The sequence below is a fragment of the Oncorhynchus clarkii genome, chromosome 18, assembly GCF_045791955.1.
Source record: "Oncorhynchus clarkii lewisi isolate Uvic-CL-2024 chromosome 18, UVic_Ocla_1.0, whole genome shotgun sequence".
Lineage (NCBI taxonomy): Eukaryota > Metazoa > Chordata > Actinopteri > Salmoniformes > Salmonidae > Oncorhynchus > Oncorhynchus clarkii.
In genome coordinates this window covers 51003991-51123129 of record NC_092164.1, presented here as the reverse complement: position 1 = coordinate 51123129, position 119139 = coordinate 51003991, and the positions used below count along the sequence as shown (strand labels likewise).

Genomic DNA, 119139 nt, shown 5'->3' with positions numbered 1-119139 from the left:
CTTAAATGACATGGTCAGAGACCAATATCTGCTATTCGCGTGCGTGCGAGCACACACACACAAACACACTCACACACAGGTTACTCAGCAGTCACTACCCTACCATCAATCGTCAAACAAGATTAATATGTAGCATATGTACACAAAACAGTTCCCTTTCCCCTTTACACCCAGGAGGAGACAGGAAGTGAACCTGCACCACAAAAGTCACACTGCCATTGGTGACACCCATCATCATCACCTCCCTCTCACACTGAACCACTCCAAATACAACTCAACTCTTACTTAACAACTTAACTTAACAATTTAACTTACTTAACAACTTAACTTAAAGACATGCTCCGGATCTTTGGCGACTAGTAAGTATTTTTGAAACCTCCTGCTTTGAGCTGGATCGGTCAATGTGTAGTTCATACATGCATAATCTATGAGCAGAATTACTGTTTTACCTCAATTAGCCACAAAATCCCTAGTTTGAAAGCAACTGTTTTTCTGGAAGCTGTGCTGCGCCATTTTCTCTACATTTCCCCCCACATGGGCCAGCACCCTAGATATTCGAGTTCAGCCAATGAGCTTCAGCCCCTCGCCATTTGAGTGACAGCTAGCAAGAGGCACATCATACACACGAAGAGAGAGAGAGAGCAATGACGTGTAGTAGTAAGCAATTTTCAGGGAACACTTTTGCCTCATGAGTGCTGCTTTCAGAACTACTGGCTAAAAAGTATACAAAAGTACCAGAGAATCTCTTTAACTTACCCTGGCTATAGTCAAATCCACAAGACTACATATCACAAACCAGAGGAGGCTGGTGGGAGAAGCTATAGGAGGACAAACTCATTGTAATGGCTGAACTTTAATCAATTGAATGGTATCAAACATAAGGAAACCACGTTTGACTCTGTTCCATTCATTCTCTTCCAGTCATTATAATGAGCCCCTCCTCCAATAACTCCCCCCACCAGCCTCCTCTGCCAAAAACTGTCTCGGGGATTCGGTTGTGGTTTTATTGAGGGGTTGTCATCGACATCACATACCTACATTCTCCACATTGCAATAGTGATTTGTAGTTTCCTCAGATACCACTATAGCTAGCGTTTCCCCCAGTATACACCAGGTGGTGCCAATACGCCAAAAAATGCTATTGTTCTGGAATTGAATCAAAAGCATATCACATCTATACAGTGTTCGTCTATGTCGTGACCTGTTTTTTTATACTGCTGCCACTGTTCTTTTCACTAATGAACCTTATTATTGAAAATGTCATATTTATTTTCTCTATAAGTATAACGTTTTTTTGGGGGGTATAGCAAACTATGTATATTTTTTTCTGCTGTTTTTATTATGCTGAAACCAAATTGCTCTGCAATGGGCCAATAGAGAATCTGAATCAGCCAATTAACCATTGTTGGCTACATATGTTGAAAATAACTGTATCAAATATGTGTTATATCTAGCGTTTTCTCTCCTCACCACATCCGCTGTGACTGAGCAGAGATGAAGGATGCAGAGGAGACAGTGAGCAACACTGTGTGTATCTGTGTGTACATATGTATGTGAGTGTATGTGTGTGTGTGCGTGCATGCATGTGTGTTGAGAGACAAGGGGCTGTTCGATGGTGGTTGTATTAAGCTAAACAATACAAGGTCGTCAGAAAAACATTTAATGGCTGAGAAAGAGAAAGGGAGATGGAGGGAGAGTTCGAGAGAATGGGAGGGAGAGTTCGAGAGAATGGGAAGGAGAGATGGAGGGAGAGGGAGGGGGCGATATAGACAGGGAGGGAGGGTGTGAGGGAAAGGGAGAGAGAGAGAGGCTGAGAGGGGAAGACAGTATCTGGTATTTCTAGTAGGCCTCGAGGAGGAAAGAGGAGAGGATGGGGGTGTGGCTTAGGTTATGACATTCACTGAGAGAGAGAGAGAGTTCTGTGTGTGTGTGTGAGAGAGAGAGAGGGAGAGATAGGGAGACAGGGAGGAGGGCTAAGTATGTATGTGACAGAGAGGATGAAAATGAGATGGGGACAGAGAAGAGGGCTGTGTGTGTAAAAGAGAGGGAGAAAAATAGGGAAATATAAGAGAGCTGTTTTTGATAGAGGGAAGGAGAAAAAAAGAGATTGAGGGAGGGCTGTTTTGAGGATGTGCTTGAAAACGGAGGAGGGAGGAGGCAAAGGAGAGAACTGAGCTGAGAAAAATCTGTCTGATCCGCACACTGGTCTCTGCGATAGAGGAGAGAGAGAGGAGGAGAAGAGAGGCGGAAGAGAGGAAGAAGAATCGAGAGAACACAGGACTGCACAGGGAGGTACTGCTGTCATGGGTTGCGTTATTCATAGCTATGACAGAGGCGTGTGTATGAGTTTGTGTGTGTGTATGTATGTATGAACAATTAATGTATTACACTGTTAATGTATTACACTGTGCATGCATGTGTGTGTGTGTGTGTCTGTGTGTGTGTGTCTGTGTGTGTGTGTGTATGACTGCATTGACCCTGCGTTTGCTGATGTATGATGGATGGAATATGATGGTTAGATTATTAATGATGTAATGTTAGTGCAGCATTTTCAGTGTGTCCGTGTGTCTGTGTGTGTGTGTGTGTTTGTCTATATATCTTAATGGTGTGTTTGTGGATGTGCATATAAATCGTGCCGATGAATGTGTTTAGGTGTGTGTGTGTGTGTTCATTCGTTTCATATATTGTGTGTGCACATGCACAGTTGGGCAATTTGACATGATCAAATGTTTCTGCGCATGAGCTCAGCTAGCCAACACCGCCATGACACTGCTTCATAATGTGTGTGTGTGTCACACTACTTAATAGCGTGATCAGGGATTTCTATTGGAGCAGACGTATCTGAGACTCTTCATATCATATACAGTATCTATAGTCTATCCACTGATGTTCCAGCCAGCTATCAGTGGATTAGCATGTGCTAGCCAGTTAGTTTTAATAGGAAGCAACATGGAAGAGGTTCTAAAAGGCAAGGTGAAGCTGTCTGTTAGCAGTACAGGATGTGGCAGGGTGTGCGTGTGTTTGTGTGTGAACCCTAACCCTACAGCACTTCATAACCTTCATTATTCAGATTACTCATCGTCTCCCGATGCGGATGCGCAGGACTATGGTGGATGAAGGAACCAATCTACCTTTTCAGACTGCCAGAGTATTTATCTGGTCAATATGGCAGTGTGTTATGTCTGTTGTTTGTAACAGTGTGAACATATGTGAAAATGTGATTGCATTATAAATTGTATTTGAATATTTAAGGACTCTTTGACGATTAGTCCAGATGAGGACTAAAGGAGATAAAAGGAGATGAAATCTCCTTATCTCTCTCTCTCGCTTCCTCTTTCTCTGTCTTTCTCTCTCTATCTTTTTCTTTCTCTCTTTTCATCTCTCTCTTTCTCTCTGTATCGTTCTTTCTCTTCCACCCTATTCATCTCTCTCTCCCCCCCTCTCTCTCTCTCTCACTCATGTTCATCTGCTTAGCCAGATTCATATTGGAGACCTGGAGGATCTATTGACAGGGTTAGAGGTCAGGGACTAGGCAGACATGATGACATCACATGGAAAGCTGAGGATGCAGAGAGGGAGTCTATATGAGTATGACTCCCAGATCAAAGGTGAGAACACATACTTTTCTGTGTGTGTGTGTGTGTTCATACATACAGTATACTGCATGTACTGTCTAACTTGTGTTGTCGTGTGTATGTTCATGTGAGTTCATACATGTGTGTATGTGTGTACACGTGTGTTTGTGTGTGTGTTCATGCATGTACTCTGTGAACTTCTTTTGTGATCAAATGTTTTTTATTTAGTAATAATAACTGTCAGCAAACATGAATACATACAAACACAATTAGGTTACAACTCCCCTCCCCCATCCCAGCCCACCCGAGGACTTTAGGGATCAAATTAAATCAACACACATTGACCAGAAAAGAAAAGAGAAAAACTTAAAGCAGCACATTCAAAGTACTTTCTGTAGCTCCGTGAACGCACCAGACACTGACTGTACAAAATATTAGGAACCCCTTCCTAATATTGCGTTACACCTCCTTTTGCTCTCAGAACAGCCTCAATTTGTTGGGGCATGGACTCTACAAGGTGTCAAAAACATTCCACAGTGATGCTGGCCTATGCTGACTCCAATGCTTCCCACAGTTGTGTCGAGTTGGCTGGTCGTGGATCTCTACTGCGAAAATAGCTTGTTCCATCTCATCCCTCAGATCCTCAATTGGATTGAGATCTGGCGCTGGGCAGCCCACTGCAGGAAGCTGAATTCACTGTCATGTTTGTGGAACCATTCCTGGGCAATCCTAGCCTTGTGGCATGGGGCATTATTCTGCTGAAAACAATGTCTTTACATATGGATACACTGCTGCGATGAAGGGATGCACCTGATTGGCAATGATGTTCAGCTATCCTGTGGCATTCAAACATTGCTCCACTTTTATCAAGGGGCCCAATGTGTGGCATAAAAACACACTCCACACCATCACACCACCATCACCAGCCTGCAATGTTGACATGGCATGATGGATGCACGTACTCGTGTGGTTTTCTCCATACCGTGGTACTCCGATCAGTGTGAAACAGCAGGAACCGGGATTCATCAGACCAGGCAATGTTTTCCCAATTCTCCAGTGTCCAGTGTTTTCATTCCTTAGCCCACTGCAACTACAGTTTCATGTTTTTTGCTGAAATAAGTAGAACACTGTAAGGTCATCAGCTGCCATACCCCATTCGTCTCAAGATACAACAAATTGTGCATTCTTTTATGGGTCTCTGGGCAACAATGTTGTAATGGGCTGTCTCCTCTCCTTTGTCTTCCTAATGTTTTGTACACCAAAAAAGTGAGTATACATTGATGGATAAAGAGTGAGTGTTGAGGCTTCCATCGTACTACAATCATTTTCTTGGCAGCCTTTAGGCCAGCAACAAATCAGATCAAAGTGTATTGGTTGTGTACACAGATTAGCAGATGTTATGACAGGTTCAGCGAACAGTGCAAGACCTAGCAATAAAACAATTATTACACACATAATCCAGCAAAATACAAAAAAAAAAGTTACATAGGCTGAGCCATGACTAGAATACAGTTATACATATAAAGTGGGTGAAACAATATGTAAACATTATTAAAGTGACCAGTGTTCCATGTCTATGTACATAGGGCAGCAGTCTCTTAGGTGCAGCAGGGTAGAATACCAGATGGAAGCCAGCTAGAACAGTGACTAAGGTTAAGGGCAGGGTACTGGGTGGAGGTCAGCTAGAACAGTGACTAAGGTTCAGGGCAGGGTACTGGGTGGAGGTCAGCTAGAACAGTGACTAAGGTTCAGGGCAGGGTACCGGGTGGAGTTCAGCTAGAACAGTGACTAAGGTTAAGGGCAGGGTACTGGGTGGAGGTCAGCTAGAACAGTGACTAAGGTTCAGTGCAGGGTACTGGGTGGAGGTCAGCTAGAACAGTAACTAAGGTTAAGGGCAGTGTACTGGGTGGAGGTCAGCTAGAACAGTGACTAAGGTTCAGGGCAGGGTACTGGGTGGAGGTCAGCTAGAACAGTGACTAAGGTTCAGGGCAGGGTACTGGGTGGAGGTCAGCTAGAACAGTGACTAAGGTTCAGGGCAGGGTACCGGGTGGAGTTCAGCTAGAACAGTGACTAAGGTTAAGGGCAGGGTACTGGGTGGAGGTCAGCTAGAACAGTGACTAAGGTTCAGTGCAGGGTACTGGGTGGAGGTCAGCTAGAACAGTAACTAAGGTTAAGGGCAGTGTACTGGGTGGAGGTCAGCTAGAACAGTGACTAAGGTTCAGGGCAGGGTACTGGGTGGAGGTCAGTTAGAACAGTGACTAAGGTTCAGGGCAGGGTACTGGGTGGAGGTCAGCTAGAATAGTAACTAAGGTTCAGGGCAGGGTACTGGGTGGAGGTCAGCTAGAACAGTGACTAAGGTTCAGGGCAGGGTACTGGGTGGAGGTCAGCTAGAACAATGACTAAGGTTCAGGGCAGGGTACTGGGTGGAGGTCAGCTAGAACAGTGACTAAGGTTCAGGGCAGGGTACTGGGTGGAGGTCAGCTAGAACAGTGACTAAAGTTCAGGGCAGGGTACTGGGTGGAGGTCAGCTAGAACAGTGACTAAGGTTCAGGGCAGGGTACTGGGTGGAGGTCAGCTAGAACAGTGACTAAAGTTCAGGGCAGGGTACTGGGTGGAGGTCAGCTAGAACAGTAACTAAGGTTCAGGGCAGGTTACCGGGTGGAGGTCAGCTAGAACAGTGACTAAGGTTCAGGGCAGGGTACCGGGTGGAGGTCAGCTAGAACAGTGACTAAGGTTTAGGGCAGGGTACCGGGTGGAGGTCAGCTAGAACAGTGACTAAGGTTCAGGGCAGGGTACTGGGTGGAGGTCAACTAGAACAGTGACTAAGGTTCAAGGCAGGGTACTGGGTGGAGGTCAGCTAGAACAGTGACTAGGTTTAGGACAGGGTACTGGGTGGAGGTCAGCTAGAACAGTGACTAAGGTTCAGGGCAGGGTACTGGGTGGAGGTCAGCTAGAACAGTGACTAAGGTTCAGTGCAGGGTACTGGGTGGAGGTCAGCTAGAACAGTAACTAAGGTTCAGGGATGGGTTCCGGGTGGAGGTCAGCTAGAACAGTGACTAAGGTTCAGGGCAGGGTACCGGGTGGAGGTCAGCTAGAACAGTGACTAAGGTTCATGGCAGGGTACCGGGTGGAGGTCAGCTAGAACAGTGACTAAGGTTCAGGGCAGGGTACCGGGTGGAGGTCAGCTAGAACGGTTAATAAGGTTAAGGGCAGGGTACCGGGTGGAGGTAAACTAGAACGGTGACTAGGTTCAGGGCAGGGTACCGGGTGGAGGTAAACTAGAACGGTGACTAAGGTTCAGGGCAGGGTACCGGGTGGAGGTAAACTAGAACGGTGACTAGGTTCAGAGCAGGGTACCGGGTGGAGGTAAACTAGAACGGTGACTAAGTCCTCATGACCGCTGGAGGCCCGTGTCGGTGGCTCGATTTTGTTTTCCTCGAAGCGGGCGGAGAAGGTGTTTAGCTCGTCCAGGAGCAAGGCGTTGGTGTCCGCGATGTGGCTGGCTTTCCCTTTGTAATCCGTGATTGTCTGGAGTCCCTGTCACATAGGTCTCATGTCTGAACCATCGAATTGCAACTCCCCTTTGTCCCTGTACTCTCGTTTTGCCTCTTTGATTGCCTTACAGAGGTCGTAGCTGGTCTGCTTGTGCAAGTCCATTTTCCCAGTCACCTTGCTATGGTTAAATGTGGTGTTCTATGCATTCCCTGATTAACCCAGTCACCTTGCTATGGTTAAATGTGGTGTTCTATGCATTCCCTGATTAACCCAGTCACAGTCAGTGTATACACTGAATATACAAAACATTAGGAGCATCTTCCTAATATTGAGTCACACCCCCCTTCTCTTTTGCCCTCAATTCGTCAGGGAATGGACTCTACAAGGTGTCAAAAGCATTACAAAGGGATGCTGGCCCATGTTGACTCCAATGCTTCCCACTGTTGTGTCAAGTTGGCTGGATGTCCTTTGGGTGGTGGACCATTCTTGATACACACAGGAAACTGTTGTTTGAAAAACCCAGCAGCCTTGCAGTTCTTGAAACCTAGCACCTGCTACCATACCATGTCTTGCCCATTCACCCTCAAAGGCACACATACACAATCCATGTCTCAATTGTCTCAAGGTTTTAAACTCCTTCTTTAACCAGTCTCTTCATCTACACTGACTGAAGTGGATTTAACAAGTGACATCAATAATGGATCATAGCCTTCACCTGGTCAGTCTATGTCATGGAAAGAGCAGGTGTTCTTAATGTTTTGTTTACTCAGTGTACATTGATACTATTCTCAGAGGCAACCTGGAACATTTCCATGTCCGTGTGATCAAAACAATCTTGAAGCATAGATTCCAATTGGTCAGAATGGAAGAATGTGCATCTGACAAAGATAAATGAAGTACAGAAAAACATTTAAAAAGTCAAATAAAAGGAGATGCAGGAATATTTAACACAGTGGACAAGTTTGATGCTACTTCATTCCAGAATATAGACACCTAAGAGCATTCCCAAACCATGTGTATAAAGGTACCAGGGCCTGTGGTATGACTTAAAGTAGTGATGGATGTTTTAACAAGTGTTGTAACAATCCATCTTTCCTACAACAGTAACATGCGTTTCCCAAAACACCACACAGAGAACCAAAGGAACGAAAGAAAAAGAGCGCTGTTCTCGGATCAGCTTTCTCCATTCAAATCTTTCCATAACATAAGAATTATTTCAGAACTCCTAGATAGATATTACCACCTGCGGCTGCAAATATTGAGGCAGCTTATTGTAATGCTTACCCAATAAAAATACACTAAATCAGATTTGGCACATGTTAGGCTATCAAATGTATTCATGAAACCCTTTTTAAATCAGCAGATGTCAAAGTGTAATGACGACGCCGTGAGTCAAGAAGCAGGTGCAGGTAAAACGTTTAATGAAAACAACAAACATAAAACAAGTCAGCGTAACAGAAGCGCGGTAACATGAACACAGGTGCAAGACCAACTGAGCAATGAACAAAAGGAAGGGACCTATGAAGGGGAGGTAATGAGGTCCAGGTGTGAATCATAATGATGAGTGCCAGGTGAGCGTAATGATGAGTGCCAGGTGTGCGCAATGATGATTCCCAGGACCGGTGGTTATTATTTTGGTGATGCCGGAGGGGAGGAGCAGGAACATGACACAAAGTGCTTATACAGAAACCCAGCCTAAAACCCCAACAGCAAGCAATGCAGATGTAGAAACACGGTGACTTCGAAGAAACCTAGTGAGGAACCAGGCTATGAGGAGTGGCCAGTCCTCTGGCTGTGCCAGGTGGAGATTATAAGAGTAGATGGCCATTAACGCCAGATTATTCTTCAAGATTTTCAAACATTCATAGATGACCAGCAGTCAAATAATAATCACAGTGGTTGTAGAGGGTGCAATAGGTCAGCACCTCAGGAGTAAATGTCAGTTGGATTTTCATAGCTGAGTATTCAGTGGTCAAGAGAGCAGATGAGGTACAGAGAGAGAGAGAGAGAGATGGAGAACAAGAGAGAGAGGGTTGAAAACAGCAGGTCCTGGACAAGGTAGAACATCTGGTGAACAGGTCAGGGTTCCATAGCCACAAGCAAAACAGCAGAAACTGGATCAGCACCACAACCAGGTGGACTGGGGACAATCGGGAGTCATTAGGCCAGGTAGTCCTAAAGCATGATCCTAGGCCTTAGGTCCTTCGAGAGAGAGAGAGATGGGACAATTAGAGGGAGCATACTTCACACAGAACACCAGATAAGACAGGAGAATTTCACTGGATTGGACAGATTGACCCTAGCCCCCCGACACATAGACTATCGCAGCATAGATACTGGAGGCTGAGATAGGGGGGGTCAGGGGACACTGTGGCCCTGTCCGACCTATACCCCCGGACAGGGCCAACCAGGCAGGATATAACCCCACCTACTTTCCAAAGCACAGCCCCCTCAACACTAGAGGGATATTAACAGACCACCAACTTACTACCCTGAGACAAGGCTGAGTATAGCCCACGAAGATCTCCTCCACTGCACAAGCCCGAGTGGGCGCAAAATTGGACAGGAAAATCACATCAGTGACTGAACCCACTCAAGTCATGTATAGTAAAAAAAGCCTGGCACGACATGACGCACCCCTCCTAGGGACAGCATGGAAGAGCACAAGTAAGCCAGTGACTCAACCCCCGTAATGGGGTCAGAGGCAGAGATCCCAGTGGAGAGAGGGGAGCCGGCCAGGCAGAGACAGCAAGGGCGGTTCGTCACTCCAGTGCCTTGCCGTTCGCACCCCTAGGCCAGACTACACTCAATAATAGGACCTACTGAAGAGATGAGTCTTCAATAAAGACAAAGTTCGAGACCGAGTCTGTGTCTCTCACTTGGATCGGCAGACCATTCCATAAAAATTGAGCAGTAAAACCTTGAAATCAGCTCTAGCCTTAACAGGAATATGATAATTTGGGGTTCTAGTGAAGATTCTAGCAGCCGTATTTAGCATTAACTGAAGTTTATTTAGTGCTTTATCCGGTTAACCAGAGAGTAGAACATTCTGGTAGTCTAATCTAGAAGTGACAAAAGCATGGATTAGCTTTTCTGCATAATTTTTGGACAAAAGGTTGAAGATTTTTGCAACGTTACGAAGATGTAAAAAATATTCTTGATACGTTCCTCAAAAGGGAGATCAGGGTCCAGAGTAACACCGAGGTCCTTCACAGTTTTATTTGAGACAACTGTACAACCATTAAGATACATTTTCAGATCCAACAGCAGATCTCTTTGTTTCTTGGGACTCAGAACTAGCATCTCTGCTTGGTCCAAGTTTAAAAGTAAAACATTTGCCACCATCCTCTTCCTTATGTCTGAAACACAGGCTTCCAGGGCAGGCAATTTTGGGGCTTCCCCATGTTTCATCGAAATGTACAGCTGTGTGTCGTCCGCATAGCAGTGAAAGTTGACATTGTGTTTCCGAATGACCAAGAGATATAGTGATCAATTGATTTGTCAGAGGACAAACCATCCACAGAGACAAACTGATATCTTTCTGACAGATAAGATCTAAACCAGGCCAGAACTTGTCCGTGTAGACCAATTAGGGTTTCCAATCTCTCCAAAAGAATGTGGTGATCGATGGTGTTAAAGGCGGCACTAAGGTCTAGGAGCACGAGGACAGATGCAAAGCCTTGGTCTGACGCCATTAAAAGGTCATTTACCACCTTCACGAGTACAGTCTCAGTACTATGATGTGGTCTAAAACCAGACTGAAGTGTTTTATATGCATTATTTGTCTTCAGGAAGGCAGTGAGTTGCAGTGCAACAGCTTTTTCTAACATTTTTGAAAGGAATGGGAGATTCGATGTAGGCCGATAATTTTTCAATTTTTTCAAACCTGTAATTAAAATTGATTTTTTTGGGGGGTTAGAATCATTTGATTTAGACAACATGCCTAGCACTTTGAAGATGAAAAATATTTTTTTATTGTGAAACAAACAAGAAATAAGACAAAAAAATTGAAAACTTAAGCGTGCATAACTAGTCACCCCACCAAAGTCAATCCTTTGTAGAGCCACCCTTTGCAGCGAATACAGCTGCAAGTCTCTTGGCACATCTAGCCATTATTCAAGGCAAAACTGCTCCAGCTCCTTCAACTTGGATTGGTTCCCCTGGTGTACAGCAATCTTTAAGTCATACCACAGATTCTCAGTTGGATTGAGGTCTGGGCTTTGGCTAGGCCATTCCAAGACATTTAAATGTTTCCCCTTAAACCACTCAAGTGTTGCTTTAGCGGTAAGCTTAGGGTCATTGTCCTGCTGGAAGGTGAACCTCCGTACCAGTCTCAAATCTCTGGAAGACAAACAGTTTTCCCTCAAGAATTTCCCTTTATTTAGCGCCATCCACCATTCCTTCAATTCTGACCAGTTTCCCAGTCCCTGGCGGTGAAAAACAACCCCACAGCATGATGCTGCCACCACCATGCTTCACTGTGGGAATCAGGTTAATGAGAGGTGTTTGGTTTGCACCAGACGTAGCATTTTCCTTGATGGCCAAAAAGCTAAATGTTAGTCTCATCTGACCAGAGTACCTTCTTCCATATGTTTGGGGAGTCTCCCACATGCCTTTTGGCGAACACCAAACGTTTTTTCTTATTTTTTTCTTTAAGTAATGGCTTTTTTTCTGGCCAATCTTCCGTAAAGCCCAGCTCTGTGGAGTGTATGGCTTAAAGTGGTCCTATGGACAGATACTACAGATACTCCGCAGTGGAGCTTTGCAGCTCCTTCAGGGTTATCTTTGATCTCTTTGTTGCCTCTCTGATTAATGCCCTCCTTGCCTGGTCCGTGAGTTTTGGTGGGCGGCCCTCTCTTGGTAGGTTTGTTGTGATGCCATATCCTTTAATTTTTTAAATAATAGATTTAATGGTGCTCCGTGGGATGTTCAAAGTTTCTGATATTTTTTGTAACCCAACCCTGATCTGTACTTCTCCACAACTTTGTCCCTGACCTGTTTGGAGAGCTCCTTGGTCTTCATGGTGCCGCTTGCTTAGTGGTGCCCCTTGCTAAGTGGTGTTTCAGACTCTGGGGCCTTTCAGAGCAGGTGTATATATACTGAGATCATATGAAGATCATGTGACACTTAGATTGCTTACAGGTATACTTTATTTAACAAATTATGTGACTTCTGAAGGTAATTGGTTGCACCAGATCTTATTTAGGGGCTTCATAGCAAGGGGGTGAATACATATACATGCACCACTTTTCAGATTGTATTTTTTTTAATGTTTTGAGACAAGTCATTTTTTTCATTTCACTTCACCAATTTGGACTATTTTGTGTAAATCCATTGCATGAAATCCAAATAAAAATCTATTTAAATTACAGGTTGCAATGCAACAAAATAGGAAAAATGCCAAGGGGGATGAATACTTTTGCAAGGCACTGTATTTCAATATGATTGAAATAGGCCTATAGCCTACTGTTTACATTATAATGCAGTCACCTCAGTTTTCGTTTGAAGCTTATTTTGATATGTAGCTTGTTTGTATCAATTGAATAGACATTGGTACCTTTGCATTTGTAGTCACCTTTGTTCTGAGGTCAGAGAGATGGATAAACCATGAGGTCAGAGAGATGGATAAACCATGAGGTCAGAGAGATGGATAAACCATGAGGTCAGAGAGATGGATAAACCTTGAGGTCAGAGAGATGGATAAACCATGAGGTCAGAGAGATGGATAGGTCAGAGAGATGGATAAACCATGAGGTCAGAGAGATGGATAAACCATGAGGTCAGAGAGATAGATAAACCATGAGGTCAGAGAGATGGATAAACCATGAGGTCAGAGAGATGGATAAACCTTGAGGTCAGAGAGATGGATAAACCATGAGGTCAGAGAGATGGATAAACCATGAGGTCAGAGAGATGGATAAACCTTGAGGTCAGAGAGATGGATAAACGATGAGGTCAGAGAGATGGATAAACCATGAGGTCAGAGAGATGGATAAACCATGAGGTCAGAGAGATGGATAAACCATGAGGTCAGAGAGATGGATAAACCATGAGGTCAGAGAGATGGATAAACCATGAGGTCAGAGAGATGGATAAACCATGAGGTCAGAGAGATGGATAAACCATGAGGTCAGAGAGATGGTTAAACCATGAGGTCAGAGAGATGGATAAACCATGAGGTCAGAGAGATGGTTAAACCATGAGGTCAGAGAGATGGTTAAACCATGAGGTCAGAGAGATGGATAAACCATGAGGTCAGAGAGATGGTTAAACCATGAGGTCAGAGAGATGGTTAAACCATGAGGTCAGAGAGATGGATAAACCATGAGGTCAGAGAGATGGATAAACCATGAGGTCAGAGAGATGGTTAAACCATGAGGTCAGAGAGATGGATAAACCATGTGATTCTATGTTTAGCTGAGCTCTTCTATGTATATATTGACTCGGGATGGCAAAAAGGCATCTAACAATGCACTTAGCTGTGGCCTGAGTGGTTTGAGGCGTTAGAGTGTTTTCAACGTACATTGACATTTTTAATGTAACCTTTATTTAAGGCAAGTCAGTTAAGAACAAATTCTTATTTACAATGACGGCCCATTAATAATTATGTTTTTTGATCAGATCTGTTCGTGATCGCCTCTGTTGTGAACTTCGTACGTGTGTCTGTGTGTATCTGTGTGTGTGCGTGTGTCTGTATGTGTGTGTGTGTAGACCTGCGGGCCCAGCTGTGTGACCAAATGAAGGTTCTGGACGGTCAGGTGGAGGTCAAAGGTCAACAGCTGTCTGACCTGTCCGAGTTCTTCCGTCGTCGTGGTGACATTGAGGCGGAGTATGCCCGTGCCCTCGACAAACTTACAGAGAGGTTCACCCTAAAGACCAAGAGGTGTGTGTGTGTGTGTGTGTGTGTGTGTGTGTGTGTGTGTGTGTGTGTGTGTGTAAAAAAACATTCTGCATTGTTTATTTTGCTTTTATTGCTTGATCTGTTTATACTGACTGGCAGACATTATTATTGGTGGAATGTTAGTATAGGGAACTCAATGATAATATTACGTAAATTGGTTTAAGTCTTGCCCTCTCTGTCCTCACCCTGTCTCTCCCCCCCTGTCTCTCCCCCTCTGTCTCTCCCTATCTATCTTTCCCCCTCTGTCTTTCTCTCCTCTACCCCCTCCTCCCCCTCCCTCCCTGTAGGAAGGAGCAGAGTGGTCAATCAGTGTCTCAGTGTTGGTCAGTTTTGTTGACTCAGACACGTGCAGAGAGCAGAGAACATGCAGCGCTGAGTGACTCCTGCTCACACACACTCACACAGCGACTCACACACTGCTCAGAGGACACACACCGTCTGGCAAAACGGGTAAACACACATTCATATTTACGGTACCTGAACAAATGATCGACCCACTTCCTTTGGCTTCCAGTCAAGATCGTCTGTACATAAAATGATACGTATTTTTCACTGATCTACACAACTCCAAAATCTAAAAGTGAAAATGTGATAGCGTGTTACACTGTCTGATGACTGATATGTCTCTGATCAGAGTAAGGAGGTGGGAGTTCAGATGCAAGATGAGCTACTGAAGGTCACCACTGAACTGCAGACGGTACGAACATACCTCAGTCACTAACGATGTGGACAAAAGTAAAAAGATGAAGATTGTATCACTAGTGTGTGTGTGTGTGTGTGTGTGTGTGTGTGTGTGTGTGTGTGTGTGTGTGTGTGTGTGTGTGTGTGTGTGTGTGTGTGTGTGTGTGTGTGTGTGTGTGTGTGTGTGTGTGTGTGTGTGTGTGTGTGTGTGTGTGTGTATAGGCTCTGAGGACATACCACCAGTACCATACAGAGAGTCTGACAGCGGAGGGGAAACTAAAGGAAGCCACACGATTGGAGGAGAGACAGACAGGGAAGTCAGCTGAACTGGGGATAACCCAATCAGGAGGCCAGCGGCGGAGCTCTGTGAAGAAGATGGAGAAAATGATGGAAAAGGTAAAGGTCGCGTCTGACTACACTGCCAGATCTCACAATGTATTTACTATAACAGCTAACCACATCGTATGATATAACAATCTGATGCCCGACTGCACAGTCCATGATGTGGCACATAACCATTTGTTAATCCAATGCAACGTCTGCAATGAAGTCAGCCTGGAGGGTGGCCAAGGTTGTTGTTGAGATGTGTGTGGTTTTTATGTGGCACAGGATACAGACAGTTTTGTAGAGTTTTGAGTCAGACATCCTGTGCCACATGAAAACCACACACAACGGAACAATAATGTGAGCTACTTCTGTAGTGCCAAATCAAACCAACTACAGCTAGTGTCAAACCCCTTGACCCTAAACCCTAACCTCTAACCCCTGGCCTGAGCCTGTACCAAAGGCAGTATGAATCAACGGACCTTCGTTGTCATTAGCTATTCTTTTAACCAAATTGTGTGTGTGTGCTCTCCATAGAGACATGGCAGAGTGCAGGAGACCCAGCTGAAGTGCACTAAGGCTCGTAATGACTATCTGCTGAATCTGGCAGCTGCCAACGCAACTATGAACAAGTACTATCTACAGGATCTCAGCACACTCATAGACGTGAGTCACTGTGTGTGTGTGTGTGTGTGTGTGTGTGTGTGTGTGTGTGTGTGTGTGTGTGTGTGTGTGTGTGTGTGTGTGTGTGTGTGTGTGTGTGCGTGTTTTTGTGCGCGCTGGTGCCTTTGTGTGTGTCTGTTACGCAATCTTATATTATAAAATGTTTAACTGACAAACTAAGTATTAATCTCTCTCTCTCTCTCTCTCTCTCTCTCTCTCTCTCTCTCTCTCTCTCTCTCTCTCTCTCTCTCTCTCTCACACTCTCTACCTCTCAGTGTACTGACCTGGGGTTCCATCTCTCCTTGGAGCGAGTGATGAAGTCCTACCTAGCCAGCAGGGGGCGTGTCCTGAAGGCTGAGGAGGCCGGGCTGAAGCAGCTGGAACAGGAAGTGACATCACTGGATCAGGGCGGAGACAGAGACGCTCTCCTACAGAACCACGACACAGCATTTTGTCTGCCCTTCCGCTTCAGTTACCATCCTCATGAGGGAGACCAGGTACACACACATTCATGGTCATCCATCATTGGAGGATGACCGTGACACATTTTATCAGAATTATGGAGTGCAAAGATGGCTGTTGACGAGGCCAATATGTGTCCTGTATATTCTGTGACACACTGAACATGATATGTTGAGATCCCACAGGAAGTGCTGTTGGTTCACACACCAGTACACCTGTTATACTATACACATCCCTAATGTGTTCCAGGTGGGCGAGGTGAGTGCGGAGAGCCAGGTGAGGTATGAGTTAGAGACCAGGTTCCAACAGCTCCAGTCCCGCCTCTCCACCGAAACCTTGGAAACAGAGGAGGTGAGGTTTTCGCTCTATTCTTAATCTATCCATTGATTTATCGAACCATCGATCAATCGATTGATCCATTTTCTATATATTGTATGTATCTATTTGCCAGGTCAGTAAGACACTGAAAGCCACCCTCTCCGCGCTATTGGACAATATGTGTGACAGTGACAGTAACCCCCCCCCTGACCTGCCCATCAGCCTATCACACGACCCCATGGGAACCGCCTCTGCCTCCAAGCTAGCCCTTGCCAAGCGGAGAGCCAATCAGCAGGAAACAGAGACATTCTACTTTACGGTGAGGACATCCCATTGATCAGGGGATGGATTGCGTCTCCTTATAGTGCTTCTGTGACCATCTAGGTTTAAAACCCGGGACATCTGAAAAACACAAGACTGTGTTAGCCAACTGAGCTGAAGCTGTGTAAACAAGCTAAAGCTGCAAAGGTTAAAGTGTGTATCTCTGTTTCTGTCGTTTGTCAGAAAGTTAAGGAGTATCTGATTGGAAGCTCCCTGATCTCCAAACTACAGGCTAAACATGACCTGCTGCAGGAGGCCATACAGAAAGGTACTTCGACTATACTACTACTGCACTACTACTGTACTACTACTATTCTACTACTTTACTAATACTATACTACTACTGCACCACTACTGTACTACTATACTAATACTATATACTACAACTGTACTACTGCTATACTTCTACTACTGTAATACCACACAACTACTACACAACTAATCTTGCACTATTCCTAACTCTCTCGCTCTCCTTCTTCCTTCTCCCTCTCCCATTCTTCCTCTCTCGCCCCCCTCCCTCACCCCCTCTATCTTCAAATATCTGTTTGTTTTCCAGCTAAGGCCGTTGATAGCGACCCCTCCAGGTAAACATTCCTGTTATTTCTCTGAGAGAGAGAAGGGGAGAGAGACATGGAGAGAGAGAAATGAGAGAGAAAAAGAAAGACGAGAGAGAAAGAAAAAGAGATGAAAGAGAGAAAGAGAGAGTATAATCTTCAACGCAGCAACAAATCCAAGACTGTAGCAAAAACAACACTACACTTTTACTGTTGAAAAGCATGATGTGTGTGTATCAGTGTATGACTGGTGAGTGATGCTGTATATCTCCCAGAATGCAGTGTGCTAGGTCAGTGCGTGTGCGGAGGTCCAGACCCTGTTCCATGTACAGCCACACTCTCTTCACCTCTGATATGCTGGGTTTCATACAGGTAACACACACACACAAACATACACACTAATATGTCATAACGCTAACATGTGTAGGAGAGATATGCAGTGTGTGGACAGAAGCTTCAGGAAATCAATCTCCACGCTCCAACACTAATACTGACAATGTGTCATAAAGCTCTTCGGCACTTTTGTTCTCTCTCCTCAACTTTCTTTCTCTCTCTAAATTCTCCTCTTCTGAGAGCTTAAACAGTAGTCTCTCTCCTACTCCGGTGAGTGATCTTAAACAGTAGTCTCTCTCCTACTCCGGTGAGTGATCTTAAACAGTAGTCTCTCTCCTACTCCGGTGAGTGATCTTAAACAGTAGTCTCTCTCCTACTCTGGTGAGTGATCTTAAACAGTAGTCTCTCTCCTACTCCGGTGAGTGATCTTAAACAGTAGTCTCTCTCCTACTCTGGTGATGATCTTAAACAGTAGTCTCTCTCCTACTCCGGTGAGTGATCTTAAACAGTAGTCTCTCTCCTACTCTGGTGAGTGATCTTAAACAGTAGTCTCTCTCCTACTCCGGTGAGTGATCTTAAACAGTAGTCTCTCTCCTACTCCGGTGAGTGATCTTAAACAGTAGTCTCTCTCCTACTCCGGTGAGTGATCTTAAACAGTAGTCTCTCTCCTACTCTGGTGAGTGATCTTAAACAGTAGTCTCTCTCCTACTCCGGTGAGTGATCTTAAACAGTAGTGTCTCTCCTACTCCGGTGAGTGATCTTAAACAGTAGTGTCTCTTCTACTCCTATGAGGGATCTTAAACAGTAGTGTCTCTTCTACTCTTGTGAGTGTGCCTTGTTCCCCTCTTGTGCTTTCTTTCACTTTTATAATCTTCTCTTCAATCCTTCTCTTTCTCTTTCCCTCTCTCTCTCTCTTTCTGCTTGGCTGAGTATAGAAGAAGGAGGAGAATGTCTAGGACACAGGTATTATTGACTCTTTCCTGTCGTTTGTGTGTGTGGTGTATGTTGACTTCCGTTTGACTCTCACTCTCTCTCTCTCTCTCTCTCTCTCTCTCTCTCTCTCTCTCTCTCTCTCTCTCTCAGAGTTCAGGGCAGCAGATTCCTGTGGTGGTTGAAAGCTGCATTCGCTTTATAAATCTTCACGGTCTGCACCATGAGGGGATATTCCGTGTTCCAGGGTCCCAGAGAGAGGTCAACCACATCAGGGACGCTTTTGAGCGAGGTAGCCTGCACACATAGGTGTTGTCTGAGAGAGGTACTGGGGAGTGTTGCATCAGATGCCCATTCAAAGATTATATTTGGGGGATGCAGTGTGTATGTGTGCATGGAAGCTGAGTTGTCAACAACATGTTTGTGTGTGTGTGTGTGTGTGTGTGTTTGTAGGAGAGGACCCTCTAGCAGACAGTGACTGTGACATTGATTCGGTGGCTGGTGTGTTGAAGCTGTACTTCAGAGGACTGGACCCGTCGTTGTTCCCTGATGAATACTACACAGAACTATTGGACTGTGTCCGTAAGTCAAACACACACACACAATGCTGCACACTACTGACACGACTGACTTGTGTCTGTAACTAAACACATGTACTGTATGATATCATGCCTCTCCCTCCCTCCCTATTTCTCCCTTCCTCCTTTTCTCTGTCTCTCTCTCGCTCTCTCTCTTTCTCCATCCCTCTTCCCCCCCTCTCCCTCCCTCCCTCCCTCCCTCCCTCCCTCCCTCCCTCCCTCCCTCTCTCTCTCTCTCTCCCTCCCTCCCCTGCTCTCTCTCTCTCTCTCTCTCTCTCCCTCTCTCCCTCCCCTGCTCTCTCTCTCTCTCTCTCTCTCTCTCTCTCTCTCTCTCTCTCTCTCTCTCTCTCTCTCAGAAAACGAGGGATTGGCAGAGAAAGCAGCTCAGATAAAGTCAGTTGTCTCCTCCTTCCCTCGACCTCTCCTTATCGTCATACGTTACCTCTTCGCTTTTCTCAACCAGTACGTTTCAGTTTGCACATTCATGTCCTGTGTGTGTCTTCACAGAGCCAACTCCCTTACACAGCTGTATAACTTGGCGGTGGGTGGGTGTGTGTGCGTGCATGCGTGTGGCTGTGTATGTGTCTGGTGTGTGTGTAGTGTGTCCCAGTACAGCGATGAGAACATGATGCAGCCCTATAACCTGGCTGTGTGTTTCGGGCCGAGCCTCCTGAGAGGGTCGGATTCTGGTGATGTTGTCGCTAGGCAACCACAGGTCAATGACCTCGTCAAGACCATGATCCTCCAGTATGATGTCATCTTCCCGTGCCAATCAGAGCTGCCCGGGCCCGTGTACGAGAAGCACATGACTCTGGAGCAGGAGTACTGGTAAGATAGAGAGAGATAGATAGATACTAACAGATACTGTACTATCCTGATTTATAAACCAGTTACCATAAAGCACAATCATTTTGTCACATTTAAACATCTCTTAAAGGTGCTGAATGGTCAATCTGACGTCTGCATTGGCTGTGCAGCATTTACAGTGATTCAGCCTCTGCAGAAGTCAGGGCATTCATACTTGTTGTGCTTCGTGGAGCAGCACAGAGCTGTTGTTAAGGAACTTGTCAAGGAAAGTAGCTTGTATTTATACAGGACCTCCCTTTCCCACCGACCGGCAACCAATCATGTCAATGTGAAGCTAAACGGAGCTTACGGAGCACTCCGCATTGTTACAAAATTTGGGAGGTGCACAGTGATGCGGTACAGAGCTCAATTTGGCCTCTAATATGCCTCCGGATGCTCCGCAATTGCATCACATCCTCCATACGGAGCCTCCGACCACATCGGATCTGGGCTTTTATGCAGTACTGACCATATTGTTTACTTGTGAAACAGAGAGAAAAAGACTGATGTCGTCTCTGTTTGTAGTGAACCAATCACAGAGGAGGGAGATGGGGAGACTGAACAATTCCACATTGAGGATGGTGAGCATGCACATATACACACACACACACACACACACACACACACACACACACACACACACACACACACACACACACACACACACACTGTGGTAGATATTCTGATTTAACAAATGAGGAGAGCAAGAACCAATCACCAAATCTGGTTATACTAGTTAAAAAACCTTTATTGTACTTATTAATAAGGGAGCTGTCACAACATTGGATCAAGTGAGAGCTCAATGTTTCTGAGTTGGGGCTTGTCTTATACAGCCCAACCTTGCTACATTTCCTACAATCCACCACAACTGTATCAATGTGTCGAACCAACCCCTATCTACAAGATGTCCAAATATTCTGTACCCTGTGTTCTCTTGTTAGTACTAAGAACTGTTTGTTCTTAGACTAGAGGTTAAGGAGAGACTTTTGTTCAGAACAGAGATACCTTGTTCCGAACATGCAAGTTTCAGAGTAGAGAGGGTGGGGGCAAGAACACAAGATGGTGGATTAGGCACAGAGTTAGGTGAAAACAGCAATTTACACAACCAGAATACAGGATTGTACATACCTATAATTTAAAGTAATGCTAATACTAATTTTTCACCCCCACAACACACAAACACATGCACACACATGCTCACACCTCTCTCTTTCTTCAGAAATGTACAATAAAGTTTTGTATTTCTTGTAGAGTGGGAGGCGGTGGCCATGTTTGATTACACCGCGCGGTCTGCTACTGAACTGTCCTTTAAGCAGGGGGATCCACTCCTTCTGCACAGCAAGGCCTCTTCTGATTGGTGGAGAGGGGAAGCGGGAGGAGTTAGGGGTCTCATACCGCATAAATACATCAGTGTGTTGGAAGGGTGAGTAAAATGTAAACAAGAGACTAGAGAAATACCTCTTCCCTCTCTTCTTCTACTTTTCCCTGTTCCCTCTCTCTTCTCCTACTTTTCCCTGTTCCCTCTCTCTTCTCCTACTTTCCCTGTTCCCCCTCTCTTCTCCTACTTTTCCCTGTTCCCTCTCTCTTCTCCTACTTTTCTCTGTTCCCTCTCTCTTCTCCTACTTTTCCCTGTTCCCTCTCCTCTCCTACTTTTCCCTGGTCCCCCTCTCTTCTCCTACTTTTCCCTGTTCCCTCTCTCTTCTCCTACTTTTCTCTGTTCCCTCTCTCTTCTCCTACTTTTCCCTGTTCCCTCTCCTCTCCTACTTTTCCCTGGTCCCCCTCTCTTCTCCTACTTTTCCCTGTTCCCTCTCCTCTCCTACTTTTCCCTGTTCCCCCTCTCTTCTCCTACTTTTCCCTGTTCCCCCTCTCCTCTCCTACTTTTCCCTGTTCCCTCTCCTCTCCTACTTTCCCTGTTCCCCCTCTCTTCTCCAACTTTTCCCTGTTCCCCCTCTCTTCTCCTACTTTTCCCTGTTCCCCCTCTCTTCTCCAACTTTTCCCTGTTCCCCCTCTCTTCTCCTACTTTTCCCTGTTCCCCCTCTCTTCTCCAACTTTTCCCTGTTCGCTCTCTCTTCTCCTACTTTTCCCTGTTCCCTCTCCTCTCCTACTTTCCCTGTTCCCCCTCTCTTCTCCTACTTTTCCCTGTTCCCCCTCTCTTCTCCAACTTTTCCCTGTTCCCTCTCTCTTCTCCTACTTTTCCCTGTCCCCTCTCCTCTCCTACTTTCCCTGTTCCCCCTCTCTTCTCCTACTTTTCCCTGTTCCCCCTCTCTTCTCCTACTTTTCCCTGTTCCCTCTCTCTTCTCCTACTTTTCCCTGTTCCCCCTCTCTTCTCCTACTTTTCCCTGTTCCCTCTCTCTTCTCCTACTTTTCCCTGTTCCCCCTCTCTTCTCCTACTTTTCCCTGTTCCCCCTCTCTTCTCCTACTTTTCCCTGTTCCCTCTCTCTTCTCCTACTTTTCCCTGTTCCCCCTCTCTTCCTACTTTTCCCTGTTCCCTCTCTCTTCTCCTACTTTTCCCTGTTCCCTCTCTCTTCTCCTACTTTTCCCTGTTCCCTCTCTCTTCTCCTACTTTTCCCTGTTCCCTCTCTCTTCTCCAACTTTTCCCTGTTCCCTCTCCTCTCCTACTTTTCCCTGTTCCCTTCTCTCTTCACCTACTTTCCATGTTCCCTCTCTTCTCAGAGCGGAGCGAGGGAGGAGGGATGAGGTCAGTGGAGGAAGCACTGGAAACCTGGCTTCAGAAGAGCTTCAAACTGAGAACACGACCCGGTACACACACACACACACACACACACACACACACAGACACAGACACAGACACAGACACACAGACACACAGACACACAGACCCACACACACACAGACACACAGACACACACACACATAAACACATAGACATGCAAATGCTTGAGGGGGTCTACCTGTATATATCAAGAACTAGTAAAGCAAGGTCTATGTGTGTTTGACAGGCTGCGGGTGAACAGTGACAGTGCTTCATTGCCTGGACGGCAGAGGGCAGCGGAGGGCAGAGGTAGTCCCGTCCGAAAGAACCCCCTCTCCCCTGTGACACGTCAAAACACAGGGTACAGCATGCTACGCATGCACGCACACACACATAAACACACACAAACTAACACACTCACACACACCTGTAATGTAACAAAAACACTCTATCAGCAATCTTACTCCCTCCCTTTCTCTCCCCTCTCTGTCTTTCCCTCTCTTCTTTCTCCCCTCCTCTGCTCTCTCCTCTCTCTCTCTCTCTCTCTCTCTCTCTCTCTCTCTCCCTCTCTCTCTCTCTCTCTCTCTCAGGAATCAGGAGCGTAGGCACACCTTGGACAGTGTGAGGCAGAGGGCAGGAGCCATAGAGAGACAGACAGATGGAGGATCTATTGAAAGACCGGTGGGTGCTCGCCCTTGAGACTGCTGAAATTAAATACATTGAAAGGAATTTAGTGCAAATAGTCAATTTGAAGCATTGCAGATGTTTAATTTTGAGGTAGATGTGGCTGGATACTGTACATCTAAGACACTGAAACGTCTCTTCCTTCCTCGCTCTCTCCCTCCCCCTCGCTCTCTCTTTCAGGACATCAGTAAACAGATGAACTCTGTATTCAAGGAGCTTCTCTCTCGCCAGCCGTCCCTACATCCTGCTGCAACCCAGGCACCTCCCTCCTCTTCTTCCTCCCCCTCCTCCCTCCCTTCCTCCTCCTCTTCCTCTTCATCCCTCTCCTCCTCTCTCCCAGGAAGCAGGAAGGTGGGGTTCAGCCTCAGGGGGCGGGCTCTCTTCAGACCAGCGGACCAATAGGAGGACTGAAGCAGAATTATGATAATGATAATAATGATGATTTATTTTTCTGACACGTTTGTGTGTGATATGATATTAGTGTGTAATGATGTTTGTGTGTGATATTGCTAGTCTTTTACACCTGTCTCAGTGCTGTCTATCGTTCTCTATTAGAACAAGGATGGGTTTGGTTTCCAATAACTCAGGGCTGGGGTAACTTACCTATTTCTGTGGTAAATTGTTTTAAAACTTGATAAACACTCATTTAAACCACTTAGTAAGAGTATAACAACTTACTTCTTAATTATAATACTGGAAACTGGGTCCAATAGCATATCCAAGATGGCCTCCACACCAGATCCTGGGATGCTGGTTAAACTGTGAAAATGATTATTTCCACCACTCTAGTAATTCTAACTATATGGTCTGAGGGGCTTTGTTCACTCTAGTCATTATATTTCTATGGATGCAACCCTCCTCCCTCTTCCCTGGACCACTGTTGATGATGTCACTGGAATAGCTGTATTAAAATACTTCTGTGGTAAAAGGAATAAATAATAAATATTAGATTCTGATTGGCTGGTCTGTTGTTATCGGTTGTCATACATCACAACGTAAAAGTCAGTTCAAAGTTATTTATTGTTAGTGCAGTACAAAGGGGAAGTGTGTGTAATACACCACATTGTCAGAAAAAAACATGTATTGAAACTATTAGAGTTATCTGTTATGCTAGATAATCTACTGAACTAAATACTACAACCTAAATGGTAAAGTTGTTGATTACTATTTTATTAGAATAGAACTGAACATCAGTGTATGACAATTGGTGAGTTCCAGATACACAATCCTGAACAGGGTCTGTGCAGAATACCAGATATTTTCAATTCCTGAAGAAGCGTTTAAAGTTTCAGGAAACCCATCATTCAGGAGGATGGGTTGAGGGGAAGTGGGGCTTGGGTGTTGCTGTTGAGGGGTGGGACACTGCGTGCTGGGACTGGGACTGGGTGGGTATTCGGCTGGGAATGGGTGGGTGTTGGGAGGGAGGCAGGGTGGGTGGGTGGAGGGATGGAGGCTGGGTGGAGTGGGAGGGCAGATTGAGGGGTTCTGCCAGGTGGGTGGCAGCTGGGTTTGGATGTTGCTGTGGATAGGATGGAGGGTGGGGAAATTGGGTGGGGCGGTTGAGAGGTGCTACTGCCGGGGGGCTGGGGAGCAGTTGATGGGTCCTGCTGGGGGGTGGAGTGAAGATATGGGGCTGGCTGGGTGGTGGAGTGAGGAGATGGGGCTGGCTAGGTGCTGGAGTGAGGAGATGGGACTGGCTGGGTGGTGGAGTGAGAAGATGGGGCTGGCTGGGTGGTGGAGTGAGGAGATGGGACTGGCTGGGTGCTGGAGTGAGGAGATGGGGCTGGCTGGGTGGTGGAGTGAGGAGACGGGACTGGCTGAGTGCTGGAGTGAGAAGATGGGGCTGGCTGGGTGCTGGAGTGAGGAGATGGGGCTGGCTGGGTGGTGGAGTGAGGAGATGGGGCTGGCTGGGTGGTGGAGTAAGGAGATGGGGCTGGCTGGGTGGTGGAGTAAGGAGATGGGGCTGGCTGGGTGGTGGAGTAAGGAGATGGGGCTGGCTGGGTGGGAGAGTAAGGAGATGGGGCTGGCTGGGTGGGAGAGTAAGGAGATGGGGCTGGCTGGGTGCTGGATTGAGGAGATGGGACTGGCTGGGTGCTGGAGTGAGGAGATGGGGCTGGCTGGGTGGTGGAGTGAGGAGATGGGGCTGGCTGAGTGCTGGAGTGAGAAGATGGGGCTGGCTGGGTGCTGGAGTGAGGAGATGGGGCTGGCTGGGTGCTGGAGTGAGAAGATGGGGCTGGCTGGGTGCTGGAGTGAGGAGATGGGGCTGGCTGGGTGCTGGAGTGAGGAGATGGGGCTGGCTGGGTGCTGGAGTGAGGAGATGGGGCTGGCTGGGTGGTGGAGTGAGGAGATGGGGCTGGCTGGGTGGGTGGGTGGTGCGCTGGGAGGATTGGATGTGGTGGTCGCTGTTGGTCTGGGGTTGGTACTGGTCTGTGGTGTTCTGTAGCGGTCTGTGCTGGTCGGGACTGGTCTGTGGTTGGACTCTGTACTGGTCTGTAGTGTTCTGTGCTGGTCTTTGCTGGGCTCTGCTGGTTTACACTGATCGGTTCATGTCTGTGTTGGCCTTTGCTCGGCTGTGCTGGGCTCTGCTGGTCAGTACTGATCTGTGTTGGTCTGTACTGGTCAGTAGTGGTCTGGGTTGGTCTGTACTGGTCAGTACTGATCTGTGTTGGTCTGTACTGGTCAGTATTGATCTGTGTTGTTCTGTACTGGTCAGTACTGATTTGTGTTGATCTGTACTGGTCAGTAGTGGTCTGTGTTGGTCTGTACTGGTCAGTAGTGGTCTGAATCCAGGGGTGCATAAGAGTCTGAGCTGCCGTCAGTCTTTCTGTTGGATCCACCTGCAGCAAGGCTCTCACCAGGCCTCGCGCTCCTACGCACACACACACACACACACACACACACACACACACACACACACACACACACACACACACACACACACACACACACACACACACAGGGTACAATATGTGTGAGCATGTGTGTGTATACATGTATGTCTACAAGTGTGTGTGTGTGTGTGTGTGTGTGTGTGTGTGTGTGTGTGTGTGCGCTCGCGTGCGTGTGTGTGCATGTGTGTATGTGCAAGCTTATGTCTATAACCATGTGTGTGTCTCACCGTCTGAGATGTCATCCCAGTAAGGTGACAGGAAGGTGAGGTGAGCCTCTCTGATCATCTGGAACAGCTCCCCTTGGTCTCGGTCTCTGCTCCGGAACGGAGGGAACCCACAGAGAAGGACGTGCAGTATCACTCCCAATGCCCACAGGTCTACTGGCAGACCATACCCTGTGGAGGGAGGAGAGAGAGAGACAGAGGTAGAGGTAAGTGATTGATAGAGTGACAGTGGGGTGTATTCATGGATGCTAAGGGAAGCCAGGCTTCCCCAAAAATGTAAAAAAAAAAAAAGAGAAAACCCACCCATATAAAACAGTTAATCTTTCGCCTGTCTGTGTTTCATAATTTTTCTTCAATTCACAAGAGGCTGAACATATCTCACCGGAGGAAGTATCTGAGCGAGCGAAACAGCGCCCCTCTGTCTCAGTATGTGTAGCCAAAGCCCATTTATCTGATACTGTCTGGTCAGAAGGAGTATGACATTGTTGCCACCCCTAGCATTGAATGGAAGGGAAGCCAGAGAGCGTTTGGCCTCCTTTGATTAAAAAATAAATAAATAAATAACAGCCAATCGGTGTTGAGCTAAACTGAGTGAGCTCAACTGTGAATGGTCCTGGTGCACCAAAACAAAGTGTCAAGGGAAGCCAGTTTGGATTTGGCTTCACTCCAATCACATCACATCAAAAGCAGAACGTCATTCAGAGAAAAAAATTTAATTGTTGCATCTCATTGTCTTCTGGTGGCTAGCTAGCTAAAATCGTCCCTTTCCTAAACTAGCCATGGAAGAAGATAGGGATTTAGATTTGTGGTTTTACTTAATTCTGATCCAACCATTAATTCATACATTGTGCCCCTGGCCTGAGAGGATGGAAGTTCAATATGTAGAAGGCTAATGTTAACTAGCTGGCCTGGCGCATCGTTGCCCATGAAAGGAAGTTAGGCTAGCATTTTAGCCAGGTAGCCTAGGATAACAAAAACTAACAGAGTGTACTGTATGACAGTCATAGACCGTTTCGGCAACATGAAAGAGAGGAGGATGTCATTGGTGTTTCTATACAAGTAGGGTGAGTCGACATGTTTTTCTACTTGCACACACACACACAAATCAATACCATGGACGGTCACATCATATTTAGTTTACATTGGTTGGACTACATTGTTTATGTATCTTTTAGTTGTCACTGTATTCAACTAAGTAGAGGTGATATGATGATGTTGAAATGTTGAAGTTGAAATGGTGCTGGAATAGTGGAGTTTTCTTTACGAGTTGCGGTAACTCTCTGTGGTTCTAAATCATTAGTTGTTTAGTGGTCTGAAAATGTTGGAAACATTGAGCAAAGTTACATGCACACAATAGTACGATTATTGTGGATAGGTTAATATAATAGTTTGTTTAAAACGTTTACATACTTTGCAAGAATAACGATTTCTCTAATATTCCTGTTTACATGGACACATCTGAAATCAGGCTACTGATGGGATTTTTGATAAATGCAGAAAATGGCCAATCAAAATAAACATTCTACCACAATGACCATGTTATTTTTGCGAAGACTATTCGATTCTTAGTCCGGATATATAAAGTTTGTATGTGAAAGCTATTTATAAGATGCATACTTTCAGTTTTTCCGAACTCACTTCACTCGTCCATTTTAGAGAAACTTGCGCTACCCTTTGCTGGGAAATGTGCAGATCAAATACACCACTGGGATGCCGATTAAGCTGTTTACGTGTCCTAATAATTCAAAAGATTTCACACAAAACCAGGTGTTTTAATTGGTACATGCTTACTTCGATTATGACCTTACGCTGATTAAGATAAGCAGAGTAAGGTGTTTACATGACTAATGCCATACTCTGCCTTTTGCCATAATCAATTTAATATTGAATTATTGGTGTGCATGTTAACGTACTCATTAACTTGCTTGACCATGCTGTAGGTCATGTTACTGTGTGTTACATGCAAAATGGTGGGGTTGTGGACTTCACCAGGCAGATGTTGCTCTCCGGTTTTGTGATAAAACAGAGGTGTGGTTGAATTTATTCTGCCACTGTGTCTTCTTATTGTCTCAGTCTTAGGCCTATATATCACGGTGGCAAGGCATATGAATTAATAGGTTATAGAGCAAACATCGCAATTGTCACAACACAGGCACAGCTACTGTAGAGTGATAGATAAAGGTAGAAATAAAGTGATAGACATGGTCACCTGTCTCTGAGAGGATCTCCGGGGCAACATAGGTGGGAGTTCCACACACAGTGAAGATGGGTTCTGTTACAACCATGGCCAGACCAAAATCCCCCAGCTTCAACCTATTGACGCCATCACTACTACATTCCACCTAGAAGAGAGAGGGAGGGGCAGGGAGAGAGAGGGGGGGAGAGAGCAGCAGGGAGAGAGTGGGTTACAGAGAGAGATGCTTGGAATGCTTGTATTCACACACACACACGCACCTGCACAGACACACAGACACACACACATACCCTCTCCCTCACCAGTAGGTTTTCAGGTTTCAGATCTCTATGTACTATGGTCTTGCTGTGGATGTATCTCAGAGCCTCGCTGACATCACACACCATCAGCCCTGCCTCCTCTTCTGGAAACTTCCCACGGACCGCGATTGCCTCAAACAGGTCGCCCCCGGCAACCATCTCCATGACGAGATAGGAGTGTGTGTGTGTGTGGTGGTGTGTGAAGAGGCGAACCACGCGGGGGTGTGACAGGCTACCCAGAAGGCTCAGCTCATTCTGCATCATGTGCTCTCGGCCAATGAGCTTCGAGTGCTCCACAATCTTCACAGCGAAGGCTTCCCCATTGTCGCGCCGATGACACTCGTGCACAACAGCAAAGTTCCCGTCTCCGACCATGCGGCCAATGTCATAGCAACGCTCAATGTCTGACAGGGTGACATCACCACCATCAGATGGGAGGTCAAATATCACTTCCTGTTTAGTCCTCGCCTCTTCCTGTTTAGACTCTGAGGATGAAGGTTCTGATTGGCTGAGGGACTCCTCATCAAGCCTGCAGATTGGTCCAGTGTGGAGTGGGGTGGGACCGACGTGATGTTTCTCTACTTCCTGGTTGTTTGGTCCGTTTCCTGTTTGCTTCCTGGTTACGGGAGGAAGTGGAGCCCTCCCTGCTCTCGGATTGGGTCCTTCAGAAGGCTTACAGTTCCTGCAGAGTGGAGGAGGGGGCTCCTCCTCCTGGGTGGGGGGACCTATCGGTGAGGAGAGAATCTCTCTGGCTGCAACTTTCACTTTAACCCTCTGAAGGTGATTGGGGGGGTGAGAGGGGTGTGTGGAGTGTTGGTTAGAATGCGTGTTAGGGTGTCTATGTGTGTGCGCATCCGTGTCGAGGTGTGTGTGAATAGGGTGTATGGGCTGTCTAGTTGGGTGTTTGTTTTTGTGTGTGGAGTGCCTGTTTGGGTGTGTATTGTGGTGTGTCAGTGTTTTGGGGTGTGTATTGGGTTGTGTCAGTGTGTCTTGGTGCGTATGTGTGTGTGTGTCCAGGTTGCATCCCTGTGTGTATGTAACACTGTATGTCTGTGTGTTCGTGTCGAGGCTTGTGTGTGTATCCTTGTCAGGGTGTGTGTGTATGTCTGTCCCCTCGCTGTATCCGCTGTCTGCCTTGGCAGCTTTATCAGGTGAAGGTTGTAACCTCCTCTCCCAGGCCTGGAGTGCGTCGTTGCGGTAACAGGAATGTTGTGGAAACAGCTCCTCCAGGGCCTCCTCGACACTCCGGAGCTCTGGACGAGACTTTCCCAATGCCAGGAACGCTGCTTCGCCACGGAAGAAATCACACACACCTCTCACCTGGAGGGTTAGACACAAACACCTGGAATTAGAGGTGAGTTTGGTGAATTAGAGGTGTGTGTGTGTGTGTGTGTGTGTGTGTGTGTGTGTGTGTGTGTGTGTGTGTGTGTGTGTGTGTGTGTGTGTGTGTGTGTGTGTGTGTGTGTGTGTGTGTGTGTGCGTGTGTGCGTGCGTGCGTGCGTGCGTGCGTGCGTGCGTGCGTGCGTGCGTGCGTGCGTGCGTGTGGTTACCTCTCGTGCGTGTGGTGTGTAGAGGCGTGTGACTCTGGCCCTGTGCCAGCGAGGGAACCCCAGCGCCTCGGAGACGTCCAATAGAAGCTGCTCGTACGAGACCACGCTCCTACGATTCAACAGCAATGTCACCTGACCAGGCATAAAGGAAGAACTGAACATGTGGGAGCCAAGCCAACCATATCATTATAATTGAATAAAATGTAATTGAAGCCAACTTCTTCCGTTATGAATCATGTGTGTTAGTGCAGGAATGGAACAAAATCCTGCAGATCCAGTAGCTCTCCAGAAAGAGGGTTGGTTACTTCTTTGTAATCATTAATCATTTCATTCTGGACCGTTACCTTCCTGAGGGTGCTGTGACCGCATGGTCGGACCACAGTAACCAAGCGTGGTCGCTCGGCACTCTGCTCAGCATGACGAGTGTGGAAGACTGGAAAAGGACTAGGGAGATGTGTCCTAGTGGCTGGAGGGAGGGGGTCAAGGTGGGGGAGGGGGAGAGAGGGCCAGGCCTGAGGGTGAGGAATACCCCCCATACGTTTAGAGAGGGAGGAATCTGAGAGAGATTGGGGAAGAGAGGATGGTGGGGAGGCAGGGAGAGAGAGAAATGAAAGATGTGGGGAAAGGGGTGAGAAAGAGAGGGTGCCGGAAAAGGGGGTAAAGAGTGTAGGGTTGAGAGAGAGATGAAAGAATCAACGGGTTAGTTAGATAAGTTAGTTGAGACGATTTCTTTCCACTTTCTAAATTTGTCATCATCAACTGTCTGTATAGGTTAACTGGGTTATTGCTTATCCTTAGATAAACAAGGAGGTAACATGATGCGTGGTCCTCATCGTGTATGTGTGTGTGTGTGTTTGTGTGTCTTAAGGAAGCGTTAATAATTTAGGCAGGAGAGCGGGGCGCTCAAAGAATCTCATGCAGTCCATGGAAAAGACTCAAATCTGATCAGCCGGATTTGTTTACACACACACACACACACACACACACACACACACACACACACACACACACACACACACACAAGCCACAACAACAAAAGCGTGGCCTAGTTCTTTCCTGAAGCTGCATGATTAATTAAGCATTAGACACAGTGTCAAAGTTGAAGATGTTTCACTTTCAGACACACACACACCTGTGTTGTCCATGGAGTTGGAGAGGAGGTATGTGATCCCTCCCTGACACACAACCCATCCAGTATGTGCCATGAACCTATTTTACCCCTTTAATTCCAAAAATTCACCATCTCCCACCAAGCTACAAAACACTTGTTCTGTCAGCTTTTCACTGAAGCAGATCCTAACCTCCTATAAACAAACACCTGGTAAAAATAACTCTAACACAACAATAAGAACAAGGCCAAAGCGCTGAGGTTTATGCACAGATGAAGCCACAACGGCGACCAGAATACAAGATAGAGTTGTATCTGTATTTTGCTCATTCTTCATTCCTCACAATTTTCTACTTTTTTTTACATAAAAATTATCTATATCTTTTTCTAAAATACATAAGAAATAATAAATAAAGAATAAAAATTAAAAATAAAGACTAAGCAATATATATATATATTTGAGAGAAATTATACTTTTTACTTTTAAAGCATGAAGATTGAGTGTTTTCACCTCTTGACTGACATGCCGCTCTCCATCTCGTGCCTGGCGCCGCGTAACCGCATCCGAAGCGTTGTTTCCACACGGGCGTCATAGCCTACCTGTTCACTTCTAGCACAATCATTCGGAGTTTCAGTTGGACATTTCTTTACCGGCAGCGGTGGTCATTATTTCAATGTAATATCGTATTCCTTTTCCGTTATTGGAAGAGAGATGAGGGATAGGGCTACAGTAGTTGACTGGATTCGCGCGTTGAGCCGCTTTGACCAGAACATAGGAGGAACACCAGAGTTGCTACGGGTGCGCGTGGGAGGAGTCCAGTTGTGCAATTTAAAACGCTCTCTCGAAAGTTATAAGAAAGGGAAGGCGGGCAGGGACAACCGAAACCTGTGCGTCGAATGGGATGTTAGCGTACATAACAGCAACACTGCCGCCAAACCGGGACGGTAACAATAACAAGGTGAGTCCAGGTGATCATTGCCGGAATAACGGGAGAGATGCGTCACCGCTCTGGCACAGCTCGAGCCCGTTTCCAAACAGCCCCGGTGCCTTTCCCCCCCACACACACAGACAACACACACGCACACATGACACACACACACACACACACACACACACACAATCACACACACACATACACACACACACAATCACACACACACAATCACACACACACACACACAATCACAGACACACACACACAATCACAGACACACACACACACACACACAGTAGGCTATGCGATTGACAACAAAAACAACTTTTCCCCTTGGCTTTGTGCAGGGCAAATTCAGTACTTCATTAACAATCTACTACACTTTTTAATATATCCCTTTTCCTGCATTGGGCTAAATCAGGGTCACACTGAGTGTATACACTTCACACACATGGTTATGGGGTTAAACAAAAGAAGACCATGTCAGATATGTATTATATTTTGAGTTTGCATCCCAATATTACACTTTATATACATCACATAAGACTGAAATATAACAATACCGTTTGAAACAGAAACACGGGATTTTCAGCAGCTTACATTTTTTTTTTTTATTACAGTTTTTTTTCAATTGCTAACATGCATTGGTAAAAACTGAAGTCACATTGTCAAAACACTTCACACAGTCAGCGAAACAGAAGTGTATGTGGAACAAACTGTGAATCATTTTTCATTGCTTTCACACAAAATGACCACATTCTACGAAATCCATGAACTCTTTTCTCATTCATACTCCACCACCTGCAAAACGATATATTTCCAGCACGTTTTCAGATGCTAACACACTGTTTCCAAAACTGTTAAAAACACATTCAAAACAGAATGAAATCGATAGGACTCATTTCTCAATACTTAGGTCACTTTTTCAAAACTCTTCACACAGTGAGCACAACAGCAGTCTATCTGGGCTAAACTGTGGATCAATTTTCATTGCTTTGGCACAAAATGCATTCAATGACAACATCTTTCAAATTTCATGAATTACTACATTTTTACAGTAATACCGTAATGAAATATATTCCAAATTTAAAAAATGAAATACTATCAAAACAATTCGACCAACCACAGCTGATTCCCATTGTAGCTGAACACCTACCCAGGTGTTAGTCTTTCAATTTCATTACCATCTATACCAAAGGGGACATCTTAGGAATAATGCTGTACTGTAAGGTAAACATGGACCCAGACAGAGATAGAGAAGTGGCTGACAGAGGAAGAAGAGTGGCTGGGAGAGGGAGAGAAGTACATATGCGTGGTGGAAGAAGACCGAGAGGAAGATCAAGAGCTGTAGTCTCAGATGAGATTAGGGCTACTATAATTGATCATGTAATAATTAATGATCTGTCAATGAGTGAGGCTGGTCTGAGAGTGCAGCCAAATTTGCAACGCTCAACAGTGGCATCTATTGTGAGAAATATCCGGCAAAACAACTGGTAAGATGTGCATTCTGCAAGGACATCTGAGTGAACTGCACATTACAGAAGTAAATTGAGCAAAGCCTCCAAACCCACTTGTGTGTAATTGTTTCTGCTTAGGACCCAACGGTTACCACCCACAGGCGGGAGAGGTAGGATTTTCACTGCTGTGCAAGAAACTGCAATCGTTGATATGGTCATCAGAAACAATGGCATAAAACTCACAGAGATTCAGGACAGAGTGTTGACAGACAGTATTGCATATGGAAATATTCACAATGTAGTCCTGAAACAACATCAAGTCAGGATGAAGCAGCTGTACACTGTCCCCTTTGAGAGGAACTCTGAACGGGTTAAGCAAATCAGGAACCAATATGTCCAGGTAAGATGACTATAAAATACTGGTTTTGAACAAAGCCAAACAGGGCAGAGGCACACAATGGCATGTTTTAAGGTATAATGTAAACTACCGTAATAGCCTCACTGTTATGTTGCCTTGTGGATTTATTTGAGAGAGTCATGGAGATTGAAGCCAGGCAAACACCCCACATATTCATCTTTGTGGATGACGCTGGTTTTAACTTGGCCAAAACACGGCGGCGAGGAAGGAATGTGATTGGGAAAAGAGCCACAGTGGATGTCCCGGGCCAGAGGGGTGACAACATCACAATGCTAATTGGGCCACACAACACTGAGCGTCTCATTTCATTCCTGGATGACCTCTATGGAAGGGTTGTGCCAGGTGAGGAAAGGGTTGCAGTGAGGCAAAATCGGCCAACATTTGTAATTGTATGGGACAATGTGGCATTTCACCACTCCTGTACAGTCACAGAGTGGTTTGCAGGCCATCACAGGATGGTGTCACTTTTCCTCCCACCTTACTCTCCATTCCTCAACCCCATAGAGGAAGTATTTTCCTCCCACCTTACTCTCCATTCCTCAACCCCATAGAGGAAGTGTTTTCCTCCCACCTTACTCTCCATTCCTCAACCCCATAGAGGAAGTATTTTCCTCCCACCTTACTCTCCATTCCTCGACCCCATAGAGGAAGTATTTTCCTCCCACCTTACTCTCCATTCCTCGACCCCATAGAGGAAGTATTTTCCTCCCACCTTACTCTCCATTCCTCAACCCCATAGAGGAAGTATTTTCCTCCCACCTTACTCTCCATTCCTCAACCCCATAGAGGAAGTATTTTCCTCCCACCTTACTCTCCATTCCTCGACCCCATAGAGGAAGTATTTTCCTCCCACCTTACTCTCCATTCCTCAACCCCATAGAGGAAGTATTTTCCTCCCACCTTACTCTCCATTCCTCGACCCCATAGAGGAAGTATTTTCCTCCCACCTTACTCTCCATTCCTCAACCCCATAGAGGAAGTATTTTCCTCCCAAATTACTCTCCATTCCTCAACCCCATAGAGGAAGTATTTTCCTCCCAAATTACTCTCCATTCCTCAACCCCATAGAGGAAGTATTTTCCTCCCACCTTACTCTCCATTCCTCAACCCAATAGAGGAAGTATTTTCCTCCCACCTTACTCTCCATTCCTCAACCCCATAGAGGAAGTATTTTCCTCCCAAATTACTCTCCATTCCTCAACCCCATAGAGGAAGTATTTTCCTCCCACCTTACTCTCCATTCCTCGACCCCATAGAGGAAGTATTTTCCTCCCACCTTACTCTCCATTCCTCGACCCCATAGAGGAAGTATTTTCCTCCCACCTTACTCTCCATTCCTCGACCCCATAGAGGAAGTATTTTCCTCCCACCTTACTCTCCATTCCTCGACCCCATAGAGGAAGTATTTTCCTCCCACCTTACTCTCCATTCCTCGACCCCATAGAGGAAGTATTTTCCTCCCACCTTACTCTCCATTCCTCAACCCCATAGAGGAAGTATTTTCCTCCCACCTTACTCTCCATTCCTCGACCTCATAGAGGAAGTATTTTCCTCCCACCTTACTCTCCATTCCTCGACTCCATAGAGGAAGTGTTTTCCTCCCACCTTACTCTCCATTCCTCGACCCCATAGAGGAAGTATTTTCCTCCCACCTTACTCTCCATTCCTCAACCCCATAGAGGAAGTATTTTCCTCCCACCTTACTCTCCATTCCTCGACCCCATAGAGGAAGTATTTTCCTCCCACCTTACTCTCCATTCCTCAACCCCATAGAGGAAGTATTTTCCTCCCACCTTACTCTCCATTCCTCGACCCCATAGAGGAAGTATTTTCCTCCCACCTTACTCTCCATTCCTCAACCCCATAGAGGAAGTATTTTCCTCCCACCTTACTCTCCATTCCTCGACCCCATAGAGGAAGTATTTTCCTCCTACCTTACTCTCCATTCCTCGACCCCATAGAGGAAGTATTTTCCTCCCACCTTACTCTCCATTCCTCAACCCCATAGAGGAAGTATTTTCCTCATGGAGGTGGAAGGTTTATGACCACCATCCACATGATCAAATGTCCCTCCTGGACGTAATGAATGCTGTATGCCTGGACATATCTGCAGAAAATTGCCAGGGATGGACCAGGCCAATAGATTAGTTCCTAGGTGTATTGCCCAAGATGACATAAGATGTGATGTGGATGAGAACCTGTGTCCAAATGCAGAAGACAGGGTTGACTAGCATTGCTACTGTATCTGTATCGGTAGATGGTGTACATACAAATTCTTGTATTTTGGAATTACTCAATGCCAAAAATGACATAAAACATATTGAAGCATATTGCATCACGTCTGATTCATTCCTGTAACATATACTGCAGTCAATTCTAAACAGTAGAGAGGTGTCATTCTTGTTTTGTAAAAACATTTGACAAAATAAAACATTGTGTAATGCTACCTGTTGTTAGTGTTTTTTAGGTCATTGTTTTATGAGTGACAAAGTGTGCTTGTTGGGTGACAACCTTTGCTAGTGTTATGGAAGAATGAGTTGATTTGAGACATGTATGAAGTGTTTTGGTAGTTTTAGTGCATTTTGGATGTGAAATTAACTGCTGTGCCAAGCTGAAAGTTGGTTAGGAGAACTGTGTGAAGAGTTTTGAAAAGTGAATTAAGTATTACAAAATGGGTCCAAGCGATTTAAAAAAAACAAATAATTCCAAACACAGCTGATTGCAATTTCAGCTGAAAGCCTACCCAAGTCCTGTTTTTAGTCTCCTTACCAAACAGAAAAAAGAGGACGGCTTCAGAATGATTTATTTTGGTAACATGGATCAAGGAAGACAGGTTGGGGGGGGAAGAAGAGTGGCGGGGAGAGGGTGAATGCGTGAAGGACAAAGGAGACAAAGACGAAGAGCAGTGGTCTCTGATGAGATAAGGGACACAATTACTGACCATTGTAAACCATGGTCTCTCTTTGAGAGAGGCCGGTTTCAGGGTGCAACCAAATCTGCAGCGTTCAACAGTTGCATCAATAGTACAAATTTTCTGGCAAAACAACAGGTGAGATGTGCATCCTTCAATGATAGTTGAACTTCATATTACAGTACAATACAGTACGTTCACATTTTTACATGTACTGACATTTTGAAATGTATTGATTGTTTTGTGTTTTTCAGTAGGATCCAAAGGTTGCCTCTCACAGGAGAGAGAGGCAGAATATTATCAGATGCGCAGGAAATTGCCCTTGTTGACATGGTAATTGGCAACAATGCATTATAACTGCGGGAGATACGGGACAGAGTGCTGGCAGATAATATCACTTTTGGGAATGTGAATACGGTCAGCAGAGTCTTAGAGAAACATCAAATAGGGATGAAGCAGTTGTACACTGTACCCTTTGAGAGAAACGGTGAACGTGTGAAGAACTCCGGTATCAATATGTCTAAGTAAGTCTGTCTAGGTATGTCTGTTTTATTTTTTATTTCACCTTTATTTAACCAGGTAGGCTAGTTGAGAACACCTTTATTTAACCAGGTAGGCTAGTTGAGAACACCTTTATTTAACCAGGTAGGCTAGTTGAGAACACCTTTATTTAACCAGGTAGGCTAGTTGAGAACACCTTTATTTAACCAGGTAGGCTAGTTGAGAACACCTTTATTTAACCAGGTAGGCTAGTTGAGAACACCTTTATTTAACCAGGTAGGCTAGTTGAGAACACCTTTATTTAACCAGGTAGGCTAGTTGAGAACACCTTTATTTAACCAGGTAGGCTAGTTGAGAACACCTTTATTTAACCAGGTAGGCTAGTTGAGAACACCTTTATTTAACCAGGTAGGCTAGTTGAGAACACCTTTATTTAACCAGGTAGGCTAGTTGAGAACACCTTTATTTAACCAGGTAGGCTAGTTGAGAACACCTTTATTTAACCAGGTAGGCTAGTTGAGAACACCTTTATTTAACCAGGTAGGCTAGTTGAGAACACCTTTATTTAACCAGGTAGGCTAGTTGAGAACACCTTTATTTAACCAGGTAGGCTAGTTGAGAACACCTTTATTTAACCAGGTAGGCTAGTTGAGAACACCTTTATTTAACCAGGTAGGCTAGTTGAGAACACCTTTATTTAACCAGGTAGGCTAGTTGAGAACACCTTTATTTAACCAGGTAGGCTAGTTGAGAACACCTTTATTTAACCAGGTAGGCTAGTTGAGAACACCTTTATTTAACCAGGTAGGCTAGTTGAGAACACCTTTATTTAACCAGGTAGGCTAGTTGAGAACACCTTTATTTAACCAGGTAGGCTAGTTGAGAACACCTTTATTTAACCAGGTAGGCTAGTTGAGAACACCTTTATTTAACCAGGTAGGCTAGTTGAGAACACCTTTATTTAACCAGGTAGGCTAGTTGAGAACACCTTTATTTAACCAGGTAGGCTAGTTGAGAACACCTTTATTTAACCAGGTAGGCTAGTTGAGAACACCTTTATTTAACCAGGTAGGCTAGTTGAGAACACCTTTATTTAACCAGGTAGGCTAGTTGAGAACACCTTTATTTAACCAGGTAGGCTAGTTGAGAACACCTTTATTTAACCAGGTAGGCTAGTTGAGAACACCTTTATTTAACCAGGTAGGCTAGTTGAGAACACCTTTATTTAACCAGGTAGGCTAGTTGAGAACACCTTTATTTAACCAGGTAGGCTAGTTGAGAACACCTTTATTTAACCAGGTAGGCTAGTTGAGAACACCTTTATTTAACCAGGTAGGCTAGTTGAGAACACCTTTATTTAACCAGGTAGGCTAGTTGAGAACACCTTTATTTAACCAGGTAGGCTAGTTGAGAACACCTTTATTTAACCAGGTAGGCTAGTTGAGAACACCTTTATTTAACCAGGTAGGCTAGTTGAGAACAAGTTCTCATTTGCAACTGCGACCTGGCCAAGATAAAGCATAGCAGTGTGAACAGACAAGGCATTAGGAGGTAGGCAATAAATAGGCCATAGGAGCGAATAATAACAATTTGGCAGATTAACACTGGAGTGATAAATGATCAGATGAACATGTGCAGGTAGAGATACTGGTGTGCAAAAGAGCAGAAAAGTAAATAAAATAAAAACAGTATGGGGATGAGGTAGGTAAATTGGGTGGGCTATATACCGATGGACTATGTACAGCTGCAGCGATCGGTTAGCTGCTCAGATAGCAGATGTTTAAAGTTGGTGAGGGAAATAAAAGTCTACAACTTCAGAGATTTTTGCAATTCGTTCCAGTCGCAGGCAGCAGAGAACTGGAAGGAAAGGCAGCCAAATTAGGTTTTGGCTTTAGGGATGATGAGCGAGATACACCTGCTGGAGCGCGTGCTACGGGTGGGTGTTGCCATCGTGACCAGTGAACTGAGATAAGGCAGAGCTTTACCTAGCATAGACTTGTGGATGACCTGGAGCCAGTGGGTCTGGCGACGAACATGTAGCGAGGGCCAGCCGACTAGAGCATACAGGTCGCAGTGGTGGGTGGTACAAGGTGCTTTAGTAACAAAACGGATGGCACTGTTCAATAGCCAAACAGGGTACATACACAGCTATGCACAATGTAAAGTACTGTGAAACTGTGGATTTACTGTATTTTAGAGTAATGGAGATGGAAGCCAGGCAAACTACACATACATTCATATTTGTTGATAAAGCTGGATTCAACCTGGCAAAAACACGCCGCAGGGGAAGAAATGTGATTGGACAGAGAGCAACTGTGGATGTCCCAGGCCAGAGAGGAGCTAACATCACAATGTGATTGGACAGAGAGCAACTGTGGATGTCCCAGGCCAGAGAGGAGCTAACATCACAATGTGTGCAGCACTGTCCAATGATGGTTTGCTGTTAAACAAACCACTCATTGGCCCCTACAATACAGAGAGGCTCATTTATTTTCTGGATGACCTGAATAATCGACTTGTGCCAGCGGAGGAGAGAGAGGCAAGAAACTCCCCTACCTTCGTTGTTGTGTGGGATAATGTGGCATTCCACCACTCTGGTGCAGTCACAGACTGGTTTGCTGCACATCCCAGGATGTCAGTTCTGTTCCTGCCTCCATACTCCCCCTTCCTAAACCCCATAGAGGAGTTTGTCTCTGCGTGGAGGTGGAAGGTTTATGACCACCATCCACATGACCAGATGTCTTTACTGGATGCCAAAACGTAGGCAAAAATGTACTCAACTTAAAACGATGTGTTTGCTCAAATTGTCTCATGTTCTTTCAACTAGAAATTATTATTTGGGCATCTTACCTAAAAAAAGGCTGTGGAGCTATACATGCAAAATGCAACAATTTAAAAGATTTGACTGAGTTACAGTTCATATAAAGAAATCAGTCAATAGAAATACAATCATTAGGCCCGAATCTATGGATTTAACATGACTGGGAATACATACATGCATCCGCTGGTCACAAAATAGCATTTAAAAAGGGCGTGGATGATGGCGGCAGATGAATGGCATGACAATGGGCCTCAGGATCTCATCACAGTATCTCTGCATTAAAATTGCCATTGATAAAACGCAATTGTGTTCATTGTCCGTAGCTTATGCCTGCCCATACCATAACCCCACTGCCACCATGGGGCACTCTGTTCACAATGTTGACATCAGCAAACTGCTCACCCACACAACGCCAACATTTGCCATCTGCCCGGTACAGTTGAAACCGGGATTAATCCGTGAAGATCACACTTCTCCAGCGTGCCAGTGGCCATCGAAGGTGAGCATTTGTCCACTGAAGTCAGAACTGCAGTCAGGTCAAGACCCTGGTGAGGACGACAAGCACGCAGATGAGCTTCCCTGAGACGGTTTCTGACAGTTTGTGCAGAAATTCTTTGGTTGTGCAAACCCACAGTTTCATCAGCTGTCCGGGTGGCTGGTCTGAGACGATCCCATAGGTGAAGAAGCCGGATGTGGAGGTCCTGCACTGGTGTGGTTACACATGGTCTGCAGTTGGTCCGTGCTTCTACATCTGTATTTTTTGCTGTTTGGGGTTTTAGTCTGTGTTTCTATATAAGCCATTTGTGACATCTGCTGATGTAAAAAGTGCTTTATAAATACATTTGTTTTGTGAGGCCAGTTGGACGTACTGCTAAATTCTCTAAACAGGATGTTGGAGGTGGCTTATGGTAGAGAAATTAACATTTAATTTTCTGGCAACAGCTCTGGTGGACATTCCTGCCATCAGCATGCCAATTGCATGCTTCCTCAACACTTGAGACATCTGTGGCATTGTGTTGTGTGACAAAACTTTACAATTTAGAGTGGTCTTTTATTGTCCCCAACACAAGGTGGCACCTGTGTAATGATCATGCTGTTTATTCAGCTTGTTTATTCAGCTTGTTGATATGCCACACCTGTCAGGTGGATGAATTTGTGCCTCTATATTTCAAAAATGTTGAAAGTTTCAAGTGCGGTCGCAAAAAAGCACCATGATTAAACTGGCTCTCATTAGGACCGCCACGGGAAAGGAAGACCCAGAGTTCAGAAAGACCCAGAGTTCAGAAAGACCCAGAAATTGCAGCACAAATAAATGCTTCACAGAGTTCAAGTAACAGACACATCTCAACATCAACTGTTCAGAGGAGTCTTTGTGAGTCAGGCCTTCATGGTTGAATTGCTGCAAAGAAACCACTACTAAAGGACACCAATAATAAGAAGAGACTTGCTTGGGCCAAGAACCACGTGCAATGGGCATTACTGTGGTTCCCACCGTGAAGCATGAAGGACGACGTATGATGGTGTGGCCGTGCTTTGCTGGTGACACTGTCAGTGATCTATTTAGAATTCAAGGCACACTTAACCAACATGGCTTCTACAGCATTCTGCAGCGATACGCCATTCCATCTGGTTTGAGCTTAGTGGGACTATCATTTGATTTTCAACAGGACAATGACCCAACCCACCTCCAGGCTGTGTAAGGGCTATTTGACCAAGAAGGAGAGTGATGGAGTGTTGCATCAGATGATCTGGCCTCAACAATCACCCGACCTCAAACCAATTGAGATGGTTTGGGATGAGTTGGACCGCTTAGTGAAGGAAAAGCAGCCAACAAGTGCTCAGCATATATGGGAACTCCTTCAAGACTGTTGGAAAAGCATTCCAGGTGAAGCTGGTAGAGAATGCCAAGAGTGTGCAAAGCTGTCATCAAGGCAAAGGGTAGCTACTTTGAAGAATCTAAAATATCAAATATATTTGGATTTGTTTAACACTTTTTTTGGTTACTACATGATTCCATATGTATTATTTTATAGTGTTGATATCTTCACTATTATTCTACAATGTCGAAAATAGTAAAAAAATAAGAAAAACCCTTGAATGTGTAGGTGTGTCCAAACAATTGACTGGTACTCTACATATTTGACATACTGTATTATATTGTACATGTTTATTTATACAGTAATTAATGTTCAACATTTCCTCACCTGGGATTTGAATTCACAACCTCTTAGTTCACAGCATTCCAATCTTCCTGCTAAGCTACCATGCATGTGTCAATAAATGATTTCACCTGTATTGCTACACTTTGCACTTCAAAGTAAATCTCAGCTCTGTTAAAAGTACATTCAAGAAAAACAAGTGTATTTATCCTAGTGATGATGGAGTACCATTTAAACAAGGTAGTTTGCACCACCTATCTTCGACAGCTATACAGCAAACAAAACAAACATTTCGAAGCAGTGATGAAAGAATAGTCAGATAAACAGATAATTGAGCCAGACATGGTGGCATATCAAGCAGATCGGAATGCCATGAACCAAGAGATTGTGAGTTTAAATCCCAGGTGAGGACATGTTGAATAATAACTACTGTATAAATTAACATCCACAATGTAATCATGTACTGTTTGCCAAATATGTAAGTTGAAAACATTGTGTTAAAAGCACTATTTATGTTTGTCACCAGTTTCACAGCCTTTTGGAGTTAAGATTCCCAAGTAATAATTATTTGAAACAACTAGATTTGTGCTTGTTTTTGTTTTTTTTACAGTGTAGCCCTACACAGTTTGTGAAAACAAATTTATAGGAATTTCTTTGATTTGAAAATGTGTGTTTCTGTCCCTCAGGTGTGTGGTGAAGATTCGCTGAGCAGAGAGAGAGAGGGAGAGAGAGATGGAGAGAGCGCGAGAGAGAGAGAAACAGAGAGAGGAAGAAAAATAAACTGACAAACAAATTAAGAAACAAAAACAGAGAAAGAAACAGACAGAGACATACATACAGACATACAGACAGACAGACAGACAGACAGACAGACAGACAAGAGGAGAGAGAGGGGGAGGTGAAAAAGAGAAAGAGAGTTAGAGTGGTGGTCTCTCTAGTTTCAGGCATAGCTGAGGTGGAATCCCACCTCTGTCTGGCCCGTCTCTTTGTCCTGCTCTCCCCAAGGGTCTGTCACCATGGTTACTGTTAACACCAGGTCAGTTACCACGGTTACTGCTAACACCGGGTACCCGGCGATGAGTCTCATTCCGGATACTCATCCTGGATCTACTCATCAGATAACAGGATGTATGTGTGGGTAGGTGGGTTTGTGTTAGTGTGTGTGTGTCACAGGAGGCTGCTGAGGGGAGGATGGCTCATAATAATGGCTGAAATGTAGGGAATGGAATGGTATCAAACACGTGGAAACAATGCATTTGATGTGTTCGATACCATACCATCAATTCCTTTACAGCCATTACTATGAGCCTGTCCTCCCCAATTAAGGTGCCACCGGATGCCTTTAGTGTTTGTCAATACCGAGGTAGTGCATGCTGCAGGAGGGGTACGGGCATATGAGGGTCTTGGAGCTTGCCTACATTGGAAATCACCAATAGGGGCAGTCTGACCAGATGTGAATTCTGTTGTTGATTTCTCCAAGCAGGAAGTTGACCTGTTCTGTATGATGATGTCATAATCCTGAGTCCATGTTAACTATCAGAGGAATGAAACATTGTCTATCTCACCACCAGAGAGCAGAAGACACTCACTGTAGTAGCATACCACTTTAGTACCACTGTAGAAGCATACCACTGTAGTAGCACTGAAGTAGCATACCACTGTAGAAGTGCTACTACATACTACTGCACTAGCATTCCACTGTAGTAGCATACCACTGTAGTACCACTGTAGTAGCATACCACTGTAGTATCACTGTAGTAGCATACCACTGTAGTATCACTGTAGTAGCATACCACTTTAGTACCACTGTAGAAGCACTGTAGAAGCATACCACTGTAGTAGCATACCACTTTAGTACCACTGTAGTAGCATACCACTGTAGTACCACTGTAGTAGCATACCACTGTAGTATCACTGTAGTAGCATACCACTGTAGTACCACTGTAGTAGCATACCACTGTAGTACCACTGTAGTAGCATACCACTTTAGTACAACTGTAGTAGCATACCACTGTAGTATCACTGTAGTAGCATACCACTTTAGTACCACTGTAGTAGCATACAACTGTAGTACAACTGTAGTAGCATACCACTGTAGTATCACTGTAGTAGCATACCACTTTAGTACCACTGTAGTAGCATACCACTGTAGTACCACTGTAGTAGCATACCACTTTAGTACCACTGTAGTAGCATACCACTTTAGTACCACTGTAGTAGCATACCACTTTAGTACCACTGTAGTAGCATACCACTGTAGTACCACTGTAGTAGCATACCACTTTAGTACCACTGTAGAAGCATACCACTGTAGTAGCACTGAAGTAGCATACCACTGTAGAAGTGCTACTACATACTACTGCACTAGCATTCCACTGTAGTAGCATACCACTGTAGTAGCATACCACTGTAGTAGCACTGAAGTAGCATACCACTGTAGTACCACTGTAGAAGCACTGAAGTAGCATACCACTGTAGAAGTGCTACTACATACTACTGCACTAGCATTCCACTGTAGTAGCATACCACTGTAGTACCACTGTAGTAGCATACCACTATAGTATCACTGTAGTAGCATACCACTGTAGTATCACTGTAGTAGCATACCACTTTAGTACCACTGTAGAAGCACTGTAGAAGCATACCACTGTAGTAGCATACTAATTCTCTCTACTATTATTCTGACATTTCACATTCTTAAAATAAAGTGGTGATCCTAACTGACCTAAGACAGGGAATTTTTACTAGGATTGAATGTCAGAAATTGTGAAACTGAGTTTAAATGTATTTGGCTAAGGTGTATGTAAACTTCCGACTTCAACTGTAAATGTATTTAATGGTGTGTAGACAGTATGGACAGTATATGAATAGAAAAGTGTGTACAGCAGTAGTTACATAGGATGAGCCTTGACTAGAATACAGTATATACATATGAAGTGGGTAAAACAGTTATGTAAACATTATTAAAGTGACCCGTGTTTAATGACTATGTTCACAGGGCAGAAGTCTCTAATGGGTAGAGTACCAGGTGGTATTCGGCTAGTAACAGTTTACTAAGTTCAGGGCAGGGTACTTGACGGAGGCCGGCTAGTTATGACTATTTAACAGTATGATGGCCTGGAGATAGAAGCTGTCTCTCTGTCCCAGCTTTGATGCAGCTGTACTGTCTCTTGCTCTAGATGGTAGCTGGGTGAACAGGCCGTGGCTCGGGTGGCTGAGGTCATTGATCTTCTTGGCCTTCCTGTGACACCGGGTGCTGTAGATGTCCTGTAGGGCAGTCAGTGTGCTCCCAATGATGCATTGAGCTGACCGCACAACCTTCTGGAGAGCCCTGCTGTTGCGGACGGAGCAATTGTTGTACCAGGCGGTTATACTGCCCAATAGGATGCTCTCAATAGTGCATCTGTAGAAGTTTGTGAGGGTCAACCTCCTGAGGTTGAAAAGGCACTGTTGAGCCTTCTTCCCCACACTGTCTTTGTGAGTGGACCATTTCAGTTTGTCAGTGATGTGCATGCCGAGGAACTTGAAACTTTTGACCTTCTCCACTGCGGACATTGTTTCAACTCTAACTATGGTGTGTTAGTATGGTTTGTTGTGTGTGTGTGTGTGTGTGTGTGTGTGTGTGTGTGTGTGTGTGTGTGTGTGTGTGTGTGTGTGTGTGTGTGTGTGTGTGTGTGTGTGTGTGTGTGTGTGTCTGTGTGTTTTTATTACTAGAACTGACTTTGCTGATAGCTACTTTATTTGCACTCAGGTGATGTAGATCACAGGTGTTATGTCATCTATAACTAAAACTAGACTAGAGGAAGAGGGAGAGAGAAAGAGAAGGGAAGGGAGGGAGGCTATGGGGAAAGAGTGGGATGATGAATACAAAAGGGATTGGAGACAGAGAGAAAGGGGGAGGAAGAGTGAGGATAAAAAGGGACGAAGTGAGAGGAATGGTTGTAGAAACACTGCAATCAGGGTCCGGTCATCATTGAGTCAATGTTCAGATGTTTTTCTCCTTTACACAGAGTAGCCTGAGACACAGAGGGCTGGGAGTATAGCAGCTGAGTATAGCAGAGTATAGTAGAGTACCGTAGAGCGGAGTCCAGTAGAGTAGAGTAGAGTCCGGTAGAGTACGGTACAGTAGAGTACAGTAGAGTAGAGTAGAGTACAGTAGAGTACAGTAGAGTACAGTAGAGTCCAGTAGAGTAGAGTAGAGTCCGGTTGAGTACGGTACAGTAGAGTACAGTAGAGTAGAGTAGAGTACAGTAGAGTACAGTAGAGTACAGTAGAGTCCAGTAGAGTAGAGTAGAGTCCGGTAGAGTACGGTACAGTAGAGTACAGTAGAGTAGAGTAGAGTAGAGTACAGTAGAGTCCAGTAGAGTACAGTAGAGTCCAGTAGAGTAGAGTAGAGTCCGGTAGAGTACGGTACAGTAGAGTACAGTAGAGTACAGTAGAGTAGAGTAGAGTACAGTAGAGTAGAGTAGAGTCCGGTAGAGTACGGTACAGTAGAGTACAGTAGAGTACAGTAGAGTAGAGTCCGGTAGAGTACGGTACAGTAGAGTACAGTAGAGTAGAGTAGAGTACAGTAGAGTAGAGTAGAATACATTAGAGTCGGGTAGAGTCCAGTAGAGTACAGTACAGTAGAGTAGAGTACAGTAATGTAAAGTAGAGTGGTGTTGATCTAGTTCAGTTCAGTTGCATTAAAGTGCAACAAGTAGGAGCTTGATTAAACAGCATACTTAACAAGTTTGAGAACTACTGATTTAGCCAATAGAAGCAAGTTAGGTAATAGCTTTAGTCAATGGGAGCAGGTTAGGTTTGTGCTTTAGCCAATGGGCTGCTTTCCGAACATTTGAATTGTAGATTAGAAAACCAGGAGTACCTGTCTCTCAAGTCACTCACTCAAACACTGCATACAGGTGAGCTTAGCAGAAGTGTGTGTGTGTGTGTGTGCGTGTGGGTGTGGGTATGTGTGGGTGTGTGTGTGCGTGCTTGCGTGCGTGCATGTGTGTGTGTGTGTGCATGCATATGTGTGTGTGGTGTGTGTAAATGTAAACAGTGTTAACAGTACAACTACTAAGTTTAAGGGTGTGTCCTCAGAGTATGGGGTGTGTGTGACATAATCTTTCTGCACCTGAGTATACAGAGCACACTAGAATTGATCCCTTGAAAGCACTCAAGTCCCACTCATAACCCTTAGTGGGACAGTGCATCCAAAATAATAATATATACATTGAAGGGTTGAACTGAAGGGTTGCCGGTTCAAATCCAGGTCTATTGGAAAAATCTAATAGCAGGAGTAAGAATCAATATCTCATATGTGTCCTAGTACTGCTGTGCTCCAGAGGCTCTGCTGACCTACCGGTGATACTAATCCTGTGTCCGGGATTGGGTACTACTGTGTCAACAAAAGACTGTTTCTGTTGTATAAGTAAGCAATGAACAACGCCACATGAAGCGGTGGGGGCCGTTCCCTCGAGAACTATACAAATTGTTGCTTTAAGTTTAGCAACTGTCCGATAATCTTCAATCCATCAGAATCAAATATTAATCCATGTCTGATTCTTTGTGTAATAGATCTATACTATTCTATTCTATGTTAATCAACAAGACCTCCGATTTGCCATTTGGTCCTTTGGTTATGTTAAATATCCATTTTAAAGAGGACCCAGAATATATGGTGATCAATATAATCAATATACAGACTGGCCTGGGTCTGAACCAAGATATATGAAAGTATAAGAGAAAATACGGTATACTTTAGAAGTAAGTCAATATGGGATGAAAATCTGTCTGCTGCACCAGCAGTGCAGGGCCCTATGAGTGTTTTTTAAGTTTCCTGCTCAAGGTTAAGTTCTTTTCTCTGGCCTGCTTCTCTAAATATTTAACCTTGAGGCTACCGCCGCCCAAGATACAATATATCCTGACCCCTATGAACCCACACAGTAGCAAAACACACTCCTGCAAGACAACACTCTTTATCAGTACATATGGATTACTGCACTTATCCTCACAGTGTCGTGTCTGTTGATTTGGTCAACATATCACTTTCGTTTCTAGACTACATGTGGCATATGGTTGTGTGTGTGTGTCACTTGTGTGTTTTCTTTTTTATTTTTTTATTTATTTTTTTGAATTTTACCCCTTTTTCTCCCCAATTTCGTAGTATCCAATTGTTGTAGTAGCTACTATCTTGTCTCATCGCTACAACTCCCGTACGGGCTCGGGAGAGACGAAGGTTGAAAGTCATGCGTCCTCCGATACACAACCCAACCAAGCCGCTGCTTCTTTAACACAGCGCACATCCAACCCGGAAGCCAGCCGCACCAATGCGCCGGAGGAAACACCGTGCACCCGGCCACCTTGGCTAGCGTACACTGCGCCCAGCCCGCCACAGGAGTCGCTGGTGCGCGATGAGACAAGGACACCCCTACCGACCAAGCCCTCCCTAACCCGGGCGACGCTAGGCCAATTGTGCGTCGCCCCACGGACCTCCCGGTCGCGGCCGGTTACGACAGAGCCTGGGCGCGAACCCAGGACTCTGATGGCGCAGCTGGCGCTGCAGTACAGCGCCCTTAACCACTGCGCCACCCGGGAGGCCCTACTTGTGTGTTTTCTGAGCAGGGGTGGGTACGAATAAGCCTGTTGGCAGTTGCCTGAACAAGTCCTTTTGGTATTCAGTTTGAATTATTTATGACTAAGTGTGCTAACCATTGTACTCTCTCACATATCATACTGTATATCATATAACAATCACACACACCTATAGATGTTTGCCAAGGAAAGAGTTGGATAAGTTTGACCTTTCACCTCATTTCTCTCTCTCTCTCAGCCTCCCTCTCTAACCCTCCCTCTCTGTACTCTCTGGCCACCTGTTTGTGTCAAATGTCGAACATATGCACACAGCATACCGATTTCGCCACACACGTGTCAGTTTAGGCACAGAGATAATTTGGTGAGGGGGAGGGGTGAGTGAGGGAGTGAGAGAAGGGGAGAGATGAATAGGGTGAGGGAGGGGTGAAGGGTGAGAGGGGGGAGAGTGGGGAGTGGTGAGAGAGGGGGAGGGGAGGGGGGAGACCGGGTGAAAATGATTTAACATTCTTACCAGGGTAAGGGTCAATTCCATTTCAATTTAGTTAGTTCAAGGCATCCTCATCAAAAACACACAGCGCATTCAGAAAGTATTCAGACCCCTTCCCTTTTTCGCACATTTTCTTACATTACAGCCATATTCTAAAATTGATTAAATAGTTTTTTCCCGTCATCAATCTACACACAGTACCCCATAATGCCAAAGCAAAAACAGGTTTTTAGAATTTATTTAAAAAACAACAACAACTGAAATATCACATTTATATAAGTATTCAGACCCTTTACTCAGTACTTTGTTGAAACACCTTTGGCAGCGATTACAGCCTCAAGTCTTCTTGGGTATGATGCTACAAGCTTGGCACACCTGTATTTGGGGGGTTTCTCCCATTCTTCTCTGCAGATCCTCTCAAGCTTTGTGAGGTTGGATGGGAAGTGTCGCTGCACAGCTATTTTCAGTCTCTCCAGAGATGTCCGATCAGTCTTGGTTTCATCAGACCAGAGAATCTTGTTTCTCATGGTCTGGGCCAATTGTGTGCCGCCCTATGGGACTCCCGGTCACGACTGGTTGTGACACAGCCTGGGATCGAACCCGGGTCTCTAATGACTCCTCAAGCATTGCGGTGCAGTGCCACTGCGCCACTCAGGAGGCCCCAACAAGGCATTTCTGTTTTTTATTTAGCAAAAAAACTGTTTTTGCTTTGTATTCATGGGGTATTGTGTGTAGATTGATGATGAAATTATTTAATCAATTTTAGAATAAGGCTGTAACGTAACAAAATGTGGAAAAAGTCAAGGGGTCTGAATAGTTTCCGAAGGCACTGTATAGATTTTTTCAATTTTAGAATTAGAATTTAAATTCAGTTCTTCAATAAATAAAAAAAGGAATCTCCTGAATTGAAATGGAACTGACTGGATTGGTATGACCTTTTAGTTTTTTCAGAGCGAGCCTCTGTGAGTGTGTTCGTCTGTCCATTTGTCTGTCCCTTACAGAACCAGTGGAGTTGGTTGTCTCATTATTGGCTAAAGACAATATTTCACAAGACACATAGACAGTCTGAGAGACTTGTGTGTGCGTGCGTGTGCGTGTGTAAGAAAGAGAGAAACGACAAGCCATGGTTCTACAAGAGCAAGAACAGGGACCTCTATAGCGAGGCCAAGAAAAAGCTACACTCAGGAATTAAGGCAGCATTTTACATTTACCAGACACTCTTATCAAGAGTGACTTATAGGAGCAATTAGGGTTAAGTGCCTTGGTCAAGGGCACATCAACAGATTTTTCACCTATTCATGGTTAAAACCAGCAACTTATTCTGTTACTGGCCCAACACCAGCAGTAGGGGAGAGGGGGGCAAGTTGCGGCATTTTTACAAACAGCATCACTTCGTCAAGGGAAATATAGTATTCTGTCTAACAAATATACTGTATCTACATATATTTCAGTATGTTGTGTATCCCTGGAAATAATCAAAATTCCTGTAAACATCACAGTTTCTAAAACATCCCATTTAGCACAAAATTCAAAGTCTATTTCACATTGGTTCAATGTAATTTCATTGAAATGAAGTGGAACCAATGTTGAATCAGCCAGTGTGTGACAAGTGGGATGTTGATGTTGTGGTAAGTAAAGCCGCTACATATGTCTGTACTGAATGGGATAATACCACTACCGTTTTAGATTTCCCAAACACAATATAAACACAATCGGAATCACTTTTTTGCACAATAAACAATTTCATATAATTGAATAGTTAGCTCGCATCACAGAGCCAAAAAGTAACAAGACACTTTGAATTAAAAAAAAGGAAAAAAGGAAGTGACTCCACTCAAACCAAAAGCCCCCCGGGTAGCAGACAACCCCTCACTGCTGAATAAACTAAACCAGTTTGACTCACAAAGGCCCATAAATCACCAGGATCTACCCCCCTTGCCACTTCCACTCTCAGCCATCTACCTCCCACCCCTCCCTCCCCCATTCCTCTTCAGGCTGCTATATCCTCTACCCCTCTGCCATCCCAGGAACCCCCACCTCTCTGCATTTAGATATATTTAAACTGATACTGTACATTTGTACATCCACTGTATATCAACTGTAATCCACTGTATATCCTTACAGAGTCATTAACATTACAGAGTTAGGGAGGTAAGTCCAGACTCCTGGTCAGTGTGTCACTCTGTTGCTGGTAACCACACACACACACACCCGTGTGCATGCACACATACACACTCTTTCTCTATCGTTGTCTCTTTATCTGTTGAGTGAATAATTAGAGTGAGGTCGTTGACCAGAGGGCGGTCAGATGGGGGAGAGAGAACGAGAGAGAGAAAGAGGTAGAAAACAGGAGAGAAATAGAAAGAGAGAAAATGTACATGTCGTTCCCCCTGACCTTCACACCAAATCAATCATCAACCCCTCCCTCTCTCGCATTCTCCCTCTTTCCCCCCTCCCTCTCTGTCTTCCTCCTTCTTTCCCCCTCCCTCTCTGGCTTCCTCCCTCTTTCCCCCCTCCCTCTCTGGCTTCCTCCCTCTTTCCCCTCTCGTTCTCTCTCTTTCTGACTGGAGCAAGATGTTCCTCTACTCTCCCCTCCCCCACTCCTCTCCTCTTTTTTGACTGTATTTTATTCTTCCTGCTGGACACCTTAATATCCCCCTGCCCCTCCTGTCTGTCTGTCTGTGTCTTTGTCTCCTCTCACCTCCTCTCCCTCCCCCTTCCCTCCTCTCCCCGCTCAGAGTGATGACATCACGAACAGCCGGTATAAAACCGACCAGTAGGATTGCAGCATAGCAGTCTCTCTGTCCCTCTCTCTCACTCACTCACTCTCTCATTCTGTTTCTGCTCTCTCACTCCCTCTCTCATTCCTCCACACTGCTAACAACATGGCTGAGGCATTCGCAGGCACATGGAACCTGAAGGACAGCAAGAACTTTGACGAATACATGAAGGCTCTGGGTGAGCAGCGTGTGCGTTTGTAGTGTAACGGTAATGGTAAAGGATGGGATGTGCCTCCATGTGGGTGCATGTGTGCACTTGTGAGAAGGGTGTGAGTGTGCTTGTGTGCACCCACATGTGTGTTTTTGTACTGATGTGTGTTTGTGAACATGAGTGTGTGACACACATGAGCTCACAAATACACATATACGCCCAAAAAAACACACACATGCAGGTGTGTGTATCTGTGTGCGCCCTCATATATGTGTGTGGCAGTGGAGGCTGCTAAGGGGAGGATGGCTCATAATAATTGCCGGAATGGTGTGGAATCATACACATGGTTTCCATATGGTTTGATTCCATTCCATTACAGCCATTATTATGAACAGTCCTCCCCTCAGCAGCCTCCACTGGTGTGTGGGCGCTGCATGTGTGTGTGTAAGTAGCAGAGCATGCGTGTTTAAACGGATAATGCAGCCGTTAATGCTAAGCATGGGAAAACAGGGTGTGTGTTGGACACACACAAATAGAGAACGAAGAGGGAAAGGGACAGGAGAGAGGGAGAGAGAGGGATATCAGGAGGGAGAGAGAGGGATATCAGGAGGGAGAGAGAGGGATATCAGGAGGGAGAGAGAGGGATATCAGGAGGGAGAGAGAGGGATATCAGAAGGGAGAGAGAGGGATATCAGGAGGGAGAGAGAGGGATATCAGGAGGGAGAGAGAGGGATATCAGGAGGGAGAGAGTGAGGGAGGTTGGATGAAAGATAGAGAAGTAGGAACAGAGCCAGAAAGAATACTTTTTTTATTGAACCTTTATTTAACTAGGCAATTCAGTTCTTATTAATTTACACCAGCCTAACCCGGACAACACTGGGCAAATTGTGTGTCTCCCTATGGGACTCCCAATCACAGCCGGTTGTGATACACCCCCCCACCAACCTAGTGGTTGGACATTGGAAACATGTTTACATTGCCAAAGCAAGTTAAATAGATAATAAACAAAAGTTAAATAAACTAAAAATGAAACAGTAAAGACTACACTCAAAAAAGTTCCAAAGGAATAGATATTTCAAATGTCATATTATGTATATATACGGTGTTGTAACGCTGTGCAAATAGTTCAATAAAAAGGGAAAATAAATAAACATAAATATGGGTTGTATTTACAATGGTGTTTGTTCTTCACTGGTTGCCCTTTTCTTGTGGTACCAGGTCACAAACCTTGCTGCCGTCTCTCTCGCTCTCTCCGTTTGAATGGGGGAGGGGGGGAATGCCCCTACTGTGAGAAACTCGTTGTAGTCTGAGCTGTGTACACACACACACATAGGGGGTGAAATTCTCTGAAAGAGTGGTCCTTTTTTGAGGCTAGGTTGTGAGGAGGGGTTGAATATTAACATAGTGTGTGTGTGTGACCCATTCGTTGACCCCTGGGGTTATTAGCTTCGACCCCTCTGCTCTTGTCACCATAGTATTGACCCCCAACCAACTCTCCGGATATCTCAGGCAGGTGCCACAAACTAGCTGTTTGTTGTATGGATTGTGTGACTGTGTCTCTATTTGCGTTGGGAGATCAACTCAGCTGCTACAGAAACATTACTTTAGTTCAGGGGAGGAGGAAAGTACTCTAGAACGGATCACACACAGCTGGGTCTGATGACTTTTGCTGAATGTTTAAAGAACACAGGAAATAGAGATAAGAGTGGGAATTAGATTCCGTTAGATCAGTCCAATCAGCAGTCAGTTTCCACAAAGAGAACAGATCAATAAGTGATGCAGTGCACTGTCTGGTGTAAAGACTTCCCTTAGTATGCACCTTTTTATTTTGGACCTATAGTCACACTATGGTCACAAGGAGTTTTTATGGGCTTGAAAAGTCAGTCAGTCACACATCATTAACCCCAAAAGAGTTTTCGTGCATGGGTGCGTGCATGGCCTTTTTCTTCAGAAAGGAATATCTACAGTAAGGGTGGGGCTGTATTGGCAGCAGCAGCAGCAGTCTTTCTAATCAAGATGTGATTTGAGATAGTAGGCTATAATGTTCTTATCTAGATGAAGTGTTAACTTGTGATGTGTTTTTGATTGACAGGTGTGGGCTTTGCAACACGCCAGGTTGGCGGTATGACCAAGCCCACCACCATCATCGAGGTAGCTGGAGACACAGTCACTCTGAAGACACAGAGCACCTTCAAGAACACCGAGATCTCCTTCAAACTAGGAGCGGAGTTCGACGAGACCACCGCCGACGACAGGAAAGTCAAGGTAAGAGGTCAGGGTTAAGAGTGCTGATATAGGATCAGTTTAGCCTTTTAGATCATAATTAGTAAGACTATATGGACAGGATGGACCTGATCCTAGATCAGGATGCTGAGACACTGATTTAAGTCCTAGATGTCTAGCTGATGATCAGTCATACTTTATGGTGTGTGCTTTAACCGTATGTTTTTAATGATAACACTTTACAGTCATTTTTATGGCTACCACGTTACACTTTACAGCTATAATGCATTATGATGCCGTTATAATACATTGTAAGAGTTGTCATGAGTGTGTATCCTTATAATGGGGTGAGAGGTCAGGGACTAGAGGTTATGTATGCTGGATTACAGGTAATGGTTGTATCTGCCATCAAATCAAATTTATTTATATAGCCCTTCGTACATCAACTGATATCTCAAAGTGCTGTACAGACATGCAGGGTTCAGTAGAATAGCAAATGATTTCAAACAGACAAACAGAGCCAGAGGCCTTGAAATGTTGGGTGGGTTGAGGGGTCAAAGGTAAGAGGTCAAGGATGATGAGTTGTAGCTTTGTGACCGGAGACAGCTGCTACATGAATCAGAGAGAGAGAGAGAGAGAAGCTACTAAGCATGATCTGAGTGAAAAAGAGAACAGACACACACACACACAATGTCTTATTGTTGAGGAATAGTTACTTTTGTTTGTGTGTGTGTGTGTGTGTCTAGTAACCTCAAGTCAACTCTCGATAGGAGGCCACACGTCACATAGTGCAGGCTAACTTTGTTGAAAATGCAGTCATATCCATTCTTAATCTGCAATTACACACATTCACCACAGTCTCAAACTCACTTAATTAGTAGTAGATTGTATCTTCTTATCGCCTCTCTCCAGTTTTCCCCAGTCAATAGTATGTGACGTGTGTGTTCATAACATATCTCTCGCTCTCTCTAGTCCCTAATAACGATAGACGGTGGTAAGATGGTTCACGTGCAGAAGTGGGATGGCAAGGAGACCACACTGGTCCGTGAAGTCAGCGGCAACGCCCTCGAACTGGTCAGTACTGAGTGTTTTTTTTGTGTACATTTATGGAGCGTCTGCATATACATGCACACACTGTATGTATATAAAAAAAATATCTATATAAATCTGTGTATATTGTATATCTAACTATCCTCTCCTCTCTTCTCCATAGACTCTGACTCTGGGTGATGTCGTCTCCACACGCTCCTACGTCAAGGCCGAGTGACAACATTCCCCAAAAAACTGCACTACCCTTTGCCACACCTGCCCCCAAAAACAACCCTACCGCTGACCCCCACTGCAACGACCTCTAACCCGTCTGACCGAACCCCTGACTCCCCCTGCTGTCCCGTCCTTCTCTTTGTAGTGTTTCTCTTCTGTATGAAACACTGAATAAATTCCACTTGTGTTTTTTTTCTCTAAAACCGTTTCTAAAACCGCTTCTCTGTCAATCACACTCACCATAATAACAGTCACAGTATATAAACCATTGTGTATAGATAAGTCATTGGTTATAACACTGGGTACTGCACCTACACACTAGTTTCATGAAACCACAGGAATTTTTCCACTGGCCTGGAGGAAAGTCAACTCATCTACCAACGTTGTGTGGCAACCATTTTGTGCCAAATGGCTCATCACTTCTTACAGTAGTAGGATCCATCAGGGTGAGGCACGGCAGCCATTTTGTGCCAAGCAGAGATCAGAGGCTGCTGTGTGGAAACAGCACATGGCTCCTCAGACAGATCAAGGCAGTTTGTGTGTTGCCACAACACCAAGTAAAGGCCTTTCCACTTTGACCCATTTCTGAGTAGTTATGGCCGTGTGTGTAGCTCAGGGAGGGGGAGTTGACTTCTGGTACAATTATAGCAGTTCCAAACCAGCGACAAGTTTCCATCTTAACTAGGTTTACACAGAGCATCACGAGGAGAATAATTATAGACCAACCTCAGTGTGTGCCACCATCGGCTCCTCCTAGGTGAACAGAAATTGTGATTGGTGCCTGGCTGCGTAGGTGTGTGTGTGTGTCCTGGGCTATGAGTGTGTGTTCTAATTTGGGCGCATTCCTGGCTTGTGTAGATTGGTATCATGTGTTGCAGACAGGGTGCCAACCAGGGACAGAGGACCTGCAGTACAGGACACCTCACAGTGACCCCTACATGCTACGACCACAACATGGAACAAACAGACTGGTGTTTGAGCAAATGAACCCTACAACGTAATGATCAACTCTAACAAAACCATTCAAATGAACTCAAAAATCAACATCACCATAAATTATCAAGCCAGACTGCGCATAAAAATAATCTGTCCTCGGTTGCAACACTCACTATCGAGTTCCAAACTGCCTTTGGAACCAACGTCAGCACAAGAACTGTTTGTCAGGAGCTTAATGAAATGGGTTTCCATGGCTGAGCAGTTGCACACAGGCCAAAGATCACCATGCGCAATGCCAAGCGTCGGTTAGAGTGGTGGAAATCTCGCCACCATTGGACTTTGGAGCAGTGGAAACGCCTTCTCTGGAGTGAAGAATCACGCATCACCATCTGGCAGTCCGACAGACAAATCTGGGGTTGGCGGATGCCAGAAGAGCGCTACCTGCCCTAATGCATAGTACCAACTGTAAAGTTTGGTGGAGGAGTATTAATGATCTGGGACAGTTTATGGTTCGGTCTAGGCCCCTTAGTTCCAGTGTAGGGAAATCTTAACACTACAGCATACAATGACAATCTAGACAATTCTGTGCTTCCAACTTTGTGGCAACAGTTTGGGGAAGGGCCTTTCCTGTTTCAGCATGGTTTGTCGACATCGTTGTGGAAGAACTTTACTAGCCTGCACAGAGTCCTGACCTCAACCCCATCAAACAAAGATTTTGGAATGAGATGTTCGATGAGCAGGTGTCCACATACTTTTGGCCATGTAGTGTATGTCATGCGTTTAACCTGACCAGTGAGGACAGGTGGACTGGTTCCAGATACACGTATTACTAACACAGCACAGGCCTGCACAGATTACAACGTCTTGATATGGTTCCTGAGATGTTAACTCCAGGTGTTGTGGGATCTGAGACACCTATACTGTCATCCTGAAAACAACACTAACCTCTTCAGTGTTAAAGGTAGATCTGAGGGAACTGGATAGGTGCAATATATACTTAACTTTCCGATGGGCTCAGGGAAGCTGCCATATTGCTAACACCTATCAGGTTTCTATCGATCTGCATGTGTCAGACGGTAGGGGCAAGGGGCTATGAGGGGCTTCTGACTGTTGCGTCAACTTGTGTGTGTGTCCAACCAAGTCTACGCTGTGTATGTGCAGGTTCACAGTTTTACTGTGTGCATGTGTGTCTACAGTGTCATTTGTGTGTGTTTAGTGCAATGTATGTGTGTCAGTCCGTCAGATCAGTCTCAGATGTGTTTGTGGGATTTGTGTTTCTTGTGTTTCTTCTTCTTTCTGTCCTCTCTGTCGTCATGGCGCCCTCTCTTGGCCTGACTGGGTCCACTGCTGCTGCTGTCACTTTCGGACTCCTTCCTCTCTCTCTTCCTCTTCTTCTTCCCCTTCTTCTCCTGAGGAAAGGGGAGGAGAGATAAGCAATGAAAGACAAAGAAGAATCAAACTGCTAGAGTTTTATATCACTACATGAATCATCTATTTAAAATGTTGGTTATTCTGCAATGCGTCACTGATGCAACTTCTCTCAGGACAGAGAGACATGGTCACCAGGGGGTGTTAACCCAAGTGTTACATTTTACAGGAGCGATAAATACCTCGCACGAGAGAGAGATAGACAGACCGCCGTAGGCAGACCTGGTTCTCAACAAGAGAGCGCACTGCCCACAAAATGAGGTGGAAACTGAGCTGCACTTCCTAACCTCCTGCCAAACGTATGACCATATTAGAGACAAATATTTCCCTCAGATTACAAAGACCCACAAATAATTTCAAAACAAATCCAATTTTGATAAACTCCCATATTTATTGGGTGAAATACCACAGTGTGCCATCACAGCAGCAATACTTGTGACTTGTTGCCACAAGAAAAGGGTAACCAGTGAAGAACAAACACCATTGTAAATACAACCCATATTTATGTTCCCTTTTTTTTCTTCCCTTTTGTACTTTAACTATTTGCACATCATTATTACACTGTATATAGCCATAATGACATTTGAACTTGAGTAATGTTTACTGTTAATATTTGTTTGTTTATTATCTCTTTCACTTGCTTTGGCAATGTAAACAAGTTTCTCATACCAATAAAGCCCTTTGAATTGAGAGGGAGAAAGAGCCCCTGTAGACTATTGATAAATACCCCTGGCGCCAATCAATCCTTACCATGGAGACAGGAATATAAAACCTTGACTTCTATGTCACTCTGTGGTCTTTACCTTTTTCTCTTTTTTCTCCTTTTTCTTCTTCTTGTGTGAGTCCTGTGGAGGTTGGGTTTTGCGGACTGCGAGTGGGATGAGGTTGGGGTTGATAGGCTCTTTCTGTAGCTGCTGAGGCTCATCATCGCCCTCCTCAGGTATCAGATCATACTGCAGCCCCGGGGCCGAGAAACAGTCCTTAGCAAAGTGCCCTGAGAGAAAGAGAGAAACAGTCCTTAGCGAAGTGCCCTGAGAGAAAGAGAGAAACAGTCCTGAGCAAAGTGCCCTGAGAGAAAGAGAGAAACAGTCCTGAGCAAAGTGCCCTGAGAGAAAGAGAGAAACAGTCCTGAGCAAAGTGCCCTGAGAGAAAGAGAGAAACAGTCCTGAGCAAAGTGCCCTGAGAGAAAGAGAGAAACAGTCCTGAGCAAAGTGCCCTGAGAGAAAGAGAGAAATAGTCCTGAGCAAAGTGCCCTGAGAGAAACAGTCCTGAGCAAAGTGCCCTGAGAGAAAGAGAGAAACAGTCCTGAGCAAAGTGCCCTGAGAGAAAGAGAGAAACAGTCCTGAGCAAAGTGACCTGAGAGAAAGAGAGAAACGGTCCTTAGCAAAGTGCCCTGAGAGAAACAGTCCTTAGCAAAGTGCCCTGAGAGAAACAGTCCTGAGCAAAGTGCCCTGAGAGAAACGGTCCTGAGCAAAGTGCCCTGAGAGAAAGAGAGAAACGGTCCTGAGCAAAGTGCCCTGAGAGAAAGAGTGAAACAGTCCTGAGCAAAGTGCCCTGAGAGAAAGAGAGAAACAGTCCTTAGCAAAGTGCCCTGAGAGAAAGAAAGAGAGAGAGAGAGAGCGAGATCATATGCTACATTAGGATGGAGGTAAACAACAGGGGCCGTGTGTAGAGGCTTTTGTTCCAGTCCAGTTCCAAACACACATTATTCAAGAATTGATTGAAGGTCTTCAGGATTAGTTGAATCCGTTTGTCTAGAGAATGTGTTCATTAGGGATATTAATGGTTATTTGAATGTCCGAACGGACATTACTATTTGAATACTTGTGAGTATTCATTTTTGTGATAACATTTTATTAAAGGCCTATTATAACACTGAAAAGGCTTTTTTCTCAATTAAAATACCCATGTGACATTGTTACATACAAGGACATTTCAAATGATTAATTTAATAAAACAAACTTTTCAATGAGAAGGAGTAGGCTACAACGAGAAACCAACAGGTGGGCTGTTTTATCTGAATGGGGTTGAGGAGAAAGCGCAGCATGTGGCCTCAATTAGTGGCCTCAATTAGCTTAGCTAGCTAGCGTCTCTAGGCTACTCCAGTCAAGACAGGCACTTAAATGGGATGATAAATAACATGATAAATAATATTGTAGCTGCTACAAATTAGCAAGTCATGGCTGTAGCTGAGTTGCCTTGGCATCTCTCCCTCTTCCTCAGTCTGTTCGCTCACAGCTGCAGCTATAGTGCGTGCAGGTTTTGAATATCCAAGAAATTCATGATACTATTGGAATAGTGAAAATATTTCAACCCCCCTAGTGTTCATGTGGCTGTACCTTTGCAGCCACACTTCTTGCAGGTGGTGTTGAGTACAGCCTCCAATGTGATCCTCCGTCCTGTACCATCTTTGAACTGTCTACGCCTCCGCTCATCCTGCCTACACACACACACACACACACACACACACACACACACACACACTTGAAAAAAGCAGCAATAGCCAATCATCGTATCAGTGCACCCAGACAGACACAAATACATACTCTGCTATGACATTGTTGGGGTCCAGGTCTTTCCCTGTTCCTTGATTGACAGCTTTCATTGAGAAGGAGAGCTTCACCTTGTCATCACGCATCTGAGAAAGATGGAGGGAGGGAGAGGTAAGGCCATGTTCGGAACCATTTGCTCATTAGGGAGAGATGGAGTTTATTTACGTGTATGTGTCTGCGTGTTACCTCTCTCCCGATGACCTTGATCCACACCTGCTCTCCCACGTCGACGACTTCTGCAACATTCTCAACCCTACAGGCTGACAACTCACTGATATGAACCAACCCTGAGAGAGCGCGAGAAGAGATAAAGTGGGAGAGATAGAGGGAAGAGGTAGAAAGTGAGGAGAAAGAGTGGTGCCTCAGAAGAAACCGTAATACTCAAAACAGACAAAGATAATATAAATCAGAAAGAGATCATGAAGTCAAAGATATTGTAAAGTGAAAGACGCCCAAAGGTGTCTGCATGCTTCCCAGCCGAAACAGTTCGGAAGAGTTTGTGCATATATAATGGCGACATTTTGTGACGTTTCTGTTCATCTTGGACTTGGGTAAGGGTTTTTTCTCGAGGCCCGCCAAAGTTCAGGAACCAAAGTCTACACCGCTTCATCAGTGATTGGTCAACAGTAGGAACTCTTCAATAAAGTCCTTGTTGTCATTCAATGAGAGACAACAGGTTTTCATGCACATTTTGGGGGGAAAAATAATGCACCAACCATTAATTAGATGTAAAATTGCATGACTAAGATCTCCAAATGAATGACAGATTATTTGAGTTATATTAGATTAATTCTGACTTTTGAGGAAGTATACTGGCTACAGCGTCTCAAAATGGACAATAAGTACTATTGCCGCTTTTTTCTCGTTTTCCAAGCAAAGGTCTTTTAAGGGAGCATGAGAGCACACTCTTTCAAGGCGCCAGCAGAACTGAAGCATGCTGATGCCTTAAGCCTACCCTGCTTCCTGTAGCCAGGAATCTTGATGAAGGCTCCGTAGGTCTGTACAGAAGCCACCTCTCCCTTCACAATACTGTACATGGCTGGCAAGCCATCTAGTCCTGCAGGCTCCTGCTGGTCATGGTCAAAGTCTGCCATGATGATGATGGCGACTCACAGTATAACTCTCTCCCTGCAGACACACAGAAGGACAACTGGGTTAGGTAAGGAGATTATCATCATGTAAAGACTAGGTGAAACACCTCAATCTAAACATTCTGTAATGTTGCACCCCACTGAATACGCCTGGTTATGTATTTTGGCACTCTGCTTTGAAACTGTGTACCCTTCCTCCTTCGTAATGCCTTGTTAAGAGTAATCACTGATCTAACTAGCTAGCACAGAATTTTCTACCAACCTTAACTTGGCGATACTTTCTCAATTCCTGACTTGGAAGACACCAAGTCTTTTAAACATCCATGTCTAGTCGCAGGGGGTTCGTTTGAATTTAGAAAATGCTCTGTTATTAAATGTAATCATTGTTTTGCTCCATGATGTCATCCAACAATGTGTACGCCGCCATCTTGTCTATTTCAAATATTATCTCATTGATCGAGTGTCATCATGACGTGTAGCACTTTGGGGTGGACACCCACTTGTCTCAATCAATGAGACAAGATTTGAAAAAGAAAAAAGATGGCGAGGTAGACATTGTTTATCAGCCAGCTGGAACAGTGTCTGACTAGGCAACATGTTAAATAGCTATACATACAGTATAGAATACATGGCTGGATGTGGGTTCAACTAGCTACTGTAAGCAACCTGAGTAACTTTGCCAACAAGCAGTATGTTGCTGAGGGTGACAAACTGATTCAAAATTTAGCCGTTTTACCTTTTCCTGTTTTTAAGCACTAGATTGATGGGCTGGCTGGCTAGCTAGGCTAGCGAGTTTATATAGCCTATAGCTAGTAGCCTTGGCGTTGTTAGCTTGCCCTACCTTAGGGGCAAATATACGTATGTACACTTCTTATAGGGAGATGTGTAGCAATCAAATCTTAATCCGCATCTACACACGTTTATATAAACACTATTATATATTATAGCTACCTTGTGTGCCGAGTATTTATTTTTGTAGTCAGATGTTTCAGATGTTTTCTTCCGGTTCACGGGCCATGGTTAACAACAATGATAACCAATCAACGTTAACAGAGGAGCTGCGAACCAATCAATCGCCCTGAGAACCGGAAGTACCTCAGACCGCTCTTCACTTCGTACTTGTGTCGAAAGCGGTTTGTTGAAAGAAGTTCATTTATCCAAGTCGATTTCTGTTATACACCATCGTGTTCATTGAGTTGTTAAACCATGATTGAGCCAAAGAAGAGACCGGGGGACATGGCTTTGGTTCCTGCCGGCGGAGTCAAGAGGCCCAGGACGGAGCTGTTCGCCGCGGCACAGTCACAACAGCTCGTGGCCATGGTAAGTAAGGAGGGGGTCATCAAAATACAACAAGGGGAAGTTCAATTTCGCTAGTTAGCTTCAGAGAGTTGTTAACTACCAATGTTTTCATTCTTTCAATTAGTAACAGGAAAATAACCTAAATTGCAGCTTTGATACGCTGTGACTGAGATATGCACTTGTTTACTAGTTTAAACTTATTTTGATCGCTAGATAGCAAGTAGAATTGTTTTACTTTATCAGCTAGTTTAATCAATACCAGGATTGTTAGTGGGCCATGCACATACAGTAACGCTCTGAGAATAGTGTGTGCGTCTACCTGCCTGCCTGCCTGCCTGTCTGTGACGGTGTGATATGATAATCTAATATGTCCCCTCTCCAGGGCCCTCCCCGCAGCTCCAGCCTGCAGGCTCCCATCATGCTGATGTGTGGCCATGAGGGAGAGGTCTACTGCTGCAAGTTCCATCCCAATGGAGCCACCTTGGCCTCCTCTGGCTATGACAGGCTCATCTGTGAGTGATATACAGTGCCTTGTGAAAGTATTCGGCCCCCTTGAACTTTGCGACCTTTTGCCACATTTCAGGCTTCAAACATAAAGATATAAAACTGTATTTTTTTTGTGAAGAATCAACAACAAGTGGGACACAATCATGAAGTGGAACGACATTTATTGGATATTTCAAACTTTTTTAACAAATCAAAAACGGAAAAATTGGGCGTGCAAAATTATTCAGCCCCTTTACTTTCAGTGCAGCAAACTCTTTCCAGAAGTTCAGTGAGGATCTCTGAATGATCCAATGTTGACCTAAATGACTAATGATGATAAATACAATCCACCTGTGTGTAATCAAGTCTCCGTATAAATGCACCTGCACTGTGATAGTCTCAGAGGTCCGTTAAAAGCGCGGAGAGCGTCATGAAGAACAAGGAACACACCAGGCAGGTCCGAGATACTGTTGTGAAGAAGTTTAAAGCCGGATTTGGATACAAAAAGATTTCCCAAGCTTTAAACATCCCAAGGAGCACTGTGCAAGCGATAATATTGAAATGGAAGGAGTATCAGACAACTGCAAATCTACCAAGACCTGGCCGTCCCTCTAAACTTTCAGCTCATCACATTCTTGGCATTCTATCAACCAGCTTCATGAGGAATGCTTTTCCAACAGTCTTGAAGGAGTTCACACATACTGAGCACTTGTTGGCTGCTTTTTCTTCACTCTGCAAATGAGAGTCCCACTAAGCGCAAACCAGATGGGATGGCGTATCGCTGCAGAATGCTGTGGTAGCCATGCTGGTTAAGTGTGCCTTGAATTCAAAATAAAGCACCCCCACAGCATCACTCCTCTTCCTCCATGCTTCACGGTGGGAACTACACATGCGGAGATCATCCATTCACCTACTCTGCGTCTCACTAAGACGCAGCAGTTGGAACCAAAAATCTCAAATTTGGACTCATCAGACCAAAGGACAGGTTTCCACCGGTCTAATGTCCATTGCTCTTGTTTCTTGGCCCAAGCAAGTCTTCTAATTATTGGTGTCCTTTAGTCGTGGTTTATTTGCAGCAGTTTGGATACATTTACATACGTTTTCAGATCCTTTCCTATGAGACTTGAAATTGAGTGTTCTAACACACTGCATCTAGGCATCACTACAGACCCTGATTCGATTCCAGGCTGTCCCATAGGGCGCCGCACAATTGGCCCAGCGTCGGCCGGTGTATGCCGTCATTGTAAATAAGAATTTGTTCTTAACTGACTTGCCTAGTTTAAAGGTTAAATAAATATTCAATTGATTGCTGTCTATATAAGGTCCCACAGTTGACAGTTCATGTCAGAGCAAAAATCAAGCCATGAGGTTGAAGGAAATGTCCGTAGAGCTCCGAGACAGAATAGTGTCGAGACAGATCTGGGGAAGGGCACCAAAACATTTCTGCAGCATTGAAGGTCCCCATGAACACAGTGGCCTCCATCATTCTTAAATGGAAGAAGTTTGGAACCACCAAGACTCTGGCCGCCCGGCCAAACTGAGCAATTGGGGGAGAAGGGCTTTGGTGACCAAGAACCCGATGGTCACTCTGATAGAGGTCCTCTGTGGAGATGGGAGAATCTTCCAGAAGGACAACCATATCTGCAGCACTCCACCAATTAGGCCTTTATGGTAGAGTGGCAAGACGGAAGCCACTCCTCACTAAAAGGCACATGACAGCCAGCTATGAGTTTGCCAAAAGGCACCTAAAGACTCTCATACCATGAGAAACAAGATTCTCTGGTCTGTTGAAACCAAGATTGAACTATTTGGCCTGAATGCCAAGCCTGGAGTAAACCTGGCACCATCCCTATGGTGAAGCATGGTGAAGACAGCATCATGCTGTGGGGATGTTTTTCAGCGGTAGGGACTGGGAGACTAGTCAGGCTCAAGGGAAAGATGAATGGAGCAAATTACAGAGAAATACTTGATGAAAACCTTGTCCAGAGCGCTCAGGACCTCAGACAACAACAGCCAAGACAACGCAGGAGTGGCTTCGAGACAAGTCTTAATGTCATTGAGTGGCCCAGCCAGAGCCCGAACTTGAACCCGATCTAATATATCTGGAGAGACCTGAAAATAGCTGTGCAGCAATGCTCCCCATCCAATCTGACCACTTGAGAGGATCTGTAGAGAAGAATGTGTCACGAACTGGCTCAAAGCCAGGAACAAAAAAGGGAGACAACATGGAGATAACAAAAATATATTTAATATCTCAAGTAACCTATATACAATAAACATTGGTGTATGTAGTCAGTAGTGTGAGTGGTTGCGTGCATAGATGTGATAATGAAGGGTGTTGAAAGGTGCCAACGCAAACAAACAAAACGGACACGCAAAAAAATGCAACAACCAAAAACAGTGTGTGTCTGCATGGAGAATTTCTTCAATGAATGGGGAAGAGATGTATTTATCCCGGGACACACCCGGGCCCAGGTGTGTCCCATTTCTCTGACGACCCTCCCGGATCCGCCCACCAACATCCTATTAAGGAAAACGAGGAGAAAGAATACGGCAGACGGAGTGAGAGGGTCGTCACAAATGGGAGAAACTCTCCAAATACAGGTGTGCCAAGCTTGTAGCGTCATACCCAAGAAGACTGGAGTCTGCAATTACTGTCGAAGGTGTAAAGGGTCTGAATGTTTATGTAAATGTTTTAATTTTAATACATTTGGATAAAATGTTGTTTTTTTTTAAACTGGTTTTGCTTTGTCATTATGGGGTATTGTGTGTAGATTTATACATTTTTAGCCATTTCTATAAAAAAAAAATACAAAAATAACGTAACAATGTGGAAAAAGTCAAGGTGTCTGAATAGAAGGCACTGTACATGTGCGTGCGTACACACACAATACTCTCGCTCACTTGACCTAACTGGTGACACCTCTCTCTACAGTGATGTGGAATGTGTATGGGGATTGTGATAACTTTGCCACCCTGAAGGGACACAGTGGAGCTGTGATGGACCTTCACTACAACACAGACGGCAGGTAGGATATATATTCACACACACACAAACTCGCTCAGGTCCGGCAAAAACGTGATGTAGTTGTTGGGTCAATATCACGTGTGTTTAATGACCGTTTCCCCACCTGTGTGTGTGTGCAGCCTGCTGTTCAGTGCCAGTATAGATAAGACAGTGGGAGTGTGGGACAGTGAGACGGGCGAGAGAATCAAGCGTCTAAAAGGCCACACCTCCTTCGTTAACTCCTGCTACCCTGCTCGACGTGGACCCCAGCTCGTCTGTACCGGCAGTGACGACGGAACTGTCAGGGTAACCATGCCTACCACAGACTGCTTTAATTAAGCCAGTGTTCTTCAAACCTGGTTCTAGACAACTACTGTGTTTGCAGGCTTTAGGTCCATTCCAGCACTACTAACATGCCTGATTACCTGATCAAGTTCTCTTACAAGCAGTGTATTTATTGAATCAGGTGTGTTAACACTGAGCTGGAACTAAAACCTACCCTGCACAATCTTTCTGAGTGTTGTTTGACTGTTGTAAGTGGAGGACAGCCGTAATTAGGATATTGTTGTGTTTGTTAACAGTGTGCGCGTGTGTGTTGTAGCTGTGGGACATCCGTAAGAAGGGGGCGGTCCATACGTTCCAAAACACCTACCAGGTGTTGGCTGTCACATTCAACGACACCAGCGACCAGATCCTGTCTGGGGGAATCGACAATGACATCAAGGTACATGTGTGGGTTTTGATAGTGTGAAAGAAAGACCTGGGCCCATGTCCACAAAGTATCTCAGAGTAGGAATGCTGATCTAAGATTAGTTTAGCCTTTTAGGTCATAATGAAAAATTATTATATGAACAGATCCTAAATCAGCACTCTAACTCTGAGATGCTTTGTGGCTACGGGCCTGGATACTACCAGGAGGCAAGGCTACTGTGCCATACAGTGATCAACTCCTTGTGTAGGTGTGGGACCTGAGGCAGAATAAGCTGGTCTACAGTATGCATGGTCATGGTGATTCTCTGACTGGACTCAGCCTGAGCTCAGAGGGGTCCTACCTCCTCTCCAACTCCATGGACAACACAGGTCAGTGTGTGTGGGTGTGTCATATTTAAAGACGTGTGTTTGTGTGAGATACATTGTTTGTTTACAAATTAAATTTGTATTGGTCACATACAGGTGTTTAGCAGTTATGCCGGGTGTAGTGAAACGCTTGTGTTTCTATCGCCAACTGTGTCTGTTTACAGTACTTGATTATGTGTACAAATGTGTGTTGTCCTGCAGTGCGTATTTGGGACGTCCGTCCGTTCGCTCCCAAGGAGAGGTGTGTGAAGATATTCCAGGGGAACATTCACAACTTTGAGAAGGTAAATAAAATACCTTTGACCAGAGAGTATGAGATTCAAGTGTTTTGATTTTGGAACTGGACAAAGACTTTCAGTGTGCGTGTTAATATTTGTGCTCATATCATGTTTGATAAGCCTAGTGGCCTGCTATAGCATGGTTATGGCATGTTAATACACTCTGTATAGGTTTAGTTTATAATACATTGATGTGTCTGCAGAACCTTCTGAGGTGTTCCTGGTCCGCTGACGGCAGCAAGATTGCAGCAGGCTCAGCCGACAGGTGAGCACACTCTCCGCAGTACAAAACCTCAACATAAATGCACCAATCCCCTCATTTATGATCCTTTATAAGCTGTGTGTGTGTCCAGGTTTGTATATGTGTGGGACACCACGTCTCGTAGGATCCTGTACAAGCTGCCAGGCCATGCTGGGTCAGTCAATGAGGTCGCCTTCCACCCTGAGGAGCCTATTGGTAAGATGGCTTTATATCTGTCTGGCTATTCACACACTCCCTCTTTCTATTGCTTTTTTATTTTTTTCATTGAGTGCTTAGTCACTCTCTCTAATATTTATTTTTTATTTTTTTACTTTCCCACAGTCCTCTCTGGTGCCAGTGACAAGAGACTCTACATGGGAGAGATTCAGTAGGAATGTTGTTTGTGTGTGTGAGAGAGAGAGAGAGAGAGAGAGAGAGAGAGAAGGGTAATTGTGTGTACATCTGAGTGTGTTATTTCTGCTCCGTTGTGTGAATGATCAGAACTCTGTACTTTTTTATGCTTCTTTATTTAATAATGAGACAGTATTTTGAGTTTATAATTTCCAGTCACAACAACCAACACATGTAATTTTTTTTGTATTTCTCTTAATAAACTACTTCTGGAAGAATGTTGTTGTTCTTCCGTTTCCTGTTCTTGTTGAAGTTGAATATTTGTATGTCTTTACTCTGAAACTATTAGTATGTAAGCCTGTCCTTTTGTTAAACTCTCACACTCTTAATAAACACAGCCATACAACCAAATAGGGTTTTAAATTGAGTTTTAGAATATCAAATCAATATTGAGCAATCTAATCAAAGTAATAGATTATTTAGATTTCGTTTATGCAAATGTATTTGAATAATTTAACCACTGACATGACAGAGCATGGTCCTAGATATTGTATTATTCTCACTCTTATTTCTGCCCGGTAATTTCATTATTTTATTTGTATTCGCTGCTAGTCCTGTTTCTTTTGTCTCTGCTGAACGTCTCGCGCTCCACGGTTTCACTACCCACAGGTCTGGTCCTATATGTTCTGCCCCACCTGGACAACAGTTGTGATCCTCCAATCAATATTGTCCATTTTACTTTGACCTGTCCTGTTTTTAGGATATGTTTGTTACTTGATTGGGCGCCATTTAGGTTAGGCTGTTTGATCGGAGAAACCTGCATGATGTGAAATGTGTCTGTCTCATTACATTGTCATACATTTTATTTGACGGAACGTTGGTGGAGCGCCGCACTGATGTGTCTCCAACAGCACCCTGGAGAGGCTCGTTGGGAATGGACAAGCTAAATATTTTACGCCCCTTCCTTTGACAGAATGGGGACTATTTATCACAGGGCAGCGTCAACTCTCACATAAATAATCCCATATGCCAGTGGTTGAGCTCAATTGTTTGGGGGTAGAATTATGTGAGGTGGTGTTGTTGGAGGTGCGTCTTGGTCAGTTTGACGAAGGCTGTATTTCTGAGTTAATCTTCACTCTGCCTAATGAGCTGACCAGCGGTGATTCCCCATGCAGTCTGCAGAATACAGGGGCCCATTTCGACTACTTTAAAATTGCATCCTTCCTCCCTCTCCTTTAGTTTATAATTTATTTGACAAAGTTTGAAGTTAAAATCTATTTAGTGGGTCACTAATTTACTTAGTTCAATCCCATCATGTCAAATCAGTAATCGCCATCAAGGAACACGGCCCAGTTCCTCATTTGAAATGAGGGGGGCTTGCAATGTCCCCTCCTCGACCCCCCTCGCGCCCACCCCGGCAGGCACCACCGATTGTTGACAAAGACACCGCGAGACAGAAGAGAGCCCTAGTCTTGGTTTTTAGCATTACGCCATCGGAGGCCTACGGATAAACCGCTCGTTGACGGAGAACGAGAAAGCAGCGCAAACGTCTTGAAAACCAACCGTGAGTCACTATTACGGCTTTGTGTGTGTCGGTGCATGGCATATTTCATTTAACCATCCCAGACAGTTGGCCACCTCCATCCGCTCATTTCATTCCTCTCCCTCCCCGTGTTACCCATTTTCATATTATGCTTATGTATACCCGTTAACCCGCGAGACCTGCTCCGTTATGACAGCTTTCCGTCTTTCTTTGTGTCTGTCTGTGTGGTTTTCGCCCCCTCCTTTCGCTACCAACCGGAAGGTGTGGCCGGCTCGAGGCGATTCGTAATCGTTACCTAGTGGTCGGACCGCAGACCTCGCCGCGTGAAGAAGAGGACACCTCCGGCGAACCACAGCCACCTTTACCTACCCACACCGACAGAATGATCACGGCGGGTCGGGCTGGGTTGGTGTCGGTGTGATTTAACGTATCTCAAGGAGTCTTCCGTACCTAGAAGAACCAAGAGGCCGTGGTCTAGGCGAGATCTGGCCGGGCATGGTGTGATCTGAGTCGGGCAGCCAGTCTGGATCTGACCGGTGACCACCCGTCCTTTCCCCGGAGCCTTTGTGGCTCCAAGCCGCGTCCAGAGCACTCCAAGATGGGGAATTGTGACGGGAGATGCACGCTGGTGGCGATATGTTCACTGCAGCTGGTGAGTGTGTTGGGGTGAGGTGAAATGTGATTGGGAGAATGAGAAAAGGTGTTGTTGTTGACCATATTTTGACTAAATCCCTATTCCTTTCCTCTTTCACTCAACGAATCTGTGTGTGTAACTGAGAGGGAGTGCTGGGCTGACTGACTGAAAAGTGTTTCAAAACTACTAGCTGTGTGTGTCACATTATTGGTATTATTGGCAACCACACAGTGTGTGTGGTGATCACTATATTCTGGGAGACCACGTGAAAAGGAACCCTTCAGCTTTTGAAAGTAACAGCAGGAAAACAAGGGAGCTCCCTCTCGCTGTCTTCCTGCTCTATCGGCCTCTCTAAACTTTTTAATTTCCAGTTTTTAATTTCTACTTTTATTTTCTGACTTGAATAGTGTGTGTGTTGGTGTGCTATTGTTGGTGTGTGTGTGTTTATTTTTTTGTGATATAGTGTGACAGTGGGCACTTGCAATAGCATATTTTCAGTTGTTTGGGGAGTTTATTAGTGGGTGTGGGGGGGGGGGGGGGGGGTAGTCCCTCAGCTGGTGCTCCTGGCAGTTTCCATGGAAACAACTGGCAGACTGTGTGACGTGTGTGTGTGAGAAAGACAGTTGTTTCCTTATCTGTGTGTTTGCGTGTGAAACTGTAACAATGTAATACCATGCCAATCCTCTAGAAGTACGGGTGGACTCTTTTAGTAAAAATATACCTGTGTGGGTGTGTGTGTGTGTAGATGGCAGCACTACAGAGACAGGTGTTTGACTTCCTGAGCTACCAGTGGGCTCCTATCCTGGCCAACTTCCTCCAAATCATGGCCGTCATACTGGGGATCTTTGGAACCGTGCAGTTCAGATCCCGCTACCTCATACTGGTTAGACATACATGCATGCATACACTATATACACAAAAGTATGTGGACACCCCTTCAAATGAGTGAATTTGGCTATTTCAGCCACACCCATTGCTGACAGGTGTATAAAACCAAGCACACAGCCATGGAATCTCCATAGACAAACATTAGCAGTAGAATGGCCTTACTGAAGAGCTCAGTGACTTTCAACATACGGTGGTGATAGGACCGTCATAGGATGCCACTTTTCCAAAAAGTCAGTTTGTCAAATTTCTGCCCAGCTACAGCTGTCCCGGGTCAACTGTAAGTGCTGTTATTGTGAAGTGGAAACATCTAGGAGCAACAACGGCTCACCCGCGAAGTGGTAGACCACACATGCTCACAGAACGGGACCACCAAGTCCTGAAGCACGTAGTGCGTAAGAATCGTCTGTCCTCGGTTGCAGCACTCACTACCGAGTTCCAAACTGCCTCTGGAAGCAACGTCAGCACAAGAACTGTTCGTCAGGAGCTTCATGAAATAGGTTTCCATGGCTGAGCAGCCGCACACAAACCTAAGATCACCATGCACATGCCAAGCGTCGGCTGGAGTGGTGTAAAGCGCGCCGCCATTGAACTCTTGAGCAGTGGAAACGTGTTCTCTGGAGAGATTAATCACGCTTCACCATCTGGCAGTCCAACGGACAAATCTGGGTTTAGCGGATGCCAGGATAACGCTACCTGCCCTGAATGCATAGAGCCAACTGTAAAGTTTGGAATAATGGTCTGGGGCTGTTTTTCATGGTTCGGGCTAGGCCCCTTAGTTCCAGTGAAGGGAAATGTTAACGCTACAGTATACAATGACAATCAAGACGATTCTGTGCTTCCAACTTTGTTGCAACAGTTTGGGGAAGACCCTTTCCTGTTTCAGCATGACAATGCCCTTGTTGAACACCTTTGAGATGAATTGGAACACCGACTGCGAGCCAGGCCTAATCGCCCAACATCATTGCCCAACCTCACTAATGCTCTTGTGGATGAATGAATGAATCCCTGCAGCAATGTTCCAACATCTAGTGGAAAGCCTTCCCAGAAGAGTGGAGGCTGTTATAGCAGCAAAGGGGGGACCAACTCTATATTAATGAGCAGGTGTCCACATACTTTTGGTCACATAATTTTATTTAACGCACACACACTAACCCCTTTTTGTCACTGTGTCTGTCAGTATGCAGTGTGGTTGGTGCTGTGGGTGGGATGGAACTCCTTTATCATCTGTTTCTACCTGGAGGTGGGACACTTGTCTCAGGTAAGAGATGTGTGTTTGTTTATAGCATGTTGATAATGTGTGTTTATGTGTTTTAGAGTGTGTTTATAACATTTGTGTGCTTATAACATGTTTTAAAATATATATGTGTGTGTGTGTGTGTGTAGGACAGGGACTTCCTGATGACTTTCAACACGTCGCTGCATCGGTCATGGTGGATGGAGCATGGCCCTGGTTGCCTAGTAACACCAGTGTTGGACTCCCGCATTGCCCCTGATGACCACCATGTCATCACCGTCTCCGGCTGTCTCCTTGACTACCAGTACATTGAGGTGTTGAGCTCTGCACTACAGGTCTTACTGGCTGTGAGTATCTCTCTCACACACACACACACACACACACACACACACACACACACACACACACACACACTATGATACTAACCTTATCCTGTCTACCTGTCCCTCAGCTCTTTGGCATTGTGTATGCCTGCTACGTGAGCAAAGTCTTCCAGGACGACGAGGATAGCTGTGAGTGTTGCTCACCTTTCTTCCGTCGGTCTGAGTGTTCCGTCGGTCTGAGTGTTCCGTCGGTCTGAGTGTTCCGTCGGTCTGAGTGTTCCGTCGGTCTGAGTGTTCCGTCGGTCTGAGTGTTCCGTCGGTCTGAGTGTTCCGTCGGTCTGAGTGTTCCGTCGGTCTGAGTGTTCCGTCGGTCTGAGTGTTCCGTCGGTCTGAGTGTTCCGTCGGTCTGAGTGTTCCGTCGGTCTGAGTGTTCCGTCTGCATCTGAGTGTTCCATCTGCATCTGAGTGCTCTGTCAGCTTCTGATCTTTCTCCCTCTGTCAGTTGATTTCATTGGTGGCTTTGACTCCTATGGTTACCAGCCTCCTCAGAAGACTTCCCACCTCCAACTGCAGCCCCTCTACACGTAAGTAACCCCTGACCTCTAAACTTTCATCCTTAACCTCGCGGTGATCCCTAAACCCCTAACCAGTAGGGAGGGAATTGGTTCAACAAGAGATATCTACTTTTTAGTGTGACCTTTTTAGTTTTTCCTTGGAACTGTATATCATTCTCTCTTTCAGTGCTGGGTAGGAGAAGGTGGCGCACCTATCAGACAATACCTCAGCAGGGAAGCAGAGTCGCCATGGGAATAGAACATTCACTCTGTGTGTCACAGTACAACTGAACGATAGACTCACCTGTGTGTGTATGTGAAACCGTGTGTGTATGTGTTAACCAAGGGTAAACTGACTGACACCCCTGAGGTGAATGTACCAGCAGTTCTAGGGGGAAGCAGGGGGAGATGGCGGGGAGACACTGGGCGTGGTCACATCCTAATGGACACTGAGGATATTGAGAGGACACTGCACCTACCGGCTCTCCACATTCCTGCGACCCCGTGTGTGTGTGTGTGTGTGGCGCTACAGGACTAGCTGGATGACCTCTGAACTATTGTGGAAGGGGCCTCGAAGTCACATGGGGCACAGCTCTTCATGTTGTCGTTTTAGAATGTGATGTCGTAATAGAACAGTCAAATGTCGAATTCCAAGCTTGTCCCTAGTTCTGTTGTGACAGGGTGACTTTGTTTAAACACAATCACGGCAAAAATTGACTGGTTAGAGATTGGGCTTTAGTGTCTGGGGGATTCTGCGCATGTACATATCTGGCTGATGAATGGTTGTTGCTTTTGTTTGGTGGTGAGGGGGTGATCGTGTAGCCACGTCCCTTTACATTTCTCCACTACCTTTAGACGACCCAGGGAGAATCTCAATTGCATACTCTCATCGCCTCCTTCTCAAAACCAATTGGAGGAGAATGTTCAAGGGGAGTGACCTCTGGCTTTCTCATCCAATGGGTTTTGAAAAGGAGGCAAGGAGAGAGATGATGTGAGGAGTATGTAATTGAGCTTCTCCCCCAATGTCCTCCTTGACTTTGGGGAAGAATGCGTCCTTCCTCACACCCTACTATCCTTCCTTTTATTCTCTCCTTACACTTCATTCACTCCCTCTTTCCTTCCATCCATCCCTAAAGATACAGTATCACTGGTCTGACCTGATGATATTGATGAAAGGAATATATGAAGGACACTGATTTATTTCACCAACATACAATAGGTCTGGTCAGGGAGCGTTTCCAGGAAGGAAGAGAGGAGAGGATAGGAGGGCTGTATTTCTGAAGTGGTTTACTTGGATGAGATGTGTGTGTGTGTGTGTGTGTGTGTGTGTGTGGGGGGGGGGAGAAATAAAGAAACTTTCTAAATTAAATCAGTCTGGTGTTGTCTAAACACACACACACACCTGTATAAAAGATCCCAGAAATGTTTAATTCTCTCAAATTGTGAGCACAAATTTGTTTCCATTATTGTTAGTGAGCATTTCTCCGTTATCAAAATATGCCACACCTGTCAGGAGGATGGATTATCATGAAGCTGATTAAACAGCATGATCATTATACAGGGGGACAATAAAATGCCACTCTAAAATGTGCAGTTTTGTTACACAGCACAATGCCACAGATGTCTCTAGTTTTGACAGAGTGTACATTTGGCATGCTGACTGCAGGAATGTCCACCAGAGCTGTTGCCAGAGAATTGAATGTTAATTTCTCCACCATAAGCCGCCTCCAATGTCATTGTGAGGACTCGCAACCCGAAGACCACTTGTAACCACGCCAGACCAGGGTCTCCACATCTGGCTTTTTCACCTGCGGGCTCATCTGAGACCAGCCACCCGAACAGCTGATGGAACCGTGGTTTTGCACAACTGAAGAATTTCTGCACAAACTGTCAGAAACCGTTTTAGGGAAGCTCATCTTCATGCTCGTCGTCCTCACCAGGGTCTCGACCTGAATGCAGTCTGGTAAGACTCCAGACGTCAGTGGGCAAATGGTTACCTTCGATGGAAGTGTGCTCTTCACAGATGAATCCCAGTTTCAACTGTACCTAGCAGATGGCAGACTGTATGGCGTGGTGTAGGCGAGTGGTTTGCTGATGTCAATGTTGTGAACAGAGTGCCCCATTGTGGTGGTGGGGTTATGGTATGGGAAGGCATCAGCTACAGACAACGAACACAATTGCATTTTTATCAATGTCGATTTGAATGCACAGAGATACTGTGAAGAGATCCTGAGGCCCATTGTCATGCCATTCATCCGCCACCATCACCTCATGTTTCAGCATGATAATGCACGGTCCCATGTGGCAAGGATCTGTACTCAATTCCTGAAAGCTGGAAATGTCCCACTTCTTCCATGGCATGCATACTCATTAGACATGTCACCCATTGAGCATGTTTGGGATGCTCTGGATTGACACATACTACAGCGTGTTCCAGTTCCCGCCAATATCCAGCAACTTCGCACAGCCATTGAAGAGGAGTGGGACAACGTTCCACAGGCCACAATCAACAGCCTGATCAACTCTATGCAAATGAGATGTGTTAAGAATGTGTTCTTAACTGACTTGCCTAGTTAAATAAAGGTTAAATAAATCAAAAATACATGTGTTGCGCTGCATGAGGCAAATGGTGGTGGTCACACCAGATACTGACTGGTTTTCTGATCCATGCCCTCACCTTTTATCTGTGTATCTGTGACTAACAGATTTATATCTGTTTTCCCAGTCATATGAAATCCATAGATTAGGACCTAATGAATTTAAAATGAACTGATTTCTTTATATGAACTGTAAAATTGTTGAAATTGCTTTTATATTTTTGTTCAGTGTAGCATCATTTTCCATAATAGACCATGCATTATTTGTTGCATATAGTCTCCTGAGGATTAATCTCCCACAAATGAAAAAATATGTGATTTGGGATCTCAATTTACTGTTGAGAGTTAGAATAGTAGAATACACCAGGTGCAATTTCGAAATGTGGTTATGCATCAGCAGTTTTTCTCTTATGTCAGTCACTGACAGTCACTCAACTGGCCCATGTTAGCATTTTTTAAATTTCATTTAGTCTAGCCAGCTATCTAACCTTGTAGCAATCATGGTCTAATTACCGACCAGGGGGACCCCAATGATTTTGTTAGTCACTCTCACTCAGATATCATATTAACAACTCTAAATCTGTGCAGCAAAACATTTCAGTTGCCCCACTCTTGAGTGAAAACTCCCATTTTAAAATGAATTTTCTGCAATTTTACACATTTTGTCATGACTTATTTCATGTTAATATGATATCTGACTAAGAATGACTACCAAAATCAATAAAACCACATGTAATTTGCCTGGAACCGACCCTGACTGTGGCCCCTCATGAGAAGTTCAGGGTTTTTGTGGGCCCCACACCATCAGTTGCCTATCCCTGGTTTACTTTATTCTAGTGACAGTAACACACTAGACTAGCTTCATTATTGAATTGTAATTTATTTGGTTGTTACAGGCTACGCCCTACTTTTGACTATGGCTGTTGGTTGGTTTACATTCCACCAGTCTAGCAGAGCATCCAGATCCAGCCTCGTGAACACCCTCTGGGTCTTTGTGTCTCAGCACGTTGCCGTGGCTGCGGCTGGACTCCATCCATTACGGTCATAGTCCGCTGAACATGCTGTACCAACCGGAATAGCAGTATGTTTATTATATGTTTATTATAGGGGAACATCAGCCCAGGGGATCTGGGACTGGGAATAAACTGTCCAGATTTACCTAACCAGTGTTTTTGATATTTAATTATTAGTATATTTATTCGTTTATTTTTAGGTTATTATTGTATTTTTGTCGATTGTGAGATAGAATACATCATGTCAACAAAGCCACCATAACAAAGGACTGGCAGTGGTGAAACGGTTGGCGCAATGAACCGCACGCGCTCCGCTCTCGCCATCTTCCGTTCCCATGATGCAGCGCGTCAGCCTGTCTCTGAGTCCCTCCGAGCCGCCATGTTGTTGGAGTGAAAGCTTGGAAGTCTGGAAAGAGAACCGGGGCTGAAATCTGCGACCATCTGCCCTCTCCGCCTGTAAGTAGCCCTCTCCCGTGGGCACAAAAACACTCTAGACGCATCAAACCACACATCACCCGGTTTATTGTCTTTACCGGACCGGAACGAGAGTTCTGGGTGTTATTTTAACGGCTGTGTTGCCGCCTCCCTCTCTTGCCTCCGGTTGTGTTGCTGTCTTCCGCTCTTGCCAGACAGCTCAGGCCTTTGTTAGCTAGCTTATATCCGCGTCATGTAGACAGCGCTCTTCTCGTGCCCCTCCTGGTACTAGTAACGGGTCACCGGTGTGTGCGATCCAGAGAGGAGGTGTTGGAGCCGGGTTTGGCCAGTGTCGGACTGGGCTGAACAGGTCTCTCTCTGGCTTGGAGGCCGTGTATTGTTGGTAAATGGGTAACGTTAACTAGCTACTGGAACCAGTTCCGTGGTTGGCATGCGACTTTAGCTAGTTAACGTTATTCGGCTAGCGAACACTTCCTTACACGGAGAACATAGTTAACTAGCTATATGTCAAAACCAGACAAAATAATTTGCTTACGTCCATTTATGCCTAAATGGCCTCATTGTTTTGTTTAGTTAGCTAGTTGGATGTTGTGCCTCAGCGACTGACAGCTAACGCTAGCTAGCTGGCACACAAAGCTACGTTCCGCTTTTGTTCTGGCACGGGTGGACAGGACAGTAGATCGCGTTGATAATCGATCCCTGGTATTAAATAATGATTAACCCAGTTAGAGCCAACAATGCCTATTTCCGGGTGGCGAACACAACGACTCGAGCGTGGTGAACAAGAGACTGTGCTACTGATTTCCGGGTGTTTCCAAATAGGTAGCTAATGTTACATGTCTAACATGGCATAAACCGCTGTTGTCTGCTTGCATGGAATAACATACTTTAATGCTATTTTCATGCAATACAGACTGGGGGTATTTTTTATATATATATTTTTTATTTCAAGTAGCTGTCTTGAAGCGTTGTCTGGATGGCAGGACCTAGCTTGCTGGCTAGCTAATGATACCTGCAGAGGGGGGCGTGTTCGTTACGGTATAGCTCAATGCATGGAGGCGTCTGCTCATTGTAGTGTGTCTGTGGTTGATAGGTGTGTGTACACCTCGGAGCCATGATGGTGTGTGTGAGGTAGAGAGAGGAGTTTTGCGATATGACAAATTCGGCTGTATTTCCCAAAACTTCTCTTCCTCTACATCTGTGTATCAGTACAAGGCCTTATGATTCAGACAGAGGTTGAGGTTCAATGATAAATAAAACATGGAAACAGAAGCAGACCACCTGGTTGTCTAGATAGAAAATACCTTACCACTGAACACACTCCTCGCCTGTTGAGTGGGTGGAATCCACATCACCTGAGCTGTAGGCTGTTGGAAACCATCTTCTCCAAGTGGAAAAATTGAGGTATGTCCCTCGCTGTTTGGTTCTGTTCGCTTCCATTTGGTTCCTAGAGTAAATGGTTCGGTCTGTTGCAAAACGTTTTGCAACGGTCTGCAACTAATGAATACACCCCTGGCTGGGCCGCTTTCAGCAGGACACAATGTTGTGAAATGTTGCAGATGTCTTAAGTACAACTGACACATGTTAGAAAAGCATGTTTGTGCTACAGAATATATTCCTATAGGAACATTGCACAACCCTGTAGTAAATGTTCCTATGGTCTACTGGTCAAGACAAGTGATGCCCTTAATACAGTTGTTGAACATAAGTAGGCTCACATATCCAAGCCATCTGAGTCTATAGTAGCAGGACACAATGTTGTGAAATGTTGCAGATGTCTTAAGTACAACTGACACATGTTGGAAAAGCATGTTTGTGCTACAGAATATATTCCTATAGGAACATTGCACAACCCTGTAGTAAATGTTCCTATGGTCTACTGATCAAGACAAGTGATGCCCTTAATACAGTTGTTGAACATAAGTAGGCTCACATATCCAAGCCATCTGAGTCTATAGTAGAACATGTATAAGAAACAGGCATGCCTCCTGAAATATGACAACGCAAGCATTTGCTGCAGAATCATGTGGAGTAAACTGTATCAGAATGGGTTTCTGTCTAGCATGTCATGTAGGCCACATAAGATGAAATACACCAGACTTCTAATGTTACCCACCTACGATACCTATTTACCTTTAGATCAAGGGTGTCAATCTAATTATATAGAGGGCCTAGTGTCTGCTGTTTTTTCCTTTCAATTAAGACCTAGACAACCATGTGAGGGGAGTTCCTTAGTAATCAATGACCTTAATTAATCAATCAAAAGTACAAGGGAAGAAAGATAACCTGAAGACACTTGCCCCTCCGTGGAATAAGTTTGACAAGCGGTTTAGATAATCTATTACTACTGAAAGGGAATGGGAAAGTGGTGATGTCAGGCTTCAGATCCATTTCAAACTCTTGTCTATCAGTTAAATCGAACGTGGAAATCCCCCACACGAGTCATGAATTGACTGAAAGTATTGTCGAGATGGAATTTGACCCCAGTTTAGCGTGTGTGTTATTTATTTATGACACTGTGGGTGATTTGCAAAATGCTGGGTATGAAAAATAGGTTTTCCCCAACCCCAGTTGTTGCTTACCTGATTCACCTTATCAACCAGATAATTATTAGAATCGGATGTGTTAGATTAGGGTTGGAGTGAATATCTATTGGACGGTAACTCTCCAGGAACAGGGTTGGGGAGCCCTAACTTAGAATATGTTGTAATTTATGTTCTGCAAGTTGACTCCACTGGCTGGTGGACATAAATGTTGATACATTCCAGTCCCTGCAAATGTGTATGTGTGTTCCAGATTGTGTTGAAAGGAGTGTAGCTCATGTGTATTGGAGGTGTGTGTGTCACTAACGATGTGTGTGTGTGTCTCCCTCTTCTCCCCAGGCCTTGGTGGAATGAGCAGTGTGTGTGTGTTGAAGGGTAAAGCAGTGCTCTGGCAGGACTCATTCAGCCCCCACCTCAGAACTTCAACTCCCAGCATGCCCGTGGTGCTGAGCAGCGGAGGACACGCCCCCCCGGCCGGACAAACCCCACATGCCCCCTCCCCTAGCCAACAGGTAAAGGTGGAGATGGATACAACCGCATATAGTCGGTAGACACCAATACAAACATGTCTCCTATTTATACATTACATGTCACACAGACTGACAGACGTGCAGACAAATTAATACACTGCTCAAAAAATAAAGGGAACACTTAAACAACACAATGTAACTCCAAGTCAATCACACGCACACAAATCAAGCTGTCCACTTAGGAAGCAATACCGATTGACAATACATTTCACATGCTGTTGTGCAAATGGAATAGACAACAGGTGGAAATTATAGGCAATTAGCAATACACCCCCAATAAAGGCGTGGTTCTGCAGGTGGTGACCACAGAACACTTCTCAGTTCCTATGCTTCCTGGCTGATGTTTTGGTCACTTTTGAATGCTGGCGGTGCATTCACTCTAGTGGTAGCATGAGACGGAGTCTACAACCCACACAAGTGGCTCAGGTAGTGCAGCTCATTGATGGTACATTGATGGTACATCAATGCGAGATGTGGTAAGAAGGTTTGCTGTGTCTGTCAGCGTAGTGTCCAGAGCATGGAGGCGCTACCAGGAGACAGGCCAGTACATCAGGAGACGTGGAGGAGGCCGTAGGAGGGCAACAACCCAGCAGCAGGACCGCTACCTCCGCCTTTGTGCAAGGAGGAGCAGGAGAAGCACTGCCAGAGCCCTGCAAAATGACCTCCAGCAGGCCACAAATGTGCATGTGTCTGCTCAAACGGTCAGAAACAGACTCCATGAGGGTGGTATGAGGGCCAGACGTCCACAGGTGGGGGGTTGTGCTTACAGCCCAACACCGTGCAGGACGTTTGGCATTTGCCAGAGAACACCAAGATTGGCAAATTCGCAATTAGCGCCCTGTGCTCTTCACAGATGAAAGCAGGTTCACACTGAGCACATGTGACAGACGTGACAGAGTCTGGAGACGCCTTGGAGAACGTTCTGCTGCCTGCAACATCCTCCAGCATGACCGGTTTGGCGGTGGGTCAGTCATGGTGTGGGGTGGCATTTCTTTGGGGGGCCGCACAGCCCTGCATGTGCTCGCCAGAGGTAGCCTGACTGCCATTAGGTACGAGATGAGCTCCTCAGACCCCTTGTGAGACCATATGCTGATGCGGTTGGCCCTGGGTTCCTCCTAATGCAAGACAATGCTAGACCTCATGTGGCTGGAGTGTGTCAGCAGTTCCTGCAAGAGGAAGGCATTGATGCTATAGACTGGCCCGCCCGTTCCCCAGACCTGAATCCAATTGAGCACATCTGGGACATCATGTCTCGCTCCATCCACCAACGCGATGCTGCACCACAGACTGTCCAGGAGTTGGCGGATGCTTTAGTCCAGGTCTGGGAGGAGATCCCTCAGCAGACCATCCACCATCTCATCAGGAGCATGCCCAGGCGTTGTAGGGAGGTCATACAGGCACGTGGAGGCCACACACACTACTGAGCCTCATTTGACTTGTTTTAAGGGCATTACATCAAAGTTGGATCAGCCTGTAGTGTCGTTTTCCACTTTAACTTTGAGTGTGACTCCAAATCCAGACCTCCATGGGTTGATACATTTGATTCCATTGATCATTTTTGTGTGATTTTGTTGTCAGCACATTCAACTATGTAAAGAAAAAAAGTTTTTAATAAGAATATTTCATTCATTCAGATCTAGGATGTGTTATTTTAGTGTTCCCTTTATTTTTTTGAGCAGTGTAGTTTTTGGTGCAAAACTGGCTGGGCCAGAGGCGTTAGCTAAGTGTGCCTGTGTCGCAGGGCGTGGCGGGTGCCGGTCGGTCTCAGGATGATGCCATGGTGGATTACTTCTTCCAGCGGCAGCACGGAGAGCAGCCTGGGAAACACCGCTGGCCCATTGGGGATAACATCCACGACAGCCAGGTACTAAGTGTGTGTGTAAAATCAGAAAATGGTCTGGGTTAATGTGTGTGAGTGTATACCCTTAGTCTTTACCGACCATCTCTCTCTGTTGCTCTGTGTATGTGTAACCTTGCCTCTCAGTAGGGGTGATTATGTGTGTGGTACTCTAACATTGTCTATGTCTGTAGATGTTTGATGCTCTACCTTGTCTTTCTGTTGGGATGTGTGTGTTACTCTAAACTTGTCTCTGTCTGTAGGTGTGTGTTACTCTACACTTGTCTGTGTGCGGGTGTGTGTGTTACTCTAAAATTGTCTCTTTCTGTAGGTGCGGTCGATGGATGAGCTGAACCATGACTTCCAGGCCCTGGCTCTAGAGGGGCGTGCCATGGGAGAGGTAAGGGGTCAGGTGTTAGAGGTCAAGTAGTTTGAGGGCTGTAGACACAGCTTACCAAAGGCCATGTGGTGGTAGGAAGACTGAAACCCAGAATAGTGTCCTGTCATACAGCACATCCAGCTGCTGTAGGAATCTTCAGCATTGTAATGTTAGTTATCAGTTATCTTGGTAGTTAAATAGCGAAGACATTGAGGAAAATGTCCTTACACTTCATATTTCTCTTTCCGTTTCTCTCGCTGTCCCTTTCGATGTTTCGCTCCTGTCTCTCCTCTACAGCAGCTTCTGACAGGTAAGAAGTTTTGGGAGAGTGATGAAGCGGGGAAAGACGGACCAAAAGGCATCTTTCTGGACCAGTGGAGGGACAGCGCGTGGGGGGCCACAGGTAGGACAGAGGGTGGGCCCAGTCCCAGGATTAAAACACCAATGGGTCAACACACCAAAGTCTCAGTGCCCAGCCTAATGTGTGCGTGTTTGGAGACTGACGGTAGTGTGCTCTCTAATTTCCCCTCCCCAGACCACTCGGTATCTCAGCCAATCATGGTGTCCCGTCGGCCTGGCGGTGGGTTCCATAGCGGCGGGGAAGTGGGCGGGTCAGTGATGTCACCGCGGTCAGAGAGTGGGGGTTTAGGAGTCAGTATGGTAGAGTACGTCCTCTCCTCCTCTCCCGCTGAAAAACTGGACTCCTGCCTACGCAAGGGACCCTACGTAAGTAGTCTAAACCCGCTTTCACTATCATTCATCTATCACTATAACCAACTCACTTTTATCACTGACAACCTGGACTCCTGCGCTAGGTTCTATTGTAGTCTGAACCTGGACTCCTGCGCTAGGTTCTATTGTAGTCTGAACCTGGACTCCTACGCTAGGTTCTATTGTAGTCTGAACCTGGACTCCTGCGCTAGGTTCTATTGTAGTCTGAACCTGGACTCCTGCGCTAGGTTCTATTGTAGTCTGAACCTGGACTCCTGCGCTAGGTTCTATTGTAGTCTGAACCTGGACTCCTGCGCTAGGTTCTATTGTAGTCTGAACCTGGACTCCTGCGCTAGGTTCTATTGTAGTCTGAACCTGGACTCCTGCGCTAGGTTCTATTGTAGTCTGAACCTGGACTCCTGCGCTAGGTTCTATTGTAGTCTGAACCTGGACTCCTGCGCTAGGTTCTATTGTAGTCTGAACCTGGACTCCTGCGCTAGGTTCTATTGTAGTCTGAACCTGGACTCCTGCGCTAGGTTCTATTGTAGTCTGAACCTGGACTCCTACGCTAGGTTCTATTGTAGTCTGAACCTGGACTCCTGCGCTAGGTTCTATTGTAGTCTTGTTTAGCACTCCCTCCATCTTACTGGTTCATTCCTTCCTGCACTCCACTATCGATCTCATCCTCTGATCAGTAAAGGGACAGTGATACATCTCTCAATCACAATGTTCTCAATCTGTCCATCCATCGACTTTTACATCTCTATCCCTCACTCTCCCTCTGACAGGGCCCGAGGGATGGAGAGGTGGAGGATGAGAAGAGGGAGAAACCTAAGGCTGCGTTTGAAGTAGAGAAACTCGAGATGACGGAGGGAGAGAATGATGTCATCAGTGATGTCATCAACCCTAATGGGCTCCCTGTGCAGAATGGCCTGGACGTGGACGTCAAAGAGTACAGGTACACACACATTCACTCACACCGGCACACACATTCACTCACACCGGCACACACACACACACACACACCAGCATATACACATTCACTCACACCGGCACACACACACATTCACTCACACCGGCACACACACCAGCATACACACATTCACTCACACCGGCACACACACATCAACACACACACACACACACACACACACACACACCTCCCCATGTTCTCTCCTGCTCTCTTTCCTCTCTTCAGTCGTCAAGGCCAGATGCAGCCTGCGGGGACAGACACTGACATGATGGGGGGTGTAGGGGGATGTGTAGGAGGGGAGGGTATGGTCCCCATGGGAGGAGGCGGGGGTCCCAAACCCCAAGAGGACTTCTCTGGTGTGGAACAGGGCGTTACCATGGATACCATGGAGTCTGTGATGGAGCCTCTGCAGTTTGACTACAACTCCCAGATGGCCATGGACTCACAGCCCACCGTGGGGCTGTTTGACTACAGCAACCAACAACAGGTGTGTGTGTGTGTGGTATGATGATGACCACCATGGACTCCTGGACTACTGCAGCCCATTTTGGGCTGCGGGTGTTTTTATTTGTTGGACAGAAGACTGTTAAACACCATGAAATCAGCTCCAAGTCATTTTCATTTTGGAAATCTGTTCCCATGTATTCCCACGTATAATACAGAGACACGTGATCGTATTCAAATGTTAGCAAGGTTTGCAATGATTGTTTTAGTCAAATTTTGTGTCTCTTTGGTCTTGCGGTCAATTTGAAGTCTACAAATGATTTGTAATTAAGTTTCTGCTCCCGGCCACCCGCTCAAGAAAAAATAATCCCTCAGTTTAATCTAGTTGATATTCCTTGGTGTATATACTCAAATCAAATAATATTTCATTTGTTGATACACATATTTTGTGTGTGAACAGCTGTAGTTATATAGGGCCGAGCGGGTGTGGTATATAGCTAATATACCACGGCTAAGGGCTGTTCTTAAGCATGGCGCAATACGGAGTGCCTGGTTACAGCCCTTGGCCGTAGTATATTGGCCATATACCACAAACCCCCAAGGTGCCTTATTGCTATTATAACCTGGTTGCCAATGTAATTAGAGCAGTAACAAGAAATGCTTTGGTGATATACGGTCTGATTTGACACTGCTGTCAGCCAATCAGCATTCAGGGCTCGAACCACCCAGTTTATAAACTAGAACAGCTCTTAGCCATGGTATATTAGCCATCATGCCTTATTGCTTAAATATATCATATGAAGTGGGTAAAGCAGTATGTAAACATAATTAAAGTGACCAGTGTTCAATAACTGTAAATAGGGAAGCACTCTCTAAGGTACAGGGCTGAGTACTGGGTGTGAGCAGACTGTGTATGTATGTACACTACCGGTCAAAAGTATTAGAACACCTACTCGTTTAAGGCTTTTACTATATTTGTGCTATTTTCTACTTTGCAGAATAATATTGAAGACCTTAAAACTATGAAATATCACAAAAAAAGTGTAAAACAAATCAAAATATTTTTTATATTTGAGATTCTTCAAATAGCCACCCTTTGCCTTGATGACAGCATTGCACACTCTTGTTATTCTCTCAACCAGCTTCACCTGGAATGCTTTTCCAACAGTCCTGATGAAGTTCCCACATATGCTGAGCACTTGTTGGCTGCTTTTCCTTCACTCGGTGGTTCGACTCATCCCAAACTATCTCAATTTGGTTGAGGTCGGAGGATTATGGAAGCCAGGTCATCTGATGCAGCACTCCATCACTCTCCTTCTTGGTCAAATAGCTCGTACACAGCCTGGAGGTGTGTTGGATCATTATCCTGTTGAAAAACAAATGATAGTCCCACTAAGCGCAAACCAGATGGGATGGCTTATCGCTGCAGAATGCGTTGGTAGCCATGCTGGTTAAGTGTGCCTTGAATTCTAAATAAATCACTGACGGTCTCAACAGCAAAGCACCATCACACCTCTTCCTCTATGCTTCATGGTGGGAAATACACATGCAGAGATCATCCGTTCACCTACTCTGCGTCTCACAGAAGACACGGCTGTTGGAACCAAAAATCTCACATTTGGATTCATCAGACCAAAGGAAAGATTTCCACTGGTGTAATGTCCATTGCTCGTGTTTCTTGGCCCAAGCAACTCTCTGTTTCATATTGGTGTCCTTTTAGTAGTGGTTTCTTTGCAGCAATCATCTGATACAGCACTCTTTCACTATCCTTGGACAAATAGGTCTTACGCCATCCCATCTGGTTTGCGGCTGTGTATCACTGCAGAATGCTGGGATAGCCATGCTGGTTAAGTGTGCCTTGAATTGTAAGTGAATTACAGATCGTGTCACCGGCAAAGCACACCTACACCATCACACCACCTCCTCCATGCTTCACAGTGGGAACCACACGCAGAGATCATCTGTTCACCTACTCTGCGTCTCATAAAAGACACAGCGGTAAAATTTGGACTCATCAGACCAAAGAAAAGATTTCCACTGGGCTAATGTCCATTGCTTGTGTTTCTTGGCCCAAGCATGTCTCTTCTTATTGGTTTCCTTTAGTAGTGGTTTCTTTGCAGCAATTTATTTGGGCTGCAATCTGAGGTGCAGTTAACTCTAATGAACGTATCCTCTGCAGCAGCGGTAACTCTGGGTCTTCCTTTCCTGTGGCGGTCTTCAAGAGAGCCAGTTTCATCATAGCGCTTGATGGTTTTTGCGACTGCACTTGAAGTTCTTGCCATTTTCCGTATTGACTGATGTGTCTTAAAGTAATGATGTACTGTTGTTTCTCTTTGCTTACTTGAGCTGTTCTTGCCATAATATAGACATGGTATGTTACCAAATGGGCTCTCTTCTGTATACCACCCCTACCATGTCACAACTGATTGGCTCAAAAGTATTAAGAAGGAAAGAAATTCCACAAATTAACTTTTAACAAGGCACACCGGTAATTGAAATGCATTCCATGTGACTACTTCATGAAGCGGGTTGAGAGAATGTGAAGTGTGCAATGCTGTCATCAAGCCAAAGGGTGTGGCTATTTGAAGAATCTCAAATATAAAATATATTTTAATTAGTTGAACACTTTTTTTGTTGTTTTTTTTTGGCTACTACATTTTTAAAACTTACTTAATTAGGCAAGTCAGTTAAGAACAAAATCTTACTTACAATGACGGCCTTGTTCAGGGGCAGAACGACAGATTTCTACCTTGTCAGCTCAGGGATTCGATCTTGCAACCTTCCGGTTACTAGTCCAACGCTCTAACCACTAGGCTACCTGCCATCCTACATGATTCCATGTGTTATTTCATAGTTTTGATGTCTTCACTATTATTCTACAATGTGGAAAATAGTCAAAATAAAGAAAAATCCTGAAATGAGAAGGTAGTTTTGGAAAGAGAACCATTTTTTTTTGTCCATTAAAATAACATCAAATTTAATCGGAAGTACAGTGTAGACATTGTTAATGTTGTAAATGACTATTGTAGCTGGAAACGGCTGATTTTTAATGGAATGTCTACATCAGCGTACAGAGACCCATTATCAGCAACCATCACTCCTGTGTTCCAATGGCACGTTGTTAGCTAATCCAAGTTTATAATTTTAAAGGCCTAATTGATCATTAGAAAACCCTTTTGCAATTATGATAGTACAGCTGAAAACTGTTCTGATTTAAAGAAGCAATAAAACTGGCCTTCTTTAGACTAGTTTTGTATCTGGAACATCAGCATTTGTGGGTTCGAATACAGGCTCAAAATGGCCAGAAACAAAGAGCTTTCTTTTGAAACTCGTCAGTCTATTCTTGTTCTGAGAAATGAAGGCTATTCCATGCAAGAAATTGCTGAGAAACTGAAGATCTCGTACAACGCTGTGTACTACTCTGTCACAGAACAGTGCAAACTGTCTCTAACCAGAATTTAAAGAGGAGTGGGAGGCCCAAGTGCGCAACTGAGCAAGAGGACAAGTACTCGCAAGTCCTCAACTGGCAGCTTCATTAAATAGTACCCACAAAACCCCAGTCTCAATGTTAACGGTGAAGATGCGGCTCCGGGATGCTGGCCTTCTTCTTCTTTTGCCCATCTTAATCTTTTCTTGTGGTGTTTTTCTGGTGTTTTGCAGGTACTATTTAATGAAGTTGCCAGTTGATGTCTTGTGAGGTGTCTGTTTCTCAGACTAGACACACTGTCTACACTGTATTTCTGATCAATTTTATATTTTAAAGGACAAAAAATTTGATTATCTTAAAAAATAAAAAAATTCTCAATGACCCCAAACTTTTGAATGGTAGAGTGTGTGTGTGTGTGTAATAAATAACCTGTGTGTGTAGTTGTTTCAGAGACCCAGTGCTCTAGCACTGCAGCAGCTGACAGCAGCCCAACAACAACAGTACGCCTTGGCAGCAGCACAGCAATCTCACATTGGTAAGTTTTAGGTGAAAGACATGTTCAACATGATGCTCTGCTGACCCATTTCTGGGAATTTATTCAGTGACAAAGTTCTTGGACTGTGTGTGTTCCTGTCTCACTGACCTCTATCTCTCTGTGTGTGTTATCAGGTCTGGCTCCTGCGTTTGTTCCCAACCCTTACATCATCAGTACGGGTCCGCCTGGAACTGACCCCTACGCTGCTGGACTGGCAGCTGCTGCAACACTAGGTGAGAGGCAGATACACACTCACCTGCCATTTCTATTCCATGTCCAGCGGCGATGCCTCCCCAGTGGGGGAGTGAGAGGACACACCTACTCATTCCAGGGTTTTGTCTTTATTTTTTAAATGTTTTTTCTATATTGTAGATTAGTAGTGAAGACATCAAAAAGATGAAATGACACATATTTGAGATTTTTGAAAGTAGCCACCCTTTGCCTTGATGACAGCTTTGCACACTCTTGGCATTCTCTCAACCAGGTTCATGAGGTAGTGCATTTCAATTAACAAATGTGCCTTAAGTTCATTTGTGAGATTTCTTTCCTTAATGCGTTTTAGCCAATCAGTTGTGTTGTGACATATAGTAGAGGTGGTATACAGAAGCCAGCCCTATTTGGTAAAAGACCAAGTCCATATGGCAAGAACAGCTCAAATAAGCAAAGAGAAACGGCAGGCAATCATTACTTTAAGACATGAAGGTCAGTCAATATGGAAGATGTCATGAACTTTGAAAGTTTCTTCAAGTGCAGTCGCAAAAACCACCAAGCGCTATGATGAAACTGGCTCATGAGGACTGCCACAGGAAAGGAAGACCCAGAGTTACCTCTGCTGCAGAGGATAAGTTCATTAGAGTTACCAGCCTCAGATTGCAGCCCAAATAAATGCTTCACAGTGTTCAAGTAACAGACACATCTCAACAAACTGTTCAGAGGAGACTGCGGGAATCAGGCCTTTATGATCGAATTGCTGCAAAGAAATCACTACTAAAGGACACCAATAAGAAGAGACTTTCTTCGGCCAAGAAACACGAGCAATGGACATTAGACCAGTGGAATTCTTTCCTTTGGTCTGATGAGTCCAAATTTAACCGCTGTGTCTTTTGAGAGATGCAGAGTAGGTGAACAGATGATCTCCGCGTGTGTGGTTCCCATTGTGAAGCATGGAGGAGATGGTGTGATGGTGTAGGTGTCCTTTGCTGGTGACACTGTCTGTAATTTACTTACAATTCAAGGCACACTTAACCAGCATGGCAATCACAGCATTCTGAAGTGATACACCATTCCTTCTGGTTTGCGGCTGTGTAAGGCCTATTTAACCAAGGAGAGTGATGGAGTGCTGTATCAGATGACCTGGCCTCCACAATCACCTGATCTCAACCCAATTGAGATGGTCTGAAGAGTTGGACTGGAGAGTGAAGGAAAAGCAGCCAACAAGTGCTCAGAATATGTGGGAACTCCTTCAAGACTGTTGGAAAAGCATTCCTCATGAAGCTGGTTGAGAAAATGCCAATGTGGAAAGGGTGGCAACTTTGAATAATCTAAAATATATTTTGATTTTGTTAAACACTTTTTTGATTCCATGTCTCGCTTCATAGTTGTGTTGTCTTCGCTATTATTCTACAATGTAGAAAAGAGTAAAAAAAATAAAGAAAAACCCTTGAATGAGTAGGTGTTTCCAAACTTTTGACTGGTACTGTGTGTGTGTGTATATATGTATATATATAAAATCTCAGTTTACATTACATTGGCATGTTTGATTCCAAAACATCTGGTGATTTTGCAGAACTACTCACAATAAACATTGATAAAAGATGCAAGTGTAATTCACAGAATTAAAGATAAATGTATCCATGCAACCGCTGTGTCAGATTTAAAAAAAAACTTTACGGAAAAATAATAATCTGAGAACGGCGCTCAGAACCCAAAGAAATAGCCGCCATTTTGGCGTCAACAGAAGCTACAAAAAACACTAAATATTCACTTACCTTTGAATATCTTCATCAGAAGGCAGTTCCAGGAATCCCAGTTCAACAATAAATGACTGATTTGTTCCATAAAGTTCCAAAAAGCCCATAATTTAGCCACTTGTTGTTAGCTTGTTCAGCCCAGCATTCAATCCTCAAAAAGCACGAGCAATTTCTCCAGACAAAAACTTAAAAAGTTCCGTTACAGGTCGTAGAAACAAGTCAAATGATGTATGCAATCCATATTTAGAATGTTTTAAACATTAATCAGCAATAAGGTTCCAACTGGAGAATTTCATTGTCTGAAGAAAAGCATAGGAACGCAAGAACACTCTCGTGACCGCGCGTAATGAAACCGAGGCTTTCTGCCAGACCACCTACTCAAAGAGCTATTATGAGCCCCACCTTTATAGTAGAATCATACAACCAGAATCTAAAGACGGTGACATCTTGTGGAAGCCCTAGGAAGTGCATTCTCATCCGTATCTAAGGTTGACATCCAATGGCACTGTTTTCTAAATTGAGTTCTCACTTCCTGTTTGGATTTCTTCTCAGGTTTTTGTCTGCCATATGAGTTCTGTTATACTCACAGACATAATTCAACCAGTTTTAGAAACTTCAGAGTGGTTTCTATCCACAGGTAATAATACTATGCATATATTCCCATCTGGGAAAGAGTAGGAGGCAGTTTACTCTGGGCAGGCCCTTCATCCAAAAGTGAAAATACTGCCCCCTAGCCTCAACAGGTGTTAAACACTGTTCCCATGCTTGTTTAGTGAACCGTAAACAATTGATGAACATGCACCTGTGGAACGGTCGTTAAGACACTAACAGCTTACAGACGGTAGGCAATTAAGGTCACATTTATGAAAACTTATAACACTAAAGAGGCCTTTCTACTGACTCTGAAAAACACCAAAAGAAAGATGCCCGGGGTCCCCGCTCATCTGCGTGAATGTGCCTTAGGCATGCTGTAAGGAGGCATCAGAACTGCAAATGTGGCCAGGGCAATAAATTGCAATATCCGTACTGTGAGACGCCTAAGACGGCGCTACAGGGAGACAGGACGGACAACTGATCGTCCTCACAGTGGCAGACCTCGTGTAACAACAACTGCACTGGATTGGTACAGCTGAACATCACACCTTCGGGACAGGTACAGGATGGCAACAACAACTGCCCGAGTTACACCAGGAACGCACAATCCCTCCATCAGTGCTCAGACTGTCCGTAATGGGCTGAGAGAGGCTGGACTGAGGGCTTGTAGGCCTGTTGAAAGACAGGTCCTCACCAGACATCACCAGCAATGACGTCGCCTATGGGCACAAACCCACCGTCGCTGGACCAGACAGGACTGGCAAAAAGTTATCTTCACAGACGAGTTGCGGTTTTGTCTCACCAGGAGTGATGGTCGGATTCACATTTATTGTTGAAAGAATGAGTGTTACACCGAGGCCTGTACTTTGAAGCAGGATCGATTTGGAGGTGGAGGGTCTGGGGCGGTGTGTCACAGCATCATCGGACTGAGCCTGCGTTACAGGAAAGACATCCTCCTCCCTCATGTGGTACCCTTCCTGCAGGCTCATCCTGATATGACCCTCCAGCATGACAATGCCACCGGCCGTACTGCTCGTTCTGTGTGTGATTTCCTGCAAGACAGGAATGTCAGTGTTCTGCCATGGCCAGCGAAGAGCCCGGATCTAAATCCTGTTGGATCGGAGGGTGAGGGCTAGGACCGAAATTTCTGGGAACTTACAGGTGCCTTGGTGGAAGAGTGGGGTAACATCTCACAGCAAGTACCGGCAAATCTGGTGCAGTCCATGAGGAGGAGATGCACTGCAGTACTTAATGCAGCTGGTGGCCACACCAGATACTGACTTTTACTTTTGATTTTGTTCAGGGGAACATTATTCAATTTCTGTTAGTCACATATCTGTGGAACTTGTTCAGTTTGTCTGTTGTTGAATCTTGTTATGTTCATACAAATATTTACACATGTTAAGTTTGCTGAAAATGAACGCAGTTGACAGTGAGGGGACGTTTTGTTTTTTTGCTGAGTTTATATATACAGTTGAAGTCGGACGTTTACATACACTTAGGTTGGAGTTTTTAAAACTTGTTTTTCAACCACTGCACAAATATATTGTTAACAAACTATAGTTTTGGCAAGTCTGTTAGGACATCTACTTTGCATGGCACAAGTAATTTTTCCAACAATTGTTAACAGACAGATTATTTCACTTATAATTCAGTGCATCACAATTCCAGTGGGTTAAGTTTACATATACTAAGTTGACTGTGCCTTTAAACAGCTTGGAAAATCCAGAAAATGCTGTCATTGCTTTATAAGCTTCTGATAGGCTAATTTACACGATTTGAGTCAATTGGAGGTGTACCTGTGGATGTATTTCAAGCCCTACCTGCCTCTTTGCTTGACATCATGGAAAAATCTAAAGAAATCAGCCAAGACCTCATAAAAAAAATTGTAGACCGCCACAAGTCTGGTTCGTCCTTGTGAGCAATTTCCAAACACTTGAAGGTACCACGTTCATCTGTACAAACAATAGTATGCAAGTATAAACACCATGGGACCACGCAGCTGTCATACCGCTCAGGAAGGAGACGCGTTCTGTCTCCTAGAGATGAACGTACTTTGTCGTGAAAGGTGCAAATCAATCCCAGAACAGCAGCAAAGGACCTTGTGAAGATGCTGGAGGAAACCGGTACAAAAGTATCTATATCCACAGTGAAACGAGTCCTATATCGACATAACCTGAAAGGCCACTCAGCAAGGAAGAAGCCACTGCTCCAAAACCGCCATTAAAAAAGCCAGACTACGGTTTGAAACTGCACATGGGGAGAAAGATTGTATTTTTTTGGAGAAATGTTCTCTGGTCTGATGAAACAAAAATAGAACTCTTTGGCCATAATGACCATTGTTATGTTTGGAGGAAAAAGAAGGATGCTTGCAAGCCAAAGAACACCATCCCAACCGTGAAGCACGGGGGTGGCAGCATCATGTTGTGGGGGGCTTTGCTGCAGGAGGGACTGGTGCACTTCACAAAATAGGTGGCATCATGAGGTAAGGAAATGATGTGGATATATTGAAGCAACATCTCAAGACATCAGTCAGGAAGTTAAAGCTTGGTTGCAAATGGGTCTTCCAAATGAACAATGACCCCAAGCATACTTCCAAAGTTATTGCTTAAGGACAACAAATCAAGGTATTGGAGTGGCCATCATAGCCCTGACCTCAATGCTATAGAAAATTTGTGGGCAGAACTGAAAAAGCATTTGCGAGCAAGAAGGCTTACAAACCTGACTCAGTTCCTCCTGACAGCTGGTGTAATGGGCCAAAATTCACCCAACTTATTGTGGGAAGCTTGTGGAAGGCTACCTAAAACGTTTGACCCAAGTTAAACAATTTAAAGGCAATGCTACCAAATACTAATTGAGTGTGTATAAACTTCTGACCCACTGGGAATGTGATGAAATAAATAAAAGCTGAAATAAATCATTCTCTCTACTATTATTCTGACATTTCACATTCTTAAAATAAAGTGTTTATCTTAACTGACCTAAGACAGGACATTTTTACTAGGATTGAATGTCAGGAATTGTGAAACTGAGTTTAAATGTATTTGGCTAAGGTGTATGTAAACTTCCGACTTCAACTGTATCATTTAGCAACTTGCAGTCATGCGTGCATACTTTTTACATATGCATACTCCAAGGAATTGAACCCACTATTCTGGCATTGTATGTGCCAACCAACTTACCGTGTGTGTATTCAGGCCCAGCGGTGATGCCTCCTCAGTACTACGGGGTGACTCCATGGGGAGTGTATCCAGCCAATCTGTTCCAGCAACAGGCTGCAGCTGCCAACAACTCAGCCAATCAACAGGCTCAAGGACAGAACCAGCAGAACCAACAACAGGTCAGTGGCTTCCTATTGGCTAGACCTCTCCTCAACTGCTCTCCTATTAGATAAATCTTCTGTCAGACATTTTTTGCCTGTCTTTCAATGCTCACCACTTTGTGGTTGTAGATTGTTTCAACATGGATAGAGTAATTATTGATGCAATCATGCACATTATTTGGCCAGTCACGTTGTGTCCATGGCATAACACCAGTTTCAGACCCTCTGCCCTCTTATTGGCTATTGCTTTGTGTATCCTGTGTTTCTTAGGTAATGCGTGGGGGCGGTAACCAGAGACCCCTGACCCCTAGCCAAGGTCCACAGGGTCAGCAGAATGACCAGCTGATCTCCGCCGCAGCTGTCAACTCGGCGCTCGCCTTCGGACAGGGGCTGGCGGCCGGCGTGCCTGGTGAGACGCATACAGACACTCACATGCTTGTGCCTGCATACGCACAAATACACACCAGGTTTCTGTTGCCCCAGGCAACGTAACCCGGGAATATTTTAATTTACCGGCCATTTCAGAAATTTACCTGAACCATATGCATTGGGTGTGTAACCCATTAGGTCGTCCACCGACAGTACTCAGAATGACAAATCACGTTTAGATTAATTACCATAATCTAAACAGAATATGCAACTCCTGTAATGAAGTAGACAATTTTCAAACATTTTCCAAAATGCAATTCGTGGGAAAACACCGTTCTTAACAGTGCACCTGATGAGATGAAAATCTCTACTAGAGACTTAGAGGGAGAATCTAAAGGTGCAACAACTAGGATGGTTTGCTAATATGACTAGGATTGTGCGTTTGGCTTTTCCCTACAAAGAAAGAAAGGTGATAGGAAAACCAAGAGAAATGCTGGTTTCAATGGAATATGAAAGGAAGTCTTTATAAAATAATTGCCTCCATGGTTCCATGGTCAGATTCTGGCTCGGCTACTTTTAAGCAAGGTGAGACATGCCTCATAATATGAAGTGAAATGTTCAGTTTTCAAAATGCATCCTACCTGCAGCTCACATTGCAAAGCGGTGGGTGACGCTCTGATAACATGCCCATCCTTGCCTATTGCATATGAATGGGAGGCACACTAGTTGAGAAATAAAAATAGTTGCTCTTTAATTGTGGTGATCAAAACCATTTTTAATAAGTTATTTATTTTAGAGTTGTTGCATAATGACTGGGTTTATAAAAGCACATTTCACCCCAGCAGCTCTATTGTGCTCAAAATAGGTTATCTGTAAGCTGTGCGTGCGCATGTGATAAATACACATGCTCCAATTTAATTCCACAAAATTATGCAAATTAACCGTTAGACCCATAAGCATGACTGTCAAATGTTTTTCCGTTGACTTGTATTTCCATCAATTAATTAAAAAGCACTATCCCTATCGCCAGCATCAATTTTATTTGTCGGCCTTTAGTTTTTTTACCTGCCAAAAGCCGGCAATTACCGGTTTACGGACATTCTGAGACACACACACAGGTCAAACACAAGTTTTCCCAACGAGGTCCTCGGGACCCCGAGGGTGCACGTTTAGGTTTTTGCCTCAGCACTACACAGCTGGTTCAAATGATCAACTAATCATCAAGCTTTGAATCAGCTGTGTAGTGTTGGGGGGAAGAAATAAAAACGTGCACACCTTGGAGTCCAGAGGAACGAGTTTGGGAAATGCTGGTCTAACTCGTGTTTCTCTCTGCAGGCTATCCCATGCTGGCTCCAGCTGCCTACTATGACCAGACGGGGGCGCTAGTGGTCAACACAGGATCTAGGGGCGGACCTGTACGCCTCATGGCCCCCGCTGGCTCAGTTATTATCTCTCCATCCGCTGCACAAGCAGGTAACACACTCCTCCATTTACACTGTCATTCCATCTGGGGTGGCAGGTAGCCTAGTGGTTAGAGGCAGGTAGCCTAGTGGTTAGAGGCAGGTAGCCTAGTGGTTAGAGGCAGGTAGCCTAGTGGTTAGAGGCAGGTAGCCTAGTGGTTAGAGGCAGGTAGCCTAGTGGTTAGAGGCAGGTAGCCTAGTGGTTAGAGGCAGGTAGCCTAGTGGTTAGAGGCAGGTAGCCTAGTGGTTAGAGGCAGGTAGCCTAGTGGTTAGAGGCAGGTAGCCTAGTGGTTAGAGTGTTGGGTCAGTAACCAAAAAGGTTGCTGAATTGAATCCCTGAGCTGACAAGGTAAAAATCTGTCGTTCTGCGCCCTGAACACTGTTCCCCAGTAGGCCGTCATTGCAAATAAGAATTTGTTCTAAACTGACCTTCTGAGTTAAATAAAGGTTAAGAACATTTAAAAAATACTCTCTCTACCCCTCTCTCTACCCCTACCCCTCTCTCTACCCCTACCCCTCTCTCTACCCCTACCCCTCTCTCTACCCCTGTCTCTCTCTACCCCTGTCTCTCTCTACCCCTGTCTCTCTCTACCCCTGTCTCTCTCTACCCCTGTCTCTCTCTACCCCTGTCTCTCTCTACCCCTGTCTCTCTCTACCCCTGTCTCTCTCTACCCCTGTCTCTCTCTACCCCTGTCTCTCTCTACCCCTACGTCTCTCTCTACCCCTACCTCTCTCTCTACCCCTACCTCTCTCTCTACCCCTACCTCTCTCTCTACCCCTACCTCTCTCTCTACCCCTACCTCTCTCTACCCCTGTCTCTCTCTACCCCTGTCTCTCTCTACCCCTGTCTCTCTCTACCCCTGTGTCTCTCTCTACCCCTGTGTCTCTCTCTACCCCTGTCTCTCTCTCTACCCCTGTCTCTCTCTCTACCCCTGTCTCTCTCTCTACCCCTGTCTCTCTCTCTACCCCTACCTCTCTCTCTACCCCTACCTCTCTCTCTACCCCTACCTCTCTCTACCCCTGTGTCTCTCTACCCCTGTGTCTCTCTACCCCTGTGTCTCTCTACCCCTACGTCTCTCTCTACCCCTACGTCTCTCTCTACCCCGCTCTGCCTCTCTCTCTACCCCGCTCTGCCTCTCTCTCTCTACCCCGCTCTGCCTCTCTCTCTACCCCGCTCTGCCTCTCTCTCTACCCCGCTCTGCCTCTCTCTCTACCCCGCTCTGCCTCTCGCTCTACCTCGCTCTGCCTCTCGCTCTGCCTCTCGCTCTGCCTCTCGCTCTGCCTCTCTCTCTACCTTCGCTCTGCCTCTCTCTCTACCTCGCTCTGCCTCTCTCTCTGCCTCGCTCTGCCTCTCTCTCTCGCTCTGCCCCTCTCTCTCTCTCTCGCTCTGCCCCTCTCTCTCTCTCTCGCTCTGCCCCTCTCTCTCTCTCTCGCTCTGCCCCTCTCTCGCTCTCTCGCTCTGCCCCTCTCTCGCTCTCTCGCTCTGCCCCTCTCTCGCTCTCTCGCTCTGCCCCTCTCTCGCTCTCTCGCTCTGCCCCTCTCTCGCTCTCTCGCTCTGCCCCTCTCTCGCTCTCTCGCTCTGCCCCTCTCTCGCTCTCTCGCTCTCTCGCTCTGCCCCTCTCTCGCTCTCTCGCTCTGCCCCTTTCTCGCTCTCTCGCTCTGCCCCTTTCTCGCTCTCTCGCTCTGCCCCTTTCTCGCTCTCTCGCTCTGCCCCTCTCTCGCTCTCTCGCTCTGCCCCTCTCTCGCTCTCTCGCTCTGCCCCTCTCTCGCTCTCTCGCTCTGCCCCTCTCTCGCTCTCTCGCTCTGCCCCTCTCTCGCTGCCTCTCTCTCTCTGCCTCTCTCTCTCTGCCTCTCGCTCTGCCTCTCGCTCTGCCTCTCTCGCTCTGCCTCTCTCGCTCTGCCTCTCGCTCTGCCTCTCTCGCTCTGCCTCTCGCTCTGCCTCTCGCTCTCTCGCTCTGCCTCTCTCGCTCTGCCCCTCTCGCTCTGCCCCTCTCGCTCTGCCCCTCTCGCTCTGCCCCTCTCGCTCTGCCCCTCTCGCTCTGCCCCTCTCGCTCTGCCCCTCTCGCTCTGCCCCTCTCGCTCTGCCCCTCTCGCTCTGCCCCTCTCGCTCTGCCCCTCTCGCTCTGCCCCTCTCTCTCTCGCTCGCTCTGCCCCTCTCTCTCTCGCTCGCTCTGCCCCTCTCTCTCTCTCTCGCTCTGCCCCTCTCTCTCTCGCTCTCTCTGCCCCTCTCTCTCTCGCTCGCTCTGCCCCTCTCTCTCTCGCTCGCTCTGCCCCTCTCTCTCTCGCTCGCTCTGCCCCTCTCTCTCTCGCTCGCTCTGCCCCTCTCTCTCTCGCTCGCTCTGCCCCTCTCTCTCTCGCTCGCTCTGCCCCTCTCTCTCTCGCTCGCTCTGCCCCTCTCTCTCTCGCTCGCTCTGCCCCTCTCTCTCTCGCTCGCTCTGCCCCTCTCTCGCTCGCTCGCTCTGCCCCTCTCTCGCTCGCTCTGCCCCTCTCTCGCTCGCTCTGCCCCTCTCTCGCTCGCTCTGCCCCTCTCTCGCTCGCTCGCTCTGCCCCTCTCTCGCTCGCTCGCTCTGCCCCTCTCTCGCTCGCTCTGCCCCTCTCTCGCTCGCTCTGCCCCTCTCTCGCTCGCTCTGCCCCTCTCTCGCTCGCTCTGCCCCTCTCTCGCTCGCTCTGCCCCTCTCTCGCTCGCTCTGCCCCTCTCGCTCTGCCCCTCTCGCTCTCTCGCTCTGCCCCTCTCGCTCTCTCGCTCTGCCTCTCTCGCTCTCTCGCTCTGCCTCTCTCGCTCTCTCGCTCTGCCTCTCTCGCTCTCTCGCTCTGCCTCTCTCGCTCTCTCGCTCTGCCTCTCTCGCTCTCTCGCTCTGCCTCTCTCGCTCTCTCGCTCTGCCTCTCTCGCTCTCTCGCTCTGCCTCTCTCGCTCTGCCTCTCTCGCTCTCTCGCTCTGCCTCTCTCGCTCTCTCGCTCTGCCTCTCTCGCTCTCTCGCTCTACCTCTCTCTCTCTCGCTCTACCTCTCTCTCTCTCGCTCTGCCTCTCTCGCTCTGCCTCTCTCTCTCGCTCTGCCTCTCGCTCTGCCTCTCTCGCTCTGCCTCTCTCGCTCTGCCTCTCTCGCTCTGCCTCTCTCGCTCTGCCCCTCTCTCTCTCGCTCTGCCCCTCTCTCTCGCTCTGCCCCTCTCTCTCTCGCTCTGCCTCTCTCTCTCTCGCTCTGCCTCTCTCGCTCTCTCTCTCTCGCTCTGCCTCTCTCGCTCTGCCTCTCTCGCTCTGCCTCTCTCGCTCTGCCTCTCTCGCTCTGCCTCTCTCGCTCTGCCTCTCTCGCTCTGCCTCTCTCGCTCTGCCCCTCTCGCTCTGCCCCTCTCGCTCTGCCCCTCTCTCTCTCTCGCTCTGCCCCTCTCTCTCGCTCGCTCTGCCCCTCTCTCTCGCTCGCTCTGCCCCTCTCTCTCGCTCGCTCTGCCCCTCTCTCTCGCTCGCTCTGCCCCTCTCTCTCGCTCGCTCTGCCCCTCTCTCTCGCTCGCTCTGCCCCTCTCGCTCGCTCTGCCCCTCTCTCTCGCTCGCTCTGCCCCTCTCTCTCGCTCGCTCTGCCCCTCTCTCTCGCTCGCTCTGCCCCTCTCTCGCTCGCTCTGCCCCTCTCTCTCGCTCGCTCTGCCCCTCTCTCTCGCTCGCTCTGCCCCTCTCTCTCGCTCGCTCTGCCCCTCTCTCGCTCGCTCTGCCCCTCTCTCGCTCGCTCTGCCCCTCTCGCTCGCTCTGCCCCTCTCTCTCTCTCTCTCTCTGCCCCTCTCTCTCTCTCTGCCCCTCTCTCTCTCTCTCTCTCTCTGCCCCTCTCTCTCTCTCTCTCTCTGCCCCCTCTCTCTCTCTCTCTCTCTGCCCCTCTCTCTCTCTCTCTCTCTGCCCCTCTCTCTCTCTCTCTCTCTTTGCCTCTCTCTCTCTCTCTCTCTCTCTGCCTCTCTCTCTCTCGCTCTGCCCCTCTCTCTCTCGCTCGCTCTGCCCCTCTCGCTCTCTCGCTCTGCCCTCTCTCGCTCTCTCGCTCTGCCCCTCTCGCTCTCTCGCTCTGCCCCTCTCGCTCTCTCGCTCTGCCCCTCTCGCTCTCTCGCTCTGCCCCTCTCGCTCTCTCGCTCTGCCTCTCTCGCTCTGCCTCTCTCGCTCTCTCGCTCTCTCGCTCTGCCTCTCTCGCTCTGCCTCTCTCGCTCTCTCGCTCTGCCTCTCTCGCTCTCTCGCTCTGCCTCTCTCGCTCTCTCGCTCTGCCTCTCTCGCTCTCTCGCTCTGCCTCTCTCGCTCTGCCTCTCTCGCTCTCTCGCTCTGCCCCTCTCGCTCTCTCGCTCTGCCCCTCTCGCTCTCTCGCTCTGCCTCTCTCGCTCTGCCTCTCTCGCTCTCTCGCTCTCTCGCTCTCTCGCTCTGCCTCTCTCGCTCTGCCTCTCTCGCTCTCTCGCTCTGCCTCTCTCGCTCTCTCGCTCTGCCTCTCTCGCTCTCTCGCTCTGCCTCTCTCGCTCTCTCGCTCTGCCTCTCTCGCTCTGCCTCTCTCGCTCTGCCTCTCTCTCTCTCGCTCTACCTCTCTCTCTCTCGCTCTGCCTCTCTCGCTCTGCCTCTCTCGCTCTGCCTCTCTCTCTCGCTCTGCCTCTCTCGCTCTGCCTCTCTCGCTTTGCCTCTCTCTCTCTCGCTCTGCCTCTCTCGCTCTGCCCCTCTCTCTCTCGCTCTGCCCCTCTCGCTCTCTCTCTCTCGCTCTCTCTCTCTCGCTCTGCCTCTCTCGCTCTGCCTCTCTCGCTCTGCCCCTCTCTCTCGCTCTGCCCCTCTCTCTCGCTCTGCCCCTCTCTCTCGCTCTGCCCCTCTCTCTCGCTCTGCCCCTCTCTCTCGCTCTGCCCCTCTCTCTCGCTCTGCCCCTCTCGCTCGCTCTGCTCCTCTCTCTCGCTCGCTCTGCCCCTCTCTCTCGCTCGCTCTGCCCCTCTCTCTCGCTCGCTCTGCCGCTCTCTCTCGCTCGCTCTGCCCCTCTCTCTCGCTCGCTCTGCCCCTCTCGCTCGCTCTGCCCCTCTCTCTCGCTCGCTCTGCCCCTCTCTCTCGCTCGCTCTGCCCCTCTCTCTCGCTCGCTCTGCCCCTCTCTCTCGCTCGCTCTGCCCCTCTCTCTCGCTCGCTCTGCCCCTCTCTCTCGCTCGCTCTGCCCCTCGCTCGCTCTGCCCCTCTCTCGCTCTGCCCCTCTCTCGCTCTGCCCCTCTCTCGCTCTGCCCCTCTCTCGCTCTGCCCCTCTCTCGCTCTGCCCCTCTCTCGCTCTGCCCCTCTCTCGCTCTGCCCCTCTCTCGCTCTGCCCCTCTCTCGCTCTGCCCCTCTCTCGCTCTGCCCCTCTCTCGCTCTGCCCCTCTCTCGCTCTGCCCCTCTCTCGCTCTGCCCCTCTCTCGCTCTGCCCCTCTCTCGCTCTGCCCCTCTCTCGCTCTGCCCCTCTCTCTCTCTCTGCCCCTCTCTCTCTGCCCCTCTCTCTCTCTCTCTCTCTCTGCCCCTCTCTCTCTCTCTCTCTCTGCCCCTCTCTCTCTCTCTCGCTCTGCCCCTCTCTCTCTCTCTCGCTCTGCCCCTCTCTCTCGCTCTGCCCCTCTCTCTCTCTCTCGCTCTGCCCCTCTCTCGCTCTGCCCCTCTCTCGCTCTGCCCCTCTCTCGCTCTGCCCCTCTCTCTCTCTCTCGCTCTGCCCCTCTCTCTCTCTCTCGCTCTGCCCCTCTCTCTCGCTCTGCCCCTCTCTCTCGCTCTGCCCCTCTCTCTCTCTCTCGCTCTGCCCCTCTCTCTCTCTCTCGCTCTGCCCCTCTCTCTCTCTCTCGCTCTGCCCCTCTCTCTCTCGCTCTGCCCCTCTCTCTCTCGCTCTGCCCCTCGCTCTCTCGCTCTGCCCCTCGCTCTCTCGCTCTGCCCCTCGCTCTCTCGCTCTGCCCCTCGCTCTCTCGCTCTGCCCCTCGCTCTCTCGCTCTGCCTCTCTCGCTCTGCCTCTCTCGCTCTGCCTCTCTCGCTCTGCCTCTCTCTCGCTCTGCCGCTCTCTCGCTCTGCCTCTCTCTCGCTCTCTCGCTCTGCCTCTCTCTCGCTCTCTCGCTCTGCCGCTCTCTCGCTCTGCCTCTCTCTCGCTCTGCCTCTCTCTCGCTCTGCCTCTCTCTCGCTCTCTCGCTCTGCCGCTCTCTCGCTCTGCCTCTCTCTCGCTCTCTCGCTCTGCCTCTCTCTCGCTCTCTCGCTCTGCCTCTCTCTCGCTCTCTCGCTCTGCCTCTCTCTCGCTCTCTCGCTCTGCCTCTCTCTCGCTCTCTCGCTCTGCCTCTCTCTCGCTCTCTCGCTCTGCCGCTCTCTCGCTCTGCCGCTCTCTCGCTCTGCCGCTCTCTCGCTCTGCCTCTCTCTCTCGCTCTGCCTCTCTCTCGCTCTCTGCCTCTCTCTCGCTCTCTGCCTCTCTCTCGCTCTCTGCCTCTCTCTCGCTCTCTCGCTCTGCCTCTCTCTCGCTCTGCCGCTCTCTCGCTCTGCCTCTCTCTCGCTCTGCCTCTCTCTCGCTCTGCCTCTCTCTCTCGCTCTGCCTCTCTCTCTCGCTCTGCCTCGCTCTCTCGCTCTGCCTCGCTCTCTCGCTCTGCCTCTCTCGCCCTCTCGCTCTGCCTCTCGCCCTGCCCCCTCTCGCTCTGCCCCCTCTCGCTCTGCCCCTCTCTCGCTCTGCCCCCCTCTCGCTCTGCCCCCCTCTCGCTCTGCCCCCCTCTCGCTCTGCCCCCCTCTCGCTCTGCCCCCCTCTCGCTCTGCCCCCCTCTCGCTCTGCCCCCCTCTCGCTCTGCCCCCCTCTCGCTCTGCCTCACTCTCGCTCTGCCTCTCCAGTTGCGGCTGCAGCAGCTGCGGGTGGCGGGGCTAACGGCGGTATGGGAGGCGGGGCCAATGGTCCGTTCCGAGGCATGCAATCCCAGCAGCCTCAGCAGCAGGGGGGAGGGGCTATGTCAGGAAACTCCTTTTATGGATCCTCCTCTCTCAGCAACTCCTCCCAGAGCTCCTCCCTCTTCTCTCAAGGTAGCCAAACAACGTACTGTGAGTGAAAACAAAACGGGTGAATTGACAGATGTTGTGTTCCAGGCGAACTACATTGCAGACGTTTCAATGGATGCATGCCATTTCATCGACTTCACAATCGGGCATCAGATTCCTATATTATTACGAGTTTAGTTGATATGTCAAATATCTATCCAGACGTTAGATCCCGCAGGGGTCTGCAATGTAGTCAGCCTGGAACGTGGCCAAAATGTGTGTGCAAATATTATTTAATTTCATTTAAATTCCGAAACAAATGTAGATTAACGAAGGTGATATGTTGTTTTCTTTACAGGCCCCGCCCAGCCAGGCCCTGGCTCTGCCTCTCTGGGGTTCGGTCAGAGCAACTCTTCACTGGGAGCAACATTGGGAGCTACGCTGGGAGGCTTTGGGACCGCAGGTGTGTGTGTGTGTGGTGTTTTATTGTCTCATCTCTCTCCCTCTCTATCCATGTGCAACCCAAGGCTGATATTCAGTAGGCTGGATGGAGAGGCTTCTCATTGTGTTTAACTGTCTGTAGCCTGTCCTCTGTGTATAACTTCCTCTACAGGCCAACTGTAGTGACCGCTGTGTGTGTGTGTATGTTTAATGGTCTCTCTGTCTCCCCCCAGTGGCTAACTCCAGTGGTGGGAGTGGTTCTCGTCGTGACTCTCTGACCGGCAGTAGTGACCTGTACAAACGCACACAGTCGAGTCTCACTCCCATTGGTCACGGGGGGTTCTACAACGGAACCCTTGGCTTTAGCTCCTCCCCCGGGCCTGTCGGAATGCCCCTGCCCAACCAAGGCCCCTCCCACTCCCTAACCCCACCCCCATCTCTGTCCAATCACAGCTCCTCATCCAACCTCAACCTGGGTGAGTGACGAAGTCTATTAAAATGCTGACATAACTTGCATTGTATTTTTAGGGTTAGTATATTATAACATTCTATCAGTGTTATTATTATGTTATCCAACCAGTACTAACCATCACTACTCTCTGAACCCTCCCCACAGGAGGTTTGACCAATGGCAGCGGTCGTTTCATTTCTGCTGCTCCGGGGGCGGAGGCCAAGTATCGCAGTGCCAGTTCTGGCTCCTCCCTCTTCTCTCCCAGCAGCCAGCTCTTCCCATCGTCACGGCTACGTTACGGAATGTCGGATGTGATGCCGTCAGGGCGGAGCCGGCTCCTGGAAGACTTCCGGAACAACCGCTACCCCAACCTGCAGCTGAGAGAGATTGCTGGGCACATCATGGAGTTCAGTCAGGACCAGCATGGCAGCAGGTAGAGACACACACATCATGGAGTTCAGCCAGGACCAGCACGGCAGCAGGTAGACACACATCATGGAGTTCAGTCAGGACCAGCACGGCAGCAGGTAGAGACACACACATCATGGAGTTCAGCCAGGACCAGCACGGCAGCAGGTAGAGACACACACATCATGGAGTTCAGTCAGGACCAGCATGGCAGCAGGTAGAGACACACACATCATGGAGTTCAGCCAGGACCAGCACTGCAGCAGGTAGACACACACATCATGGAGTTCAGTCAGGACCAGCACGGCAGCAGGTAGACACATCATGGAGTTCAGTCAGGACCAGCACGGCAGCAGGTAGAGAGAGACACATCAGTCAGGACCAGCATGGCAGCAGGTAGAGACACATCATGGAGTTCAGTTAGGACCAGCATGGCAGCAGGTAGACACGTAGACCACACAAATAATCTCTCATCACTCCTGTCCAGTACCAAAACATAGACCTACTGTCTCATCCTCAATGATGGACTCCAGATGTTGTCTGCTTGGATGCTGGGTCTACCTACATGTCTTTTACAACTGGAATGTTCTACCATGGTGTCATTTCCTCTTTCTCATGTCTTTCATCTCTCCTCATCCCTCTCTCCTCATCCCTGTCTCTTTCCTCCCGTTCTCTCTTTATTACTCAACCCCCTCAATGCAATTCAATACACTTTATTGGCTTGGAAAGTTTTGGAGCTTACATTGCCAATGCAGAAATATAGGAACATGTTGAATCTAGAGATGAAACCGTATGAAAATGTAATATCGCGATTATAGTGACCAAAATTATTGCGGTTAGCTGTATTATCGCGGTTAGCTGTATTATCGCGGTTAGCTGTATTAGCTGTATTATCGCAGTTAGCTGTATTATCGCGGTTAGCTGTTATCTGTATTATCGTGGTTAGCTGTATTATCGCAGTTAGCTGTATTGTCGCGGTTAGCTGTATTATCTGTATTGTCGTGGTTAGCTGTATTATCTGTATTGTCGCGGGTTAGCTGTATTATCTGTATTGTCTCGGTTAGCTGTATTAGCTGTATTATTGCGGTTAGCTGTATTATCGCGGTTAGCTGTATTATCGCGGTTAGCTGTATTATCTGTATTGTCGCGGTTAGCTGTATTATCTGTATTGTCGCGGTTAGCTGTATTGTCGCGGTTAGCCTTATTATCTGTATTATATTTAGTTGTATTATCTGTATTGTCGCGGTTAGCTGTATTGTCGCAGTTCGCTGTATTATCGCGGTTAGCTGTATTATCGCGGTTAGCTTTATTATCGCGGTTAGCTGTTATCTGTATTATCGAGGTTAGCTTTATTATCGTGGTTAGCTGTATTATCTTTATTATCGCGGTTAGCTGTATTATCGCGGTTAGCTGTATTATCGCGGTTAGCTGTATTATCGCGGTTGGCTGTATTATCGCGGTTGGCTGTATTGTCGCGGTTTGCTGTATTATCTGTATTGTCGCGGTTAGCTGTATTATCTGTATTGTCGCGGTTAGCTGTATTATCTGTATTGTCGCGGTTAGCTGTATTATCTGTATTGTCGCGGTTAGCTGTATTATCTGTTGTCGCGGTTAGCTGTATTATCAGTGTTGTCGCGGTTAGCTGTATTATCTGTATTGTCGCGGTTAGCTGTATTATCTGTATTGTCGCGGTTAGCTGTATTATCTGTATTGTCGCGGTTAGCTGTATTATCTGTATTGTCGCGGTTAGCTGTATTATCTGTATTGTCGCGGTTAGCTGTATTATCTGTATTGTCGCGGTTCGCTGTATTGTCGCGGTTCGCTGTATTGTCGCGGTTAGCTGTATTATCGCGGTTAGCTTTATTATCACGGTTAGCTGTTATCTGTATTATCGAGGTTAGCTTTATTATCGCGGTTAGCTGTTATCTGTATTATCGCGGTTAGCTTTATTATCGCGGTTAGCTGTTATCGCGGTTAGCTGTATTATCTCGGTTAGCTGTATTGTCGCGGTTAGCTGTATTTTCTGTGTTGTCGCGGTTAGCTGTATTATCTGTATTGTCGTGGTTAGCTGTATTATCTGTATTGTCGCGGTTAGCTGTATTATCTGTATTGTCGCGGTTAGCTGTATTATCTGTGTTGTCGCGGTTTGCTGTATTATCTGTGTTGTCGCGGTTAGCTGTATTATCTGTATTGTCGCGGTTAGCTGTATTATCTGTATTGTCGCGGTTAGCTGTATTATCTGTATTGTCGCGGTTAGCTGTATTATCTGTATTGTCGCGGTTAGCTGTATTATCTGTATTGTCGCGGTTATCTGTATTATCGTGGTTATCTGTATTATCGTGGTTATCTGTATTATCACGGTTAGCTGTATTATCAGTATCGCGGTTATCTGTATCCTCGGGGTATTGTTAAAATGTGCTGGAAATGTTCAGAAAGTACTGATACACTGAAATAATTTCACCAAGTTTTATATTGAAAACCAGCAAACAACAAATACAATTAGCAGCACTATGCACTTTTTGTTTGCATAAACCATTAAAATAATAACATTTAAAAATGGCACTGTGGCCATGAGGTAAAATTTTCCCTAGTGCAGGTTTTAAGAACACAACCTTAAGTAAGCAATCCAATAAACAAACAACAAATTAAATTAGCAGCATGGCAACCTTCATCAGCCTCAGAAAGCCAGGCCTCTCAACAGTTTGAAATGGCATCATGTCCTTTGCAATGTAATATGAAAGGGCTGGAATGAGGTCTGAGCATTTGTTTTGATGTGGGTGCGTAAGCAGCCTGCCTTTTTAAATGGTTGCTCAGTGTCTGTCACAACTGTAGATGAGGGACCAATAGCATCACTGGGGTTGCCTGTTGCACTCTAATAGGGAATAGCAAATGCATTATTATTGGTGTTGTCACAATTATTATTATTATTATTATTATTATTATTATTACACACACACACACACACAGTCCATCTGTGTTGCATTTGACTATATGCAATGACCCCATGCACAATTTTCATAAATACAAATGAGTCTTAAGAAGACAGTGATAGTAATTGATATGAGCCAAACAATTGTCTTTGTATAGGAGTCTATAGTGTTTCTCCAGTTGGAACACTTTTACAACCAAGTCGACAACTGACAGATTTTAAATGAACAAAATGTGTTGGTTGGATAACTAAACTACATAACGTGTTATCGTGTGCAATGGGCGAATAGAGTCTGCAGACACACGACGCATACAACAGCAGAACAACATGTAGTGTTTTTACAAGAGTAGGTAACACTGAAAGCTTCAGTTTACATTATTGACAAGCTATTAGCAAGTTAGACGGACAAACCATGACATTTTTCCCCATTCCGAAGTCCCCACATCATCCATTGAGCTGAAAGTTAATTGACCTTGCATTCGCTATAAAGTAGAGGGTGGTGGTCACGAAGACCACTCAAGAGATTTGAAGTGTTGCAGGTTCTGCAGACAGGGTGACCATCTTCGATTAAGTTTCCCTCGGCACTCTTGTAAAACCCAAAATACACCCACTTGGTCCTCTTAGAAGGCTGAAAAATCTCCGGAGTGCTGTCACTACCTTCTGCCATGTTTTCACACAAAACAAAACCCACGTTGCATGCTGCATCTGCGTCAGACTGTTGCAGACTTTGGTTGATGCTCGACAGTATTTACCGTGAGTTTTTCAAACCACGGTAATCAAACGATTTAATAGATAATTAAAGTTAGAAATGGTAATACTAATCGTTGGGAATTTTACCGTGGTTTCTCGTGAAACCGGTAACTGTTTTATCCCTCAAAGATGATAATGAAAATAACTATTATCCCCATCCAGGTTTATCCAGTTGAAGTTGGAGAGGGCCAGCTCAGCAGAGCGTCAGCTAGTCTTTAGTGAGATCCTCCAGGCTGCCTATCAACTCATGGTCGACGTCTTCGGAAACTACGTCATCCAGAAGTTCTTTGAGGTTTGTGTGAACGTTATGTTGGTATCAACATAACGGGGGGTCGGGGTTGTGTGTTTTTTGCCAGGCACCTAATCCAGAAGTTCTTTGAGTTGTGTGTATTGCGGGGGGGGGGGGGGCTAATTTGTAACAGGCCTGTCTCTGTGTGTAAATTGTGTGTTTTGACTGCTACAATGCATTCAGACAGTATTCATACATACCCTCTGACTTATTCCCCATTTGTTGTTACAGCCTGAATTCAAAATGAAAAAACAAAAACAATTCTACACTATAATGACAATCTGAAAACAGGATTTTAGAGACTTACCCAGAAAGACTCACAGCTGTAATCACTGTTGGCAGTTAGTCTCTGTAAGAGCTTTGTAAACCTGGATTGTAGAATATTTTCCCATTTTTATTATATTTTTTAATTCTTCCATCTCTGTCAGATTGGCCATTGATAGACAGCCATTTTCAGGTCTTGCATAGATTTTCAAGCTGATTTAAGTTAACTTTAACTAGGCCACTCAGGAACATTCAATGTCGTCTTGATAAACAACTCCAGTGTGTTTGGCCTTGTGTTGTAGGTTACTGTCCTGCTGAAAGGTGAATTTGTCTCCCGGTGTCTGTTGGAAAGCACACTCAACCAGGTTTTCCTCTAGGATTCTGCTTATGCTTAGCTCTATTCCGTTTCTTTTTGTCCTGTAACCATATTCCTTGCCGATTTACAAGCATACCCATAACATGGTGCAGCCGCCACCATTCTTGAAAATATGAAGAGTGGTACTCTGTGATGTGTTGGATCTGCCCCTTAGTAATGCTTTGTATTCACGACATAAAGTGAATTTCTTTGCCACATTTTTTTGCCGTATTGCTCTAGTGCGTTATTGCAAACAGGATGCATATTTTGGTATATTTTTTTTCTTTACTGGCTTCCTTTTTCACTCTGTCAATTAGGTTAGTATTGTGGAGTAACTACAATGTTGTTGATCCATCGTCTGTTTTCTCCTATCACAGCCATTAAACTCTAACTGTTTTAGTCACCATTGCCTCACGGTAAAATCCCTGAGTGGTTTCCTTCCTCTCCGGCAACTGAGTTAGGAAGGACGCCTGTATCTTTGGGTGTATTGATACACCCAAAGTGTAATTAATAACTTCACCATGCTAAAAGCAATATTCAATGTCTACATTTTGTATTTTTACCAATCTACCAATAGGTGCCCTTCTTTACGACGCATTGGAAATCCTCGCTGATTTTTGTGGTTAAATCTGTGTTTGAAATTCACTGCTTACAGATAATTGCGTGTGTGGGGTACAGGTGTTAGGTAGTCATTTAATAAAAATAATGTTAATAAACACTTATTGCACACAGCCCAGCACATTTTTATTCCTGAACTAATTTAGGCTTATTGCACACAGCCCAGCACATTTTTATTCCTGAACTAATTTAGGCTTATTGCACACAGCCCAGCACATTTTTATTCCTGAACTAATTTAGGCTTGCCATAACAAAGGGGTTGAATGCTTATTGACTCTAGACATTTCAGCTTTTCATTTGTAAACATTTTTGAAAACATAATTCCACCTTGACATTATGGGGTATTGTGTGTAGGTCAGTGACACAGCTCAATTTAGTCCATTTTAAATTCAGGGTGCAACACAACAATATGGGGAAAAGTTGAGGGGTGTGAATACTTTTTTTGAAGGCACTGTACATCATCCAGAAGTGTTTGTTAGCTGTTCTCTCCTCTCCCTCTCGGTCTTCCTCTTTGTGTAGTTTGGCAGTCTGGACCAAAAGCTGGCTCTAGCAGAGAGGATCAGGGGTCATGTCCTGTCTCTGGCCCTGCAGATGTATGGCTGTAGAGTCATCCAGAAGGCCCTGGAGTTCATCCCCTCAGACCAACAAGTTATAGTACGTATTGTACTACCGTTTGTGTGTGCACATCGTCTGTGTATGAGGCGCCTCCAAGCAAATAGCAACTATAGACTGTGTGCTTTGGTGTGTTCAGCTATCTCTAACCCTGTGTGTGTGTTGTGTTGCAGAGTGAGATGGTGCGGGAGCTGGACGGCCATGTATTGAAGTGTGTGAAGGATCAGAACGGCAACCACGTGGTGCAGAAGTGTATTGAGTGTGTTCAGCCCCACGCACTACACTTCATAATAGACGCCTTCAAGGGACAGGTGGGTGACGTGCACTCACACACTCACACACTCACTCACTCACTCACTCACTCACTCACTCACTCACTCACTCACTCACACACACACACACACACACACACACACACACACACACACACACACACACACACACACACACACACACACACACACACACACATACATCGCCTGCAGGGAACACGTGGGTCACCATGTTAATGGCAACAGCAGCCCAGCGGCAACCATCTTCCATCCACTGGCTAAAGGTAAAAAATTACCATAAAGAGTGTGTGTTTTTAAAGAGAATAATGTGCCTGTGCTTAGCTGACTGTGGGAGAGTGAGCTAATGCACTAGATATTGTGGTTTATCAGCTCACATAAAGATTGTCTGTATATTAGTCACATTGGATGGGTCTCTTGGATTTTTCAATTGTACCAATTTCCACATTCCTGCGTGTTTCCATTCCCACTCACGAGATAGTTGTGTGAATGTTAGTGATTGTTTGTCTAGTTAAGTAGGTAATTGAGAATTGGCTTTCTTCAGTCTTTCACTGGTGTGGGTGTGTGAATGAACCATCAGTTATGTCAGGTGTGTTAAGGTCTAGGTGTGTGTGTGTGTCTCTCTCTCTGCAGGTGTTTGCCCTCTCCACCCACCCCTACGGCTGTAGAGTGATCCAGCGTATTCTAGAACACTGCCTTCCAGACCAGACCCTGCCCATTCTGGAGGAGCTGCACCAACACACTGAACAACTGGTGCAGGTAACACACGCACACCACCGGTTTCACCAGACATTTTGCTGAATTTAAAAAAAAATGTTTGTTTTGCATCTGCTGATGTCCAGATCAGGACATTGTCATCACACTGACATTCTGTATTGTGTTTTGTGTTTAAGGCTGGATCTGGTTGAACAACTAGCTAAATTGTCAACTAGCTAAATGCCAAACTGTGTGTAAATCTCTCTCCAGGACCAGTATGGTAACTATGTGATCCAGCATGTATTAGAACACGGCAGAGCGGAGGACAAGAGTAAGATAGTAGCTGAGATCAGAGGAAACGTACTGGGGCTCAGCCAACACAAGTTTGCCAGGTACACACTCGCACATCAAGCAATCATATTGGTTTATTATTTTTTGTCATTGACCAAATTTCAGGTCTGCTCAGCGCAAACCGCTTTAAGTTAGTTATAACAGTGGCCAAGTAGACTACTGTGGCTATTGGATCATAATGTAGGCCTACCAGAGTGGCCTACCATCAAAAACAATGGAGAACATGCATCCCATAACATTTTAACATGCAAATAACTGTTATATCATTCAGCCTACAGACAATGTGTGGTGTTCAATGTAGGCCTACATTGAGACGTGGAAAAAAGCATACAGGACTTGACATGAACCTGTTTATCCACTTGTCCTTTAGACAAGGACGTGACTGAAAATGTTGTTTGATGCAAGAAACCACTGTACAAAATAAAATGAATTCATATTCCCAACCATTATTACAGAAAATGTTACTCCAATGCGCTCTGCCTACAAGAAAATATCTTGTGCAATTTTGTTTCGGTATGTTGCGTTGAAAGTGGTTAATCTTGAGTTGATTCGATCACAATTCCCACATAGGTAGTGTTAACTCTTGAAACTACCGCTCCCGGATCCGGGAGAATTGTCATCAACTGACACTAATTAGCATAACGCAACGGACAAAAAATATTACTAGAAAATATTCATATTCATGAAATCACAAGTGAAATATAGTGAAACACAGCTTAGCCTTTTGTTAATCACCCTGTCATCTCAGATTTTTAAATTATGCTTTACAGCCAAAGCAAGACAAGCATTTGTGTAAGTTTATCGATAGCCTAGCATTATGTCCAGCTAGCAGTAGGTAACTTGGTCACGAAAATCAGAAAAGCAATCAAATTAAATCGTTTACCTTAGATGAGCTTCGGATGTTTTCACTCATGAGACTCCCAGTTAGACAGCAAATGTTCATTTTGTTCCATAAAGATCATTTTTATAGCCGAAATACCTACGTTTGTTCTTCACGTTTGGTTGAGAAATCCACCGGAAACTGCGGTCACGACAACGCTGAAAAATATTCCAAATTAGATCCATAATATCGACAGAAACATAGCAAAGTTTTTTTATAATCAATCCTCAAGGTGTTTTTCAAATATCTATTCGATAATATATCCACCGGGACAGTTGGCTTCTTAGTAGGAGCGAGAGAAACAATGGCCGCATTTGTCTATTACGCACAAATCACTCTGAGAGCCACCAGCTGACCACTGACGCAACGTTGTCCTTCACGCTCATTTTTCAAAATAAAAGCCTGAAACTATGTCTTGTGACACTAGACACATTAGGGAAGCCATAGAAAAAGGAATCTAGTTGATATCCCATTCACTGCTCAATAGGGACGCATAGGAACGCAGATGTTTCTAAATAAGAGTCACTTCCTGATAGGATTTTTGTCAGGCTTTCGCCTGCAATATCAGTTCTGTTATACTCACAGACAATATTTTTACAGTTTTGGAAACGTTAGTGTTTTATATCCTAAGCTGTCAATTATATGCATATTCTAGCATCTTGTCCTGACAAAATAACCTGTTTACTTTGGGAACGTTATTTTTCAAAAAATAAAAATAGTGCCCCCTAGTTTCAAGAGGTTAATTAACTAAAAGGGAAAACTAGTTGAGTGAAGTTAAATCTCGTGCTTCTCTGCGCATATGAATATTCCCAACCATTATTACAGAAAATGTTACTCCAATGCGCTCTGCCTACAAGAAGATATCTTGTGCAATTTTGTTTCGGTATGTTGTGTTGAAAGTGGCTAATCTTGAGTTGATTTGATCACAATTCCCACATAGGGTAGTGTTAACTCTTGAAACTACCGCTGTTTATTCTGCGCAACAGTCCCAGGAGAGCTGCGTGCCAGTGCGTAGCTTAGAGAGAACATGGTTTATAAACTCGTTTTGTATATGTGGTTGTCACAAAGTTACAGTTAACCTGGCCTAGAACGCAAAAGGCCGAGCAGAATCCGTGGCTAACCCAGCCTCTCTCTGCAGTAATGTGGTGGAGAAGTGTGTGAGCCATGCGTCCCGTGCAGAGCGGGCCGTGTTGATAGACGAGGTGTGTAGCCTGACGGAGGGGCCCCACAGCGCCTTGTACACCATGATGAAGGACCAGTACGCCAACTATGTGGTTCAGAAGATGATTGACGTGGCTGAACCAACACAGAGGAAGATCGTAATGCACAAGGTTGGGACCTGTGTGTGTGTGTGTGTTTGAAAGAGAGAAGAGTGTGTGTGTGATTTTATTTTGTATAGCGGTTTTTCATTAGTGTTATCTTAAAGCTCTAGAAATATATGTATCGATGGTTATGCAATTGTGTGTGTGTGTGTGTACTTATTTCTCCCTCTCTCTCCCCATCAGATCCGGCCCCACATCTCCACTCTGAGGAAGTATACGTATGGCAAACACATCCTGGCTAAGCTGGAGAAATATTACATGAAGAATGGAGTGGACCTGGGCCCTCTCTGTGGCCCTCCCAATGGCATCATGTAAACTACCCTTACACCCTAACCCTTAAGTACAAGATGGACCAACATGTACGTCAGCCGTGTGCAGTAGATCACCTGCTGGGTGTTGGAGGAACGGTGGCCATTCAACATAAAGGCCGACCACCCTCTCTCTGTGCACAGCTGACGTTGTATTGGAATGTCTTGTCTTCTGTACCATAACCCCTGGCCTATACCCTACATGAAGAACGGAGTGGCCCGCCTAGTGGCATCGTGTAAACTACTATCAATATATACCCCATTATTCCCGACACCCGTAACCCTATATATACACCCCCCCTCCCCTTTATTCCCCTCCTAATGAGATCATGTAAACTACTATCCTACCCCCCAATTACATCATGTAGAACCCTCTTTAAATACTCCAACCGTCCCGCTCACTCTTACCCCCATGGTAGCCCATTGGGAGGGGCCTGTCTAAACAGGAAGCCTTGGTTAATTTAGCCCCTCCCCCAACCCAAGCATCCCACTCCTTCATTCATTCTCCCTTTTTTTCCCCTTTATTCGTCTTTTAAATAAATTAGAATCATTTAACTTTGTTGCTACTGCTGCGGCGCACACACTGTCCCATCGCAAGTATGGGATGGAACAAACGTATTTAATTTGTCTGACGGCGTCACCAACTCCGACAACACACACTGTACACAAACAGACACTTTCACCACACACACATGCTACACACGCACGCCATGAGCTTACCAGCACACAGATCATTTAGCATGGGAGATTCGTTTCCGGTCTTGCTTCTATATATAGCGTGTATACTTGGTGTAGACCTTTGCATATATATATATATAAATATATATATAAAACTTTGTAGTTTTTCTGGTTTTTGATGTTGAATCTGTATCTATAATGTATCCTAGTAGTGAACACATATTTCTGACTGTATAATTGTACATTTGTAAACCCTTGTAATGTAAAAGTGATTTACCACCCTTTTTGGTATCAGACGATATAAAAGAAAAAAACTCACACAAAAAACTAAAATCTTAGAAAAACTATTGTGCATTTCAGTGTATATTCTCACCTCCTTGGTTGTGACATAAGTTGTTGTATATTGTAAATTGTAATATCAAATTTTTGTTTTGAAAAGCCCTTTCTATACTGCGTAGTACTTGTATAAAGCCCCCCCACCACCACCACCACCACCATCTCGTTTGACCTTCCACTCACTGCTTCAATAGAATTCACTTCCCCAGCCCCTGAACTACACCACCTCCCCAATCCCCAAACTACACTGCAAACGTGGCTTGTCCGTTTACTAAACATCCGTTACCCACAGCAAATCCACTGAAATCAACGAGACAAGTCTTTTTACACTTCAAGTCTATTTAAAATGCAGAGAGACCTGGCTGAAATGTAAATGACTGATAAAGTGGTTTCCCCCTTCTGGTGTAGCAGTCCAAAAACATTACACTTCCGGAACACGCAAAGCGTTTGCGGTGTAGTTTGGGGATTGTTACCACCACCACAGGACACACTGTTAGTAGTAGTAATTTCTGCTTTAACATGAAGCTCTATTTGTTTTTTAGATCTTTTATAGGAATTCTGAGGGAAGGGGGTGAGGGGCCATGAGTTTAAAGGTAGACGCCGTGATATGACATCGTACACAACGGAGCGACTTCCTGCTTGCAGACGTCCACAACAACCTATTTCAAATCTGCCAACACTACCCACTATTGGCTCATCTTGAGGCATGATATATGAAAGGTGTTGTTACTTAAGTCTCGAAGAAGGAAGTAGCTCTACGGTGTACTGTCATCGCTGAGTCTACCTCGAACCCCAATCTCCCCCCTCCTCTCTCAGGGGGGTAAAGTGAAACCATGGATTGTACAGAAAAGAGGAGAGTGGTGTGTTTGTTTTTTTGACCTATATTAGTCCTGTAAAAGTGATGTATCATATCATATGTCCATGTCCCCCGGGAAAAGACCGGGCGTCGCCTGTCTTGCCCTCTGTAACCATGATTACCGCTGTGGCAGACGGCAGCGACACGGTGTACATTTGGGGCAGCGAGCCTTGTGTATATGAATAGGAGCACCACCTGTAACCATAATGTGTATAGTTATAACAGAAACCTGTGTATGTTTATTGCCTGGGCAACTATTTTTTGTAACTCCTGTTGTAGATTGTCTCTAAACAATGATGTGAGTCTTTATTTTGAAACAAAACTGAACAAAAAAACACTCAAAATTTGAAGTGTCATTTCGAGTGGTTTTTGTTTGTCTGTGTCTCTGATTTGTGTTGGGTAGCACACAGAGCAGTGTTGAGATGGGATTTGATAATCCTCCCCACACCTAAGAATGGAGTGAGGGAGATGCAAAGTACATCACTTGTCTTTTCTTACATATAACTGCTGCGAGGAAGGTTTTTATCCATTACTGATGTGGTTGTCACCTAGCTACATTTAGGATGATTATTTCAAATGATTGATTGGTTTCTATTTATTCCTTGATTGGTTTTATCTCTCTGCAGAGTGATAAAACAGTACTAGCCTTTAAGCCTATAAAATTAGTATAGTTGTATTGTCCTCCAGGAAAGGAAGAGGTGGTTTTTATACAGCCACCAAATAAACCAACAATCCCAGAATTTGTATCAACTTTTGTTAGGGTAAGGGAATCAGGAAAGACATATTTGTATAATTATGGTGTTTTGTAATGCCTCCTTTTTAAAATATTATTTCATTGTAAATTGTGTGTAATTCAGCTTGGTGCTATTTTGTACAGTTTTAAATATTTAAAAACCATTACATCAGAAGACACTCCTTTAGTCAACAGAAAGTCATTTTCTTCTCCTTGCCTTCAGCTGCAGAACTGTTCTCAAAAGAACAAAGGACAAAGTGAGAAAATGACAGGAGAGTGGTACTTCTCATGGGAACATGCACTCACATGCCCAATAGTAATAGGCTAATGTCACCTCAGTATAATGGAATGGGAAAATAACCCGGGGTCATAGCAGTAGAGTAGCCTAGGCAACAACATAGAAACGCATCGAGATGGACTGACCTGGACTGGACTGCAGTTCGGTTAAATGTTTTTCAAAACGTTTTTCCCTGTGCCTCTAGCCTAGGCTACTGAACGCGACCCAGTTTACTTTTACTGTAGAATCAGCGGATATGTTGGTGTGAAGGCCCTCTGACTGGTTGGCCTAATGGTACTTTCAAGACAACTGGGAACTCAGGGGAATTTTTTTTTACAATTATGACTTCAGTGATCTTCAGGTTGGAAAGTCTTGAGTTTTAGAAAGAGGCAGGAGTTCCTGACTTCAATTCCGAGTTGGATGACCGTTCAAAAAGTTTGTTATCAGTCGGAGCTATTTTTTTCCTAGTTCAAAGTAGTCTTGGAACACTCAGAAGTCAGAGATGTTCAAGTTCCCAGTTGTTTTGAACTCAGACACATCCCTGGTAATCTGGAGTTGCACCCATGCGCCCTGCAGTGTGGAATGTGCTCTACCTCGGCCCCTGTGTTTTTTCACTGGGAGGTGTGTGTTTGTATGCAGGGTTGGGTAGTAACGGATTACATGTAATGGGGATTAGGTATATAGTAGTCAGATTACAGTTACATTCTTAAAAATATCTAATTATATTTTGGATTACTTTATATGCTATCAAGAGGAACATTTGATGAAAAATTCTCAGCAATGCCATCATTTAGTGCACCATCAAGTCTCACAGGCTCTCGGTTCTATTGTCTTGCTGATCGCTCATCAAAGGTGGATGGATTCTTATAGTAGGTCACAGGACTCTTTAAAGTCATTCAGTGTGCTTTATTAAGAAGTGTAGGCCTACTAAGTATGATTCAATAAATGTTTTAATCCATGCAAGAATGCAT

General features: G+C 45.6%; 7 protein-coding genes across 20 annotated transcripts; 5 read left to right on the top strand and 2 right to left on the bottom strand.

Moving 5' to 3' along the window:
- The first annotated feature begins 1920 nt into the window (after window positions 1–1920).
- LOC139373647 (Rho GTPase activating protein 4b) lies at window positions 1921–24334 on the top strand. Of its 11 annotated transcripts, none has more exons than XM_071114388.1 (23): window positions 2200–2292; window positions 3475–3608; window positions 13782–13953; window positions 14259–14421; window positions 14606–14668; window positions 14875–15048; window positions 15514–15642; window positions 15915–16136; window positions 16351–16452; window positions 16553–16738; window positions 16924–17008; window positions 17297–17324; window positions 17570–17666; window positions 18711–18849; window positions 19011–19139; window positions 19492–19597; window positions 19736–19963; window positions 20507–20562; window positions 21233–21404; window positions 22655–22741; window positions 22942–23055; window positions 23285–23375; window positions 23559–24334. In XM_071114388.1, exons 2-23 carry the CDS (start codon window positions 3539–3541, stop codon window positions 23778–23780), a joined length of 2835 nt encoding a protein of 944 aa, XP_070970489.1. In that variant the 5' UTR covers window positions 2200–2292; window positions 3475–3538; the 3' UTR covers window positions 23781–24334. The 11 variants fall into 11 exon arrangements, 9 of the variants coding, with proteins under 9 accessions (XP_070970487.1, XP_070970492.1, XP_070970484.1 ...); XM_071114389.1 differs by lacking the exon at window positions 17570–17666 and adding an exon at window positions 18563–18590 and having other exon boundaries at window positions 23559–24332; XM_071114386.1 differs by lacking the exon at window positions 17570–17666 and adding an exon at window positions 18563–18590 and having other exon boundaries at window positions 1921–2292; window positions 3479–3608; window positions 19492–19963; window positions 23559–24332.
- Window positions 24335–24682: 348 nt separating this feature from the next.
- Window positions 24683–46401, bottom strand: LOC139372361 (doublecortin-like kinase 3). Its single transcript, XM_071112076.1, is given in 8 exon segments — window positions 24683–26247; window positions 26497–26664; window positions 28703–28835; window positions 28990–29760; window positions 30028–30306; window positions 30537–30668; window positions 30881–31002; window positions 46011–46401. Coding segments are annotated over 8 exon segments (3561 nt in total).
- Window positions 46402–52459: 6058 nt separating this feature from the next.
- On the top strand, window positions 52460–56532 carry LOC139373646 (fatty acid binding protein 3, muscle and heart). The gene is made up of 4 exons (XM_071114381.1): window positions 52460–52870; window positions 54936–55108; window positions 56039–56140; window positions 56280–56532. The coding sequence occupies exons 1-4, from the start codon at window positions 52798–52800 to the stop codon at window positions 56331–56333; spliced, it is 402 nt and encodes a 133-aa protein (XP_070970482.1). The 5' UTR covers window positions 52460–52797; the 3' UTR covers window positions 56334–56532.
- Window positions 56533–57400: 868 nt separating this feature from the next.
- Window positions 57401–63361, bottom strand: LOC139373645 (zinc finger, CCHC domain containing 17). Of its 2 annotated transcripts, none has more exons than XM_071114378.1 (7): window positions 63288–63361; window positions 62201–62373; window positions 61432–61532; window positions 61240–61331; window positions 61033–61133; window positions 59497–59687; window positions 57401–58674 (listed from the first exon to the last, which is right to left on the bottom strand). In XM_071114378.1, exons 2-7 carry the CDS (start codon window positions 62337–62339, stop codon window positions 58516–58518), a joined length of 783 nt encoding a protein of 260 aa, XP_070970479.1. In that variant the 5' UTR covers window positions 62340–62373; window positions 63288–63361; the 3' UTR covers window positions 57401–58515. The 2 variants fall into 2 exon arrangements, with proteins under 2 accessions (XP_070970479.1, XP_070970480.1); XM_071114379.1 differs by lacking the exon at window positions 63288–63361 and adding an exon at window positions 62599–62787.
- A 73-nt stretch (window positions 63362–63434) lies between these two features.
- On the top strand, window positions 63435–69525 carry LOC139373644 (small nuclear ribonucleoprotein 40 (U5)). Its single transcript, XM_071114377.1, has 10 exons — window positions 63435–63656; window positions 64018–64147; window positions 67057–67150; window positions 67269–67434; window positions 67730–67852; window positions 68088–68208; window positions 68407–68489; window positions 68687–68748; window positions 68837–68940; window positions 69067–69525. The coding sequence occupies exons 1-10, from the start codon at window positions 63543–63545 to the stop codon at window positions 69114–69116; spliced, it is 1047 nt and encodes a 348-aa protein (XP_070970478.1). The 5' UTR covers window positions 63435–63542; the 3' UTR covers window positions 69117–69525.
- Window positions 69526–70470: 945 nt separating this feature from the next.
- Window positions 70471–75620, top strand: LOC139372704 (sodium/potassium transporting ATPase interacting 1). 2 transcript variants are annotated; one of them, XM_071112496.1, is made up of 8 exons: window positions 70471–70639; window positions 70880–71270; window positions 71998–72135; window positions 73318–73398; window positions 73524–73721; window positions 73826–73886; window positions 74200–74281; window positions 74439–75620. In XM_071112496.1, the coding sequence occupies exons 2-8, from the start codon at window positions 71217–71219 to the stop codon at window positions 74446–74448; spliced, it is 624 nt and encodes a 207-aa protein (XP_070968597.1). In that variant the 5' UTR covers window positions 70471–70639; window positions 70880–71216; the 3' UTR covers window positions 74449–75620. The 2 variants fall into 2 exon arrangements, with proteins under 2 accessions (XP_070968597.1, XP_070968598.1); XM_071112497.1 differs by lacking the exon at window positions 70471–70639 and having other exon boundaries at window positions 71036–71270; window positions 73524–73688; window positions 74439–74677.
- Window positions 75621–78220: 2600 nt separating this feature from the next.
- LOC139373643 (pumilio RNA-binding family member 1) lies at window positions 78221–115538 on the top strand. Of its 2 annotated transcripts, none has more exons than XM_071114376.1 (24): window positions 78221–78317; window positions 81179–81351; window positions 83111–83233; window positions 83538–83606; window positions 83883–83988; window positions 84121–84311; window positions 85085–85254; window positions 85495–85756; window positions 89582–89675; window positions 89810–89908; window positions 95437–95579; window positions 95832–95970; window positions 97266–97403; window positions 104184–104369; window positions 104683–104787; window positions 104999–105241; window positions 105382–105649; window positions 109466–109595; window positions 111349–111483; window positions 111615–111752; window positions 112365–112490; window positions 112698–112819; window positions 114797–114989; window positions 115164–115538. In XM_071114376.1, exons 2-24 carry the CDS (start codon window positions 81190–81192, stop codon window positions 115293–115295), a joined length of 3474 nt encoding a protein of 1157 aa, XP_070970477.1. In that variant the 5' UTR covers window positions 78221–78317; window positions 81179–81189; the 3' UTR covers window positions 115296–115538. The 2 variants fall into 2 exon arrangements, with proteins under 2 accessions (XP_070970477.1, XP_070970476.1); XM_071114375.1 differs by having other exon boundaries at window positions 104184–104387.
- The last annotated feature ends 3601 nt before the right edge of the window (window positions 115539–119139 follow it).

Coding starts and splice junctions, on each gene's coding strand:
- LOC139373647 (XM_071114383.1), top strand. CDS start 3,539: ATGATGACATCACATGGAAAGCTGAGGATGCAGAGAGGGAGTCTATAT. Junction 22,742..22,941: donor CAAACTGAGAACACGACCCG/GTACACACACAC, acceptor TGTGTTTGACAG/GCTGCGGGTGAACAGTGACA. Junction 23,376..23,558: donor GAGGATCTATTGAAAGACCG/GTGGGTGCTCGC, acceptor TCTCTCTTTCAG/GACATCAGTAAACAGATGAA.
- LOC139373646 (XM_071114381.1), top strand. CDS start 52,798: ATGGCTGAGGCATTCGCAGGCACATGGAACCTGAAGGACAGCAAGAAC. Junction 55,109..56,038: donor CCGACGACAGGAAAGTCAAG/GTAAGAGGTCAG, acceptor CGCTCTCTCTAG/TCCCTAATAACGATAGACGG. Junction 56,141..56,279: donor GCGGCAACGCCCTCGAACTG/GTCAGTACTGAG, acceptor TCTTCTCCATAG/ACTCTGACTCTGGGTGATGT.
- LOC139373645 (XM_071114378.1), bottom strand. CDS start 62,339: ATGGCAGACTTTGACCATGACCAGCAGGAGCCTGCAGGACTAGATGGC. Junction 61,533..62,200: donor TCCTGGCTACAGGAAGCAGG/GTAGGCTTAAGG, acceptor GCGCTCTCTCAG/GGTTGGTTCATATCAGTGAG. Junction 58,675..59,496: donor AGGAGAAAAAAGAGAAAAAG/GTAAAGACCACA, acceptor CCCTTTCCTCAG/GAGAAGAAGGGGAAGAAGAA.
- LOC139373644 (XM_071114377.1), top strand. CDS start 63,543: ATGATTGAGCCAAAGAAGAGACCGGGGGACATGGCTTTGGTTCCTGCC. Junction 63,657..64,017: donor CACAACAGCTCGTGGCCATG/GTAAGTAAGGAG, acceptor TCCCCTCTCCAG/GGCCCTCCCCGCAGCTCCAG. Junction 64,148..67,056: donor TGGCTATGACAGGCTCATCT/GTGAGTGATATA, acceptor CTCTCTCTACAG/TGATGTGGAATGTGTATGGG.
- LOC139372704 (XM_071112496.1), top strand. CDS start 71,217: ATGGGGAATTGTGACGGGAGATGCACGCTGGTGGCGATATGTTCACTG. Junction 73,399..73,523: donor AGGTGGGACACTTGTCTCAG/GTAAGAGATGTG, acceptor GTGTGTGTGTAG/GACAGGGACTTCCTGATGAC. Junction 73,887..74,199: donor CCAGGACGACGAGGATAGCT/GTGAGTGTTGCT, acceptor TCCCTCTGTCAG/TTGATTTCATTGGTGGCTTT.
- LOC139373643 (XM_071114375.1), top strand. CDS start 81,190: ATGAGCAGTGTGTGTGTGTTGAAGGGTAAAGCAGTGCTCTGGCAGGAC. Junction 84,312..85,084: donor GCCTACGCAAGGGACCCTAC/GTAAGTAGTCTA, acceptor TCCCTCTGACAG/GGCCCGAGGGATGGAGAGGT. Junction 95,971..97,265: donor GCTGGCGGCCGGCGTGCCTG/GTGAGACGCATA, acceptor TTCTCTCTGCAG/GCTATCCCATGCTGGCTCCA.